Genomic DNA, 121,896 nt, shown 5'->3' on the forward strand with positions numbered 1-121,896 from the left:
GGGGCCGTATCATTTTCTGGGAGCACAGGCTCACTGTTTAAAAGCGATAACGTGCTCCGGTCCCTCAGTTCTTACCTGTTCCCCGGAAGGTCAGGATCCTCAGGGCCTGGGCCTCCGGTTGATGTTGTGCAATGCCCGGTCCGTGGTCAATAAGGCCCCCCTGATCTGTGATCTTATTCAGGGGGAGTCCGCGGACTTTATGGGCATTACGGAGACCTGGTTGGGCACAGAAGGGGGTGTGCCCCTGGTTGAACTGTGCCCTCCGGGTTTCCAAGCATTCCATCAACCGAGGGCCCAGGGTAGGGGTGGAGGGGTGGCAGTTGTGATGAGAGAAAGTCTGGAGCCGAGGGAGTCCACTATGCCTCAGATAACCGGTTGTGAATCCCTTCTTGTGAAGTGGGGCCATAAGAATCAGATGGGTCTGTTGATTGTGTACCTGGCTCCTTGCTACGTGACTACAGCCCTGCCTGAGCTGCTTGAGGTGCTTGCCGGGTTGGCGATTGAGATCCCCAGACTTTTGGTCATGCGGGACTTCAATCTGCCTTCGGCCGGCTTATCGTCGACGGTGGTTCAGGAGTTCCAGGCTTCCAGGACGGCCTTGGACCTGATTCAAGTAACTGATGGCCCTACACACACGGGGGGGTCCACACTGGACTTGATTTATATCTCTGGACAGTGGTTTAATGATCTGGTATTAGGGGATTTAGTGACGATACCGGTGTCATGGACAGATCATTTTCTCCTCCGCCTGGACTTTCAGACCGCCGCTCACCACCGCAGGGAGACGGAACCAATGCGTTGGTTCCGTCCCAGGTACCTGATGGACCCCGAGAGGTTCCTGACGGAGCTTGGGCCGTTTCCTGAGGATCTTGCCCACGGCACGACCTGGGAACAGGCCGCGACTGGGGCTTTGGACCGTGTCATGCCTTTGCGGCCTCTGACCCGGCGTAGATCTCAATTAGCTCCTTGGTTCTCTGAGGAGCTGAGAGAGATGAAACGCCAGAGAAGACGCCTAGAGAGTACCTGGAGGTCCAGCCGTTCCAAGGCTGATCGGACACTAGTTAGGTCTTTTTCGAAAGCCTAACTAGTGGTACTGAGGGTGGCGAAGCGTTCCTACGTTTCCACACTCACTGTGTCTGCAGATAACCGTCCGGCTGCCCTATTTCGGGTGACCCGTTCCCTCCTACACCAGGGGGGACGGGATGACCCCTTGCAGGGACGCGCCAAGGAGTTTAGTGGTTATCTATATGATAAAATTGCTCAGCTTCGGGATAGTTTGGACCAAGATTGTGATGATCCAGGTGAGATGACTGAGACACGTCTTGTTGATGTTGTTTGGGATGAGTTTGATTCTGTGGCTCCCGAGGACATGGACAGGTTGCTGGGGAGGTTACATGCCACTATATGTTTACTGGACCCGTGTCCCTCCTGGCTGGTGCTGGCCACTCAGGAGGTGACACGAGGCTGGCTCCGGGGAATTATAAATGCTTCTTTGTTGGAAGGGGTCTTTCCCGCCACCTTGAAAGAGGCGGTGGTGAGACCCCTCCTCAAGAAGCCTTCCCTGGACCAAGATATTTTGGGTAATTACTGTCCAGTCTCCAACCTTCGCTTTGTGGTGAAGGTTGTAGAGAGTGTGGTGGCTTCCCCAGTACCTGGATGAAGCTGTCTATTGAGACCCGTTCCAGTCCGGCTTCCGGTCCGGGTATAGCACGGAGACAGCTTTGGTCGCGTTGGTGGATGACCTCTGGAGGGCCAGGGATAGGGGTTGTTCCTCTGCCCTGGTCCTGTTAGATCTTTCATCGGCTTTTGATACCATCGACCATGGTATCCTGCTGCGTCGGTTGGGGAGTTTGGGAGTGGGAGGGACCGTTTATCGGTGGTTCTCCTCCTATCTCTCTGACCGGTCGCAGACGGTGTTGACAGGAGGGCAGAGATCGACCGCGAGGCGCCTCACTTGTGGGGTGCCTCAGGGGTCGATTCTCTCGCATCTCCTGTTCAACATCTATATGAAGCCGTTGTGCGAGGTCATCAGTGGCTTCGGGGTGAGTTATCAGCTGTATGCTGATGACACTCAGCTGTACTTTTCCACCCCGGGCCACCCCAATGAAGCTGTCGAAGTGTTGTCCCATTGCCTGGAGGCCATACGGGTCTGGATGGGGAGAAACAGACTCAGACTCAATCCATTCAAGACGGAGTGGCTGTGGATGCCGGCACCCCAGTACAGTCAGCTGCAACCGCGGCTGTCTGTTGGGGGTGAGTCACTGGCCCCAACAGAGAGGGTACGCAACTTGGGCGTTCTCCTGGATGGATGGCTGTCGTTTGAAGATCACCTGGCAGCCGTCTCCAGGAGAGCCTTTTACCAGGTTCACCTGGTTCGCCAGTTGCGCCCCTTTCTGGACGGGGATGCCTTATGCACGGTCACTCATGCTCTCGTCACTTCTCATCTGGATTATTGCAATGCTCTCTACATGGGGCTACCCCTGAAGTGCACTCGGAGACTCCAGTTAGTCCAGAATGCAGCTGCGCGGGTGATTGAGGGAGCTCCACGTTGCTCCCGGGTAACACCACTCCTGCGCAGTCTGCACTGGCTACCTGTGGTCTTTCGGGTGCGCTTCAAGGTTCTGGTTACCACCTTTAAAGCGCTCCATGGCTTAGGGCCCGGGTACTTACGGGACCGCCTGCTGTTACCTTATGCCTCCCACCGACCCATACGCTCTCACAGAGAGGGTCTTCTTAGGGTGCCGTTCGCCAAGCAATGTCGGCTGGTGGCCCCCAGGGGAAGGGCCTTCTCTGTTGGAGCACCTACCCTGTGGAATGAACTTCCCCCCGGTTTGCGCCAACTATCTGACCATTGGACCTTTCGCCGTGAATTAAAAACTTATCTATTTATCCAAGCGGGACTGGCTTGATTTTTAAATTTTCAAATTTTTAATTTTGAGTAATTTTATACGGGGTATTTTAGTCTGGGTCAATTTGACGGTTTTAATTCGGCCATTATTGAATATGTATTTTAATTGAGATTTTAATTTTGTATATTTAATTGTTTTTAACCTTGGCTGTACACCACCCTGAGTCCTTCGGGAGAAGGGCGGTATAAAAATTTAAATAAATAAATAAATAAATCCCAGTCTTCAAAAAAGGAGACCCCAGCCTAGTTGAAAATTACAGACCAATCTCTTTATGTTGCGTCACCTGCAAAGTAATGGAATCTATCATCAGCCAATCCATTGGAGGCATCTCGAAACAAACAACCTACTCTCTAATAAACAATTTGTTTTCAGAAAAAAATTATCCTGTAATTTACAACTTCTCCACTGCAAAAACATATGGACTACAAATATTGATCAAGGCAAAGCAATAGATGCAATTTACATAGACTTCTGTGAAGCTTTTGACTCAGTAGTACATGATAAACTTATCCTAAAACTAAAATCCTACAGCATCTCAGGACCCCTCCACAATTGGATAACAGCTTTCCTGTCAAACAGACAACAAGTGGTCAATATTGGCAATGCTCTATCAAATCCTGTTGTAAACCTAATCTTGCGTAGCTTCTTCTCCAAAAACACTACACTACTAACCAGAGCATATAAAACATTTGCTAGACCAATTCTTGAATACAGCTCGACTGTTTGGAACCCATACCACATTTCTGATATCAATACAATTGAACGTGTCCAGAAATATTTTACAAGAAGAGTTCTCCACTCCTCTGTTTACAACAAAATACCTTATGCCACCAGACTTGAAATCCTGGGTTTAGAAAATTTAGAACGATGCCGCCTTCGACATGACCTGAGTTTAACTCATAGAATCATCTATTACAATGTCCTTCCTGTCAAAGACTACTTCAGCTTCAATTGCAACAATACACGAGCACACAATAGATTTAAGCTTAATCTTGATTGCAGAAAATATGACTTCAGTAACAGAGTTGTTAATACTTGAAATACACTACCTGACTCTGTGGTCTCTTCCCAAAATCCCCAAAGCTTCAACCAAAAACTGTCTACTATTGACCTCACCCCTTTCCTAAGAGGTCTGTAAGGGGCGTGCATAAGAGCACAAGCATGCCTACCGTTCCTATCCTATTGTTTCCTTTCGTTATATCCAATTTAATATAGTTATTACATACTCATGCTTATATATATGCTTATATAATGTATGGTTATTTCATGCTTATATATACTGTGTGACAAAATAAATAAATAAAATAAATAAATAAATAAATAAAATTAGGGGTGACCTGAAAGCAGTTTTCCAGTGTTTGAGGGGCTGCCCCAAAGAAGAGAGGGTCAACATTGGGCGCTATCTAACAAAATGAAATTCAACAGTGAAAAAAGTAAGGTTCTACATTTAGGCCAAAAAAACAAAATGCACCAGTAACCGTATATGTGGTACCTTGCTCAATAGTAGTACCTGTGAGAGGGATCTTGGAGTCCTAGTGGATAACCATTTAGATATGAGCCAGCAGTGTGCAGCAGCTGTTAAAAAAGCCAACACAGTTCTGGGCTGCATAAACAGAGGGATAGAATCAAGATCACGTGAAGTGTTAGTGCCACTTTATAATGCCTTGGTAAGGCCACACTTGGAATATTGCATCCAGTTTTGGTCGCCACGATGTAAAAAAGATGTTGAGACTCTAGAAAGAGTGCAGAGAAGAGCAACAAAGATGATTAGGGGACTGGAGGATAAAACATATGAAGAACGGTTGCAGGAACTGGGTATGTCTAGTTTAACAAAAGAAGGACTAGGGAGACATGATAGCTGTGTTCCAATATCTTAGGGGCTGCCACAAAGAAGAGAGTCAGACTGTTCACCAAAGCACCTGAGGGTAGAACAAGAAGCAATGGGTGGAAACTGATCAAAGAAAGAAGCAACTTAGAACTAAGGAGAAATTTCCTGACAGTTAGAACAATTAATAAGTGGAACGACTTGCCTTCAGAAGTTGTGAATGCTCCAACACTGGAAATTTTTAAGAAAATGTTGGATAACCATCTGACTGAGATGGTGTAGGGTTTCCTGCCTGGGCAGGGGGTTGGACTAGAAGGCCTCCAAGGTCCCTTCCAACTCTGATGTTATGTTATGTTATGTTATGTTATGTTATGTTATGTTATGTTATGTTATGTTATGTTATGTTATGTTATGTTATGTTATGTTATGTTATGTTATGTTATGTTATGTTATGTTATGTTATGTTATGTTATGTTATGTTATGTTATGTTATGTAAATCATTCTCCAAAGCACCAGAAGGCAGGAGAAGAAACAATGGGTAGAAACTCATCAAAGAGAGAAACAACCTGGAATTGAGGAAAAACTTCCTAACAAAGAGGATATTTAACCAGTGGAACAGTTTGCCACCAGAATTTTGGGTGCTTCATGATTGGAAATTTTGAAGAAGAGACTGATAGCCACCTTTCTGAAATGTTATAGGTTCTCCTGCTTGAGCAGGGGTTGGACTAAAAGACCTCCAAGGTCCCTTCCAGCTCTATTCTATTCTTCTTCTTCTATTCTTAAAAACAATTCCCCCTAGGAGAGGAAGATGAATATATGATTATTTACAACAATTTTGAACAACTCCCTTAATCCACTCTAAGGTCATTAAATCGATCGCGGACCCAGGGTGACCTGGTTTATAACCAGCGCAACTTACAACTTATAAGGCCGGGCTCATTCAAAGGACTGCCAATAAGAGATATTAGGAGGGGACCAGTGCTCAGCCCCCTTCTGGCTTTACAAACTAAGTTGACAAATGTCGCATGCTTTCCAAATGTGATCAGGGCCCATGGGAAGATACGTCTGGGATCCAGAGGTTTTTCCTGAAGGCTTTTATTCAGTGCTACATCTATGTGGATAATAATGAGCATCTTTTGGGGGGACATTAGCTCTCCCCTCCCCAGGGGAGTGTTCAGCTCTCTGCATCTGCCCTACTCTAGGCATTCCTATTTCTGCTGGAAGACGACCAAACATGGAGATGTTCCAGACATCGTTGATGGTTGATGGTTGATGGTTGCTACCACCCTTCTCCATTGGCACCAGTGGCTCTCTGACCTTCTCGTGGAACCTTCTCCTCTCTCTGAACGTAAATTGTCCCACCTTTCTCCAGGGCCTGTTTCCACACTCTCCCTGCCAGGTCCTGTTTCCACGACTTTCCTTGGTGGTCCTTCATGATGTAAGAATTCCCTTTATGCTTCCTCACTTTCTCCAAAGACCAGCTGGAAGGGAGGTGCCCAGAGGGTCATTGGTTGCCCCCTCCTCACTTTGGAAGAGCTTTGTAGCTCCCGCTGCCTTAAGAAAGTTCAAAACATCCTTAAAGATCCATTTCATCCTGAGGCCTCTTTTTTTTGAATTATTACCATCTGGAAGACTGTCCAAGACAATATGAACATGGACAAATAGGCTGAAAAGCAGCTTCTATCCCAGAGCAGTAACTATACTGAATTCTATTGTAGAGTGCAATATTAATGCAATATCGGGGGTTTTCAATTCAATTGCATACAATGTGAAGGAGGTGTGTTTTTGTTTTATTTTTATAGGGGTTTTTTAAAAGTATAATATGCAGTGAAGATGGCACTTAATTTCATTCTATGAGGTGCCATGACAATAAAGTAAACTATTAAACTATTATTGCTTGGTCTCGGAGATCCTCCTGATGACTTTGGAGAGGAGTTGACTCCTAATAAGACCCGGCTTGATCCGATGGCCACATTGCCGAAAGATTTCTTCCATTGAGTAAGCTGCAGCCTGAACCACCCAGGCTTTGCAATCAGCTTGCAGATCCCGGAGACCTGAAAAGAAATCCAGAAAACAAGTGATTTCCAGGATCAACTGAGAGAACCAACCCTGATCAGCGACTGAGCTTCTGGAGAAAAAATCACCGCTTCAAGTGAGGGAACTTTGAAACTCACCGAGGAAAACTTCTTCGATTTGTTTGGAAGTCAGCACAACCAGTTTCATCTATTTTACGCAGCAGCTGAGGCACATAAAAAGAAAACGTTGGTGGGCTTAGCAGACATAGCTAAATCGACTGATTCAAAAAAAAAATACGCAATTCACTGGTTTCCACTTGGAACAGTCGCTTTGGGACTTACGGGATGGTTACAGGGATTGGTTATGTTAGGAGATCTAATGAAAAGAAGGACTAGGAGTAACCGTTCTTTATATGTTTTTGTCTCCAGGCCTCACTGGAGGCTTTTAATCTCTTCTTAAAAGTGGACAGCCACTTGTTTGAAACGGTATAGGATCTCCTGCCTGAGCAGGGGGTTGGAATAGAAGACCTTCAAGGTCCCTTCCGGCTATGTTAGATAGATAGATTGATTGATTGGTGGTGTGGGATGGGCTGTGATAGGACAAGGCTGGTTCCATAGGTAGCCCAGCTCTGTAGCGTATATACCTAGATATGAAGGTAGGACGGCGTCTGGAGTGGGTTTACTCCCCTGAGGCCTTTCCCTCTCGGGCCTCCTTGGCAAGGGAGGGGGCTCTTTCAGGCCAGACTTGATCTCTGTCTGAGGAGGCCTCGGAGGCCTCCTGACAGTTGTCTTCTGGGCCAAATCGGGCAGCACCAGCGCTGGAGGCTGAACCTTCATCCTGACCTCCAATGGAACTGGGGAAGACATCGCAATCAGAGGCCCAGACTTTCTGAGTGGGATTACTGGACTGCTGGACTCCTCAGATAGTCTACCACTTTGGTGGACAGCCAAGCCTCCTCTCATCATGTAGCTGATAGCATACTGTATCACTGTTTTTGACAGTGTTTTTCTCCTTCCCCCTTAACCTCTTCTCTTCTTTTCCCTTCTCTCATCTTCTTTCTCTGGGTTTCTGCTCCCTTCCCTCCTCCTACCATTCTTTCCTTGTTTAATAACACATCTAGCATTTTATTTTTATTTATTTGTCAGTCACATATAAGATAACAGGTAAAAGTATAAACATTATTTGGATATATGAAAAGAGTAAGTAAAAAGGAATATTAAGACGGGGTGGTAAGCACACAGCTGCACTTATGCACGCCTCTTACAGACCTCTTAGGAATGGGGTGAGGTCAACAGTAGACAGTTTAAGCCCAAAATTTGGAGTTTGGTGGCATTAGTTATTTTACTGCAAGCAGAGGAGTGGAGGACTCTTCTTGTGAAATATCTGTGGACTCTCTCTCGATTGTATTTATGTCCGATATGCAATGCGGGTTCCAGACAGATGAGCTGTATTCAAGAATTGGTCTAGCAAATGTTTTGTATGCTCTAGTTAGTAGTACAATATTAGCAGAGAAGAAGCTACGCAAGGTTAGGTTAACAACTCTTAGTGCCTTTTTGGCAATATTGTTACAGTGGGTTCTGGCACTTAGATCTTTAAAAATGAGTACTCCAAGGTCCTTGACAGAGTGAGGATCATCTATAAGGTCATGTCCATCTAATTTGTATTTTACAAATTGGAAAAAGAGAAAGAATCCCGGAGAATATCACAATTAGTGGATAACCAAGGTCAGATCAAAGATGGGAATGAAGAGAAGAAAAAATTGTGCAAGATTACTATAGGGAACTAAATGCACAGGAGAATATTGATGAGGGAAATATTAAACTTTATTTACAGAAAGCAAATTTACCTCAGATCTCTAAAGACACTGAAATGATGTTGGAAGGAAATATAACAATGATGGAATTAATGCAAGTACTTAAAAAACAAAAAAGCAGAAAAGTGCTGGGACCAGACGGATTGCCAGCTGAATATTATATGACATTTCAAGAACAGTTGAGTCTTCCATTATTGGAGGTCATGAATGAAGTGATGTTAATGAAGAAAATTCCTGAGACATGGACAGAGGCCTATATCATACTTATCTCGAAAGAGGACATGGACTTACAACAAGTTAAAAATTATAGGCCTATATCTCTGTTAAATTCAGACTATAAAATTTTTGCTTTAATACTGGCAGAAAGATTCAAAAGATATTTGAATGATTTTATACACTCTGATCAAAATGGATTTCTGCCCAAAAGACATATTAAAAACAACATGAGGACAATACTGGATACTTTAGAATATTAAGAGTCCCATCCGGAAAAACAGATGGCATTGATTTTCCTTGATCCACAAAAAGCTTTTGATAACATGAATTGACGCGTTATGCTTTTACAACTGGAACAGATGGGTTTTGGTGGAAAGTTCATTAAGACAATAGAAGCTATATATCATAAGCAATCAGCTAAAGTAATGATAAATGGCAAATTGATAGAATCAATTCAAATTAAAAAAGGAACTAGACAAGGTTGCCCGTTGTCACCTCTGCTGTTTGTATTAACATTGGAAGTATTAATTAGAAATATTAGAGAGGAAAGAGAAATAAAAGCAGGGGTGAAATGCTCCCGGATCGGACGGGATCATGCGATCCCGTAGCAATGGTGGCTGCTGGTTCGGAGGACTGGTAGCAAAAATCCCTGGCCCCGCCCCCACTGCCTCTGCTGAGCCACACCATCAGCAGAGGTTTTTTTTTTTATTTTTAAAAGCCGGTTTTGCTTCAGCCGAAACCTGCCTTTAAAAGTAAAAAAAAGCCTTTGAGGATCCCGCCCCTCAGCTGACATCGGCAGCCTTTAAACTTAAAAATTAAAATTAAAATTAAAGGGTACTCTGGGGATCTCACTTGAGTTCCTCATCAGCAGAACCTTAAAAAACATGTTTTCTGTAGAAAACATGTAGAAAAACTACTTTTAAAAGAGTCTAAGCCACTTACCTGATTACTGATCGACCTCATGGCTTTTCTCACAGCCGGAAAACCCCAGTTTCGCTTTTAGCACTAGACTGAACTAATCTAAATTTAGCTAATCTATTTGACCACTGAGTGATTAATGCTGTGTGGCTGAGGAACTCTGGGAATTGAAGTCCACAATAAAATAAAATAAAATAAAATAAAATAAAATAAAATAAAATAAAATAATAAAATAAAATATTTGTGCAGCTTTCTGAGATTTGGTGTGTTTCTGTAGAGTTTCACTCTAATTTCACAAACACACAAAATCTCAGAAAGCTGTATGTGGTATTTGTGTGTGTGTGTGTGTGTGTGTGTGTGTGTGTCAGTTGTGTGTGTGTAAAGTGTGAAAGTTGTTTTTTGAGCTTTTTGTGGCTGTGTGAAGTGTGAAGTGCAGCTGCTTTTACATCGTGTGTGAGTCAGTTGTGCTGTGTTGTGTTGTGTTGTGTGTATGTAAAGTGTGAAAGTTGGTTTTTGGTACCTCTTATTGTTTTTTTATACTTTGTTTATTATTTTTATTATTTATTGTTATTGGCCACGCCCATCCAGTCATCTGACCACCAAGCTACGCCCACCAATTAAGCCACGCCCACAGAACTGGTAGGGAAAATTTTTAGATTTCACCCCTGAATAAAAGGCATGAAAATTCAAAAGGAAGAATATAAACTACAAGCATTTGCTGACGATTTGGTTTTTATTATTGAAGATCCACTAGAATCCATAACTATTTTGATAGATAAAATAGGAGAATTTGGAAAAGTCGCAAGTTTGAAAATAAATAAAGATAAAACAAAGATTTTAACAAAAAATATGTTAATGAAGCAAAAAACTGAATTAGCAGAACGATCAGAGATGCAGATCACAAATAAAGTTAAATGCTTGGGGGATATATTTGACTACAAGATGTAGTACATTGAAAGAGAATAATTGTAATAGACTCAAACAGCAGATAGTGTCAGATTTGGCAAAATGGGAGAATTTGCAGTTATCACTGATTGAAAGAATATCAAATGATTAAGATGAACATACTACCTAGAATTTTGTACCTGTTCCAGACAATTCCAATTAGACTGGGGAAAGGATATTTTGAGGAATTGAATAAAATAATATTGAAATATATTTGGCAAGGTAAAAAAGCAAGGATAAAACTAAAATTATTGCAAGATATGAGAACAAGAGGGGATTTTGGATTACCCAACTGGGAATTATACTATCAAGCAGCAAGTTTGATGTGGATCAAGGAATGGATAACTAAGAAATAATAGAATACTTTGGAAGGATTAATGAAGGATTAGAAATTAAGGATATTTTTATGTTGAAATTGTACAAGAGATGTGTAATCACCCCAAAGTTAGACTGTAATTGAATTGAAGATGCTTTTATGTTTGTTTGTTTGTTTGTTTTTTAAAAAAATTCCCCCCCAAAAAACACAATAAGATAAAATGAAATATGTATTACTCAATAATGCAAAGCAGAAAGCTAGGAACAAGACTATCATATTTATTATGCATGTTTACATGTCTATACAATTACATGTATTCATTAAAATAGTTATATTTCTTCCATTTTAAAGCACACAATAACTTAAGTTATTGTAAGGTTTAAAAGGGAAAAATATTTGATTTTTTATTTTTTTTTACATTTGAACCAGTGGTGAAATCTGAACCGGTTTACTATCGGTGCACTGGCTACGCATGCAGACCACATGTGAGGTGTGTGCATGTGCAGTGCATACCAAAAGGAGGCATGGGGTAAGAAGAAGAGTGCGCACAGGGGGTGGGGTGATCAGATGTGGCGCACGATTTTTCTTTTTACTTTTAAAAGCATTTTTTACAACCTATTCAGCCAAAGAGGTTGTAAAAAATGCTTTTAAAAGTAAAAAAAAAGGCTCTGACGATCGTGCGGCTCAGCTAGGCAAGGGCGGGGGGGGCAGGATTTTTGCTATTGGTTCTCCAAACCACCCACCACCATCGCTACCAGATTGGCCAATCCGGTCCGAACCGGGAGCATTTCACCCCTGATTTGGTCTACTTCACAAATAAATAGGATTTTGCAGGCAGGTATCTCATTTTCATTAAAAATGTTCTTGAAGCTTCACCAGATTAGTTATATCCTGACATCATTATGGTGACTGGGTCCAAAATCTTTGCCCAAACAATATTTCATGTTCAGACTTATATTAGTAAACCTATTCTGCTGCAGTGGGATTTAAGTTAAGAATTACTACAAAATAATTATATTTTTCATATATTTTTCATTTTATTACTATTTCATTTATTGACTTAGCTCCATAATAAGATTGTAACTGGAGTAGAGTCCAATGATCAGGTCGTATATAATGCTAAAATTTCAGATCCTACTTATTAAGATTTTAAAGCTATTCCTCTCTATTCAGAAGTAAATCCTGTTTACTTTAGCCTGGAAATCTTAAGTAGTTATTGAAACATTCTGTTTTTAAAACTGGAACATTTTGAGTAGTGGTAAATGATTTTCTACTTAAATTTTAATTTAAAAATCATAGTATAGCTTTTTCTTTTCAGAAAGGGCAAAAAAAAATTGAAATCTCCTTTGTGGTGAAAGTTCCAAATTGTTACTATGGTTTTTCTTTCAAAACTTCATAAAAACAAAAGGTCAGAGATGTCTTTCACTTTGTTGATTTTTTTAAAAAAATGGTTCTCAAAAGAAATGCTCGACAAAGTTCAGTTTATAAAATTTATTTTCTTTAAATAAATCCTTATTTGAAAACAGTTTTAACAGCATGAACAATTTGAGCAATCATCGAAATCATAAATTACAATAATGACATTATCAGAACAGGACAATATTAATCCTGGCATTACTATTATCTAACAAATTACTCTAAACTTTGGTGTCTGTAACACACAAAATGAATAAACTTCACACTACTAGATAGATGTTAGCTATCTTAAAGCAAACCCATAAATAACTAATCCCATCACATTTTCTACTTATTTGCCATAGTGAAGATTTCACACAATCTCTTTCCTTGTGATAATATTATAGAACTGAACTATTTGTTAAAAGCCAATCAGACTGATCTTCGTGGTAATCTTAAACATTAACCTCAATATTTTTTACCAAAATCCTTACTTAATGCCAACATAAATATCTTCCCTAATCCTTCAACCAGCACTCAATCTCAATGACACACAAAGCAAATGTTTGCCACCAATTGTAAAACCCTAATGCTAATGGTCACATAAATTTTAACCATAAATCTGAAAACTTGAACCTAACCACAATTCCTCTCTAATATCAAGACACATATTTTCTCTTATCCAGGTCCCAGTATTTAATCCCAACCATAACAAAAACCTAAAGAAAGGCAGAAGGCAGAAGTAGAAGGAAAACACTTACTTCATCCAATTAATCAAGCAAGCAACCTGCTTGACTAGAGTAATCAGCTCTACACATTCACCAGTTATCCTGCAAAACATCCTTCATTTGGCTTGCCCTCTATTCACTCATTCTGTTCATAAATTCCTGAAGGCATTTCCTTCTTTGTTTAATGGTAACATTAAATAGGAAGAGCAGTTGAGAATATGGATGCTATTTTACCATCCTGCCTTACATGCTTCTTTTACCTTAAGGTTGAAAAGCGAGATCAGATGCAGATAGTATTTGAGTCACTCTGTTTAATGTTTCTTCTTATCTCTATATTAGCAGATTTGAAAGCAAGGAATTTTTTTCATTTTATAAGTTTAGAAAAAATACATTACAATTTAATCAAAATGAATATACTCAATTAATTATCACAAATTATTAAGTCCTTCTGCAATTAATAGTGCTAGCCTGGAAAAAATGTTGCATTAAGAAAAAAAGGGGCAAGAGAAAATAAAATATCTATAGTTTTGAAAGGGATACATTTATTCTGGCAGAATATGAAGGCTAAAAGCACCAAAAAATTGGCAACTTGACAATATACATCAAAAATAAATCATCCTCATGTTTTTTTTTACAATGTGATTTAACTCAGAATTATTGTGCTTGAGATTTGTATCAGTCTCCAAAACCTGATTGAACTTTAGCAAACAACTTCACGCAGTTACTAGATGATGATAATCTTATATTTGGATGGAATACAAGAAAAAAACATGAGAAGAAATTTTACAGATTTAAAGTATAGATTACTATAAACGATTTTGGAATTATACAAGATAGGAAATGTTTCCAGATCTTTTAGCAAACAACAGATATGCTAATATTTGAAAAATTATAGCCTGGCAATTATCTCTGTTCTTCCTTCACATCAATAGCAGAAAGCAATATGGTATATTTTTTACCGAAGAAAAAATAATAGTGCACGTGCCAAACATAATAGATGCTCAAAAAGTTTGAAATTGATTTTATAATAGGATGAATAAAGGATATCACATTCAGGCAAAGATCTCAACTTGCAGTAAGACAGCATAGCCTGCAGATAGAAGCTTGGCTTGTCAGTATAAGGCAACTCACTGCTGAGAGGAAGCATAGCAATTAGTAACAAAAAAGTCTAATTCATTTTTATTTAATTAATTTGTCTATTCATAAAAATGCAGGAGCTTTTATTTTAGACTATAATAGCACATTTCCAATACTGCTAGTTAATATTTTGCAAGAAAAGATTATGTATGATTTTTATTTTATTTTAAGCAAGGACAATTGCTAGAGTCCAGTGAAATACAAGATCAAATATTCATTTTTCAAAAATCAACATTTAATCTAATCCACTTCTACATTATTCAATATCCAAACAAAGAAAAGTTTAAAAATCTTAAGGCTGGCTGTTCCATTTCCAAACAACTTTTATTATTAGGAAGTTTCTCTAAAAGTTTTGTCAACATATATTTTCTACTTTTTGTTTCCTTCTGAAGCTATAAGACCAATAAAGGAGAATATTTGTAGCTTGTGGATAGAAATGAGAGGTCTTGGTGCTTGCTGAGTGTGGTTATTTTCTTGCAAAAGTTCCATTACCCAAACTAAGGTATCAGTGCATTTGCTATAAGAGGGAGCTATTAGGAGCACAAAAATAAAACTGCTCAATCTGATTGTTTAGAGATACGCATTTTATTATAGGCTTTTCTACCATCTTTATCACAAGATCAAATACTAGAAAACTATATCTAAAACAAAAATAGTTCTATAAGTATGTTATTCAAATGTCTAGGTTCTATCATATCGCAAGATCTCAAATGGACAGCTAACATCAAAAACATCATCAAAAAAGCACAACAATGTTCTTTCTGCGCCAACTCAGAAAGCTCAAACTGCCCAAGGAACTGCTGATCCAGTTCTACAGAGGAATTATTGAGTCTGTCATTTGCACCTCTATAACTGTCTGGTTTGGTTCTGCAACCCAACAAGAAAGACACAAACTTCAGAGGATCATTAGAACTGCAGAAAAAGTAATTGTTACCAACCTGCCTTCCATTGAGGACCTGTATACTGCACAAATCAAGAAGAGGGCCGTGAAAATATTTACAGATCCCTCACATCCTGGACATAAACTGTTTCAACTCCTACCCTCAAAACGATGCTATACAGTACTGCACACCAGAACAACTAGACACAAGAACAGTTTTTTCCCGAAGGCCATCACACTGCTAAACAAATAATTCCCTCAACACTGTCAAACTATTTACTAAATCTGCACTACTATTAATCTTTTCATCGTTCCCATCACCAATCTCTTTCCACTTATGACTGTATGACTGTAACTTTGTTGCTGGCAATCCTTATGATTTATATTGATATTGATTGTTCCTGATTGCTTATTTGTACCCTATGATTATCGTTAAGTGTTGTATCATTAAGTGTTAATTTTGTACCCTATGACCATCATTTGTGTTATAAATGTTGTACCTCTATGAAGGTATCTTTTCTTTTATGTACACTGAGAGCATATACACCAAGACAAATTCCTTGTGTGTCCAATCACACTTGGCCAATAAAAATTCTATTCTATTCTATTCTATTATGACACTGGATCTGAAGGCATATAATATGTCACCTTTATTAATGGCATGCCCAGTCTTCTCAAATTGAACCAGAAGCTCAGAAAAAGAAAGAGAGGAATAAAGGTTACAGCTTTTATTCTACTGGCAGCTCAGACTTCATGGGATTTCTTACTATCATTTTTATCTGAGTTATACTCCAAACACAGTAATATTACGACCTTCCTGAATCTTTCTTCTTCATGAGAAGCAATAACTTCTCATTGTGACCAGTATGCATGTACTAAAGTGTTTCCCCCTTACTTACAGTGTGATAAATACAGCATTTATTATTGTGTTGGACATTACAATACAAATATTGGGATGCACTTTGTAAATTAAAGTAATTCCAGTTCATTAAATAGAACTACAATCTATAACTATTTAAATCCCATGTTATTTGAAATCAATATATTCAATGTGTTAACTCTGAAAATACTCTTTGATTTGAGGAAGACTCTTGGGATTAGCAAAGTGGAAAGGAAACATTAACCAAGTCCTTTCCTAAATCCAATAGATTTCTTGAGAGAGAGAAAAATTATCCAAAATAAAAAAATTGCAGGATGTAAATACAGCAAAATGCACAGAGATTATGTCATTTCCTTCTTCATTATCAGAGGCTTTCTCTAAATCACAAAGATTTCTTCCCATTCTCCCATGTATCTCTGATACAACCCAGAATATTTTTCTCATTATTGTTAAATTATTTTATTCCTGTGAATTCAGTTTAAATTTCGGCTTTCAAATTATTGTAAGTAATGTTGTATATTTCAATAATCAGTCATTTCTTTGTACATTTTGACCCTAATAGAAAGCTCACCTCTTGGTGTAATACATGCAGTCTTCAACACATAAGAAGCAATGCTCAATTTGTCTTCACAGATTGACTGTAAGAGAAGACAGCTGGTGAAGAATGAATGCTTTTCTCAGACATAATATGATATTAAAAATCTTGAGTTACTTTCTTTCCCTTGAATCCTTCACAGAAAAATATGAAACTGGGCATGAAGGGGTTCTTTAAATGGAACACATAAACACATAAACATACCTAAAATCTCTCTGCCTTACCTATGTCTCAACTGCTAAGAAGATTAAATCTATAGTATTTCTCATTTATTATCAATCATTTTAGTAACTTGAAGTTGCTTTGTCTTCCTAAGTCTTATACTTGAGCAGATCAATACAATACCATAATTGCATTAACCCATGTAAAACTCAAATTAATCACTGCACAAAAGAAATCCTCCAGAAATGTTGAAGTCAGTGCTGAGAATACAGGCTAAAAGAAAAGTAATGAAAAATACCGTCTGCTTTTTTTTAATCAGTTTCTTGAGAACTGGTTTCCATTAATAGGAATTTTAGGTATGCCTAAGGCGGGGTGGCTCAGTTGCTAAGACTCTGAAGTTGTCAATCGAAAGGTCGGCAGTTCAGCGGTTTGAATCCCTAGCTGCATAATGGGGTGAGCTCCCATTACTTGTCCCAGCTTCTGCCAAAGTAGCAGTTCGAAAGCATGTAAAAAATGCATGTAGAAAATAGGGACCACCTTTGATGGGAAGGTAACAGCGTTCTGTGAGCCTTTAGTGTTTAGTCATGCTGGCCACATGACCACAGAGACGTCTTCAGACAATGCTGGATTTTCGGCTTTGAAATGGAGATAAGCACCGTTCCCTAGAGTCGGGAATGATTAGCACATATGTGCAAGGGGAACCTTTATCTTTTAAGGCAGGCGTGTCAAACTCAAATTCATTGAGGGCCGCATCAGAGTTGTGTTTGACCTTGGGAGGCTGGGTGGGTGTGGCCAAGGGTGGGTATGGCCAGCTCAACATCACTTATGTCGGTGCACCTGTGATGGCCCAAGCACTCTGACAGCAAAAATGGGCTCCCGAACTCAGTTTTCAGCTGTGACAGCCTCCTGCAACCCTCTGCCAGTGAAAACAGAGCTCAGGAGGGCCTCCTGCATCCCTCACAAGCTCTATTTTCACTGGCAGATGCACTGTGGGCCAATCCTTCAATGTTTCCAGGGCGGCCTCACCAGCGAGATCTAAGCACTTCGTGGGCCGGATCCAGCCCCTGGCCTTGACACCCTGACCTAAGGCAACCTCTGACTCAAGAGTAATTTTATCAGAATAGATCTTCATGAACATTATAATTACCTCAAAATCTCTTAATGATCCTCACTTTAACTGCACAGTAACAAAGAATCATTCCTGAAACACTGGAAAAATGACTGCATGTTAGCATTAAAATAGTGAAGATAGTTTTTTTTTCAAAAACAAACTTTAATAAATTATTATTCAAACTTAGAGATTTATATCCTTCAATTACTTTGTACTTTCCTGTAGAATTGTCTCATTATTATAAAGTTAAAACAATTGAGGTCTCAAGACCACAGATGGTCCTCTCTAAAGATTTTGGGTGCAATTTTGCAATGAAAACATTGTTTTTTAATGTTCAATGTTTAATGTTTTTTTAATATTCAATTCATAAATAATTGAAAAACAATTAAATGTAATGTAGAACATTGCTTCCTGTATGTCATATAAGTAGTGATGTTGACTGCATTTCAATAATAAACTATTTTTTAAATAATTTAAATAAAATATTTTTGTCTGTCACACTGTTTTTTGAAACATGATCTCCAGCATACACCATAAAATTCTTAGCACTCAGTCAAAAAAAAAAAAGGACAGAAGAAGTGCCATTATCAAGTTGGAAACAAAACATTGGTGTTTGCTCACTGATTTCTGAACACAAGTAGGTGCTCATCCACCAATTTTTACTTCTCATTTATCTTTATCAGGTATATCTCCAAATTCTATTATCTCGATAGAATACACAAATCATTCAGGTGAAGGTATTGGTTTATAATGAAGAATCCTATTAATATTACATTGATTTCTCTGTAGTATTCTTTTCTATTCATTATATAGCCTCCCACCCTACTCCTGCTTTATTAATAACTTACTGATAAATTATTTCTTCTTCTTTTTTTAGTAATGAAGACCAAGGGATAGAGATAACTAGAAATATAAAATTGGTGAAATAATGAACTTACTTTATAAGGCCTTGAATTTTTGGCGTAAATGCTTGTAGGAAAAAAGCAGTAAGCAAATTCCTTTGTGTAGTGTTAAGATAAAATACAAGCATTTCTACAAGAAGTGTCACAGCAGCTGGTATCTTCACTAATAGCAAATATGCTAGAGCCTAATTTGTTTAGGATGAATTCCAAATAAATTGCTAATTGTGCTACTTCACCTTTAGAGCCTTTCATTCATTCATTTCATTCAGCCTTTCCATTATCGTAAAGCAGAAACACCACACCAAGGAGTCCAAATAATTGGTACTCAAGGAAATTGTCATATCATACTGATTAAATGCAAACTATTTTATGTTAATGTTTTATTAAATGCACCTGTCCAAACACACTTTTCGTCTCTGGTGTATTTTATGCTATCGTGTATATATAATATTTTATTGATAAGAGCTTTTCTGTCAGCAAAATTTCTCTTTTGAATGCTGAGTAAGCTGAAGACTACAAAGCAGCCTCTTCAATAAAATGTTATCTAAATGTGTCGGACTACAAATCTCATCTTTCATGAACTGGCTGAAAATATTGTAGGTTCTAGACCAACATATCAGAAGTATCAGGTACCATGCCCAGCTCTGACACAAAATGACAGAGGAATCTATCAAATGACAAGGAATCTGTTCTTGATGGATCAGATGAAATCAGGCTTAGAAGTAGCAAGCAATCAAGCACCTGAGGCTGGTTTTACCAGCAACTATCTGGAACAGCTGGACCTAGATTTAGATGACAGGAAACTAGACAACCACCTAGTCCCTCAGCACACCACTTTCTGTTCCAAACCCAGCAGATGCACTGAACAGTTCTGTCAGGTGATGGCATCATAGAAGACCATTACTACCTAGCCAGTAATCTTTCTGAAACTCACTCTAAACTCTGAGGCAGCTGGCATGAACAACTAAATCATTGGACTATGATTTGTCAATGCTATTGATGTGCACTTTCTTCAAAAAGAGAAGTTAAAGGGTAAGAAGTTCAAAGAACGAAATATATAAATCTGAGTATGGACCTAAAAAAAGTAAGGATAGTTTGCAAAGATATAAAGATATGGAGAAACATAGTAAAAAGCATTGACATTTAGCTATATTACATTTACTTGTATTACCTTCTGCCTTGAACTATTTTTCTTATTATTTCTTATGCCTTTTCACTCTACATAATATTGATTACTCCAAAATGAAACAGTATGATCAGTATATATGTATAGCACTTGGTCAAGTCTTAACACTATGTCATTTATTGATATAGCAGAGATGTTACTTGTGCATGGCAGATGGGTCATGCTTTTTATATAAAGATGTGCCTTCTACAAGAAAATTAAAATTAGTAGTCTTCCTCAGAGATTTACCAGTGTGGATAAACAGAAATAGTACTGCGTAGGAAATAAATGCAGAATATAAATCTAATAAATAAAATTTATTTGGTGTCAAGTTTAAATAATTTTGTTAATAGTCTAAGGCAATGATGGCGAATTTATGGCATGTGTGCCAGAGGTGACACGGAGCATCCTCTGTGTGGGCATTCGAGCCATCCCCCCCAGTTCAGCTCTGCCACGCATGCACATGTACCTCCCACTGGCCAGCTGGGCTTCAGGTCTCTGCTGTGCATGGGCAGGGGGTGGGAAGCTTGCAGGGGGCTGTGCACACATGCACAGGGGGTGGGATGCATGCATGGGCTGTGCGTGCATGCACAGGGCATGGGGCACATGCAGGGGGCGTGCGTGCATGTGGGGGGTGCACACCTGCACAGGTGCAGGATGTATGCGGGGGCCACGCGCGCAAGCACAGAGGAATGTGTGGGGCCACATGCACATGCACAGAGGTGGAGCATGTGAAGGGGGCATATGCATATGCTTGGGGGACAGGGCATATGCAGGCACTGCACATGAATACACGGGGACACATGCAAAGGAGCACACACGCATTGCATTTGGGGGGTTCGGGCACGCACTTTGGGCACTTGGTCCGGAAAAAGTCATCACTGGTCTAGGACCCACATATTTCTGATGCTATTTCAACTTCCTGATTCTCACTCAGTCACTGGTTTCATTACCTATCATCTTGTTGAATGTTCCTTATTTCCAAGTAATGAGAATTTATGAGAGCTTCAGTGCTATTGAGTTTACTTTAATGAAAACTTATAAGAGCTTCAGTGCTATTGTGTTAGGTTTTCTTTCGCCAAACCACTGGAAACATTGGCATTTGTCTGACACATGGCACAGGGAGCAATTAGATACTCCTCCAGCAAAGTTCAGATGCCCTGAGAACAATTTGGGCAGTTATTCTTCTTGAAATGGCGTTCTTGCTCCAAGTCCAGCTCACTTCAGTTAAAAATGCTCCTATCTGTCTCTCTCATAGCCTCTAACCAAATGCATCTCTATCATCTTTACTGTGCAAGTGAAAACATTTTTTTCCTATAAAAGCTGATGGGTATCTTATTCCCAAAAACCTGATAGTTTCTGTGTTATTGTTGTTTTTCATCTCCACTGGAAAAAAAATTAACTGATTATCCCTAATAGTTAGATAATAATTACTGTAACAAAGAACTGTTTCAGCCAGCTTGCATTATATTCTGCAGCTGTGTTCAATCTTGTCCTCACTGTGCATATTCAAGAAAAGCCATTAATATAAGAGTAGTGTTAATGCACATTAGAAACATAAGGAACAGTGGTGGGTTTCTACCGGTTCGCCCCAGTTCAGGCGAACAGGTAGTGGCAGTGGCAGGAGGCTCCACCCACCCACCCGGACATCATCACGGACGTTCTGCGCATGCGCAGAAGCACTGCACACAAGTGAAGTGAGTCCATGTGTGCTCACAGTTCCGAAACCGGTAGCAAGGTAAGTGGAACCCACTACTGATAAGGAAAGTCCTTCAGTTATAGTTGTGTATAGTTATGTGTACACTAAATAATTATATTATTGTGTAACAGTAGAATAAGGACTTTTAGAGACATGGGCTAGCTTACTTAAAATAATCTATGTTTAAATCAAAACAGATATGAATTTAATGAAACATATTTGTAGTAAAATAGCAGGAATCTCATAGCTTTAAACATAAGGGTGGTGAATAATGAATTGCTTTATCACCTGAAAACAATGCATGAAAAAAACAGTTAGGAAAGAGCATTTCTGAGATGCTAAATTAAGGAAAATGAAGTTTTATCTTCAGTTTGGAAAAAACATGGTGACAAGAAAACCTATATTACAAATTTAAATAACTTAAGAGGCTGCATTGTACTCTCTCCTGTAATACTTATAGAGGAGAAGAGAGTGAATCAGGGAAGTGCCTACAATGCTAAACTGAACAGGCCAGATTAAGAAGGGAGAGGAGGTTTAATTGGTGGAGGAAGCTGGGGTGTGTGTGTGATAATGAGTTTCCCACTGGCATTGAACTTACAGATCTTTTTGTTTCTTCCAGAAGATAAAATGATCAGCAATTTTCCTGCATGAGAAGTCGTGACTCCAGTGCATGGGTATCACTCTTATACACTGTAAGCCGCCCTGAGTCTTCGGAGAAGGGCGGGATATAAATGTAAAAAAAAAACAAAAAAAAACCCCTCTGTCTTCTGGCTCTATGGACAGGGTTCAAACTTAAGAGACGCCCCCTTTGTAGACCTCCCACTTTCAACTCTGTCCTGAGCTCGTGAGGACATTTTCTGGGTTTACTCCTGTGTGTTTGGATTTAGCAGGAGTTGAAGTTTGGAAATTTGTGCTTTTCTCTTTGAAATGGCATCAACTGAGTAAGTAAATGAGCTATCTTTGTTTAGGCGTTTGAGGTTTTTTATTAATATGAGTTTTTCTTGGAGCCTCTATGAAAATGTAGAAGCTGAGTGGAATGAGCGAACCTTATTTAAGTGTTTGATGACTTTAATTACAAGGCTGAGGATCGTTAAAGTGTGTGTGTGTGTGTGTGTGTGTGTGCAGCGGGGGAAAACTACAAGCAGTAACACTGTTATTATTTGGAGCTGCAAGGAAAGTTTATTTTGTTTGTCTCCATTTTAACTTGTTTGTACCTGGAGCACATGGTGTGAGTACCGGGAGTACCGGGAGATTTAAATCAAGCTGCTGATTCCACATGGTTACTCCTTTGGGGGAGAATCAGAGCAGTGGGGGAAGTTTGAGAACATATTGCCTCCATTTTATTTATTTTTTGTTTGTGCTGCTATTTTAAGCTTTTGCTGGAATACCCGCCATATGTGGGGAAGGCACAGAGGAAGGAATAAGCTCTTGAGCACCATGTTGGAAGCCACATGGGGCTAGCCAGGGCAGTGGCCATTTTGGGAGCTGGCTGACCTTATATGTATAGAGAAGATGATGAAAATAAATACATGAATTATATATATATATATATATATATATATATATATATATATATATATATATATATATATATATATATATATATATGGAAAATAAACAGGAATAATATGATAATAATAATAATAAAGAATAAATAAATAAAAATTAAATAATAATAATACCAAAAAAAGAAAAAAAAAGAAAAAAAGAAAAAAAATTGAACTGAAGAAAGAGAAAAGAGACTGTCATGGGGTTTCAGTGATCGGCCCTCCAGTACAGCATAGGCCTTTGGAGTAAAGAAGTGAAGAGGCCTGATTTAGCCTGAGGCAGCTGTTTCCAGGCTGCATGGCTTTGGAGTTTTGAGCAGGTGTTCTGACCTGCAGAGGGAAAGGACCAACAGTTTAGGGAATTAACCCTTGTAATGCTGCTGAGTTCTAAAGATGGTAACTGGTTATTGAGGCTTGTACATTGACATGTATATGTATTACATAGAATTTGTTATGATAATGATAATAATAAATAAATAATAATAATAATAATAATAATAATTTTTTAAAAAAATAATTTTTTTTTAAATTCATGGAATTATAAAAGGTGCTTACTTATATGTAATTTTATTTCTATATGTGTTCTAGAAATATGGCGTCGGATGCCTCACATAGTGACCAGATGGAGGTCACTGATGCTTCTCAACCTCAGAGAGCTGCCACTGAAGGCTCGAAGAGCCGTTGTCATAAGACAAGGAGTGGCAGTTCGGAAGCAGCTGCAAAACTTAGAGCAAAAGCCTTGGCGCTTAAAAGGCCCACTAAAGCGCAGGAGAAGGCGGAAAAACGCCGCCAGAAGGCGCTGGAAAGACAGAGGAACACCAACAAGGCCACTAAGTCCACATTTATTAGGGATCAGGTACAGCCTATGGAGAAAGATCCAATGGTGGAACCGGATCCTTCTTCCAGTTTTCTGGCCAGGGCCCTGTTGCCCCAGCCATCAGGAGCGGCTCCAATACAGGGAGGCCCAGTTCTACACCTATCAACTTGGTAGCATCACAAGGGGATAGGCAGACCATAGACCAGGTGACAGAAATGCCTGAGTTAGTGCGGAAATGGATTGCAGAGGCGGTTCACCGGGAACTTGAGGCAGGCAAAAGTCGTAACAGGCAATCTGTTCTTGGGGCGGAAGCCCAGTCACAGGATAGGGATCAGGTAGAAACAGAACCAGCAGACGGACACATGGGGTCGCGTTCTGACAGCTCTGATTCGCCTTCAGAGGCGGGGAGTTCCCCATCCATGGAGGATGAACAATGGGACCAGGAATTGTCTGAGGAGGAAGGTTTTTTACCGGAGCAGCCCATGTTTAAAGGGCTGTTCAGGCCTCATCTTTTTAAGGCCTTGTTGAGTAAAGCTAAGGCGGTTACTAAACAGGGACTCCTAGGGGAACAAGGCGCCTGTCCAGAGCAGGACCCTGCAGACATGCTTTTTTCTGAACCAACGGTGGAGACGGAGACAGTTCCTGCTCCAAATTATTTCTAGATATGATTAAGAAACAGTGGGAAGCCCCGGCCGCATTACCGAACATGTCCTCCCTTGAGAGACGGTTTTTTAACACGGCTTCTGACCTGATGGAACTCCTGAGAGTGCCTGAGGTGGATGACCCGGTTTTGGCCCTGGCTTCCTCTTCGGCCACCTTGGTTGAACCTGAGGAAGTTTTGAAGCCAGAGGATCGGAAGTTGGAGCAGGCCCTCACGAAAACGCATCAGGCAGCAGCCTGGGGAAAACGGGTGGCCACAGCAGCATCCTTCTTCAGCAGGGCCATCCTCCTGTGGCTTAAACAAATGCAGGAGAAAGTGCCAGTGACCGATCTGAGGACTCATCAGGATTTCAACAAGATAGTGGCAGCTGTGGAATACACAGCGGATGCCACTATGTCCTCAGCGAAATATGTGGCAAAGTCGATTGCGTCCTCTGTCACAGCACAGAGGTTTCTTTGGTTAAAAAATTGGCAGGCAGACACAAAGCGCAGATGGCGATTGGCCTCTGTGCCATTTAAAGGTGCAAAGTTGTTTGGTGAGGCTTTGGAGCCCGTGTTGACGGAAACTAAGGGGAAGAAGAAGGTGTTGACTGCCTTGTCAAGGAGAGGGGATACAAGGTTTTCCCCCTCCTTTCGGAAGTCTTATTTTCGTCCCTATTGGGGGTCGGCCTTTGGCAGATATCAGAGAGGTTTTCAAACACAGGGAGGTCAGTGGGGCCACTATCATCACTCAGAGGAGGGGTCCTCTGACAAAGGCAGGTCCCGCGGTCAGTCACGGCGTCCTTTTCGGGGGAGGGGCAACCGCTCCTTCCGCAGACGCCGCTGACGGCAGGCATCAGGCTCCCATTGGTGGCCGTCTAGGGCTGTTCGCCGACCAGTGGGAGAAAACCACCTCCGATCTATGGATAAGGGAGACCATTTCATCAGGTCTCTCACTAGAATTTCTTGCACCCCCTCCGACGGTCTTATTTCGATGTCCCAGGTCTCGAGATGCGACAAAAAGAGAGATCATGGACACTGCGGTTCAGCACTTGCTGAACATCGGAGCGGTGGAGCCCGTTCCGGTTCACGAACAATGGAGCGGTTATTACTCAATGTTGTTCGTCATCCAGAAGGCCTCGGAAGGGGGGGGCTGCAACCAATTCTCAACCTGAAAGGATTGAACAGGTATGTGAAGTATCGGAGATTCAAGATGCACTCCCTGCGGTCAATCCTTACGAATGTCCGGAAGGGGGACTTCTTGACCTCCATAGACCTTACGGAGGCATACCTTCATGTTCCGATAAATCGGAAGCACAGGAGGTTCCTGAGGTTCTTTTATGACGGCAAGCATTTGCAGTACTGAGCACTTCCATTCGGCCTTGCCTCGGTCCCCAGGGTTTTTACGAAGATCCTGGCGGCGTTAGGAGCGCTTCTCAGGGCTCGTCCAATACGGATTCAGGCCTACCTGGACGATATTTTGGTGCAGTCAGTCTCTCACAGACAGGCAATAGAAGATTTGAGGGAAGCGATACTTTGTCTGCAGACTCATGGTTTCTCCATAAACATGGGAAAGAGTCACATCATTCCCACAAACCGGCTGTTACATTTAGGGGCAGTAATAGATACGCTGAAGGGTCAAGTTTTCCTGTCCCCAGTCAGACTTCAGAGCATCAAGGACCTGGTAGTGTAGATTCGCTCACAGAGGAGAGTTCCGCTTGCGTTACTCTCATCTCTGCTGGGCAAGATGATTTCCTGCATAGAGGTGGTCCCATGGGCAAGGTTTCATGCAAGGCCTCTACAATGGTTCATGTTACCGTTTCAGAGGTCAGGCAGGGACACGTCGCAGTTCAAGGTCAGGGTCCCGGGAGACGTTCTAATGTCTCTACGCTGGTGGAAGTCCAGGAACATGGAAAGGGGCTGCCATTTTTTGGAACAGGACCGCATCACGGTGACAACGGATGCCAGTCTGATAGGCTGGGGGGCTCATTGTCAGGACCAGGTGATCCAGGGCTCTTGGTCAAGGGGGGAGACAAAGAGGAGCATAAATTGGCTGGAGCTGAGAGCGGCCAGGTTAGCGCTCAGACATTTCAGGCACTGTTTGAGGGATCGACATGTGCTTCTCCTGACAGACAACATCACAGTGAAGGCCCACATCAACAGGCAGGGAGGCACTCGATCCAGGGGGCTCATGGCGGAGGCGGATCGCCTTTGTCGCTGGGCCGAGTGCAATGTGATTTCCATCAGGGCGGAACACATTGCCGGGATAGACAATGTCAGAGCAGATTGGTTGAGCAGGGCACCTCTGGATCCTGCAGAATGGAGACTGGATTCGGAGTTATTCAAGGAGATTCAAGGCGATTCGGACAGCCGGTCATCGATCTCTTCGCATCTCCAGCGAACCATCAACTTCCTTGGTATTTCTCCAGGTCCCCAGCGCCAGGGGCAGAAGGGGTAAACGCCCTCCATCTTCCTTGGCCCAGGGGTCTACTATATGCCTTCCCGCCGATGGCTATCCTTCCTCGGGTAATTGGTCGGATTCTGCAGACCAGGGCACAGGTCATTCTGGTGGCACCATACTGGCCCAGAAGGCCGTGGTTCGCGGATCTGGTACGTCTGTCGGTCGCCGCATCATGGAGGATTACACCCGACAGGGTGTCTCTCAGTCAGGGACCGGTTCATCACCCGGGTCCCCAGTGGTTGCACTTGACCGCATGGCTGTTGAGCGGAGACTGCTAGAAAGACGGAAATTTCCCTCAGTTGTGATAACGACAATGCAGGCGGCTAGACAACCGTCTACTACACGAATTTATGACTCCACTTGGAGAACCTTTGTGATTTGGTGCACTGGTAGGAGCATTCAGCCAACCAAGGTAAAGGTTCCACAGTTGTTGCAGTTTTTGCAGGCTGGGTTGAAGAAAGGGCTGGCACCAGGGACATTACGCAGGCAGGTGGCAGCGATAGCGTCAGTGTTAGATTCTGCGGGTAGGCGGTCGGTGACAAAGGACCCAGAGGTAAAGAGGTTTTTGAGGGGGGCGACCAACCTGAGACCGGCAGTGGTTCACCGTTATCCCACCTGGGACCTTCAGAAGGTTTTGCAGGCACTTTGCAAGGCTCCCTTTGAACCGATTAGGACAGTTCACATCAGTTTTTTGACTTACAAGACGCTGTTTTTGGTAGCCATCACATCGGCCCGCAGGATTTCGGAACTGGCTGCACTCTCGGTGCGAGAAGACTTGTGTGTGTTCCACTCCAATAGAGTGGTTTTGCGTTTGGACCCAACCTTTGTGCCGAAGGTCAACTCCTGGTTCCACCGGGCCCAGGAGTTGGTTCTTCCGGATTTTTGTCCTAATCCATCACACGCGAAGGAACGTGTGTGGCACACTCTGGATGTCAAATGGGCTCTGAGGGTTTACATCAAAAGAACTAGGGCTTTCCGATGGACAGAGGCACTTTTTGTGTCATTCCAACCATCCACCATGGGACAGAAGCTTTCCGCTTCGGCGGTGGGCAGGTTACTCAGAGCCACCATAGCCAGAGCCTACGAGGCTCAGGCTTTACCAAGGCCTAAGGCTATTACGGCACATTCAACAAGGAGTGTGGCCACATCGGCCGCATGGGCCACACAAGCATCGGTGGAGGAGATTTGCAGGGCAGCGACCTGGTCGACTCCGTCACCTTTTATACGTCATTATCAGATTGACGCATATGCATTGGCTGAGGCGGCCTTTGGTCGGAGAGTACTACAACGTGTGGTAGAGACGCCTGAAGGAGATGACCAGACAGCTTCCCACCCATGAGGACTGACAGCTTGGGTAAGTCCCATGCACTGGAGTCACGACTTCTCATGCAGGAAAATGGGTGTTGGTCTTACCTGATACATCCCTTTTCTGATGAGAAGGAGTGACTCCAGCCCCACCCTAATGAAAGGGTCTGGTCAGGGAGGTGTCCGTGGGGTGTTGTTACAGGTACATTATTCGGAACCCTCGTCGAACATCGTTGAAAGTGGGAGGTCTACAAAGGGGGCGTCTCTTAAGTTTGAACCCTGTCCATAGAGCCAGAAGAAAGAGTGATACCCATGCACTGGAGTCACTCCTTCTCATCAGAAAAGGGGTGTATCAGGTAAGACCAACACCCATTCTAGAGAGAGAGAGATGGGGAGGGGAGAGGGAGAGGGAGAGGGAGAGGGAAAGGGAGAAAGAGTGTAAAAACTCAAAGGCCACACATGAATAGTCAATTTAGGAAAAGATTGACAATTTGGAAAGAAGTAAATCAACCGATCAGCTGCATTTTTTTCTTTTCTGAGAAAAGTTGAATATAAAAATAGTTACATCCAAGAACAAGAAAAAATAAATATAATAAAAATAAAGAAAGAAAATATTCCAGCTGAATGTTTTGAGGGTTACAGGAGGGGCAAAAAATGATTCAGTGGGTGGGGTATAATATATATACCAACCAGTAGTGTTATTACTTACCTTTGCTACCGGTTCAGAAATGTGAGCGCATATGCCACCTTTGCACATGCACAGAGTGTCCATGATGATGTCCGGGTGGGTGGGTGGAGCCTCTCGCCCCCGCTGCTACCAGTTCATCCGAACCGAGTAGAACAGGCTCCGACTCAACCCATCCAAGACACAGTGGCTGTGGATGCCGGTGTCCCGGCACAGTCAGCTTACTCCATCGCTGACTGTGGGGGGCGAATCGTTAGCCCCCAGGGAATCGGTGCGCAATTTAGGCGTTCTCCTGGATGCACGGCTGTCTTTAGAAGACCATTTGACAGCCGTCGCCAGGGAAGCTTTTCATCAGGTTCGCCTGATTCACCAATTGCGCCCTTTCCTGGACCGGGACGCGTTATGCACGGTCACTCATGCCCTCGTCACTTCCCGTCTGGATTACTGCAATGATCTCTACATGGGGCTCCCCTTGAGGAGCACCCAGAGGCTCCAACTGGTGCAGAATGCGGCTGCGCGGGGGATTGAGGGAGCTCCTTGTAGCTCCCATGTAACACCTCTCCTGCGTAGGCTGCATTGGTTGCCGGTGGTCTTCCAGGTGCACTTCAAGGTGTTGGTTATCACCTTTAAAGCGCTCCATGGCATTGGACCGGGATATTTACGGGACCGCCTGCTGCCGACAGTTACCTCCCATTGTCCGATACGTCCAGTGCGCACCCACAGGGAGGGTCTTCTTAGGTGCTGTCGGCTAGTCAATGTCGGCTGGTGGCTCCCAGGGGAAGGGCGTTCTCTGTGGGGGCCCCAGCTTTATGGAATGAGCTGCCGGTGGGACTCTGTCTCCTCCCTGATCTCCGGACCTTTAAGCGCGAGCTCTTTTTTCACCAAGCGGGGCTGGCCTGATTGATTTTAGTATGGGGATTTTAGTGGGTTTTTATAGGGTTTTACCTAGGTTTTAGTTTTGATAAATTTTAGCTAATATTTTAATGTTACAGCGATTGAATCAGTTTTTTAAATTTGATAGTGTATTTTAAATTTTGGGGGATTTTTGTTGTTTTATTGGCTGTACACCGCCCTGAGTCTTTGGAGAAGGGCGGTATAAAAATATGAATAAATAAATAAATAAAATATGAATAAAATATGAATAAATAAATAAATAAACCGGTAGAATCCCACCACTGATACCAACCTAATCCAACCCAATTTATTGAGACTATCTGAATGGTTATTTTTCACACCAGTAGGCAAGCCTGGGCGAGAAGAGAAAGGAAGCCATGAAATCCATCAGTTGCTAACCTGAAATTGTCCCCATTCAATACAGGTAGTCCTTGACCTACAACCATGCATTTAGTGATCATTAAAGTTAAAGGACACTGAAAAACGTGACTTACAATTGATCTTTGCACTTAAAACTATCATACATCTTCATGCCCATAGTGATCAAAATTTGGGAGCTCAACAACCAGCATATATTTATCACAGTTACAGCCTTCTGAAATCCTGTTATCACCATTTGCAGCCTTCCCAGCCAGCTCCCAACAAGCAAAGTTAATGGGGGAAACAATTTGCTTAACAAGTGGAAGATTCACATAACAATTGTCATATTTCCCTTAACAATTAAGGCAAAAAAGGCATAAAATTGTATGCAATTCACATAACCATCTCCTTGGTTAGCAACATAAATGCTGGTTTCAATTATAGTGTTGAGAACTACTTGTATAAGCCTCAGCCTCACTCCCGAAGCTCAGTAAAGTTTGGCTTCAAAGACAATTTATTTCTACATTTTTTTGCCTATTTAATAATGGAAGGAATACATATTAATATAACATAACCATAAGGAAGAACCTTGAGGGTGTTCTGCATTTAGAAAATGCTCTAGGATTCTTAGGCTACAAGACACTTGCCATAGGAAGAGGATTTGAATCACTTTAAAGTCTTAGAGCAGGGGTCCTTTGGACCGTGCCGCACTACCAGGCTGCAGCCTGTTTGAAACCGGGCCACGGGAGGAATGGGCAAGCTCACATGCGCACAATGCTCTATTCACACGAATAGAACTTTGCACATAAGCACAAGCGCCCTCCACTCAAGCTCTCTCTGCTTGTGTGAGTGGAGCTGTGCATGCAAGCACCTGCTGCTCACGCAAGTGAAACTTTGCACGAGTGCAAGCACCTTCCGCTTTCGTGCAAAGCTCCATTCACATGAGTGGAGGCGTGCACTGTGCCGCTTGCACAAATGGAGCTGTGCACCCACGTGTGTGCACCCGCCACTCACACATACCCCCTGCGCCAAGCTGCCAAGCTGGAAAGGTTGGGAACCACTGCCGATGTTATAGAGTGTAAGTCAAGAGTACAAAAAAAATCCCTCCCAAGAACAGTTGTGGATCAGTTGCAGATGAGCTTTTGATCAGATTCCCAGTATCATAGAACATTAATAGTATTTAATTCCCCAGCAACTTCCCAAAATCAAATAAAATTGGGAAAAAGAAAATCCATGCATACTCAGTGCTTTAATTGCTTCAACAGCAAAAAGGTGGATTTTTTATTTTTTAAGATAAACCATAGAAAAGACCATCGTACCAAGAAAGAAGAGTTAACTGTACAGTTCCTGATAATAAAATGCCAATCCCCTTCAATATTAAAGGTGCCAAACTTTTCCTTAAATTATATTTTAAAAGTCCAAATTATGATGAAGATTGGCTGCATTTTTTTCCTTTTCTTGAAAAAAATGGAAGGATGCGGAGACTGTAGCTGCGGACCAAAAACTGTGGAGTATCCTTGTAATTTAATGTGCTTAGCACTGGACATGATAATAATAATTGAGACTTTGCTACAGAGTTCATGGAACACAATGTAGATAATCTCTCTCTGTTTTTCTCCAACCATCCATTCCCAAATCATGATGGTTCATGCAGGCGAGCTCCTATGAACTGTAATCTACCATGCACTACCTCAAAATACTACCTCAACTAAACAACTACCTCAATTACAACCACAAGTAACCATCAACCCAGCAATTAATTCAAACCCACCAAATAATATGATCTTACTTATCAAAGACGCCATTGAACGTGAACAAAAACATCCAAACGCTATTTTATTTGGCCTGGAGGACAATGATGAATCTGATGACATCACTAAGGTTCGCAACATTATAAGAAACTCCAATAAACTAAATATCTCCCCTGATGATATCATTGAAATTTCAAGAGATGGCCCTGAGTTCAAATACAACGATGGCTCGGTAGCTCCACAATTTTGCAGAGTTATTTGCAAAAATGAGTCCATCAAACAATATTCATATATACAATAAATTCAATTGCCAAAATCAACATCAGCCATAACAAACTTCGCTCATGTCCCGATTTATCCATATTGTAAAGAATCCACTCCCGTGAACTCCACTCAGAACTTAAAAGACGTGAAGAGCAAGGACATACTGACTTATACATTGACTACCGTGCCGACTGTATCAAAAGGAAGTCCCGCAACCCACATCCTAATATTCAATCCTCCTCCATCCAACCCCCTATCATCCAAAACTAGGCACGCATGCCTGACTTCCTCTATATCAACTACTACTGATCTTAAATGCAAGCTACTTAATCCAAGAAGCCTTGTAAATAAAATACCCAAATTTCTCCTCTTACTAAATACAGCTATATTCGACATTATATTTGTGAAACTTGGCTGAATACATCCCTCCCTGATTCCATTATTACAGTAAGAGACTTCATGTTTACTGGTCAGATCGTGAAATCCATAGAGGAGGTGGTATTACTATCTTCTACAAAAAGTGTCTACATCTAAAAAATATTCAAATTACATGGGAATTTGCCCTTCCTGAGACCATCATCTGTGACCTGTCCCTAAATACCACATTTCGATTCTTACTTTGTTACAGAGCCCCAGATTATGACACCAAACATGAGAACAAGTTAACTTCACTACTAACCTGGGCAACCTCCTGCCCACAGCCAATAATCTTTCTTGGTGACATTAATTTACCACTTATTAATTGGGCCCTAAATGAATGTACAATTGAACTTATACATGCAACCCTGTATAATACTGTAACTAATCTAGGATTTGTTCAACTAGTAACTAACAACACTAGACTCAACAACTGTCTTGATCTCATCTTCTGCAACAGTTTAAATTCAATTTATGGACTAGAAATAAAAGAACCATTCTCCAACAGTGACCACAGCATGATTGACTTTTGTCTCAACTCGCACCCTCTCAAAAATCGTAATGATGGGATTCCCTGTTATAACTTTAAAAAAGCCAACTATGATCTCATAGACAATGAACTCTCATATCTTGATTGGCAAATTCTATTCTCTGGCTGTAATACTGCTGACGGCCATTACAACATTTTCTTGCATGAAGTCAAAAGAATCATTAAACTTTACGTACCACTGATATCTCACAAAACCAGAAAAAATAAACTACCAATATCAATAAGGAAATTACAATCCCCAAAAAAATCTCTTTGGCAAAAAAACAAAACTAACCATGTAGCTAACTTCAAAAACCACTACAAAAACCTATGCCAACAAATAAAGACTGAATGTAACAATTATCACATCAAGCAAGAAGAAAACCTTCTACGCACAAAATCCACCCACGCCTTCTATAATTTTGTAAACAACAAACTTAAAGACTTGAGATCCATCCCACCCTTAAAAGGACCAAACAACGAAGAGTGTATTGACAAAACCGTTAAAGCCAATCTCTTTAACACGTTCTTCAGCTCAGTCTTTGTAAACAGCAACAACACACACCCAATATTTCCCAGCCGTAGTACAGACAATTACAATGATTATGGTGATCTTGTACATATTGATTTTACAGAAGACAGTGTTGAAAAGGCACAACGTAATCTAAAACCATCTCTATCTATTGGACCTGATGGACTATGTGCATACTTCTTAAAAAAGCTTTCCACTGCAATTGCAGAACCTCTAAGCATAATTTTTGAAAAATCTTTCAGTACCAGTACCAGCAACGCCCTACCAATGGTCACAAGCCAAGGTCATACCTATCTTCAAAAAGAAGACCCTAGCCTAGTTGAAAATTACAATCTTTTTATGTTGCGTCACCTACAAAGTCATGGAATCAATCATTAACCAACCTATTACCCTCCACCTAGAGACAAATAACCTACTTTCTATCAAACAATTTGGTTTCAGAAAAAAATTATCCTGTAATCTACAACTACTACATTGCAAAAACATATGGACTACACATCTCAATCAGGGCAAAGCAACAGTTTACATAGACTTCTGTAAAGCTTTTGCTTCGGTGGTACATGACAAATTACTTCTAAAACTAAAATCCTATGGCATTTCTGGACTCTTACATAAATTGATAACTGCCTTCTTGTCAAACAGGCAACAAGTGGTCAAAATAGGAAGCACTCTATCAAATCCTATACCTGTTAATAGTGGTGTTCCCCAAGGCAGTGTTTTAGGTCCAACACTCTTTATACTTTATATAAATGATCTTTGCGATCATATTAAAAGCAACTGTGTTCTTCGCTGATGATGTTAAACTATTCAACATTCGACAACGCAACTACCCTTCAAAAAGACCTTGACTATGTGGCAGATTGGTCTAACAAGTGGCAACTTGAAATCTTAACCAACAAATGCTCTGTCTTGCACATTGGCAAAAAATAATAATATCAAAACGTAAAATACAAATTAGATGGACATGACCTTATAGATGACCCTCACTCTGTCAAGGACCTTGGAGTACTCATTTTTAAAGATCTAAGTGCCAGAGCCCACTGTAACAACATTGTCAAAAAGGCACTAAGAGTTGTTAACCTAATCTTGCGTAGCTTCTTCTCTGGTAATATTGTACTACTAACTAGAGCATACAAAACGTTTGCTAGACCAATCCTTGGATACAGCTCATTTGTCTGGAACTCACACTGCATATTGGACATAAATACAATCGAGAGAGTCCAAAGATATTTCACAAGAAGAGTCCTCCACTCCTCTGCTCGCAATAAAATACCTTATGCCACCAGACTCCAAATTTTGGGCTTAGACAACTTAGAACTACACAGACTTCAATCTGACCTAAGCATAGTACATAAAATTATCTACCACAATGTCCTACCTGTCAATGACTACTTCAGCTTCAACCACAACAATACATCAAAGTAAACCGCTCCAAACTTGATTGCAGAAAATATGACTTCAGTAACAGAGTGGTCAATGCCTGGAATGCACTACCTGACTCTGTAGTTTCTTCTCCAAACCCCTAAAACTTTAAGTTTAAACTGTGTACTGTTGACCTCACCCCATTCCTAAGAGGTCTGTAAGGGGCGTGCATAAGTACACCTGCGTACCTACCATCCCTGTCCTAATATTCCTTTTTTACTTACTCTTTTCATATATCCAAATTACGTTTATACTTTTTCCTGTTATCTAATATATGATTGACAAATAAAATAAAATAAAATAATTTATTTATTTATTTATTTATTTATTTATTGTTCACATTTATATACCGCCCTATCTCCCTAGGGACTCAGGGCGGTTCACAGGCACTTAAAAATACATATAAATACAAACTAAAATAACAAGTAAAAAACTTATTCCATAGCCGAATTGTTAAAACCATATAAATAATAAAACCCATTTAAAACCATAAATTTAAAATCTAATCCAGCAGATAAATAAGTGTGTTTTAAGCTCGCGACGGAAGGTTCGGAGGTCCGGAAGTTGACGAAGTCCTGGAGGGAGTTCGTTCCAGAGGGTGGGAGCCCCCACAGAGAAGGCCCTTCCCCTGGGTGTCGCCAGACGGCACTGCCTAGCTGACGGCACCCTGAGGAGTCCCTCTCTGTGAGAGCGCATGGGTCAGTGAGAGGTATTTGGTAGCAGTAGGCGGTCCCGTAAATAGCCCGGCCCTATGCCATGGAGCGCTTTAAAGATTGTCACCAAAACCTTGAAGCGCACCCGGAAGGCCACAGGTAGCTAGTGCAGTCTGCGCAGGATAGGTGTCACGCGGGAGCCACGAGGGGCTCCCTCTATCACCCGCGCAGCCGCATTCTGGATTAACTGAAGCCTCCGGATGCCCCTCAAGGGGAGCCCCATGTAGAGAGCATTGCAGTAATCCAGACGAAACGTCACGAGGGCGTGAGTGACCGTGCATAAGGCATCCCGGTGTTCTGTTTCCCTTCCCCCAATACTCCCAGCAAAGAGTCCGTCAGAGGCCTTCCTTTTTTTTCTCCTTTTATTTACATAGATACATGTCCTGGCCACGTCTACCCACGGGCCTGCCAAGTTTCTGGAGATAACGAGGAAATTATAGATAAGGCCAGAATTACTCACGAATATATTCTTCCCTCCATGAATTAGCTCGCGCCAAATTCATTGCTTTGTCCAAGACAAAAAACCAGGAAGTCCCGCCTCCTATTTATAGTCTCTGCAGATGTCACTGCATGACAATTATGACTTGGCTTTGTCCCAACTCTTCCGCTGCTGCGCACGCCGATCAAGCCTTCGTAATCTTGCGTCCCTCCAAAACTGTTCTTGGGGCGTTGCCAAATCAGAAGAAGGCCCAGGAGAATCAGGCCTTGCCGGCCCCTCCCTTTGAGTGGGTGCCAGGGAGGGAGAGGGCTCAAGAGAAGCAGGGCTTGCCAGGTCTTCTCCCTCATTTTCTGAATCATCCGAGTCCAGGAGTCTGGGTCCAGGAACCTGGGTCACAACACTATCCCTCACCGCAGGGCCCTTCCCCCGGGGCTGACGATCGGGATGCGGTCGGGCTGGGTTCTGCTCATGGAAGGCCTGCACCAGGTCAGGGGCATGAACGTCGGAGGCATCTACCCAGGAGAAATCAGTCCCGTATCCCTTCCACGCGATCAAATATTGGAAACGACCCTTTAGCCAGCGAGAGTCTCGTACGCTGTGGACTTCGTATTCCTCCGACCCGTCCTCGGCGACAGTGACGGTGCTGTTGGGCACCGAAGGGGACTCGGTGTGGCCTCAGGAACCAGAAGGGACCGTGAAAACGGGTGGATCCGCATGGATCGTGGCAGGGTCAGTCGGTAGGCTACCGGGTTTATGACTGCCTCGACAGGAACGGGCGATGAATCGGTGGTCCAACTTCTTTACCGGCGGTCGGACGGGAGGTGTTTGGTGGAGAGCCACACCGGTCTCCAACTGCCAGCGGGCGTTGCCCGTCGGGAGCGGTCAGCGGACCGTTGTAGTCCTCCTTTGCCCGATTCAGCTGCTGGCGTACCAACTGTTGGACCGCATGCAATTCCGTCAGGAAGGTCTGCGTTCGGGAACAGGAGAGTCCGGTGGTGCCAGAGGAAGAGCCGCGGATGGTACCCACATTGGCAAAGAACGGGGTCATCTGAGTAGAGGTGTGCTGAGAGTTGTTACAAGCAAACTCCGCCAGGGACAGGTAGTCGGCCCAGTTGTCCTGTTGCTGGTTGATGAAGCAACGGAGATACTGTTCCAGTATACCGATGACCTTCTCTGTACCCCCGTCGGTCTCCGGATGGTGCGATGGCGACAGACATACCTGCACCTCCAACGCGCCATCAGGCTCTTCCAGAAGCGGGCTGTGAACTGAACTCCGGTCCGAAACCACCCTGTCCGGTAGACCATGGAGGCGGAAGATGTGCTGCAGAAAGAGACGGGCGTTTTGCGGCTGTGGGCAGTCCGCGGCATGGGATGAAGTGTGCCATCTTGGTGAGCATGTCCACCACCACCAGCACCGTGGTGAACCCAGAGGATGGCGGCAGGTCTGTCAGGAAATCCATAGAGATCGCCCCCCAGGGTCTGTCGGGTGTCGGCAAGGGTTGGGGGGGGCCGGGAGGGGCCCCCGTGGGGGGCTTGGCTTGCCGGCACGGTACGCAGGATGTCACGTAGGCATGTATATCATGCCGCACTCGGGGCCACCAAAAGGTCCGTGTCACCAGGTGGAGGGTCTTGAAGAACCCAAAATGTCCTGCTGCAGGGTTGTCGTGGCACTGGGTCATGACGAGGGCTCGGAGTGGTCCTGTGGGCACATATAATCGCCCCCGAAACTTGAGTAAGTCCTCCTCCAAGGTCCAAGGAGACGCGGGGCCCACCTCTGCTCTCCTTTGCTGCGACCAGGCGTCCTGGCGCTGCGCCTCTCGCACCTGGGCCCGCAAGTCCACTGGCTCCCGTGCTGCGGCCAAGGCTTCTGCCGGCAGCACTGTCCGTGGAGGAAGGGGGTCCTTGGCGCAGAGGTACTCTGGCTTGCGGACAGGGCATCCGCCCTCCGGTTGTGACCGCTGGGAATGTAGGTCACGCGGAAGTTGAACCGGGCAAAACAACGACCACGGATCTGCCGCTGGTTTAACTTCCGAGCTGTGGTGAGGTGCTCGAGATTCCGATGGTCCGTTCGGACCTCCACCTGATGTCGGGCCCTCCAGATGGTGTCGCCAAGCCTCGAATGCAGCCTTGATAGCCAGCAACTCTTTTCCCAGATAGTGTAGTTGCGCTCGGAAGGGTTGAGTTTCCGGGAGTAGTAAGCGCAGGAAAAGTGTGCCGCCATTCGTCGGAGTCTGTAGCAGCACCGCTCCCAGAGCCACATTGGACGCGTCCGTTTCCACCACAAAAGGCCGGAGCGGGTCGGCATGCCTCAGGACGGGTTCCGTGGCGAAGGCTTTCTTGAGGGCTGTGAATGCTTCTTGCTGCGGGGGACCCCACGGGAATGCAACCTTCTTCCTGAGGAGCTGGGTAAGTGGAGCTGTCAGTGTGGCGAAGCCCGGGATGAAGGTCCGGTAGTAGTTGGCGAAGCCCAGTAGGCGCTGAACATCCTTCACCCGACGAGGGGCTTCCCAGCTACACAAAGCTTCTACTTTACATGGGTCCGTGGCTATGCCCTCGGGCAAGATGATATGCCCGAGGAATTCTATGGAAGTCCGGGAGAAGATGCATTTCTCAGCCGCATTGAGTTGTTGCTCCATAGCGTTGCAGAACCAGACTGGCGTGTCGGTGGCTTTCCCTGGACCGAGTAAATCAGGATGTCGTCGAGGTAGATAACCACGAACCGATCCAACATGTCTCGGAACACGTCGTTCATGAAGTGCTGAAAAACGGCGGGAGCATTGGTCAACCCAAATGGCATGACAGTGTATTCGTAGTGTCCGTATCGGGTGCTGAATGCCGTCTTCCATTCGTCTCCTTCTCGTATCCGCACCAGGTTGTAGGCCCCCCGGAGATCGAGCTTGGTGAAGATCGTGGCCTCCGCAACCTTTCCAGTAGCTCCGGGATGAGCGGCAGGGGTAGCGATTCCGCACCGTAATGGCGTTTAGCCGCGGTAATCACAGCATAGGCGCAAGTCCCTGTCTTCTTCTTCACAAAGAGGACCGGGGCCGAGAGAGGGACTTTGAAGGCCGGATGAACCCTCGGGCCAGGTTTTTGTCCAGGAAGTCCCTGAGGCGGCCAACTCGGCCCGACATGGAATACAGGCGTCCCACAGGCAGTGGTGCGTTGGGCAGAAGGTCCACGGGCAATCGTGGGGCCGATGCGGGGTAGTCGGTCCGCCTCCTTCTCGCTGAACACGCCGGGCGAAGTCCGTCAGCTCAGGAGGCAAGGTGATGGCAGCGGTGGGGCGTTCTGGCGGCACAGGTGTGGCGGATGTGATCGACGCACTGCAGACTCGGGAAAGAGATGGCGTTCGCGACCAGGCCACCTGAGGATCGTGGGTCCGCCAGGCCAACCCAAGGACCAAGGGAAAATGAAGGTCCGCCGTGACATAAAACTGGATCGCCTCATGGTCCCCAATAGCCAGGCGCAAAGGCTGGGTGGCGAATTTAATGGGGCCGGACACCAGTTCTCGCCCATCAATTGTCTCTACCGCATCGGAGGGTCCACCGGAACCACGGGACCGCAAACTGGGTCACAAAGGCCTGGTCCATAAAGTTTGTTGTGGCCCTGAGTCCACCAGCGCATGCGCCTGGAGCCCGTCCGACTGGTTCCCCAACCATATCCGTGTGTCCAGAATCAGATGCCGAGGGGCCCAGAGTCTACTTCCAACGTCCAGTGGGGGCTTAATGCGTGCCGACCTAGGGTTTCCCGGTCGGGCCTGCTCCGCTTCCCGATTGGTCACGCTGTGATTCGGGGACCGGCGTCGTGCCCGCCGCTTTCTGGGGCAAGAAGCGGCGGTGGCCGGGCTCCCCACAGTACAGGCACAATCCCCTTGGCGCCTCGGTTCCGCTCCTGGGCTGTTAGGCGAGGTCTGGCCGCCCCAACTCCATGGGCTCTTCCGCAGCGGTTACAAAACGTGGGCGACCCTGGGTGCTGGTGGTGCAGGAAGTGGGGTGCAGATGTCAACGGAGGGTCCCGGGGTGCGACGGGACGGTCGCCGTTGCAGACGGGCATCGAGGCGGAGACAAAGGGCACCAAGTTGTCGAGGTCATGGCGCCTCCACGCGGGCCAGCTCGTCTTGCAATTCCTCTGAGAGTCCCTCCTGGAATCGTCCACCAGCGCTGCATCATTCCAGTCAGAGTCCTGGCACAAAAGACGAAATTGATGTACTCCTGCAGGGGCGTTTCCTTGACGGAGTTCCTTAAGGCGCCTGGTTGCCGTCAGCATTCGAACGGGTCCTCATACATGGTGCGAGGTGCTGCCAAAACGCTGTTGGTCCGCCAGCAGGGGCTGTCCTGGAGCAAGAGGGCGTGGCCCATCGAGCAGCCGAGCCGGAAAGAAGGTTAATCACGAAGGCCACCTTAGCCCGGTCGCCTGGGAAATCCTCTGGCCTCATAGCCATGTAGAGCTGGCACTGTCCCAAGAAGGTCGGGAACATCTCAGGCTGCCCAGAAAACTTATCCGCACGGTTATCGGGCACTGCGGCGAGGAGGAGGTGGGAGGATGGGGGGCTGCAGGCACATTCCTGGCAGCAAGTTGGCCTGCCAAGTGAGCCACTTGCTGCTGGAGCTGTTGATTAGCCGCTTGTAGCTGCTCTAACTGCTGCTGTACCTGCTGCTGATCCATCTTTGGTGGAAGATGTTTTAGTCAGGTCTTGGACAAAATGTTCTGTTTCCTTCCCCAATACTCCCAGCAAAGAGTCCGTCAGAGGCCTTCCTTTTTTTCCTTTTATTTACATAGATACATGTCCTGGCCACGTCTACCCACGGGCCTGCCAAGTTTCTGGAGATAACGAGGAAATTATAGATAAGGCCAGAATTACTCACGAATATATTCTTCCCTCCATGAATTAGCTCGCGCCAAATTCATTGCTTTGTCCAAGACAAAAAACCAGGAAGTCCCGCCTCCTATTTATAGTCTCTGCAGATGTCACTGCATGACAATTATGACTTGGCTTTGTCCCAACTCTTCCGCTGCTGCGCACGCCGATCAAGCCTTCGTAATCTTGCGTCCCTCCAAAACTGTTCTTGGGGCGTTGCCAAATCAGAAGAAGGCCCGGGAGAATCAGGCCTTGCCGGCCCCTCCCTTTGAGTGGGTGCCAGGGAGGGAGAGGGCTCAAGAGAAGCAGGGCTTGCCAGGTCTTCTCCCTCATTTTCTGAATCATCCGAGTCCAGGAGTCTGGGTCCAGGAACCTGGGTCACAACACCCGGTCTAGAAAGGGGCGCAACTGGCGCACCAGGCGAACCTGGTGGAAAGCTCTCCTGGAGACGGCCGCCAAATGATCTTCAAAAGACAGCCGTTCATCCAGGAGGACACCCAGGTTGCGCACCCTCTCCATCGGGGCCAATGACTCGCCCCCAACAGTCAGCCGTGGACTCAGCTGACTGTACCGGGATGCCGGCATTCACAGCCACTCTGTCTTGGAGGGATTGAGCTTGAGCCTGTTTCTCCCCATCCAGACCCGTACGGCTTCCAAACACCGGGACAGCACTTCGATAGCTTCATTGGGGTGGCCCGGTGTGGAAAAGTACAGCTGGGTGTCATCAGCGTACAGATGATAACTCACCCCGAAACCACTGATGATCTCACCCAGCGGCTTCATGTAGATGTTGAACAGGGTAGGCGAGAGTATCGACCCCTGCGGCACCCCACAAGTGAAGCGCCTCGGGGTCAACCTCTGCCCCCCTGTCAACATCGTCTGCGACCGGTCGGAGAGATAGGAGGAGAACCACCGATAAACGGTGCCTCCCACTCCCAATCCCTCCAACCGGCGCAGCAGGATACCATGGTCGATGGTATCAAAAGCCGCTGAGAGGTCTAATAGGACCAGGGCAGAGGAACAACCCCTATCCCTGGCCCTCCGGAGATCATCCACCAACGCGACCAAAGCCGTCTCAGTGCTGTAGCCGGGCCGGAAACCGGACTGGAACGGGTCTAGATAGACAGTTTCATCCAGGTTCAGGGGAAACTGATATGCCACCATACTCTCTACAACCTTCGCGAGCGGGTTGGAGACCGGACGATAATTACCTAAGACAGCCGGGTCCAGGGAAGGCTTCTTGAGGAGGGGCCTCACCACCGCCTCTTTCAAGGCGGCCGGAAAGACTCCCTCCAACAAGGAGGCACTCGTAATCGCCTGGAGCCAGCCTCGTGTCACCTCCTGAGTGGCCAGCACCAGCCAGGAGGGGCACGGGTCCAGTAAACACGTGGTGGCATTCAACCTACCCAACAACCTGTCCATGTCCTCGGGAGCCACAGGGTCAAACTCATCCCAGACAATATCACCAAGACCTCCCTCAGACGCCCCATCTGAATCGCCGCAATTTTGGTCCAAACCGTCCCGGAGCTGAACGATTTTATCGTATAGATAACCGTTAAACTCCTCAGCACGTCCCTGCAACGGGTCATCCCGCTCCCCCTGGTGAAGGAGGGAACGGGTCACCCGAAACAGGGCGGCTGGGCGGTTATCTGCCGACGCAATGAGGGAGGAGGCGTAGCAACGCCTCGCTTCCCTCAGTGCCACTAGGTAGGTCCTAGTATAGGACCTAACTAGTGTCCGATCAGCCTCTGAATGGCTAGACCTCCAGGAGCTCTCTAGGCGTCTTCTCCGGCGTTTCATCCCCCTCAGCTCCTCGGAGAACCAAGGAGCCGGTTGAGATCTGCGCCGGGTCAGAGGCCGCAGAGGCACGACACGGTCTAAAGCCCCAGCCGCAGCCCGTTCCCAGGCTGCGGCTAGTTCCTCTGCCGTGCTGTGAGCCAGACCCTCAGGAAGTGGCCCAAGCTCCGTCCGGAACCTCTCCGGGTCCATCAGGCGCCTGGGACGGAACCAACGTAGTGGTTCCGTCTCCCTGCGGTGTTGAGTAGCGGTCAGAAAGTCCAGGCGAAGGAGAGAGTGATCTGACCATGACAAAGGTTCTGTGACTACATCTCTCAAATCCAGATCCTTCAACCACTGACCAGAGATAAAAATAAGATCCAGTGTGCCTCCCCCGATGTGAGTGGGGCCATCCACTACTTGAGTCAGGTCCAAGGCCATCATGGAAGCCATGAACTCCCGAGCCACTGTCGATGACGAGCCGGCAGATGGCAAGTTAAAGTCCCCCATGACTAAAAGTCTGGGGGTCTCCACTGCCACCCCGGCAAGCACCTCCAGGAGCTCGGGCAGGGCAGCTGTCACGCAGCAAGGAGCCAGGTACGTGACCAGCAAGCCCATCTGACACCTATGACCCCATCTCACAAAGAGGGATTCACATCCGGCAATCTGAGGTACAGTGGTCTCCCTTGGCTCTAGACTCTCTTTAATAACAACCGCCACCCCCCCACCCCTACCCTGGGCCCTCGGCTGATGGAATGCACGGTCCACTTGGTAGGTAGATTTTTTTTTAACTTCACAAAGCTGAGAAAAAACTATCATTAAACCATTCTGATGCTGAAGACAGACAGATACCATACTACATCAGCATTTTCTGATGAAACTTTAGGAAAAAATAAATATAACTCACAGTTAAGATTTTTAAGATTCAGAAAATCCTTTTTTATTTTTGAAAAACATAGGTTACTAATGTTAATACATTACAGCATGTATAATCAGATATTGAAAAGGACTTTTTAATACTGTCCTGATGTAAGGACATAAAATTATTATTTTTAATAACAAATCACATTGTAGACTCTTCATCAAACTCATACCCTTACCTTTATAAATATAAAAATGAAAATAGGTAACTAAAAAGAATCAAAGTTGGTTGGCTATGCAACTGGCTGGCTATTAAACAAAGACACTATCTGAGTGCTGGATGGAACATGGCATATGCTGAAAATGAAATCAATATTTAGTAGAAACAACAACCCTGTAATTTTAGAATGCATTTAACTTTATAATATAAAAACATCTTTTCCTACTATTAATATTTTTGTTATGTCAAAGTAAACATTACATATGTGTGCACTTGTAAGTTAATTAAATCATGTAACTTTCTACACTTAGTTTATAATTTTACTAACTGTTAATGGGTCCTGACTGAAATTAACTCTTCCAGTAAAATTCATATTGGTAATGGCTCAAGTGGGACTCATTTTTTTTCCAGTTGCACAAACTGCCTGGAGTGAAGCAATTACTATAAAATGCTATAAACTAATACAATGCTGCTTGGAATTGTATTTTCTTCCTAGTTTACATTTACAAAAGTACATAGATGACATCTTGTGGTCAAGTAGAAATAATGATCAGACCACAAAGGCACCAAATATAGTGGTGGATTCTAACCAGCTTTACCACAGGTTGGCATCCCGTATGTGCTTTGCGTACAATCGACACACGCAAGTATGCCAAAGTTGCATTTTGCGCAAGCGCGTTGAGTAAAAAAACAGCTGAGGCATGGCAATCCACTCTGCCGTGCCTTACAGCTGAGGTAAAAACAAAAGAATAAAGGTAGGTATAGCACGGGGGTGGGTGGGAGGGCTCAAATGACATTAGGAGTAAACCGGTTTGCTCTCATATCAAGATTTCCACTACCGGCTCTCCTGAACCGAGAAGAACTGGTAGCAACCCACCACTGACCACATATATCTAAGTAACCCCCTGCCCTTAAGTAAAAAACTACAAAAATAGAATAATAAAAAGAAGTTTGAAATCTTCCCTTAAATAACAACAGTTTAGAAATTATTGATATATTCTGAATTAACTCAGGGGGTCATAGCAAATATTTCATTTTGTGAGTTTTAACAGAGTTGGAAGGGACCTTGGAGGTCATCTAGTCCAACCCCCTACTCACACAGGAGACCTATACTAGGGATTCAAACTGCCAAACTGCCGACCTTTCTGATCGACAAGCTCAGCTTCTTAGCCACTGAGCCACCGAGCCAGGCATATATAAAAAAATAAAAAATTAAAGAAAATAAGGCTTTAAAAACTGTATTCATATTGCAGGATTGATAAAGGCCCTGAAATGGCACTGGTATTAAATCCTAAAAGTTGTTTTGGGAAAAGTTTTTGATATAGTAATGGTGTATGTCATCATTTCTTATCACATCAAAACAAAACTCAAGATGACAATCCATAATTAAAGGGAACATATAACCATATGCATATTAGGCATTCCTATTTTTATCCTTCTAGGTTTCATTTGCTCCAAAGTGGGTTTATAAGAAGCCAAGTCTACCATTTTAAATTCAACTGTTATTCAGTTGATGAGAGATTAATGCAATATCTTTCTTAAAGAATTCACAAACTCACAGCATTGTGGTAAGAATAAAACTAGTTAAGGAGGACTAAGTATTCTGTCTTGTAGACAGAGCAAGTTGCCATAAAAATAGTAATTATTCAACAACATGTTGCATAACATTTAAACATCTGTGGATATATTTAATATTGCCCTGTATTGACTCATTGAAATCAATGAGACTAGATAAAGTAAGGCCCGGTGATTTTAATGGGTTTGATGAAGTGTCCTGCAGAAAGACAGCATGGTGTAGTAGTTAAAATGCTGCAGAAGGAACAGAGACACAGGTTCTAGTCATCCTCTGTTCATAGGTCAGCTGAGAAATCTTGGGCCAGTCACTCCCTCAGAACCCCAAATACCAACAGATTCTGTGGATTATTTACCAACCAATAAATAAAAACCCTTGGCATCATACATTGTAAATTCTCAACAAGAACTAGAAGCCTGCAACCACATAGGACAAATGCTACAAAAACAACTAAAGAGCAAGTTTTAATCTTCATTATATATATTTCACAGGACAGTTATCCTTCAATTATTGGCCTATGTATTTGCATTTTTCATTAGTTATTGGGAGGGTCATCAATACTAACTTTTAGTAGGTTTTTATTTATCAGTTAGCTTACCACAGATATCAAAGGACCTTGCAGAAGTTTTGTGCTCCCTCCCCATTGTCCCACAGATTGTGCAATCAAGATATTAGCAGGGGCAAAATTGCCCAATCCCAGAATGTACGCGATGACCCCAGGGAGATGGAGGAGCTGAGGAATTTCATAGACAAGAACCTAGCTAGAGGATTTATCCAGCCAGCAAAATCCTGGGTGACAGCCCCTGTATGTTTCAAGGAGAAGAAAGATGGGTCCATAAGACTGCATCAATTTCTGTGAAATTAATGGAGTGTGTGTCGAGAATATGTAACCCCTCTCCCTCAGGAAGGACATGCTAGTATACTTATCCAAAGGGAAGATATTCACCAAGCTGGACTTGAGGGAAGTGTATTATCAAGTAAGTATCAAAAAGGGAGATAACTGAAAAACAGCCTTCAATTGCCTCCTGGGATGCTACCAATTCCGAGGGATGCCATTTGACTGCAGGGGGCCCCAGCCGTGTTCATGCAAATTGATAAATGTGGTGCTGCACGAACATTTATATAAAGGGGTCACTGTTCTGTCTGGAACCCTCACCATATTTCTAACATCAATACAATTTAACGTGTCCAGAAATATTTTACAAGAAGAGCTCTTCATTCCTCTGAAAACAACAAAATACCTTATCCCACCAGACTTGAAATCCTAAGCTTAGAAAACTTGGAACTCCGTTGCCTTCGACAAGACCTAAGTTTAACTCATAGAATCATCTATTGTAATGTCCTTCCTGTTAAAGACTACTTCAGCTTTAATTGCAATAATACAAGAGCAACCAATAGATTTAAACTTAATTAACCGTTTTATTTATTTATTTATTTATTTATTATTTAAATTTTTATACCGCCCTTCTCCTGAAGGACTCAGGGCGGTTCACAGCCAGATAAAAATACAATAATATTACAATTAAAATACAGTTAAAAAACTTATTCAATTGGCCGAGATTAATCTAGATTGCAGAAAATATGACTTCTGTAACAGAATCATCAGTGCTTGGAATACTTTACCTGACTCTGTGGTCTCTTCCCATAATCCCAAAAGCTTTAACCAAAAACTTTCTAATATTGACCTCACCCCATTCCTAAGAGGACCATAAGGGGCGTGCATAAGAGCACAAACGTGCCTACTGTTCCTGTCCTATTGTTTTTCTTTTTCTTCTTCATATATATATATATTGTCGTGTCCCACTCCTCCGCTGACGGCTGGGTCCGGGAAATCCGAATCAGGCGTGCCTCTGCAGCTCTGCCCAAAGTCCTAGCAAAGTCCTCAGAGCAGGCAGGAGACCAGTAAGTGACTTCAGCAAGATAAGTTTGACTTTTGCCTGACTCAGAGACTGCCAGAAAGTAGATCCTTTATATAGGCCATGGGGTGTGGCTCCATGACTCAGCACTCATTAAGGCCTGCCCCTCCCTTCCCTCTGTAGCCTCCGCCTCTCTAATCTTCTGATGCGAGGGTCACACCAATCAGCTGTTGGTAATAAACCCTCCTCAGGCTCACCTGCTGTGGAGGAGGGGGAGGGGTCTAGCTGCTCCGTTTGCCTGGGCATGGAGTCAGGGCTGGGGCAGGGAGATTCTCCTTCTGCAGTTTGTGTGGGCATGGAGCCAGGACTGGGACCGGGAGGCATACATTCCTCAGTGTGCGGGAGCAGGTAAGAAGGCCCCGGCTGCTCTGAGGGCGGGCAAGACACAACATATATATATATATATATGTAGGTCTTTGGTTGTTCGGGTTTTCTCCCGTGTAAAATTGGAAATGTCTTGGCAACGTTTCGACGAAGTCTCATTCGTCATCTTCAGGCTTCAGCTTCGTGCTTCTGGGAGCAATGTGTGATCGCAGCTGTTTCTTCCTTTTAACTGCTAGTGGGGGTTTGAACTGATTGGGTGGGAGCTTGGCTGTGCTCTGATTGGATGGGGGGTTTTTTGTGCTCTGATTGGATGGGGGTGTGTCCTGTTTGGGTGGGGCCTTGGTTGTGCTCAATTTAGTCTGTGTTGCAGGGGGATTTGAGCTGGTGAGCTGCATAGCTGTTGTTTGGCTTTGTGGTGGTGCTACATCTTCATAGTGGGTGTCAGTCTGCTGCATGTATGGATTGGAGGGGTTTGAAATGGCTAATGTTGCAGCTGCGGTCTGGCTTCTGGTCCTTGGTCGTGCTTCATGATCAGTGTGGGTTTGGGTCTGCTTTCTGGGTGGATGTGCGGTGGTGACATCCTGTGTGGACCTCGTGAGTGTGGGTCTGGTGTCATTCCTCGTGTTAGGGACTCGTTTGTCAATAAGGGCGGGTTTCAAATGGCTGGTAGGCGGAGGTATCATCTCGTTTGTTCATGCTGTGTGGCGTTTTCTATCTCGATGGCTTCTCTGATTATTCTGTTGTTAAAGTGTTCAGTTTTGGCGATAGTTCTGGTCTTTTTAAAGTCAATATTGTGTCCTGTGGCTTTAAGGTGTTGGACCAGGGAAGAAGTTGGTTCCTCTTTTTTGACTGAGTTCTTGTGTTCTTCAATGCGTGCACTTATTCTTCTGTTGGTTTGTCCGATGTATGTGGTGGGGCAGGCGGTGCATGGGATTTCATATACTCCTTGATTTTCTAACTCAATTTTGTCTTTGGGGTTTCTTAGGATGGTGGATATTTTTCGGTTTGTGCAGAATGCTGTCTTGATGTTGTGTTTGTGGAGGATCTTGCTGATTCTGTCTGTGGTGCCTTTTATATATGGGAGGAGGGCTGTGCCGTTTTCTTGTTCTCTGTCTTGGATTTTAGTGGGGGGCCAGACCGCAGCTGCAACATTAGCCATTTCAAACCCCTCCAATCCATACATGCAGCAGACAGACACCCACTATGAAGAGGTAGCACGACCACAAACACGAAGCCAAACAACAGCAATGCAGCTCACCAGTTCAAATCCCCCTGCAACTCAAACTAATCTGAGCACAACCAAACCCCCACCCAAACAGGACACACCCCCAGCCAATCAGAGCACAAAAAAACCTCCATCCAATCAGAGCACAGCCAAGCTCCCACCCAATCAGTTCAAACCCCCACTAGCAGTTAAAAGGAAGAAACAGCTGCGATCACACACTGCTCTTAGAAGCACGAAGCTGGAGCCTGAAGATGACGAATGAGACTTCGTCGAAACGTCACCAAGACACTTCTAATTTTACGCGGGAGAAAACCTGAATAACCAAAGACCTACATACAAACACCCATGAAAAGCTCAGAATATATATATATATATGTATATATATATATATATATATATATATATATATATATATATATATATATATATATATATATATATATACTTATTCCGCCTAATATTTACTCATATATATGTTTATACACTATATAATCTTTTTTTGTATGATACTTATATATATATTGTTTTGACAAAATAAATAAATAAATAAATAAATAAATAAATAAATAAATAAATAAATAAATAAATAAATAAATAAATTCTGCAGGCTGCGATCTCATCTACTCTGAAACGATGGTTAGTGGGAAATGCTGAGAAAACTCCTAGATGCTAAATTCTATGCCAAACTATCGAAATGTGACTTTCATAAAACTAGCCTGGATTATTTAGATTACCAGATGTCAAGTGAGGGAATAAAAATGGACCCTGGGAAGGTGAAAGCAATACTGGAATGGGAGACACACACACACACACACACACACACCAAACCAGAAAGCAGCTGCAAAGTTTCTTGGATTTTGCCAATTTCTACAGGCAGTTTATTCTGTCATTTGTCCAAATCACTCTGCCAACCACCAAACTGCTAAAAACGGGTGGAGAGGGAGTGAAGCCCAAGCCCATGCTGAACTGGACCATGGAGTACCAAGTGGCCTGTCAGGTTCCGGTAGGTCGTGATAAAAGAAAACTCTTTTCTACAAAACTCAGTCCTGGTTTGTAGTGAATTTATCTTCTTCGCTCCGGCACGAACTGACCATCACCAAGTGGAAGACAGTGAAATGAAGTCAGGACTAGCTGCCCAGTGCCCCCCGTCACCATTTAGGCATTCCCGTGGCCCTGACCTTAGCCATGCGCGCATCCCATCCCGTTCAGCAGATTCTGCATCAGACTCCGGCAAGACACCAAAGCAAGCCCAGCATGCAGGCACCTGTCCCAACTCTCAGCTGTTCCTGTGCCCCAGTGCTCAGCTGTGGCTCCTGGCTCTCAGATGATCCTGCTGCCCAACATCCATGGAAGCAGCAACAGCAGCTGGGCCCACCCAGAACCCAGTCGGTGTCTGCGACAGAGCCAAGGGCTGCAGGTATAGGGAGCAATGGGGGTAGTGCAGCCTCGCAGTCTTCCGTCATGCTGGAATGCCCCCAGTGGAATGGCCCCGGTGTCACTTTTCCCTGCCAGAATGGCAGCCCCGAGCCACCAGGCGCGCCAGGGCTGATATGCACCCCCTGCTACCATGGAGACAGCATCTGGGGGGGAAAAGCCTATGGTGAGAAGGTTACTGGAACCCGAATGCCCCCCAAACCAGCTTGGTTGGGTTCCTCCAATAGAATCTAGAGACTAAGCGAGCTGCCCTCATATCCTTGCTGGGCACCCAGGATGCTTCCAACATCGTATGTCGGAAGCATACCTCATACTTCCATAGATGAGGTATTGTAGTTGACCTCTATGCCACCGGGCATCCAATATACCATCTACTTCAAGTTACTGCTCCCCCCCCACATGGTGACAGGGAAGTGGTGGAGGAGGGCCCCCTCTCAATTGGGGCATCCAGACTGGATGTAATAGGCTGCAGTGGAAGACTGAGTGGGTATTCCCCAGTAGTCATGGGAGCTGAAGTTGTACAGTGACAAGGTTAATGACTTTTACAATCGGGAATGGTCCAATGTATTTAGGTACCAGCTTTTTTCAGGGCACCTTCAGTTTGAGGTATTTTGTGGACAGTTAAATCTGCTGGCTTATATGGAAGGGGGGTTGTTGACTCTGTTTCTTATCTGCCTGGTGTTTATAGATTGTTGCTGACTTCCGTAGGGCCTCAGTCTGTGACCGCTTCCAACACTCATTGCATCCATGCCACCCATTCCTGGAACCCTAGCTCCTCGGGAGCCTCCCTGAGACACTTGGGTATTGGGACGAAATCTGCTTGTGTAGTAACCTGGAAGGGAGTAAACCCGGTGCTACTGTGGACTGCGTTATTATATGCTATCTCAGCAAAAGGGAGTAAGTCAGCCCAATCTAATTGTCGGTGCTTTACATAGCAGTGTAAATACTGCTCCACCATTGCGTTAGTTCTTTCAGTGTTTCCGTTGGTAGCTGGGTAGAATGCCAAACTGAGCCCCTGGGAGGAACCCGCCATGATCAAAAACTTACACCAAAATTTAGCGGTGAATTGTACCCCTCGAATGGAGACAATCCTCTGCAGCACACTGTGGAGGCGATATATATTGATTATAAATAGTTTTGCCAGCTTCCTGACTGATGGAAGGCCAGAACATGCCACGAAGTGAGCTTGCCTGGAAGAGGTCTATGACCATCCAGATCACCATATTGCCTTGGCTTTCTAGTAAGTCCACAATGAAATCCATGGCTACCTCCTCCCATGGTCTGCCAGGAGACACCACTGGCTGTAGGAGTCCGGGAGGTTTGCCTTGTTGCTTCTTCATGATGGTGCATATGATGCAACTGTGTACGTAGTCCCCTACATCCTTCTTAATGCAAGGCCACCAAAATTGTCGATTAATTAGGTGTAAAGTCTTAAGAAACCCCAAATGCCTGGCCGATCAGGCATTGTGGCAGCATAACAACATGCTCAGCCAGAGCATGCTGGTTACGTAGATCTTGGACCCCTTCCGTGCTAGGCCGTCCCGTTGGGTGAGTGTGAGTGAGGGGTGTTGCCACGGGAATTTTTAAATGGTGATGGGGAGCACTAACCCTGACTTCCTGTCAGGTTCTGGTAGGTCTCAAGAAAAGAAAACGCCACAAATGGCTCAGTCCTGGTTTGTAGTGAATTTATCTTCTTCACTCCGGCACGAACTGACCATCACTGAGTGCAAGACAGTGAAATGAAGTCAGGACTAGCCCCCCAGTGCTCCCCGTCACCCTTTAAGCATTCCGGTGGGAGCGTCGTGGCGGTTCGGCGTGGATTCTGGGGCTCCGGGAAAACGCCAATATCCCAGCCGAACAGGGGATCCCTATGGATCATAGCTGTCCCGTAGAGACAGTGAAGAAAGGAGGTGCATGCTGGTGCGAACAAGGAAGTTGCAAGTTCCCTGGAGCACCGGCATTAGCCTCCGACCCAGCGGCGTGGGAAGACACCATTAGGTGCTGTCAAAAGCTGGGGTGGCCAAACAAAAGACTTGAGCAGGAGCAGTGATTGAACAGAGTATTGTTACCGGGTGAGTGATTGGCCAACTCACAGGTAAGAAGGAAACATTTTAAAGCTTAAAAGAAGTCCCAATTCAAAATTAGCGGCTAATTGGCACGCGGGAATTTAAAGTGAAGGAAAATAAAAAGCCAAGAGGAACTTTACAATCAAAGCCTTAAAAGGAAAACTTTCCATCTGGATTTAAAATTGGACTTGGAAGAAGTTAAAAATAATAAAAGGAAAAGAAAATTGTGGAAAAGCATTTTTTACTAACAAAAGGATTTAATTGAGGAAGAGGAAGCAATTATCTTTGTGGATTAACAACTGACATTTTGTTGCCAGGGGATTTGTGAATTGGAGAGAGAGATTTGCTGGTGGAAAGAAAGTATCGCATTACATAGACTATCGTGGGAAACGACCGAAGGAGTATTTGTTTAAACAGCTGGAGCACGATTTCAAAAAGGAGTGAAAGAACAAAGATTCAAATTGGAACAGCTTAAATGAACATTTGATCTGGACATTATTTGGAAAGAAAAAAGAGACATTATAGGGACTTGAATTTGAACTATATATAAGCTAAAATAATAAATTTAAAAATCCTTTCTCTTTAAAATGATAACATGGAGAGTTGGGAGTATGAATATGAGGAATTAAGGGGAATGCTTCAAATGGTGCGAGAATCGTTTAAGGGTAATAAAGAAGCGGAGGACTGGCTAAAACATAAAAAAGGAAAGGAAAAAGAAAATATGAGTGAGAAGCAAGAGGAACAAGAATACAATGTTGAAGAAATAACTGAAGATAAAAACACAGATGATTACACTGGGGTTGACAGTGACAGATTAAAAATAGATAGGGGGAAATATCTCTCAAAAAAGAAGAGAGGAGAAGGAAATGGGAAAAGATTGAGGGGGAAAACTAAAAGAGTAAAAAATATAGATGATTACACTGGGATTGACAGTGACAGAATAAAAATGGATAGGGGGAAGTATCTCTCCAAAAAGAAGAGAAGAGGACAAAATGAAAAAAGATTGAGGGGGAAAATCAAAAGAAGAAAAACTAGGGAAAGGAGGTGGAAAGGAAGATATAAAAAAGAGAAAAAGAAAAAGATAAGAGAATGGGAGAAAGGGAGGAAAGCATTAAGAAATGGTATTTTGGAGAGGTCGAAAGAAAATGGTTAGAAGGGGAAGAAGAATGGATAGCAGAAAGGAAATTAAAACATTAATAGTTTGATTTAAGGGAAGGATATTAGTAGTAGAAACTATGTAAGAAGTAAATTAGAAGAAATATGTAGATTATTATAAAAGAGAAGCAAGCAAGGAAAAAATGAAGTATATGTAAGAAGCAAAAAAGAAGAAATATACTGTTTAATGTAAAATTGAGAAGTAGATGAAATGTGAAAGATGCAATGGGTTATAAGTTTTGTTGTCTGAGGATGCATGGATTGGAGAGAATTATAGTGGATGGTAAAGAAATACATTTTAAATATTGAAAAGAACAAAGAAACTAATTGAAATTGAGATATAAAACTGAAAAGAAGGAAAAAAGGAAGAAGTATACTGTTTAAGAAAAATAGACCAGCAGATGAAATGTGAAAGATAGAATGGTTTATAGATGAGAAAGAGGTACCAGTATTATAAAATTAATTACTTTTATTTTTAATGTTTTAAAGGGCATGTAGAGTCGTATGAAATACCTGCACAAGTGCCAACAATGTCGCTGTAGGAGGTGAAAAGGACAGGAATAGGAGGAAAGAAAATTTGTTCCAGACTATCTTAAAATGAGATATGGTTCAGCGTAGATAAGGGAACACTCTGCACATGTTCAGTAATTCAACCTTTAACATTGGTCTGCATGCTCCACAGCTGTGTTCTCCTTGTGATTTTAAAACTGTCCAGGGAAAGCTTACCTTAAATTAATTACCACACACCTTGAAATCCAGCCATTAATATTACATTTATTTATTTATTTATTTATTTTTATTTTGTCACATCATATAAAAAGATTATATAGTATATAAACATATATATGAGTAAATATTAGGAGGTATAAGCATCTATATATATATAGGAAGAAGAAAAGAAAAACAATAGGACAGGAACGGTAGGCACGTTTGTGCGCTTATGCATGCCCCTTACATGCATGCCCCTTACATGCATGCCCCTTACATCTTAGGAATGGGGTGAGGTCAATAGTAGAAAGTTTTTGGTTAAAGTGTTTAGGATTATGGGAAGAGACCACAGAGTCAGGTAAAGTATTCCAAGCACTGATGATTCTGTTACAGAAGTCATATTTTCTGCAATCTAGATTAAAGCGGTTAACATTAAGTTTAAATCTGGTGGTTGCTCTTGTATTATTGCAATTAAAGCTGAAGTAGTCTTTAACAGGAAGGACATTACAATAGATGATTCTGATTCTAAGATGAGTTAATCTTAGGTCTTGTCGAAGGCGACTGAGTTCCAAGTCTGGTGGCATAAGGTATTTTGTTGTTTTCAGAGGAATGGAGAACTCTTCTTGTAAAATATTTCTGGACACGTTCAATTTTATTGATGTTAGAGATGTCGTGAGGGTTCCAAACATTACTCTTGGTGTTTGCTTTCTTTTAACCGTTGAATCCGTTTTGACCATTTTTTACTGAAAAGTGATACAAACATATTCGAACTACGGAAAGCGATTCTGAGGGGGGCAACGGCAGCAATTTTATTCCACGCGTTTCATGCATATGCGTATATCACAACCCTGCACTCAAAAACCACCTGTAGCGCGCGCACACACACCTACAGACACACAAGAGTGCGCGCGCGCACGCGCGCTTACAAACATCGGCGCACATGCCCAGAACAAGCCAAGCACTTCAACGAGACAAGACCAACTTTTCTGCAAGCCTAAAACGGATTCCCGAGTTCCGGGAGGCGTGGGAAGGCAGCGGAGTCATAAAAGCTGAGCGTTTCTGCAGTCCCGAGTCTGAGAATTGGCTGGTAATTAGCGGTATTAGAGGAAGATTCGGGTAGTTTCAGGGCTCGTTCTGAACAGCAGCAACAACAAAGCCCAGGCCCCGCAGTCGTCGTGCTTCTTTAGAGTTCATCTTTGGCTGCCGGACGGCCGCAACGCTTGAAAGCTGACCGGCACCCTCGATACGTGTTCCTTTCCTACGTCTTTCTTGGGCCGGCCTTGTCTAGCCAAGTAGTGCAGTGTTTCACGGAGGCTTTTCCATTCGTTCGCCTGGGTCATGGTTTTTTGTGTTGTCCTCTTTGAAGGAAATGCGGTGGGCGGAGTAGAGGAGCGTGGCTTTGCTTAATTTTCGTCGTTCTGCCTGTTCCCGTTTCCAGACCAGCAGCGTCCCAAATTGCGGTTGGAGCCCAGGTAGGGAAACCTAAAGCTATGCTTTCTGCCCACGAACGGCGCCCCAATAGTTCCTCTCGTTTTCTAGAATAAGCTTCCTATTCCTGGATGGCTGGGGAGAGAATGAGAGAGCGCGAGGTGAAAAGTGATTGAAGAGAAACATTCAGAGCCTGTTCAAGAAAACAAGCATGTAGGGTAGGTATAACAAAATTCTTCCTCACTGATGCACGGGCTACCTTATATGGATTCCTGTATTTAAAAAACTGAACGACCACTAGATGGCAGCAAGATATAATTGGCCTAACGTTGCCTAATATCTTCATACAAACCCAACCATTGTAATTTGTGCCTAGGGAGCCAGTTTGGTCTGGTGGCTTAAGATACCAGTTTAGAAACCAGAGGTGAGTAGACGCCTGAGGCATGAAAGCCTATTTCTTTAGGCCAGTCACTCTCCACCTAAACCATAGGAAGAAGAAACCCTAACAATACGATGTAATTAGTTCTAGTTGACTGTATCTCTTATGAGTTATGCAGCTGGATTTTTTCCAAAATAGTGGTGCTCTCAAATATATTTCTAGACAAATTGTAATAGGAAGAAGAAAAAAAAATTAAAATTCTGTTCCTCATACCTAATAGCTGAGAAGTGTGTAGTAAAAATATCTAGTCTATAAATGGGCTTGCATGTCATTTGTAGTTTTTAATATAAGAGGGAAGGGGTGGTTGCTTATTGGAAAAATACATTTTATATATATAGAATGGAATTCTTTATTGGCCAAGTGTGATTAGACACACAAGGAATTTGTCTCTGATGCATAAGCTGTCAGTGTACATACAACAATAGTGATAAAATCATTATCATAGTCATTGTAAAAATACATCATAAAACATTAGATACAACACTTAGTGATAGTCATGGATACTAAATAGGCAATTAACATAAATCATACCACGGTACTAATTAAACAATTTAAATCATAAGATACAAGCAGCAAGTTACAGTCATGAGATTAGATGATAGGGAAGATGAGAATAATGATGGTAAAACTGCCTTTCTAGATAGTTTGACAGTGTTTTTTTTTTTGTTTACATTTATACCCCGCCCTTCTCCGAAGACTCAGGGCGGCTTACAGTGTATAAGGCAATAGTCTCATTCTATTTGTATATTTTTACAAAGTCAACTTATTGCCCCCCCAACAATCTGGGTCCTCATTTTACCTACCTTATAAAGGATGGAAGGCTGAGTCAACCTTGGGCCGGGCTCGAACCTGCAGTAATTGCAGGCTTTGTGTTCTTAATAACAGGCCTTACCAGCCTGAGCTAAACCGGCCCATGTTGTGGGAATTAGTTGTTTAGCAGAGTGATGACATGGGGGGTGGGGGGGAACTGTCCTTGTGTCTGGTTGTTCTGACATGCAGTGCCCTATAGCGTCATTTTAAGGGTAGAAGTTGAAACTGTTTATGTCCAGGATGCAAGGGGTCTATAAATATTTTCACAGCCCCCTTTTTGGCTCGTGCGGTATATACTCAATGGAAGCCAGATTGGTAGCAATTATTTTTTCTGCAGTTCTAATTATCCGTTGAAGACTTTTGTTTGTCTTGATTGGTTGCAGTGCCAAACCAGACAGTTATAGAGGAGCAGATGACAGACTCAATAATTCCTCTGTAGAATTGAATCAGCAGTTCCTTGGGCAACCTGAACTACTTGAGTTGGCTCAGGAAGAACATTCTTTCTTGTGTTTTTTTGATGATGTATTTGATGTTAGATGTCCATTTTAAGTCTTGAGATATTACAGAAGGTAGAAACTTGAAAGTCTCTACTGTTGCTGTTGTGTTGTCTAGTATTGTGATTGGTGATAGTGTAGGAGGGCTTCTCCTAAAATCTATTCCCATTTCTACAATTTTATGTAAAAATATATTTCATGTGCAATCCCTTGAAAAACATTTTTTCAACTTAGAGTCCTCCCAATGTATTAGACCAGTGGCCCCCAACCTTTTGGACACCAGGGACCGATTCCATGGAGAAAGGTTTTTCTGCAGAGCAGAGAGGGCCTGGTTTTGCATGCTGACTGCATCCAGGAGATAGAGCTTCTCTTGTTTGTGCAGCCTGGTTGCTGGCATGCCACAGACTGGTGCCGGTCTACGGATTGGGGGTTGGAGACCCCTATGTTAGACTACAACTCCTTTATTTACCAGAAAGAAAAGGCAGCCTTAGAATTCCAAGTTGAACAGTAACTATAACTAATTTGTGCTGCTGTTCAAGTATTCATAGCAAGAACAGAAAATGGAAAGGGTAAACACAAAGTCATATGTAAGTTATTTTTATTTTCTATTTGCCTACAGTGTTTTCAAGAAACCAGATGCACTTATTGTTTTAACAGCTTTAGCAGAATCCCATGGTATAATATATTTATCTTGCATATGTCTACCACACATGCAATGAAGATGCACATAATTGCATCGTGATAAATAAAATGATCACTGTATCACCTTTGCATCCTCTTCCCACATACATAAATACTTTGGAGAACTGTTTAAGTAGCGCTTAAATAAATTTTGTTTTGGAAAATGAAGCCTTGAAATAAGGTGTAAATAATAACCCCAGCTAATAAGGTAATCCCCGGGTTATCAGCTTTCCCTTAGCAAATGTTCGAAGTTACACAATAAGTGCCCCCAAGTGTTTACAAACAAGTCATGAAACTACAAATGTTGCAACACCACGGCAGTTGTTCGCTCTTACAAAGGATTGCAGAGGCTCTGCAACATTCGCCCTGCCTATTCTCCCTCCTTCCCCCCACGCTGGCTCTCCATAAGCACTACGCCTATAGATACTCGTCTTGCGAAGATCTAGAAAGCCTTCAGTTTCTTGGCCTCTGGTGTGTATGCAGAGAATGGAGGCCTAAAGTACCGCAAGATCACGCTAGATCAGTAGCGCGAGAACTCACATTACTGATCTCGCGTGATCTCACAGTACTTTAGGCCTCTGTTCTCTGCAAATGGAGCCCTGGATGAAAGCTGCAGCAAAAGGCTTTGCAAATGGAGGGAAGGCCTGAAATATCGAAGCTTTACCTCCATTTGCAAAGCCTTTTGCCATTTTGCAAAAAGCCTTTGCTGCCAAGAACAGAGCCTCCAGAGCGCATCACTCTGGAGCTCCATTTTTGCCAGAAAAGCCCTTTCCTCAGGCCTCTGCTGAAGAGAAGCTGTTTTCAAGTGCCCCATTTCCATGCAGATGAAGTTTGCAGACTCTGTCAGGGCAACAAGTGTTTGAGTGACCCTAGGACAGTTGGAAACAGAGTAATTCACTCCATTTCCAACCCCCGCCCCAGGACTGCTCAAACACTTGTCACCCTGACAGAGTGCAAACTCCATCTGCATGGAAATGGGACACTTGAAAATGGAGCTTTTCTCTCAGTTTCCAACTCCTCCCCCCAGGGTTGCTCAAATATTTTTTGCCCAGACGAAGACTGGAAATTTCTGGAATGCATGGTCTTGTACAAGTTCAGGCACCCATCCGCTTTTGCAGAGAATGGATGCCTGATATCCCACGAGATCAGGACACCCAGAAGATTCCAGTCTCTGCGGGAAAAGTGGTTGCATGCTAATGTGGGGCTTGGATCAATGAAAGTTCATTGCCCCAAAGCCTCACTTCGTGCAAACGCATTTCCACACAGAGCCTGCAAGACTTTGGAGGCAACTCACTGAGGCTGCCCGCCATTCCAGAAGGACACATTCCAGGGCACACTCATCTTGCTCTCCCTCTGCTCTCACCGGGAGCAGGCAAAGAAACAGAGACATTGGGAAGGAGACAAATCTTCACAAGATAAGTGACCCGGAGTGGCAGGTTGGGGAGGGAGAAGCAATTGTTGGTGGCATGAGGTATTTCAGTGGGACGGGGGAAGCCTTGGGTAATCTGAAGCAGGTAGCCTGTTTCATCACTAGAACCCCCATGGCCTTCCCCACCCCAAGATACCTCATGTCCACTGAACAAGCTTTGCATTCAATTAGCAAATGTGCGGGCGAAAGCAGGGAGTGATTGCATTCAAGGTATGAGATTCACTCCCATGAATCCTTGGGTTATAAATGGAATGGGCAGGCTCCATTACATTTGTAACTCGAGGACTTACCTGTATGCAGGTGTCATATTCATCTAGCTGGAACAGAGATTTTCACATGAATCATAGCAATATTTCTATTTTTTCAATATATCCCCACTATCTCTTAAGTTCTCAATCCGAAGACAGTCCCAGTTAATTTGGTGCTTTATCTGCATTTTTTTTCCTGTGCCATTCTCAGACACATGTATATAACCCCCCCCCCCTTTTATTTTTTCTGTTTTCAGAAGTCTTTAACCATGAGAGAAAAAAACATTGCTTCCTGTTGCAACTAGTCTTGTTGCAATAAGCCTTAAATAAATCAAACAATGAATAGTATATCCTATCTCACATCAGTATGAAACTATTTTAAATGCAAAGAAAGATGTTGAAGAAGTTACAATTGTTGGTAACTTCTAAATCTACAAATTTAGTATGAAGTGCTACTCCATGTCTACCTACTGTTCCTGCGTTTTAATACTCGCAAGAAATGTATGTTCCTTTGTGCTTTTATCTGTTTATGTCAGGATGCATGTATGGGGTGGAGGTGGGGGAACAACACTTACTTCTGAATGACACAAGGACAAAGAATTGGAACAAAGAAGCTAGGACAAACACTGACTTTATTCCTTGTTAAAATTAATGTCCCTAATATTCTTTCTCATATATGTTTTATATATCCATTCTGATTATGTTGTAACACATTTTGTAATCTATATATTTCTACATTATATTTAGCATTTTGTCTTTTTTACAATTTCTTATCACAGTTATGTAAATCCGATTTTGAAAGTATGGGTAAAAAACAGATGATTTTTAACTAAACAGATAATTTTTTAAAAAATTGGAATAGTTGGACAATGTCTTTGTTTGGTAGTCCTAGAAAGTCCTAGGTATCCTTAAGAAGAGCCCAAATGGTGAACAGAAAATGATGGTAAAGTAAATAAGAGTGTTCAACTCTTATGACAAACAGCATGAAAATTATCATTAATTTTAATATTTCATATTGTATATCTTACATTGAATGTTTACTATTTTATTATGCTGTGTATCTTGACATTGAATATTTGGTAATATTTTTTCCAAAATTATATCTCTAACAGGAATATTTTTTGAGAAAAATAATTTGCACAAATTCAGTTTAAGTAATAAATGATAGATGCAACCCATTCTCTTTTGAATGTTACCGTATGGTTTCTTTAAATGCTTGTTGCAGATAATAGTATTTTAAAGCATGCATTTTGTGTGCTTATTTTTATTTGTCTTGATTTTAGCTATATCCAGTTTATTTTGAAGACTGACTTTGCTATTTGGTGCATTAAGCATGAATTATTCACGATTCATTACTGCTGTAAGTGCAGCAAGAAAGGCATCTCCAATAAGAGTCCTCAGTAAGTATATATTTTGCAATTAATTCTTCAGACTTTCCCCAAGTTCTAGTTAGGGATTGTCATAGACATGATTTTTAAGAAGACATGATATATGGAGGTGGGCACTTCTGGAATTTGTAAACTGTTGTGATTTCCCCCCCCCCCCAAAATAGCTGACATAAGAGAGCTTCCCATTCAGAAGAAAGAGTGCAATGGTATCTTTCGCCACATTTCCAAGAAGAAAAAATGGGGGTGTGTGTGTAACAATGCTCAGAAATTTCATAGGAAACAATTATGTGAGCTTCGAGTCTTCTTGGAGTTTTTTAATTCCAAAATTTGTTTCATAAAGTGCAAAAGTTCATTATTTCTGAAAATGTGTCATGGAAGATGGTACTTTGCACAATATCAGCTTTCTAGATAAATAAGTGAATAAATAAATTAGAAAGTTCAGAAAACTAGGCAGCTACTTTAAAAAATGTCCACGCAGGCTACCAGATTTGATAAAAATCTAGATGACACCTAGGGGGCAAAGCATTGGGTTTTTTTTTTGTTGCTATCTTATAGTAGTCTGGATTTTTGCAACTCAGACTAATAGCACAAATAATATCCGGTATGATTTAAGTTTTGTTTTTGTGTATTCTTTTATTCTAGCCGAATTGATGCAGCAGTCTCCCCCATCATTAATTTCTCTGGCTGGAGGAGCACCAAATTCCAACACGTTTCCTTTCAAATCCGCTACCATTATCATTAAAGATGAAACAAGAGTTGAAATCAAGGAAGAGCTGATGAAGAGAGCTCTCCAGTATTCTGCTTCAGCAGGGTATTTTAATGGCAAATAAAAGTTGTGATTTTGAAACCACAAACTCCATAAAAAAAACCTTCCAAATCGGGGGTGGGGTGGGGTAGTAGGAGAGAGAGTCTCCTTTATCTACTGCAGAGCTTTCTTTCCATTGTTGACCTCCCTGAAAATGTTTAATGTTGGTAAGATAAGGAAATAGGGCAAGAATGGATACTTTACTTATCCAAAAAGCAGCAGATTGTCTTGTGATCCCTACTTGACAAAACTGCATTCTCTTGGAGCAGCAGGTTCACAACTTGGGGAATCCTTTTAAACCAAAGTGGAAAATACAGCTATGGAGAGTCTTTGTTAAGCATAAGCTAGTACACCAGTTGCAGATGTCTTTAGAGTGGGAGATTTTAATGATAATCATTAGAATTAGAATACTCTATTTCTCCAAATGCGATTAGACTCACAAGCAGTGTGTCTCTAGTGCAAAGTTGTGTACATGCAAAGCAACAGAGAAGTAGTAATCATAATAATACCAATAAGAGAGGGTAGTAAAAATGATAATAATAATGCTTCAGCCATACAACATGGATAAATGTACATAGGCATTAGATAATACTGTGAGAATTAGGTGTTCAGCAGAGTGATTGCACAAGGGAAGAAGCTGTCCCTGTGTCTAGTTGTTTTGTCACGCAATGCCCTATAATGTTGTTCTGATCATTCAATATAGAGGTATTCTATGGAAAGCAGGTTGGTTGCAATTGTTCTTTCTGCAGTCCTAACTATCTGTCTGCGTTTGTACCCATCCTGTTTGGTTGCTATATCAAACCAGGCAAGTATAAATGTACAAATGACAAAGTCAGTAATTTCTCGGTAAAACTGTATCAACAGATCCTGGAGCAGTCTGAACTTCCTGGGCTAACACAGGAAGAACATTCTTTGTTGTGCTTTTTTAAATAATGGTTTTAATATTGGGTGTCCATTTCAAATCCCGGGAGATTATAGAACTTCAAAACTTGAATAATTCTACTGCTGATACTATGCTGTTGAATATGGTGAGAGGTGGTAGAATAAGAGGGCTCCTCCTAAAATACACTCTCATCTCATTTATTCTCTTGTTAATTCAAACATGAACAGTTGCAACCTACTCTGATTGAATTTGCTCTTGAAGACTACTCAGGTGATACAAATGCAATGACCTATATGGTAGCAGGTGAAAATCACTGTTGCAGAGTTACACCAATATTACAGAAGTTGCATTAGTTATGAGGATTACTTAGGTTCAGGATAGGGCCATCTCCACCAGAGGCATGCTACCCATCCTATTTGATCAGTCCTGAAGGCGATGCTCCAGCTTCTTCCTAAACAAATCAGGGCAGAATGGTTCCAAAGGACTTCAAGACTTTTTGAATCTGTCCCAATAGAACATTCTTCTCCTGAAATCCACAGTGCCCCTATAGACTTATTTTTCAAGTGCAACTAAGACTTGATTCTTTCAAAGAACAGTTGGAAATTAAGAGATTCAGCTTGGACCGTCAGATTTTTACTATCACTAAATAGCGGTAATGAAAGTAATGGTAATCACAACTGCAAAAGTAAGTCTAAGCTAGGATATATTTTAAGTAAGCAGTGAAAGCTGGTGGTAGAACGAAGATCTAAAGCCGTGATGGCAAACCTATAGGACACGTGCCTATAGCACATGTGCCAGACGTGGCACGCAGTCACTCCAGCCCACTTCCAATCGTGTTTCTCCATTGTGTTTCACTCAATTCCAACTTCTTACAAAAGAAAAAGATCTCACGAACTTGGAATTGATTAAGTGAATTTTTTCATTCACATGCTTCACAATTGGGGAGGCGGGGTCCTGTCCTCCTCCTAAAACCCATTACAACACGGAACCACAATGTGACCCATGCAGCTCTTTCACCCCTCTGCGGCGGCTCCCTGTCGCCATAGAGGGATGAAAGAGTTGTTGCCTGTCATGGCAGTGGCGATGGGCGAAGCCTTAGTGCAGGAACAAAGCGCCCCTGCACTTGCCTTTGCACAGCAACAGGATTCCACCTTCATTGCGGTACATTTGCTGTTGCCGCCAGCAAAGAGAGCTGGGACAGAATGGTGGGGACGGATCGTGCGGGGTGGGGTTCATCCCCCAAGCCTGGCCTTCCTCCTCCCTTGACAGCGGGGCCAAGAGAAAGAAGGGGGCAGCATGGGGAAGCACTCCCCTCCCCTGCCCAAGCGCTGAGCAGGAGGGGGGCTGCTGGCCCGGCAGAAGCATCCCCATTGGCGAGTTGGACGGTGGAGAAGCCTGGCCCATCTCTCACAGGACACTGTTCAGCACCTCCAGACGCAAGCTGCTGCCTTTGAAATGCGGTACGCCTTTGAGGAAGCTGGGCTGCGATGGCTGGGGCCATGGGGGCAGTGGAGGCATCAGGGCTGCTCCCCCCCTCCTCACCAAGCCAGGCCTGGAGGAGACTGGAGAGTTGTGGACCAAGTGCTAGAGGGTCAGAAGGTGTGCTCCCACATCGCCCCAGCACACATTTCCAGTGCCCGATCCTCTGTCCCAAAGTGGGATTGAGTGGGGGGTAGGGGGAAGGGAGCAGGGGGAGTATGGATGTTTCTAGGAGGAGAAGCCCACCTGGCTTTCCTTTTGGCATGGGGCAGGGAAAGACCTAATGAAAATCCTATTTCCCCCAATAATTGGGGAAAATAAAGGCCTGGCGGTCCAGAGTCCAAAAAGGGGGGTGGGGTCTGTTCGTCGGATTGGAGAGAAAATCAGTTGAAATGTTGGTGGGAGGCTATTCAGAGAGAGATCTGCCTGGGTCTCTTCTTCCCTTCCTCTTAGATTCCCACTTCCCAGCTTTCTTCCCTAGCCTCGTTTTAAGGGGAGAGGGAAGCAAGGTGGGACAATAGTAGCTAAAAGACTGTGAGGGGGGTTAGGAGTTATTAAAGACAGGGATGGGGAAATGATGCCATTCCTTTCCCAAAGACCCAGGGAGAGTGGAATAAAAATAGGTGTGTGTGTAAATAACAGCTCAGGATAGCTTCAGCCACAAACATCAGCTGCTGTTATTTTTGCTGAGAGCTTCTAAGCTACACAGCATTCTTTAATAAAAACTAACAATAACAAACCATAAATATACAGAATTGAAAGAAGAAAGGTGAAATCAAGAGGAGCGGGGAAGGAAGGATAGGTGAAATCAGGAGGAGATTGGAAAGGAAGGAATAAGGATGTGATGGCCCTCCAGAGGCTACTGCACTACACTCCCATCATTCCTGAGTTGTGCTGTTAAAGAAATCCAGTGCCACCGGGGAGAAATCAAGTTGTGAAAGAGTGATTGAAATCCCTCACAAAACATTATTATTCAGGTTAAATTGCCATGTTGGCACTTTGTGATAAATAAGTGGGTTTTGGGTTGCAGTTTGGGCACTCAGTCCCTAAAAGGTTCGCCATTACTGATCTAAAGGAAGATACTTGTTCAGATTAGTGACTGCATAATAAAAGAATTAAAAGGTTGATTAGATTGGTCTAAGAAATGCAAAAAGAATGAAAATCTTACGAAGGAATGCATGATACACCTTACTAATGTAATCATGTTTAGCATTCCAGAACTGTTGTCCTGGTTGAAAGATTTGCAGAAGACTGTCCATAACCCTCCAACGATTGACTACAGTCCTCAGGAAGGACAAATGGAAATGTGTATCACTACTGGAAGCCAGGAAGGGCTATGTAAAGTAAGAAAAATGAACTATAATGTACAGTGAGCATAATTATATTAACTTCTGTGAATCTTTAAAAAGTTGGAGTAGTCTGGGAACGGGCTGCGGCTGGGGCTTTAGACCGTGTCGTGCCTTTGCGGCCTCTGACCCGGCGCAGATCCCAACCGGCTCCTTGGTTCTCCGAGGAGCTGAGAGGGATGAAACGCCGGAGAAGACGCCTAGAGAGTTCCTGGAGGTCCAGCCGTTCAGAGGCTGATCGGACACTAGTTAGATCCTATACCAGGACCTACCTAGTGGCACTGAGGGAAGCGAGGCGTTCCTACGCCTCCTCCCTCATTGCGTCGGCAGATAACCGCCCAGCTGCCCTGTTTGGGTGACCGCTCCCTCCTTCACCAGGGGCGGGATGACCCGATGCGGGGCGATGCTGAGGAGTTTAACGGTTATCTATACGATAAAATCGTTCAGCTTAGGGACGGTCTGGACCAAAATTGTGGCGATTCAGGCGGGGTATCTGAGGCGGTCTTGGTGATGTTGTGTGGGATGAGTTTGACCCTGTGACTCCGAGGACATGGACAGGTTGCTGGGTAGATTGAATGCCACCACGTGTTTACTGGACCCGTGCCCCTCCTGGCTGGTGCTGGCCACTCAGGAGGTGACACGAGGCTGGCTCAGGGATTCTGAGTGCTTCCTTGTTGGAGGAGTCTTTCCGGCCGCCTTGAAAGAGGCGGTGGTGAGGCCCTCCTCAAGAAGCCTTCCTGGACCCGGCTGTTTTAGGTAATTATCGTCCGGTCTCCAACCTTCACTTGGCGAAGGTTGTAGAAATATGGTGGCATATCAGTTTCCCCTGCACCTGGAGAAACTGTCTATCTGGACCCGTTCAGTCCGGCTTCCGACCGGTTACAGCACTGAGGCGGCTTTGGTCGCGTTGGTGGATGATCTCTGGAGGGCCAGGGATAGGGGTTATTCCTCTGCCCTGGTCCTATTAGACCTCTCAGCGGCTTTTGATACCATCGACCATGGTATCCTGCTGCGCCCGTTGGAGGGGTTGGGAGTGGGGGGCACCGGTTATCGGTGGTGCTCCTCCTATCTCTCCGACCGGTCGCAGACGGTGTTGACGGGCAGAGGTGGGCCCGCGGCGCCTCACTTGTGGGTGCCGCAGGGCCGATTCTCTCGCCTTCTGTTCAACATCTATATGAAGCCGCTGGGTGAGATCATCAGTGGCTTCGTGTGAGGTACCAGCTGTCGCTGATGACACCCAGCTGTACTTTTCCACGGGCCACCCCAATGAAGCTATCGAGTGCTGTCCCGTGTCTGGAAGCCGTCGGGTCTGGATGGGGAGAAACAGGCTCAAGCTCAATCCCTCCAAGGCGGAGTGGCTGTGGATGCGGCATCCCGGTACAGTCAGCTGAGTCCGCGGCTGACTGTCGGGAGCGAGTCATTGGCCCGATGGAAAGGGTGCGTAATTTGGGCGTTCTCCTGGATGCACGGCTGTCTTTTGAAGATCATTTGGCCGTCTCCAGGAGAGCTTTCCACCAGGTCCGCCTGGTCGCCAGTTGCGCCTTTCTAGACCGGGATGCCTTGTGCACAGTCACTCACGCCTTGTGACGTCTCGTCTGGACTACTGCAATGCTCTCTACATGGGGCTCCCCTTGAAGGGCATCCGGAGGCTGCAGTTGGTCAGAATGCAGCTCTTGTGGTGATAGAGGAGCCCTCGTGGCTCCCGAGTGACACCTATCCTGCGCAGGCTGCACTGGCTACCTGTGGCCTTCGGGTGCGCTTCAAGGTATTGGTGATCGTCTTTAAAGCGCTCCATGGCATAGGGCCGGGTTACTTACGGGACCGCCTGCTGCTACCGAATACCTCTCACCGACCCGTGCGCTCTCACAGAGAGGGACTCCTCAGGGTGCCGTCGGCGCGACAGTGTCGTCTGGCGACACCCAGGGGAAGGGCCTTCTCTGTGGGGGCTCCCGCCCTCTGGAACGAGCTCCCCCCAGGACTTCGTCAACTTCCGGACCTCCGAACCTTTCGCCGCGAGCTCAAAACTTACTTATTTATCTGCGCTGGACTGGGTTAGTTTTTTAAGTTATGGGTTTTTAATGGTGATTTTATAGTTTAGGGTTTTACATCGGTCGTTTGACCGTTTTTAGTTTTAAATTGGCCGGTTAAATATTTCATTTTAAATGTATTTTAAATTTATTGTGTACCTATGTGTTTTAATAAGGCTGTACACCGCCCTGAGTCCTTCGGGAGAAGGGCGGTCTAGAAATCTAATTAATAAATAAATAAATAAATAAATAGTCTTGTCTTCCAGATATGTAGGACTTGTAGGAATTATGTAAATCTAATCCTGAACACTTGGGGGGCATCAAATTGCTTACCCTTGCAGATAGCTTGTCTTTAGTTCCAGGTGATCTTATTTTCTTCCTATTATAGATATCAGTAGTATTTACTATAAACTTTACAAACATATCTGTGTTTAAACTCTTCCTTCTCAGCTCAAATATTAATGAATGCAGTAGTAAGGACACTTCAGTAAAGCCATTGCAGATCCTGCTTATTTCATTGAGATCTTCCCTTAGAGCAGTGCTTCTCAATTATTTTCTGTCATGCCCCCCTAGGAAGAAGAAAACATTTTTCGCGCCCCCCCCGCGCGACTGTAAACACGGGGCTTAGCTTGTTATGACAATGTTTGCCGAGGTCAAACGCGCCCCCCTTTACGGAGCCTCGCGCCCCCCCTGGGGGGGCCCGCCCCACTATTTGAGAAGCACTGCCTTAGAGAGATGTGCCTTTTCACAAACTTGTGCAGAAGATAAAGGTTTATTACATGTGATCCAGGGGTGAAATGCTATCCGGTCACCCTATCCGGTAGTGATGGCGGCGGGTGGTTCAGAGAACTGGTAGCAAAAATCCCTGCCCACTCCCATGCCCAGCTGAGCCGCGCGATCATCAGTTTGTTTGTTTTTACTTTTAAAAGCATTTTTTCTTTGGCCAAAAAAATGCTTTTAAAAGTAAAAAAAACAAACCTCTGATGATCGGGCGGCTCAGCTTGGATTGTCAGAGGCTTTTAAAAACATTTTTTTACAACTTCTTCGGCTGAAGAGGTTGTAGAAAAAATGCTTTTAAAAGTTAAAAAAAAAAGTTGGCCACAACCACCCAGTCATATTACACCCCCCACCCACCAAGCCATGCCCACAGAACAGGTAGTAACAAATTTTACATTTCACCCCTGATGTAATCCCATAAAAATTTTAAAATATGAAGTAAGCTGCTGTATAGATAAACTATGAAGCCATTTGCCAAATACATTTACATTCTTAAGGAACCAAAAATGAATTGTAATGGAACAATGTTTTAAAATTCTTTAACTTTGGAATGTGCATAATTGGTTTTGGTTTTTAAACATTTTACTACAATAGTTTTCTCTCCTCCTTATGCTTCCCCTTCCCCTTGTGTTTTGTATTACTATATACCAAACCTTTTTTTAACTTTTTGTGATTTAAAAATCATCTCTCTCTCTCTATTATTATCAAAGGTTATATTTGTATCCTGTATATTTTTAGGTGTTTGAAATGCTTATTAATCATGGAGATAACATTCTTTTGGATGCCCCCACTTATCCTGGGACATTAGCTGCTGTGAGTATTCCACAGATCTGGTGTGATGGTAAAAAGATATAATTTTGCTTCTATATATTTAGGGGCTAGCTTCCATTTATATCAGGCTGCCATTTCTTAGATTTTTGCTAAACTAAGAAAGAAGGGGAGGGCAGGTAATTACTTCCAGTAAAAATTAATCTAATTTGCATTTCCTGAACTAACCTTCAAAGTGATGAATAATTATCCTTCAGTTTTGTAGCTTTTCAGATTTTATAACCGTGATGGCAAACCTGTGTGCCAGAAGTGGCACGCAGAGCCATGTCTCCGGGCACACCAGCCATCACCTATTGCTCTTCCAGGTCACATGTGCACCGGCCAGCTGGTCTGCTGGGAGCGCCAGAAACCAGAAGAGCAGCTCCCTGGCGCACATGCGGGCACTGGAAAGCTGAGCTTCCAGTTTCCAGCATGTGCACTGGCCAGCTGGTCAGTGCACCAGGGAACTGCTCTTCTGGTTTCCGGCGCTCCCCCGCACACATGCGTGAACGCTCCCATTTCAGCACTCGGTGACGAAAAGGTTTGCCAATACTCTTCTATAACATGATTTTCCAAGAAAAAAAATCTATGAAGAGGTTTGTAATTTGGTAAACCATTTAGTAATAGGAAAGAGCATGCAAAAGTTAGAAAATGTTGATAATATATTTACTGCAGTGTTTTTTTCATTATACAGTTCAAATAAAATATAAAATTCATTTAGAACATAATAAATGGATGGCTACTTGGTGCAGAAAGAGAAATCTTTTTTTAAAACTTTCACTTTGATTGTTTACACAGAATAATTTAATCATTCCATTAATGTTATCAAAATTTTGATCTTATTGCTAGATATATGAGACAGATGTCATTTCTTTTATTGACGTAAATTGTTCATGTTTCACCCAGTCGAGATGAGAGGAAGATAGTAACAACCTTCCCTAATACTTCTACCACTACGTCTGACTAGTATAGCTATGTTTTAACTGAGAAGCCTGGGAGTTGTAATCTGAACATACTGGGAGAGTGCCAGACTGGGAAAAATGGAACGAGGAGCATTCCTATACATTTCAAAGGAACAAAATTGAATGTTTGTGTATCTGTATCCAATCCTGATTATCCAATGATCTCATACAGTGCAGATAATGTTATAATTTACATAATTATGATGCAGGAAACAGACAAACCATTTAACTTATTATAGTAGCAAATATGATGTGACCATCACATTGACATTGCATACAAATAAAAGGGAGACTTTAGCTGCAATGCCACAACTTCTGTCTTGTTTTGAACTGCCTCTGCAGACATCATTGTGTGCATATAATGAAATTCTAAAAATCAAAAAGCTGACCTGCTCCATATAAATGATGTCCTGCTTAATGAATATCACCACACAGAATTCAGTTCCCAGAATTCCTACTCGGCAATCTCAACATATTTGGATAAGACTAAAGTAAATTAATTTCATATAACCTTTGCCTAACCAGATCCTATACTATATTGTCTTGTCACATATTTTGTAAACCACCCTTTAGAAACCCAACAGAAAAAAAAGACAAACCACAATAGGAAAAATACACATCAAAGCTGAGCAATTTTTCTAACATATTTTAAGAATATTATTATTATTATTTTAATATATATTTTCTCACAAGATGACCAATGAGATGTGAAATAAGAATGGATGATTTAGTTTACTGGAATATGAGCATGTTATAGCAAGTTTAAACATTAATTTATCAAAAGCTGAAAATAGAATGCATATGTACAATAAATGCTTGTCTCTCTTCTTTTATTAAAATAGCTTAGACCGCTGGGTTGTAACATCATAAATGTGCCCAGTGACCAGCATGGTATGATTCCAAAAGCTTTGAAAGAAATTCTTTCCAGGTGGGATCCAGAGAATGTTAAAAAGCTCAAGAATGACGCCCCAAAATTTCTATATACAATTCCTAATGGTGGCAATCCAACAGGAGCATCATTGACAACAGAACGCAAGAAAGAGATCTATCAGGTATAACTATTCAATAAAAGATGTGGTCTCTATACACAATTTTATAACATTTAATCTAAGATGCAATTAGGCTTCAGTCTAAAATAAATGACTGTTTATTATCAGCCACATGGGAAAGGCTTGCTCTGAAAGTCAGAATAATAATATGCAAACTAAAACATACACATTTCAAAAGGTGATCTGTGATATCGGTATATGTTAAATATAAAATAATGTTTCCTTGCTTATTTGTGTATTCAGTGAGAGAACAAATCTATTCCATAAGATTACTTATGATCATAACTAATACATCATAAATAATACATCATAAGATTACTTATGATGAATCCGCATATAGACAAGAAGTCGAATGACTAGCCTTGTGCGACCGAAACAATCTGGAACTGAACACACTCTAAACTGTAGAAATGGTGGTAGACTTTAGGAGAAACCCTTCCATACTTCCACCTCTCACAATGCTAGACAACACAGTATAACAGTAGAAACCTTCAGATTTCTAGGTTCTATTATATCGCAAGATCTAAAATGGTCAGCTAACATCAAAAACATCATCAAAAAAGGACAACAAAGACTGTTCTTTCTGCGCCAACTCAGAAAGCTCAAAACTGCCCAAGGAGCTGCTGATCCAGTTCTACAGAGGAAATAATATAGACTTGGTTCTGCGCATGCCCAAGATGGTGGCTAGATGAGAGTGCGGAACGGCAGAGTGATTGAGTTCCAGCCAATGGAGTGCCTCAGCTGCCGCCTTAGTCGCCTGTACCCCCGGCTTGGTGAGAAGATCATCTCGGCAGTCGCTGGAGGGGTTTTTTAGACCCTGGAAACTTGCGGCTGCCGAGAACGGAGCCAGGGGGGTGAGCGGTGAAACGGCGGTGGCCATTTTGAGGCATGGGGCGGGGCGGCGTCCTGGCCTTCTTCCTCCTCTTGCGGTGCTTTCTCCCGGCGATGATGAGGTTTTTTGGACTGTCGTGGCATCGTGGTTTTGCAGAGAAGGAAGGACTTGAAACAACAGCATCGGGATTAATAACCCCCCAGCGACCCTCCAGCAATGGTCCTCCCCCGGAGTCTTGGGTGTGTGGGGGGGATGTGCGGCTGCGGCCACGGCGACAGGGAGGTGGGCCATGATGGCAGTGAAGCTTCCTCGGTGGCGGCGGCGGTTGCCCCCCCCTCCTCGGGGGGTGTTTTTTGGACCTTTGGACCTGTCATTATTGTTTGGGACAGCTCAGGACTATCTTCAGGACTGTTGTGACCATCGTCAGGACTGTTGTGAGACCTGGGGGGACCCTAAATGGGGGACTGTCTGTTTCCCTGGGGCCTGCTTGATCCTTTGACTCTTCCTGTTCCCTGAGTGGCCGGAATCCTCAGAGCTTGGACCTCCGGCTGATGTTGTGCAATGCAAGGTCCGTGGTAAATAAAGCCCCCCTGATTCATGATCTTATATGGGGGTGGGGCGCGGACCTTATGGGCATTTCGGAGACCTGGCTGGGCACAGAAGGGGGTATTCCCCTTGTAGAAATGTGCCCGCCGGGTTTCCGTGCATTTCATCAGCCGAGGGCCCAAGGTAGGGGTGGGGGGGTGGCGGTTGTTATTAAGGAGAGTCTAGAGCCGAGGGAGGCCACTGTACCTCAGATAGCCGGCTGTGAATCCCTCTTTGTGAAGTGGGGCCGTAGGATGCAGGTGGGCTTGTTGATCACGTACCTGGCTCCTTGCTGCGTGACAACAGCCCTGCCCGAGCTGTTAGAGGTGTTAGCCGGGATGGCAGTTGATACCCCTAGACTTATTGTCATGGGGATTTCAACTTTCCATCGACCGGTGTGACATCGACGACAGCTCAGGAGTTCATGGCTTCCATGACAGCCGTGGACCTGACCCAATTAGTTAACGGCCCAACTCACATCGGGGGAGGCACACTGGACCTGATTTTTGTCTGTGGACAGTGGTTGAATGATCTGGAACTAGGAGAATTAGTTATTGAACCTCTGTCATGGTCGGATCATTCCCTCCTTCGCCTGGACTTTCGGACCACTACTCAACACCGCTGTCGTGTCCCACTCCTCCGCTGACGGCCGGGTCAGGGAAATCCGAATCAGGCTTGCCTCTGCAGCTCTGCCCAAAGTCCTAGCAAAGTCCTCAGAGCAGGCAGGAGACCAGTAAGTGACTTCAGCAAGATAAGTTTGACTTTGCCTGACTCAGAGACTGCCAGAAAGCAGATCCTTTATATAGGCCATGGGGTGTGGCTCCATGACTCAGCACTCATTAAGGCCTGTCCCTCCCTTCCTTCTGTTGCCTCCGCCTATCCAATCTTCTGATGCGAGGGTCACTCCAATCAGCTGTTGGAAGTAAACTTTCCTCAGGCTCACATGCTGTGGAGGAGGGGGAGGGGTCTAGCTGCTCCGTTTGCCTGGGCATGGAGCCAGGGCTGGGGCCGGGGGATGCTCCCTCCTCTGCAGCCTGCTTAGGCATGGAGCCAGGGCTGGGACCGGGAGGTGCCCCCTCCTCTGCAGCTTGTCTGGGCATGGAGCCAGGACTGGGGCCGGGAGGCATACATTCCTCCGTGTTCGGGAGCAGATAAGCAGACCCCGGCTGCGGTGAGAGCGGACAAGACACAACAACCGCAGGGAGATGGAACCAATGCGTTGGTTCCATCCCAGGCGCCTGATGGACCCGGATAGGTTCCTGACGGAGCTTGGGCCGTTCCCTGAGGATCTGGCCCACGGTTCGGCCGAAGAGCTAGTCGCAGCCTGGGAACGGGCCGCGGCTGTAGCTTGGACCTCTGGCTGATGTTGTGCAATGCAAGGTCCGTGGTAAATAAAGCCCCCCAATTCATGATCTTATACAGGGGGAGGGGCGGACCTTATCGGCATTTTGGAGACCTGGCTGGGGACAGAAGGGGGTATTCCCCTTGTAGAAATGTGCCCGCCGGGTTTCCATGCATTTCATCAGCCGAGGGCCCAAGGTAGGGGTGGGGTGGGGTGGCGGCGGTTGTTATTAAGGAGAGTCTAGAGCCGAGGGAGGCCACTGTACCTCAGATAGCCGGTTGTGAATCCCTCTTTGTGAAGTGGGGCTGTAGGATGCAGGTGGGCTTGTTGATCACGTACCTGGCTCCTTACTGCATGACAACAGCCCTGCCCGAGCTGTTAGAGGTGTTAGCCGGGATGGCAGTTGATACCCCTAGACTTATTGTCATGGGGATTTCAACTTTCCATCGACCGGTGTGACATCGACGACAGCTCAGGAGTTCATGGCTTCCATGACAGCCGTGGACCTGACCCAATTAGTTAACGGCCCAACTCACATCGGGGGAGGCACACTGGACCTGATTTTTGTCTGTGGACAGTGGTTGAATGATCTGGAACTAGGAGAATTAGTTATTGAACCTCTGTCATGGTCGGATCATTCCCTCCTTCGCCTGGACTTTCGGACCACTACTCAACACCGCTGTCGTGTCCCACTCCTCCGCTGACGGCCGGGTCAGGGAAATCCGAATCAGGCTTGCCTCTGCAGCTCTGCCCAAAGTCCTAGCAAAGTCCTCAGAGCAGGCAGGAGACCAGTAAGTGACTTCAGCAAGATAAGTTTGACTTTGCCTGACTCAGAGACTGCCAGAAAGCAGATCCTTTATATAGGCCATGGGGTGTGGCTCCATGACTCAGCACTCATTAAGGCCTGTCCCTCCCTTCCTTCTGTTGCCTCCGCCTATCCAATCTTCTGATGCGAGGGTCACTCCAATCAGCTGTTGGAAGTAAACTTTCCTCAGGCTCACATGCTGTGGAGGAGGGGGAGGGTCTAGCTGCTCCGTTTGCCTGGGCATGGAGCCAGGGCTGGGGCCGGGGGATGCTCCCTCCTCTGCAGCCTGCTTAGGCATGGAGCCAGGGCTGGGACCGGGAGGTGCCCCCTCCTCTGCAGCTTGTCTGGGCATGGAGCCAGGACTGGGGCCGGGAGGCATACATTCCTCCGTGTTCGGGAGCAGATAAGCAGACCCCGGCTGCGGTGAGAGCGGACAAGACACAACAACCGCAGGGAGATGGAACCAATGCGTTGGTTCCATCCCAGGCGCCTGATGGACCCGGATAGGTTCCTGACGGAGCTTGGGCCGTTCCCTGAGGATCTGGCCCACGGTTCGGCCGAAGAGCTAGTCGCAGCCTGGGAACGGGCTGCGGCTGGAGCTTTGGACCGGGTCGTGCCTTTGCGGCCTCTGACACGGCGTAGAACTCACCCGGCTCCTCGGTTCACCGAGGAGCTGAGGAAGATGAAGGGCCAGAAAAGATGCCTAGAGAGCGTCTGGAGGTCCAGCTGTTCCAAAGCTGACTGAACACTAGTTAGGTCATTTATTCAGACCTACCTAGTGGTATTGAGGGAGGCTAAGCGTACCTACGCTACCTCCTTTATTGCATCGGCAGGTAACCGCCCGGCCGCCTTGTTCCGGGTGACCCGTTCCCTCCTACATCAGGAGATTCGGGATGACCCGTTACAGGGGTGGGCCGAGGCTTTTAGTAAGTATCTGCACGATAAAATTGCTCAGCTTCAGGACGGACTGGACCAAAATTGGGTAGATCTAGGCGAGATGGCGGAGACAAGTCTTGTGGAGAACATCTGGGTTGAGTTTGATGCTGTGGCTCCTGAGGATGTGGACAGGTTGCTGGGAAGGCTGAATGCCACCACATGTTTATTGGACACGTGTCCCTTCTGGTTGGTACTGGCCACACAGGAGGTTACACGAGGCTGGCTCCAGAGGATTATTAATGCTTCTTTGACGGAGGCTGTTGTTCCTACCGCCTTGAAAGAGGCGGTGGTGAGGCCCCTCCTCAAGAAGCCTTCCCTGGACCCAGCTGTTTTGGGAAACTATCGTCCCGTCTCCAACCTTCACTTCATTGCGAAGGTTGTTGAGAGTGTGGTGGCACGTCAGTTACCCCAGTACCTGGATGAAACGATCTATCTAGACCCGTTCCAGTCCGGCTTTCGACCTGGGTATAGCACAGAGACAGCTTTGGTCGCGTTGGTTGATGACCTCTGGAGGGCTCAGGACAGAGGTTATTCCTCTGCCCTGGTCCTTTTAGATCTCTCAGCAGCTTTTGATACCATCGACTATGGAGTTTGGGAGTGGGAGGCACCGTTTTTCGGTGGTTCTCCTCCTATCTCTCCGACCGGACGCAGACGGTGTTGGCAGGGGGGCAGAGATCGACCGCGAGGCACCTCATGTGTGGGGTGCCGCAGGGGTCGATTCTCTCGCCCCTCCTGTTCAACATCTACATGAAGCCGCTGGGTGAGATCATCAGTGGTTTTGGTTGAGCTACCAACTGTATGCTGATGATACTCAGCTCATATTTCCACCCCAGATCACCCCAACGAAGCTGTCGAAGTGCTGTCCCAGTGTCTGGAGGCCATGCGTGTCTGGATGAGGAGAAACAGACTCAAGCTCAACCCCTCCAAGACTGAGTGGCTGTGGATGCCAGCATCCCGGTACAGCCAGCTGCATCTGCAGCTGACTGTTGGGGGCGAGCTATTGGCCCCGATGGAGAGGGTGCGCAACTTGGGCGTTCTCCTGGATGGGCGGCTGTCCTTTGAGGATCATCTGACGGCCGTCTCCAGGAGAGCTTTTTATCAGGTACGCCTGATTCGCCAGTTGCGCCCCTTTCTAGACCGTGATTCCCTATGCACGGTCACTCATGCCCTCGTCACTTCTTGCCTGGACTACTGCAATGCTCTCTACATGGGGCTCCCCTTGAAGAGCACCTGGAGGCTTCAGTTGGTCCAGAATGCGGCTGCGCGGGTGATAGAGGGAGCCACTCGTGGCTCCCATATAACACCTATCCTGCGCAGGCTGCACTGGCTGCCTGTGGTCTTCCGGGTGCACTTCAAGGTGCTGGTTACCACCTTTAAAGCGCTCCATGGCTTAGGACCATGGTATTTACGGGATCGCCTTCTGCCACCATTTGCCTCCCACCGACCCGTGCGCTCCCACAGAGAGGGTCTCCTCAGGGTGCCGTCTGCCAAACAATGTTGGCTGGCGGCCCCCAGGGGGAGGGCCTTCTCTGTGGGGGCTCCTACCCTCTGGAACGAGCTTCCCCCAGGACTTCATCAACTTCCGGATCTCTAGACCTTCCGCCGCGAGCTGAAGACGTATCTATTCTTCCGCGCTGGACTGGCATAGAATTAGTTTTATTATTTGTATTTTTAATTGGGGTTTTATGGTTTTATTTTAATTATGGGCCAAAATTAATAAGTTTTTTATCATTGTCTTTTATTGTATTGTATCTATTTATTGTCGATTTTACCTGGCTGTGAACTGCCCTGAGTCCTTCGGGAGAAGGGCAGTATACAAATTAAATTATTATTATTATTATTATTATTATTATTATTATTATTATTATTATTATTATTATTATTATTATTATTATTATTATTATTAAGTCTGTCGTTTGCACCTCTATAACTGTCTGGTTTGGTTCTGCAACCCAACAAGAAAGACACAGACTTCAGAGGATAATTAGAACTGCAGAAAAAATAATTGTTACCAACCTGCCTTCCATTGAGGACGTGTATACTGCACAAATCAAGAAGAGGGCCATGAAAATATTTACAGACCCCTCACATCCTGGACATAAGCTGTTTCAACTACTACCCTCAAAACGATGCTATAGAGCACTGCACACCAGAACAACTAGACACAAGAACAGTTTTTTCCCAAAGGCCATCACTCTGCTAAACAAATAATTCCCTCAACACTGTCAAACTATTTACTGAATCTGCACTACTATTAATCTTCTCATCATTTCCATCACCAGTCTCTTTCCACTTACGACTGTATGACTGTAACTTTTTGTTGCTATCATTAAGGGTTAAATTGTACCCTATGACCATCATTTGTGTTGTACCTTGATGAAGGTATCTTTTCTTTTATGTACATTGAGAGCATATGCACCAAGACCAAATGCACCAAATGTTTTAGCATATTTTAATGGGGTTTTTATTGGTTTCTATTGTTTTAGTGATCAGGCCATGATAATATTTAGTTTTAACTGGGTCTTAATGTTTATTTATTTGTTTTAATATGCCTGTGAACCGCCCTGAGTCCTACGGGAGATGGTGCGGTATATAAGTTTGATTAATAAATAAATAAAATAAATAAGACAAATTCCTTATGTGTCCAATCACACTTGGCCAATAAATTCTATTCTATTCTACTTGTTTGTCAAATTTATACTTTTTAAAGCCTAGGACTAAATATTTGATGATTAAACATGTAATTGAAATATATCCTACACTGTGATCCATTACCCTTTTGGGTCCAGGGATCTATAAATATATACATGTGTGTATATGTGTATGTGTGTTTGTGTCTGTCTGTCTGTCTATATCATATCTATTCTACAGTATCTATCCATAGATATAGATACATAGCCAAGACTCTCATCACCAGGACCAAACGCCTAGCCGACAAAGACCACCTGAAAGCTGAATTACACACTCTCACAATTAATCTCCAACGGATACCAAAGAAACACAATTACCAGCCTAATCCAAAGGGAGACACTGCCCAAGAACCAAGACACAGAACAAGACAACAGCATCGCCCTCCACCCGTACATCAAAGGCACCACAGATAAAATCAGCAAAATTCTCCACAAACAACATCATTTTGCACAGACCAAAAAATAGCCAACATCTTAAGAAGCCCAAAGACAAGATCCATCTAGAAAACCAAGGAGTCTATGAAATACCATGTAAAATCTGCCCAGCCACATACATTGGACAGACTAATAGGAGAATAAATGCACGCATCGCAGAACACAAAAACGCAGTCAGAAAAGAAGAAAATAACCACCTCCCTTTTCCAGCACCTTAAAACCACAGGACACGAAATTGATTTTGAAGGAACCAAATTAATCTCCAAAACTGAACACTATAACAAGAGAATAATTATGGAAACCATTGAAATAGAGAAACACCCCCACAATATGAACAAACGGGACGACACCTCCCACCTACCAGACATCTGGAAACCAGCCTTGGTCAACAAACGAGGCCCAGCCACGAAAATTGATTTTGAAGGAACCAAATTAATCTCCAAAACTGAACACTATAACAAGAGAATAATTATGGAAACCATTGAAATAGAGAAACACCCCCACAATATGAACAAACGGGACGACACCTCCCACCTACCAGACATCTGGAAACCAGCCTTGGTCAACAAACGAGGCCCAGCCACGAAAATTGACCCCAGACCCAGGACAACACACCACCAATGATCCTCACCAGGTTCAAACCCAAACCCATCCCATAGACGAAACACAACTACCATCCAGAAGCCAGACCATGCTGACACCATTGGCTGCTGCACCCCCCTCCGATCCCCACACAAAGGCTGACACACACCAGGAACACATGACAGGACCTCGGACTTGGAGCCAAACCAGGGCCCAGGATGCTGCATCACAGCCATCTGCTCAAGACATCACATCACAGCACTTCAGAGGCCACAGCACCAAAGCTCAGGAACAAAAGACCAGGACCACACCTACACAGGATGCTACAAAACAGCCGTCCAATCTGCAAACACCCACTCCATCTATCCATCAGGATGCAACCAACCCGCTCACAGCAACACTTCTCACCTCGACCAATCTGCAAACACCCACTCCATCTACCAATCAAGATGCAACCACACAGCCAACCAACCCGCTCACAGCAACACTCCCCACCTCCCCACCATTATTTATAGAGAGACGGCAGCTCTGACCACTCCTTGCTTGAGAAGCACAAAACCGAAGACACCAGCCTGAAGATGATGAGTGAGACCTCGTCAAAACGTTGCCAAGATAATCTCAACCTTACATGGGAAAAGACCCGAGAATGCCAAGACCTACATACCTATACCCGGGAAAACCTACGAAAACAGATATATATTTCCTATATATCCAGATTTATATTAATTTTTCTGGGGGAAACTAACATGCATATACTTTCTTTGATTTATCTTGATTTTTTTTCAATGAAACAGTTCTATCTGATTTCAGAGGTTGAAAAGTATGAGAATACTTTTTAAATCAGGCCTGGGAAATCTGTTTTTCTAATCTTTTATTTATTTATTTATTTAATTTATTTATTTATCACAACAGTATATATAAGCATAAGCATGAAATAACTATACGAATTTGATACAATCAAAGGGAACATTAGGACAGGAACGATAGGCACGCTGGTGTTCTTATGCACGCCCCTTACAGACCTCTTAGGAATGGGGTGAGGTCAATAGTAGATAGTCTTTGATTAAAGCTTTGGGGATTTTGGGAAGAGACCACAGAGTTCTAAATTTTCTAAACCCAGGATTTCAAGCCTGGTGGCATAAGGTATTTTGTTGCGATCAGAGGAGTGGAGAACTCTTCTTGTAAAATATTTCTGAACATGCTCAATTGTATTAATGTCCGAAATGTGGTATGGGTTCCAGACAGGCGAGCTGTATTCGAGAATTGGTCTAGCAAATGTTTTGTATGCTCTGGTTAGTAGTGTAATCTTTCTGGAGAAGAAGCTACGCAAGATTAAGTTTACAACTCTTAAAGCCTTTTTGGCGATATAGTTGCAGTGGGCTTTGGCACTTGGATCCTTTGATATGAAAACTCCAAGGTCTATGACGGGGTGAGGGTCATCTACAAGTTAATGTCCATCAAGCTTGTATTTAGTGTTCTGATTCTTTTTTTCCAATGTGTAAGACAGAGCATTTGCTGTTGAGATTTGGAGTTGCCAAATTTTTGACCATTCCGAAACAAAGTCAAGATCTTTTTGAAGATTGGCCGTATTGTTGGTAGTGTTAAATAGTTTAACATCATCAGTGAAGAGAACACAATTACTTATAACATGGTCACAGAGGTCGTTAATGTATAATATGAAGAGTGTTGGTCCTAGAACACTGCCTTGAGGAACACCACTATTGACAGGAGCAGGATTTGATAGGGCACACTTGTTGTCTGTTTGACAGGAACGCTGTTATCCAATTATGGAGGGGTCCGGAGATGCCCGTTGGATTTTAGTTTTAGAAGAAGTTTGTCATGTACCACTGAGTCAAAAGCTTTACAAAAGTCAATGTAAATTGCATCTATTGCTTTGCCCTGATCAAGATTTGTAGTCCATATGTTTTTGCAGTGAAGAAGTTGTAAATTACAGGATAATTTTTTTCTGAAACCAAATTGTTTATTAGAGAGTAGGTTGTTGGTTTCAAGGTGGAGGGTGATGGATTAGTTGATGATTGATTCCATTACTTTGCAGGTGACACAGCATAAAGAAATTGGTCTATAATTTTCAACTAGGCTGGGGTCTCCTTTTTTGAAGACAGGGATGACCGCGGCTAGTGATCATAGTTTGGGAAGGGAGCTGGTCCTGAAAGATTTTTCAAAGATTATGCTTAGGGGTTCTGCTATAATAGTGGAAAGCTTTTTTAAGAAGTATGCACATAGACCATCAGGTCCAATAGATAGAGATGGTTTTAGTTTACGTAGAGCCTTTTCAACATTATCTTCTGTGAAATCTATTTGTTAGATCGTTGTAACCATTGTTGGTACGACTGGGGAATGTTGGGTATGAGCCATTGCTGTTAACAAAGACTGAGCCGAAGAATGTGTTAAAGGAATGTGTTAAAGAGGTTTGCTTTAACTGTTTCATCATTACATTCTTTACCGTTAGATTCTTTTAGGGGTGGGATGGATCTCGAGTCTAAGTTTGTTGTTCACAAAATTATAGAAAGCCCGATTGGATTTTGTGCGCAGAAGGTCTTCTTGTTTGATGTGGTAATTGGTGCATTCAATATTTATTTGGTTGCATATATTTTTATAGCAGTTTTTGAAGTTGGCTACATAGCCAGTTTTGTTTTTTTCGCCAGTGGGATTTTTTTTTTGATTAGAGCTTTTTTATTGATATGGGTAATTTGTTTTTCCTGATTTTTGTGGTGTTTTTGGTATGTATAGTTTAATGACTCTATTGACTTCAAGTAGGAAAATACTGTAGTGGTCTTCAGCAGTGATACAATTAGAGAATAGATTTTGCCAGTCAAGAGATGAGAGGTCGGTGTTTATAAGATCATAGTTGGCTTTTTTGAAATTGTCGTTTGGTATACCATTGTTATGGAGATTATTATAAGGGCGTATATTGATACAAAAGTCTATCATACTGTATTCACTGTTGGAAAAGGGTTCTTTTATTTGTAGTCCATAAATTGAGTTTGTGTTGTTGCAGACGATGAGGTCAAGGCAGTTGTTGAGTCTTGTATTGTTAGTTACTAGCTGATCAAGACCTAGATTTGTAACAGCATTGTACAAGGTAGTATGGATGGGTTCAGTTGTACATTCGTTTGTTATCCAGTTAATAAGAGGTAGGTTGAGGTCACCCAGGAAGATGAGAGGATAAGGGCAAGAGGCATCCCATGTTAGTAGTGTGGTTAACATGTTCGCATCATTCACAATAGTTAGGATTATCAGGGATTAGAGTTCATCTGGAGAATCATCAAAACCCCCACAGCATCAATTTTGCCATAAATCCGACCATACTATTTCTATTGTTCAATCATATTTCCTACTATTAATTTGAATTTACTTCCTTTTTTCTAATTTTATACAATTACCCTTTTCAGAGTTAGTTAGGTTGAACTATTCTTAATCAAATTATATTTGGATTTGGATTAGTTTTCTAATTTGTACAACAATGTGCTTTGCCATTAGTGGGAATCTCTATGGAATTCCCTTTGTTTTATGCCTTGACAGGTTTTGGAACAATGTTGATTTCAGTAAGGAAATTGAAACAGACTTCAGAATTTCCCCAACTGAAAATAACTGAATATTTTAATAAAAGAAAAGAGCTAATTGGTAACAATAATATATGATTATGGAATAATTGTTTTGTTTTTATTATTTTGTTTGTATGTATGAATATAGGTGTATATATTTCTTTCAGCTTGCAAGACGGTATGATTTCCTTATAATAGAAGATGATCCATATTATTTCCTTCAATTTAACAAGGTGAGTTTTTGTCAATTGTTTTTGAACCAGAAGCCATAGCAAATAATGCATGAATTTGTATTCTTTGGATACTTTATAAATTGTGTTACGATTTGTCACTACTATTTCCACAGTCAGTAGAATGCTTTTTCTATTAATTATGATGCTGTTTTCAAAGCTGCAGACATGAAGGTATACCATAGACTTCTTGTACATATGCATTTCAAGCCACAACAGTATCCATAAGAGAGTATCATTATGTTTATAGACTTACATGGTGAGCAATATCACAGTTTTTATCAGTTATTAAAAGTATGAGTAGCATACCTGTGATTTTATCTACACACATTTCAATTTAAGAAAAAAACAGTAGTCCAAAACATTCTGTTTAGTCTTTCTGTATCTTGAAAATATATTAACGCTCAAGAGGCATCATTTATAATGGTAATTCTCCATTGCCAAATACACCATTTCTTGTACATACGTGGTTATAAATTTGGGACAGATATTGAGATAGGTAGGAGTGTAATGGGAAATCCTGCTCCCCGAATGGAAATGTTGGATGCAGCCCATTTTTGATGCATGAATAGGTTTCATAATGCGTGTACACGGGGTTGTTTTTGGTTGTTGTTGTTTTTAAATGTTCCACAACATGTGAGCTACCATGTGCAAGTATTAGTTACTAACAGCAAACCTTTACTTTCTTTCCTGAAGCCTTGGGCACCAACTTTTCTTTCAATGGACATTGATGGGCGAGTTATCAGGACTGACTCCTTTTCTAAGATCCTGTCATCTGGGTAAATTCAATTGCATCATAGCTGGACATTCAACTGTCTGGCCAAACACACACTTGAAAATTTTAAGATTTCCCTAAAGCTACTGGTATAAATTTATTTGAACAAATACATTTTTATTGTAGTCTTCCTTGAAATTGACTTATATAGTTTAACAGTCAAGTGCTGTTCCATGTATACATCTTCTGACCTTTAATTTTCATGACACTAATCTTTTTCCTGAAATAGTATCAGATATTTCCTTTGTCTTAGTTGTTCCATAATACCTAGATTGCTACCTCATTAACTTTTATAAAATTGGTTTGTTTTTCTTTCTTATACTTCCATAATTCCCTTTTGTTGCCTCAAAATCAATATGAATATTAGGATATATATTGTCTTGCTCTATTTTGGACATGGCATTTTATGTGTATGTAAAGAAGTATTTTAAGTATATTTTTATATTTGCACAGGCTGCGAATTGGATTTCTAACTGGTCCCAAGCCATTAATTGATAGAATTATTCTACATATACAGGTTTCCACAATGCACACCAGTACCTTCACCCAGGTAAGAATTATCATGGTTCTAACTATATATAAAGATGCACTATCTTAACTTTTAGACAAACATCAATATAACATCCATGTATTTACAGAATCGTCTAAAACTGAACATACTGAAGAAGAGCTCTTCATTTTTTATAATTCCTCAATCCTATATATTATGTACGATTGGCATAGTTTTAATAAAAATTTAATTTTTGATATGGAAAAAAGTACCAACAGAATGAAAAGTTAGGCCATTTTAAAAAGAAAATATTATCTCACTGATTTTATTTAATAGCATGTTTAAAATACTTTATAACTTGTTTACAGTTGTGAACATTTGAAAGCTCTTATGGATATAGTATTAGATTTTCTACAGTGAGCCCTTTCTCTGTTCCACTTCTGTAGCTGTATTAATAACGCTGTGAACAAGCCTGAATTAAGCAATGCTTTGAATGTAACCCAAAAGTACACAACAGCAAACTGCTATTACTTACTATTGTTAATACTACAGTATTAGCAGAATAGCATCGGTGCCTAGCATATCTATTTATAAAAATGATTGTAGAATTTCAAATAAATCTTTCAAGGCTGCAGTTATGCATAGATTTTTTTTAATTCTTTGAGTCAGACTTAACTCCTAGCAATTAACTGAACAAGGACCTGCAGTAGCTTATTGAGAATAATCATTCTATTCCTAGGATTGTGTTACATGGTCTTTTTTCCCCCCCTCTACTAAGCCATTTTAGATTTTTTTTACTAGTGTCTGTTGATGAGCAAATAACATACTGATTGATTGTAGCCCCGCTATTTCTGTAGCTTATGATAGCCCAGCTTCTTCAGCAATGGGGACTAAAGGGTTTCCTGGACCACGTAGACAGGTAAATATATTTAGTATATTTCAGTGTTGGCATATTTTATGCTTTTTTAATTAGTGTATGCTCTTGTATATATTTTAAATATATGTTGTTTTAATATTACTGTCACAAATAATTCTACATATACACACACACACATACTGTACATAACGACATATTTATATAATGGCCACAATAATATATGCAATTTATTGTGCTTAAGTCCATTCATTTGAATGTACAGAATTCAGATTTAATTGCCTGAGAGCTACCCATTGAAATACTTGCTTGGAATTCTGGACATTGTAATCTAAAACATCTGGGAATGCAGCAAGTATACATGTATTCTGTTAAACATGGTGATGCTAACTTCTAATTAAAAATATTTGGAATAAAATTTCTTATTTCTAACAGTATCAAAAAATTACTTACTGTACATGTTTTGCAGGACTCTGCATTTTATATGCTGCTTTTGGAAATTTAGAAATATATAAATTACAAATTGGGAAAACTGGGAAAATTGCAAGAAAAATTGGTAGCTTGGATAGTTTATATCAAATGGATAAGTTCACAAGAAATTAATATAAACTGATTAAAACGTATCACTGCACTGACATCATTTGCAGTCTGTCCTATTCATTTGAACGGAGCAGACAAAAAAGGAATGCTTTCTCATGAACTCTGTTCAGAGATCAACTATTTAAATTAATGCTACCAAAGTGTTTACATTGATAATGGTGGTTAGAACTGTAAATTAAGCTTCTATTTGATTTGGTGAGGGTTTTTTTTCGTCCTATATTTTTTTCCTTTTCAGTAATAGTTTTAGTTGTAGCTTGCATATGTTGTTTTATATAGGAATGCCATAGTCCACATTATTTGGACATCTTCTTCCACTAGTTAAACAATCTGTAAATACCTTTTTGTGCTTGAAAAGAGCTAATAGAATAGAATAGAATTCTTTATTGGCCAAGTGTGATTGGACACACAAGGAATTTGTCTTGGTGCATATGCTCTCGATGTACATAAAAGAAAAGATACATTTGTCAAGAATCATAAGGTACAACACTTAATGATAGTCATAGGGAAACAGTCAGTATAAACCTTAAGGATACCAGCAACAAGGTTACAGTCATACAGTCTATAAGTGGGAGGAGATGAGTAAAAGGAACGATGAGAAGATAAATAGTAGTGCAGACGTAGTAAATAGTTTGACAGTGTTGAGGGAATTATTTGTTTAGCAGAATGATGGTGTTTGGGAAGAAACTGTTCTTGTGTCTAGTTGTTCTGGTGTGCAGTGCTCTATAGCGTCATTTTGAGGGTAGGAGTTGAAACAGTTTATGTCCAGGATGCAAAGGGTCTGTAAATATTTTCACAGCCCTCTTTTTGACTTGTGCAGTATACAGGTCCTCAATGGAAGGCAGATTGGTAGTAATTGTTTTTTCTGCAGTTCTAATTATCCTCTGGTTTGGTATCTGTCTTGTTGGGTTGCAGAACCAAACAAGACAGTTATAGAGGTGCAGATGACGGACTCAATAATTACTCTGTAGAACTGTATCAGCAGTTCCTTGGGCAGTTTGAGCTTTCTGAGTATATGCAGAGTAGGCGCAGAAAGAACATTCTTTATGCTTTTTTGATCACGTTTTTGATGTTAGGTGTCCTTTTTAGGTCATGAAATATGGTAGAACTAGAAATGTGAAGGTCTCTACTGTTGATACTTGTCTAGTGTTGTAAGAGGTGGTAGTGCGGGAGGGTTTCTCCTAAGATCCACCATCATTTCTACAGTTTTCAGTGTGTTCACTTCCAGATTGTTCTGGTTGCATCACAAGGTTAGTTGTTCAGCCTCCTGTCTGTATGCAGATTCATCATTGTCTCGAATGAGACCGATCACTGTTGTGTCGTTTGCAAACTTCAGTAGTTTAACAGCCTTGGGGAGCCCCTGTGCTAATTGTACAGGTATCTGATGTGATTCTGTTTAGCTTCACCTGCTGCTTTCTGTTTGTTAGGAAGCTTATGATCCACTTACAAGTGTGTTCAGGTATCTGTAGCTGGTTTAGCTTAGTTAGAAGCGTGTCTGGAATGATGGTGTTGAATGCTGAACTAAAGTCTACAAAGAGGACCCTTGTGTAGGTCTTTGGAGATTCTAAGATGTTGTAGGATGTAGTGCAGAGCCATATTAACAGCATCATCTGTTGATCTATTTGCTTGGTATGCAAGTTGAAGGGGGTCTAACAGCAGATCCGTGATGGTTTTCAAGTGAGACAGCACCAGCCTTTCAAAGGTTTTCATAACTACAGATATTAGAGCAACTGGTCTGTAGTTGTTCAGTTCCTTGATGGTGGGCTTCTTCGGCACTGGGATGATAGTAGAGCGTTTGAAGCAAGAAGGAACATAGCACATCTTTAGTGATTTATTGAAGATACGTGTGAAGATGGGGGCCAATTGGTCAGCACAGACTTTTAAGTAAGAAGGAGTTATCTTGTCTGGGCCTGGAGCTTTTCCTGGCTTTTGTCTGTGAAATAGGTCTTGCACTTCCTTTTCTGTGATCTCTAGGGGTTGTGAGCCCAATGGGATGGGGTCAGTTGTAGGAGGTTTGACTGTTGATGTATCTGAGATGGGGTCAGTTGTAGGAGTTTGGCTGTTGTTGGTGTGTGTGAGATGTTGTGGCAATAGATGGCTGTAGTTTCCTTTCAAACCTGTAATGAAATACATTCAGGTCATCTGCCAGTTGTTGATTTACTTCAGCCTGGGAAGGAGGTTTGCCATAACTGGTGATATTTTTAAGAGTTTTCCACATGTTTGCTGGTTCATTTGTTGAGAACTGATTCTTTAGCTTCTTTTTGCTGATCTGATCTCCCTTGTTAATACATTTCTGGCCTGATTGTACAGCATTTTATAACCTTTTCTGTAGGCTTCCCCTTTGGAACAACGTAGCTGCTTAAGTTTAGCTGTGAACCAAGGTTTGTTGTTACTGTGTATTCGCAAGTTCCTGGTCGGTACACATAGGTCTTCACAGAAGCTGACATATGATGTTACAGTATCTGTGAGTTCATCTAAGTCTGCAGAGGTACAGAGACAGAGACAGAGATATATTCAGGTTTGTGCTGCAGTCACTGAAAATAGAAATCCAATACTGTACATTCACATTTATATCATTGTCATCTGAACAATAAATGATTTTAATAATGATACACAGATTTTTTTGTTCTTTAATTCTGATTAAAGATTGAATGATTCTGAAATCATCAAAGAACAAAAAATCTGTGTATCATTATTAGGAATGATGCATCCAAGTGCATCCAAATCAGTATAGTTTGGATCAGGGATGAAATCTAAAAAATATGCTCTACCGGTTCTGTGGGTGTGACTTAATTGGTGGGCATGGCTTGCTGGTCAGGTGATCGGGTGGGCATGGCCAATAACAATAAATAATAAAAATAATAAAGTACACAAAACAATAAGAGGCACCAAAAACCAACTTTCACGCTTTACACACACACACACACAACGCAACACAACATAACAGACTCACACACAATGTAAAAGCAGCTGTACTTCACCCAAAATGGCCCCTGCAACAAGCAGGAACCTCACACAGCCACAAAAAGCTCAAAAACCAACAACACAACACAACTGACTCACATGGCCCTTGCAACAAGCAGGAACCTCACACAACTACAAAAAGCTCAAAAACCAACTTTCATGCTTTACACACACACAACACAACACAACTGACTCACACACACACACAAAAAAATGCCACATACAGCTTTATGAGATTTTGTGTGTTTGTGTGGTTAGAGTGAAACACTACAGAAACACACCAAATCTCAGAAAGCTAAACAAATATTTTATTATTTTATTTTATTTATATTTTTAGATAAAAGCAGCTAAATTTAAAACTTCCTTAACTTTAAATTGCTGTCTAAAAAAAACTCCTTAAAAAAACCCAATTAACTATTTTTTAAAGCTCCCCACCCCACCCCAGTTACTTACCCAATTGGAGGCAGGCAGATTGAGTTGCTCACCAATGAAATGGATTGCAGGCAGGCAGATTCAGCTGCCAGCTGATGCAATTGATTGCAGCAGCCGAAGCAAGGCTTAGCAAGCCCGAAAGAAGCAGTAATTAGGCAAGTGGGGACCGGGTCATTGGGTGGGCATAGGCGAGGGCTGTTGTAAGAGGTTGTAAAAAATTGATTTTAAAAGCCTGTAATGATCAGGCAACTCAGCTGGGATCGCCAGAGGAAAAAAAGCTTTTAAAAGGCTCCTCTGACGATCCCAGCCGAATTTGCCTGATCACCAGAACCTCTTAAAAGGATTTTTTAAACAACCTCTTCAGCCAAAGAGCTTGTAGAAAACATGGTTTTTAAAGGTTCTGGCGATCAGGCAACTCAGCTGGGATCACCAGAGGAGCCTTTTAAAAGATTTTTTTTTACAACCTCTTTGGCCGAAGAGATTGTTAAAAAAAAGCTTTTAAAGGGTTTTGATGATCCCAGCTGAGCTGCTCGATCGTCAAAGGCTTTTTTTTTACTTTTAAAAGCATTTTTTCGTCCGAAGAAAAAGTAAAAAAAAAAAATCTGATGATTGCACGGCTGGGGAGCGGGGCAGGGGGTGGGGCCAGGGATTTTTGCTACTGGTTCTCCGAACCATCCGCCACCATCGCTACCAGATCGGGTGATCTGGTCCAAACCGGGAGCATTTCACCCCTGGTTTGGATGCATCAAAAAGATATACACAAAACAACCATGTAGAGGAAGGCCATTTAATGTTCTTTGTGTAGTGGTTATATATACAGTATTCATCATGGCAGATTTTTATTTAAAAATTGCTTGCAATAATAAAAAAATGTCTTAATCTTAGAGAATATCTACAAATTGTCATTTAGGGCATAGAAGTCTTTATAACTAATTTCTCTTTCTGTGAAATCCACAAAGTCTTTTCTAAACCAGGGAGTTGACAATCTGTGGACTTCAACTCAGAATTATTCAGTCAGCCATGCCGAGTCTTCAAGTTGCCATGGTTGGATTCCCCTGTCCTAAATGACCTTCCTTGTTTTCAGCATCAAACTGTTAATTTGAAAGAATTTCTTTGTCATTATGCTTTTCTCTTTTCTTTTTCTCATCTTCTGCTAGTGTGGTGGATTTTTATAAACAACAGCGAGATGTGATGCTTAATGCAGCAGACAAATGGCTAAAAGGTTGGAATCAATAATGAACATTTGAATTATTTATATATGACTGAAATATACTATAAAAAAGATTATTAAAAAGGGGCATATATAACTTTTCTCTTTGTCTTGAGAAGTCTGTGAAAAATTAATGTATCCCATTTTAGAGTTATTTTAAAAAATTATATTTAAATAAGCAATTATAGTGGGCAATTTAAAGTAGCTCTTATGATATAGCAATTTCAGTGAAATACATCATCTTTTTCCTTTTGAAGATTGTTCAGTGCTCATTGATGACTTTCCTGTGAAAATACAATAGCCTTCTCCTTTTGCATATCATTCCTGTGTTTCATTCCTGCTAGTGCTGTGCTCCTACAAGTGTTCCAGATAATATACTTATACTTGTGGTTCCTTTTAGTAAAGAAGCTCCTCCATCAGGCATAATTTCATTTATTGGCATTATTACTAGCCAATAAAACTCAGCATAGACCTTGGATATATGGTTATGGATATATGGTTATATACATTTGTTGAGTCCGTAATTTTTCCCACATGTTACTAACGGTCTGCTAATGGTGATGCTAATTGTTCATAACCGCTTATTCAATAAATTGTGTATAGATAATACTAAGTTTATGACAACTGTTAGGACCAGAATTTCCATATCTAAGCAAGACCTATTTTGCTGCAGTTGTTAAGTAAATTCAGCTTTTCTCATTTACTTTGCTGATTGGAAATCAGCTGGAAAAATCACAAATCATGATAACATGACCCCAGAAGGCTGCAACTGTCATAAATAAATGCCAATTGCCAAGCACTTGAATTTTGATCATGTGACTATGGGGATGCTACAACTGTCATAAGTGTAAGGCCTAGTTGTAAGCCACTTTTTTCAGTGCCATTGTAACTGAACAGACACGAATCAATTGAATTGAATTGAATTGAATTGAATTGAATTGAATTGAATTGAATTTTTATTGGCCAAGTGTGATTGGACACACAAGGAATTTGTCTTAACTATTTGTTAAGTCCTTGACTTAACAAATAGTTAAGTCAAGGACTACCTGTATTGGAGCTAACCATTATAACTAATATGATAGCTATTTGACCAGATACAATCTGATGGATGTCTTTGTGTCACCCTCACTAGATAGACCAGGCCAGGGATTCAACTCCATAGAAAACCTAAAACTGACTTTATTAGTAACACTTAGAGTAAACAGAATTTTGAAAATCTGATATAGCTCCATAAAGACGTATCTTCCTTATTCTTTGGTACCAGCCTAAAGCAGAGGTTTACTCAAAAGGAAACCCTATTTTCTTCATTTGAACAGATTTTTCAATACAGTCACTTGTAGTAAAGAAAATAAGTTGCCCTTATTTTACCAGTAGTTATTTAAAATGAAAACATACATATATTGTAGTATTTCGTCTGTACCCAGCCAGGATTTTGTAGTTTGTATCAATCAGTCAGTCAGTCAATCAATCAATAAGAATAGAGTTGAAAGGGACTTTGGAGGTCTTCTGTCCAACCCCCTGCTCAAGCTGGGGACACTGTACTATTTCAGACAAGTGACTGTCCAGACTCTTTTTTAAAACTTCCAGTAATGAAGCACCCACAACTTCTGAAGGCAAACTGTCCAATGATTAATTGTTCTCACTGTTAGGAACTTTCTCCTTAATTCCAGGTTGCTTCTCTGCTTTGGAAAATAAGTTGACTCCCTCTTTGTGGCAGCCTTTCAAATATTGGGAAAACAGAATAACAGTTGGAAGGGAGCTTGGAGGTCTTCTAGTCCAACCCCCTGCTTAGGCAGGAAACCCTACACCATTTCAGACAAATGGTTATCCAATATCGTCTTAAAAACTTCCAGTGTTGGAGTATTCACAACTTCTGGAGGCAAGTTGTTTTTCCTTAGTTCTAGATTGCTTCTCTCCTTGATTAGTTTTCATCTATTGCTTGTTGTCCTGCCCTCAGTTACTTTGCAGAATAGCTTGACTCCCTCTTCTTTGTGGCAGCCCCTGAGATATTGGAACACTGCTATCATGTCACCCCAGTCCTTCTTTTCATTAAACTAGATACACCCAGTTCCTGCAACCGTTCTTCATATATTTTAGCCTCCAGTGCCATCATGTCACCACAGTCCTTCTTTTCTCTAGACTAGCCAAACCCAAATCCTGCAACTGTTCTTCATATGTTTCAGTCTCCAAGGCTTTAATCATCTTAGTTGCTCTTCTTTGCACTTTTTCCAAAGTCTCAATATCTTTTTTGTAATGTGGTGACCAAAATTGGATGCAATATTCTAGGTGTGGCCTAATATTTTACATGATTTTGATTCTATGCCCCTGTTTATACAACCAAGGAGTGTATTAGTTTTTTTGGCTGCTGCCTCACATTGCAGGCTCATGTTTAAGTGATCATCCACTAGGACTGCAAGGTCCCTCTCACAGTTAGAGTTTTTGAGTCAGGTTTCACCTAATCTGTACATTTGGTTTTTCCTGCCTAAGTGTAAAACCTTGTTTTTCTCCCCATTAAAATTCATTTTGTTGGATAGGGCCCATTGTTTTTCAAGATCGTTTTTGGCTCCTGAGCTTGTCTTCAGGGATGTTGGCTATTCCTACCAGCTTAGTGTCATCTGCAAATTTGATGAGTTCTCCTTCTATTCCTTCATCTAAGTCATTTATGAAGATATTGAAGAATACTGGGCCTAAGGCAGAACCTTTTGGTATCCCACTGCTTACCTCCCTCCATGAAGTTGTTTTACCATTAAGGACTACTCGTTGAGTACTGTTTGTCAGCCACTTACAAATCTGTCTGGTGATGATGCTGTCTATGCCACATTTTTCTATATTACAAAGAAGTAGCTAGTGGTTACTTTGTCGAATGCCTTGCTGACATCTAAATATACTATGTCCAGAGCATTTTGCAAGTCTACTAATTTAGTCATTTTGTCAAAGAATGAAATAAGATTGGTTTGGCATGATATGTTTTTAACAAACCTGTGCTGCAGTGGTGTGTTTCAACAGGTGTTACTACCGGTTTGCTCCGCGCAAGCGCATTCAATTTCAGAACAGCTTAGGCGCAGCAATCCGCTCTACCGCGCCTATCAGCTGGGCTAAAAACAAACAAATATAAGTAGGTATAGCGCAGGGGCAGGCGGGAGGGTCCAGCTGACAGTCGGAGTAAACCGGGTCACGCTCACCTTACCATCGCCACTACTGGCTTGCTCAAACTGGGGAGAACTGGTAGCAACCCACCACTACCATGCTGGCTGTTAGTTATAACTTTGTTTCTAGATGTTTGCAGATGTTTTTTTATTATCTTTTCCAGTATTTTCCCAGATATTTATGCTAGGCTGATTGGTCTGTAGTTTCCTGGGTCTGTTTCTTCCCTGTCTTTTTTTTTTTTTGAAAATGGAAACCACATCAGCTCTTTTCCAATCCTTGAGTAATTATCTGATCTTCCAAGATTTTTGAAAGATATAGTACAATGATCCTGAGATAACATCTGCCAGCTCCTTCAGAACTATATGTAATAATATGTAATCTATCAGGTCCCAGTGATTTATATTCATCAAGATCAGATACCGTGTTTCCCCAAAAATACGACCTATTCAGAAAATAAGTGCAGCTTGATTTTTTGGGGTGGACCTAATATACACGCTACCCTAAAAGTAAGCCCTAGTGAAGGGGTGGGCATGGCCAGCACAGGAGGCAGCCCTTCTCTTCCCCGGTCAGCTAGTGGCAGTTGGGCTCCTTAATCGCGACCTGCAGATCAGCTGAGTTGATTGGGAGCTGCCTATCATTCTATCTCTCTGGGTGCCTGAAGATGTTTCTTGCACACTCTTGCTAGCACCGGAAAACCTCACAGCTAAGGGCCCCTCTTTTCCACAGCTCACCTTGTAGCTCTGGAGCAGGTGGCAACCATTGCCTCCCCCCCCTCCCGTCTCTGCCCAGCTACACCTGCTGCTTCTGGCCTTGCAAGGGCTCTTCGCCCTCCTGGCCACAGTGCTCTTGGCCACCCTGCAGGTGGGCAAGATCTCTGTGTTGGCCCTGCAGCAGGATGGAAGAGGAAATTGCCTGTTCCTTCTCTATCCAACTGCTCCTGCCTGGTACGGGGCAATTTTTGGAGCACAAAGGAGGAAGGGGCACCCTCCGCTCCCTCTTCCATTTGTCTATCCCGCTGCAGGAACCCCTGCAGGGCTGCCATGGAGCTGCTGCCCACCGAAGCGGTAGCTCAACTAACCAACTTTCTGTTGGCATGTAGATATGCAGTTAGACCAAATGGATTTGCTTTGTTCTCACATAAATCATTCCCAAGGAAAGGAGGATCGGCAGGAATATTCTCCCATTCCTTATCGCTGTACATATTTATATTAGTTATCACATTTCAAATACATGGATTCTTTCATCTGTGAATGTTACATCAATGCCCAGTTCATTCATATCTATCACAGACAACTAACATAAAAATTACTAAACATTCAATTCATCAATAATCCTTTATTCCAACCTTTTTCATCCTCTCCATCCAATAATAAAATTTGTTCCAGATTTCATAATACTCTGATTCGCTCTTATCCTTGAGTTCTAGCGTCAACCTGTCTATTTCCGCACAAGTTAAGATTTTAGGTAATACTTCTTCTATGGGCATTTCTTTATTTTTCCATTTTTGTGCAAAGGCCAACTTGCTGCTGTTAATCTATGTAACACTAGATAAATTGTATCCTTATTGTATTTGTCCTTTATAATACCCAATAAAAAGAATTCCAGTTTTAATTCTATATCTTGCGTTAATATCTCTTCCAACCATTGTTTTGTCTGTTGCTAAAAAATTTTAGCTTTTGGGCATTCTCACCACATATGATAAAAGGTCCCCGGTAATACCTCACACTTCCAACACATCGGTGAATAATTTTTGCTCATTTTTGCAAGTCTTGTGGATGGGAGATGCCACCTATAGAACATCTTGTATAGATTTTCTTTATACGTGGTAGCTAGAATAATTTTTAAATTTATTTCCCATAAATCCTGCCAATTGTTTAAATCGATGCCATAGCCGAAATTTTTACTCCAAATTAACATGGTTTCTTTTACTTATTCCTCTAACATATCCTGATCCAATAAATAATGATATATCGCCTTCTTCTCTGTTCCTAATAAAGTTTTATCTAATTCCGTTAGTTCTGTTTTTATGCCCCTTTCTTTTTTGTCTTTCATGTATTTTGATTGTACTTGGAGATACTCCCACCATTCAAGTTCTATTCCTTCATTCAGATTTTTCCTAGATTTCAATTCTCTTTCATTTAACAAATCTTTGTATGTAATTATTCTTCCTGACTTGATAAAATTTGGGTGTGTAAACATCTCAAGTGTCGATATCCAGTTCGGAACTTCTATGTAATTACATTGCTTAGTTTTCACCCAAACATCTAGTAGTGCCTGTATAATAAAGAGCTTCTGGAAGTACTGGTGAACCTTATGTTTCTCTTCCCAGAGAATGGCGTTCCATCCTATCTGCATGTCATGGCCTTCCAGCGTTAGCAGCCTCCTATTTTTTAGCAGTATCCAATCTCTCACCCATAGCAGTGCTGCTGCTTGATAGTATTTTTCCCAGTCTGGAAGGCCAAATCCCCCTCTTTTCTTAGAATCCTATAAAAGTTTTAGTTTAATTCTCGGTTTTCTACCTTGCCAGATGTATTTCGATATGATTTTGTTTCTAAAAAATTCCTTTTCTAATTTGATTGGAATACATTGAAATAAAAAGAGTATTTTGGGTAGTACATTCATCTTTATTGTCACAATTCTGCCCATAAACGAGAGTTGCAAATTTTTCCACCTATCTAGATCCAGTTTAATTTGGTCAATTAATTTATCATAATTGTCTTTTTTTTAAACAAGTTTTTATTGATTTTTTAATTTCCCCCTGTATACACATACATAGTTTATGAACAGAGTATTGGCCATATCATATCTTATACAATTCAGTATATTCAAATATATTTTACTTAGTTACAAATTTTGTCAGAATATTTTTTTTCATTATTTTTATTCATATCCTAATATTTCCTTGCTCATTTCACTAAGTCACATCTTCTTTCGCCCTCAAATTCTAATTTCTCCATTTTTATTAGTATTCATTCTCTTTCATTCTTTTTTTAACTGTTTCAATTTTTATCCTAATATATTCAAATATATAGATCTCAAAAGAAACCAGCATGGATGCATAAAGAACAAATTGACAAATTGAAAGACAAAAAGGACAAGTATAAAAAGTGGAAAGAGGGGCAAATAAGTAAGGCAGAATATCAGCAAATAGCCCGAGCCTGTAAAGATGAAGTGAGGAAAGCTAAGGCTCACAATGAACAAAGGCTAGCGACAAAAGTAAAAAATAACAAAAAAAGCTTCTTCCAACATGTTAAAAACAAGAAAAAAGTCAAGGAAACAATTGGCCCATTGCTGGGAGAAAGTGGCAAGAAGATGACAAACAACAGGGAGAAAGCAGATCTACTTAACTCATTTTTTGCATCTGTCTTTACACAAAAGGAAAAAACAATCCAACCTATCAAAAACAGCACTACAAAAAACAGATTAGAAACACAAGTTAAAATAGGGAAGAAAATGGTAAGTGAACACCTGTCTACCCTAGACGAGTTCAAATCACCAGGACCGGATGGATTACACCCCAAGGTTCTGAAGGAACTGGCAGACGTGATCTCAGAACCACTGAATTATATCTTTCAAAGATCCTGGAGCAGAGGGGAGCTGCCAGAGGACTGGAAAAGAGCTGATGTAGTTCCTATCTTCAAAAAAGGAAAAAAAAAACAGATCCAGGAAACTACAGACCTACCAGCCTGACCTCAATACCGGGGAAGATTCTGGAAAAGATAATCAAGCAACGAATCACCGAACACCTAGAAGCAAACAAAGTAATAACCAAAAGCCAACACGGGTTTGTCAAAAACAGATCATGCCAGACTAATCTTATTGCATTCTTTGACAAAATGACAAAATTAGTAGACCAGAGGAATGCTGTCGATATAATTTACTTGGACTTCAGTAAAGCATTTGATAAAGTAGACCATAACCTACTACTAGATAAAGTAGAAAAATGTGGGTTAGACAGCACCACCACCAGATGGATTCGTAACTGGCTGACCAACCGCACTCAACGTGTAGTCCTCAACGAAACTACATCCACATGGAGGGAAGTATGCAGTGGAGTACCCCAAGGCTCTGTTTTAGGCCCAGTACTCTTCAACATCTTCATCAATGACTTGGACGAGGGGATAGATGGGGAACTCATCAAATTTGCATATGACACCAAGCTGGCAGGAATAGCCAACACTCTAGAAGATAGGCTCAAGTTGCAGAAAGATCTTGACAGACTTGAACATTGGGCGCTATCTAACAAAATGAAATTCAACACTGAAAAAAGTAAGGTTCTACATTTAGGCAAAAAAAAACAAAATGCACAGGTACCGTATATGTGGTACCTTGCCCAATAGTAGTACCTGTGAGAGGGATCTTGGAGTCCTAGTGGATAACCATTTTGATATGAGCCAGCAGTGTGCAGCAGCTGCTAAAAAAGCCAACACAGTTCTGGGCTGCATAAACAGAGGGATAGAATCAAGATCACGTGAAGTTTTAGTGCCACTTTATAATGCCTTGGTAAGGCCACACTTGGAATATTGCATCCAGTTTTGGTCGCCACGATGTAAAAAAGATGCTGAGACTCTAGAAAGAGTGCAGAGAAGAGCAACAAAGATGATTAGGGGACTGGAGGCTAAAACATATGAAGAACGGTTGCAGGAACTGGGTATGTCTAGTTTAATAAAAAGAAGGACTAGGGGAGACATGATAGCAGTGTTCCAATATTTCAGGGGTTGCCACAAAGAAGAGGGAGTCAAACTATTCTCCAAAGCACCTGAGGGTAGAACAAGAAGCAATGGGTGGAAACTGATCAAGGAAAGAAGCAACTTAGAACTAAGGAGAAATTTCCTGACAGTTAGAACAATTAATAAGTGGAACGACTTGCCTGGAGAAGTTGTGAATGCTCCAACATTGAAAATTTTTAAGAAAATGTTGGATAACCATCTGACTGAGATGGTGTAGGGTTTCCTGCCTGGGCAGGGGGTTGGACTAGAAGGCCTCCAAGGTCCCTTCCAACTCTGTTGTTATATTATTATATTATATTGGGAGTTGCCTTTCTTCCATTTCATCTTTTCCTTTTCACAGCAATCCTTTCATCTCCTTCTCACTCCACTTCCTCCCTTCTTTCATCCTCCCTACTTTCTTCTCTCCTCTCCTACTCCTTCTCTACTTCCCCTTCCTTTCTCCCCCTCCTCCCTATCTAACCTTCTCTCCTACTCTTTATTTCCCCTACCTTTCCTTCTCTCCTCTTCCCTTTCTTCTTTTTCTCTCCCTCCTTCTCCCTTTCCATCTCTCTCCTTCTTCTTATCTCTCTCCATTGCAGTATTTATTTTCATTTCAATATTTCTGGTGTCCAGGCAACTCATTTATTGAGTATATTTCTCAAACCTCATATATTTTAGTTATTAACATTGTCTTCATCTTATTCCATTTGTATCTTACAATCAATTAATACAACCTTCCACCTCTTATTTTCTTACAGTTTTTGTTCACAGTTCAATAATTATTACTCTCTTCCAATAGTGTACTATTGTAACTCTTCCATTTACTAACATTTCAATTTTATTTCCTTTTATATCTTAATTTCAATCATTTTCACTTATAAACTATATTATCTTTCACATTTCATCTGCTGGACTATTTATTATTTTTTTAAAAAAAACAATGTACTACTTCTTTTTTACCTTCTTTCCAATTTTATATCTTAACTTCAATTAATTTTTCCATTCTTTTATATATTTAAAATTTATTTCCTTACCATTCACTTTAATTCTCTCTCATTCCGTGTATTCTCCGACACAAACAGAAAAAGAAAACATATATCCCATTACAGAGTGCAGCTGTAGGACACTCTGATCATTGCATGATTCACCTTGTACCTGCTTACAGGCAAAGACTTAAAGCCATAAAACCAATAATTAAATCAGTGAAAACCTGGACGGAGGAATCAGAATTAAAGCTACAGGCATGTTTTGACTGCACTGATTGGAATATTTTTAAAGATACCTCTGCAGACCTGGATGAACTCACAGATACTGTAACATCATATGTCAGCTTCTGTGAAGACCTATGTGTACCTACAAGGAACTTGCGAATACACAGTAATAACAAACCTTGGTTTACACCTAAACTTAAGCAGCTACGACATTCCAAAGAGGAAGCCTACAGAAAAGGTGATAAAATGCTGTACAATCAGGCCAGAAATGCACTAACAAGGGAGATAAGAGCAGCAAAAAGAAGCTACTCTGAAAAGCTAAAGAATCAATTTTCAGCAAATGAACCAGCAAACATGTGGAAAACTCTTAAAAATATCACCGGCTATGGCAAACCTCCTTCCCAGGCTGAAGGTAATCAACAACTGGCAGATGACCTGAATGAGTTTTACTGCAGGTTTGAAAGGAAACTACAGCCACCTATCTCCACAACCCCCATCTCAGACACAGCAACAACAGCCAAGCCTCCTACAACTGACCCCATTTCATTGGGTTCACAACCCCTAGTGATCACAGAAAAGGAAGTGCAGGACCTATTTCACAGACAAAAGCCAGGAAAAGCGCCAGGCCCAGACAAGATAACTCCTTCTTGCTTAAAAGTCTGTGCTGACCAATTGGCCCCACTGTTCACCCATATTTTCAATAAATCACTAGAGATGTGCTATGTTCCTTCTTGCTTCAAACGCTCTACCATCATCCCAGTGCCGAAGAAGCCCACCATCAAGGAACTGAATGACTACAGACCAGTTGCTCTAACATCTGTAGTCATGAAAACCTTTGAAAGGCTAGTGCTTTCCTACCTGAAAACCATCACGAATCCGCTTTTAGACCCCTTGCAATTTGCATACCGAGCAAATAGATCAACAGATGATGCTGTTAATATGGCTCTGCACTACATCCTACAACATCTTGAGTCTCCAAAGACCTATGCAAGGGTCCTCTTTGTAGACTTTAGTTCAGCATTCAATACCATCATTCCAGACATTCTTCTAACTAAGCTAAACCAGCTACAGCCTTGTAAGTGGATCACAAGCTTCCTAACAAACAGGAAGCAGCAGGTGAAGTTAAGCAAGATCACATCAAATACCTGTACAATTAGCACAGGGGCCCCCAAGGCTGTGTGCTCTCCCCACTTCTCTTCTCTCTGTATACCAATGACTGCATCTCCAATGATCCATTTGTTAAGCTACTGAAGTTCGCAGATGACACAACAGTGATTGGTCTCATTCGAGACAATGACGAATCCGCATATAGACGAGAGGTCGAACGACTAGCCTTGTGGTGCAACCGAAACAATCTGGAACTGAACACACTCAAAACTGTAGAAATGGTGGTAGACTTTAGGAGAAACCCTTTCATACTTCCACCTCTCACAATACTTGACAACACAGTATCAACAGTAGAAACCTTCAAATTTCTAGGTTCTATCATATCGCAAGATCTAAAATGGACAGCTAACATCAAAAACATCATTAAAAAGGACAACAAAGAATGTTCTTTCTGCGCCAACTCAGTAAGCTCAAACTGCCCAAGGAGCTGCTGATCCAGTTCTACAGAGGAATTATTGAGTCTGTCATTTGCACCTCTATAACTGTCTGGTTCGGTTCTGCAACCCAACAAGAAAAACACAGACTTCAGAGGATAATTAGAACTGCAGAAAAAATAATTGCTACCAACTTGCCTTCCATTGAGGACCTGTATACTGCACGAATCAAGAAGAGAGCCGTGAAAATATTTGCAGATCCCTCGCATCCTGGAAATAAACTGTTTCAACTCCTACCCTCAAAACGACGCTATAGAGCACTGCACACCAGAACAACTAGACACAAGAACAGTTTTTTTTCCGAAGGCCATCACACTGCTAAACAAATAATTCCCTCAACACTGTCAAACTATTTACTGAATCTGCACTACTATTAATCGTTTCATAGTTCCCATCACCAATCTCTTTCCACTTATGACTGTATGACTATAACTTGTTGCTGGCAATCCTTATGATTTATATTGATATATTGATCATCAATTGTGTTGTAAATGTTGTACCTTGATGAACGTATCTTTTCTTTTATGTACACTGAGAGCATATGCACCAAGACAAATTCCTTGTGTGTCCAATCACACTTGGCCAATAAAATTCTATTCTATTCTATTATATTATATCTTCCACATTTAATTTACTTCTCCTCCTCTTTTTTTTAATTTTCCTTCATTCATTTCAACCTTTTTACTACCTTTTTACAATAATCTATATATTTCTTCTAATTTCCATTATTCCCCAAAAAAAGAAAAGAAAGTTTACCACTATTTTAGTTTTTTTCTACTATTCATTTTTCTCCTTCTTTTAACCATTTTCTTTCATTCTCTCCCAAATCTCATCTCTTAATACTTTTCTCCCTTTCTCCTGTTCTTTTATCTTCTTCTTGCTCCCTTTCTTGCATCCTCTTTTCCACCTTTCTCTGACTTTTACTCTTCTAATTTCCCCCCTCAATTTTTCTCTATTTCCTCCTCTTCTCTTTGTTCTGTCACTGCTAATCCCAGTGTAATCATCTGTTTTTTTCACTCTTTTAATTTTCCCCCTCATTCTTTTCTTCTTTTCTTTTTTCCTTTCTTTTTTAAAATATCTTTCCCCCTCTCCATTTTTATTCTTTCCCTATCAATCCCAATATGATCACCTGTATTATCATCACCCATTTCTTTTTCAACATTATATTTTTGTTGTTCTTGTTTTCTAATAATTTCATAATTTCTTTTTTTATTTTTAAGTCACAGTTCTGCTTGTTTATTTCCTTAAAGGATTCTCGCACCATTTGAAGCATCTCTCATAGTTCCTCATATTCATCTTCCTAACTCTCCATATTTTCAATATAAGGAGAAAGGCTTTCTAAATTTAATTATTTTAACTTATGTATAGTCCAAATTCAAGTCCAAAATATTGTCTCTCCCCCCACCCTTTTTTTTTTCTATTTCCAAATGCAACCCAGTTCAAATGTTTTTTCCCTAGGTCGTCTTAGTTCCAATCTTGATCTATCCAGTCTTTGGAAGCTATGCCACAGCTGTTTCAACAAGTACTCCTTCGGTGTTTCTTTTTCTCTTAGCCTAAACAATGCAATGTTATTTTTCCCCTCTCCAGCGATGTTTGTCTCCAATCCACAACTCCCAGCAACAAAATGTCACTCGTTAATCCACAAAAACAATTCCTTTGTCTTCCTTTTGTTAGCAAAAGATGCTTTCTCTCAGTTTTCTTCTCCTTTTAATATTTATATTTTCTTCCAAAACCATTTTTAAATCCAGATGGAACATTATTTCTTTTAGGGCTTTTGTCTTATAGATCCTCTTTGCTGTTTGTTTCCTCTCACTTTAAGTTTCTGTATGCCAATTAACTGCTGACTTCAAGCCGGAAAATCTTTTGAGCTTTAAAAGTTTTTTTTTCTTCTTACCTGCAAGTTGGCCATTCGCTCACCTGGTAACAACGCTCTGTTCTGATCTTCCCTCCTGCTCAATCTTCTTGTGTGGCCGTCCTGACTTTGGCAACTCCTAATGGCTGCCTTTCCTTGTCATTGGGTCGAAGGCTGAGTGCCGGTGCTGCAGGGAATTCGCAACTTCCCGGTTCACGCTGGCCAGTGTCCCTCCAGGGCAGCTATGGTGAGCCATTGAGGACCCCCAAATCAATCGGAATTTTGACACTCTGGAGTTACGGGGGTTCGCGTCGTCTCGTCGCAATACTGGCCATGCCTCTCCGTAATTGTCTCTTTTGAGTGTAATACATTTTGCCATCATTTGAATTCCTAGATAAATTACCTTTTTTGTTGTCTGAATGTTTATTTTCTCTGCCAATTCCTTTTCTTGCAATTTAGTCATATTTTTAACTAGCATTTTTCCCCCCTTATTTATCTTCAGGCCAGCTACTTCCCCATATTCTCCCAGTACTTCCATTAACCTTACACCAGATTGTGGGGGCTCTTCTATAATAAAAAACAGGTCATCTGTGAAAGCCTGTACTTTAAAGATTTCTTAATTTTTAGACCTTTAATTTGTTAATCTTCCCGAATTATTCTACTCAAAATTTCTAAAGGTAGTACAAACTATAGCAGCAATTGAACTTAGCTGGTTCAACATAAATCCCCATTTAACATTGTCAAATGCTTTTTGTGCGTCAACAAATATTAACACCATTTGCTTTTCATTATGTACCTCGTACTATTCCAAGATGTCTAGTATAACATTATTTCTAATTTGCCTTTTAGGTAGAAAGCCATTTTGATCGGTATAAATGAATTATTTCAAAAACTTTTTAGCCTTTCACCCATTATTGTCATGAAAATTTTGTAGTCCGAATTTAGTAATGATATGGGCTTATAGTTTTTAATAAGTGTCAGATTGGAATTTTCCTTGGGAATCAGAGTGATAGTCACTTCTTTCCTTGTGGCTGGTGTCTTTGCATCTTTCAAGATTTCATTAAATAGGGTAAAAAGGCGAGGGTTAAAATGAAAATAATTCAGGACTCACGGGAAAGAGGTGGCCTAAAAATGCCTAACTTTAAACTATATTATGAAGCAGTAGCCCTTTCAGAAATAAGTGACTGGTTTAATTTAACGGAGGAAAGAATTTTGAATATAGAAGGTTATGACTTGTTATATGGATGGCATGCATATTTATTTTATGAAAAAAAAGTGGATAGGGCTTTTAAGAATCATGTGTTGAGAAGTGCTCTTTTGCGGGTCTGGAAAAAATATTCTTAGAAACTAGACTATAAGATTCCTATATGGGCGAGCCCCAGACATGCAATAGAGAATATAAATATAGAACAGAAACAGGAAATGATTACTTATAAAGAACTTTTGTATGCTGAAGGAGGTAGATTGCAATTAAAATCATTACAGGTATTAAATGAAGAAGGGAGGAATTATATTTGGTTTCAATATGGGCAACTAAGTGCTAGATGGAAAGAAAATCAAAAAATTGGTATAATGCAAAGGGAGGAAAATTTAATAAAGCAAATTAGAAATCAGACCCAGGAGCATATAAAGAGATTGTGTTGCTTGAAATAGATTCGGAAAAGGATTTGGTAAAGGACTGTATGATAAAATGGGCACAGAATATTCAGGAACCAATAATGTTGGAAACATGGGAGAAAATCTGGGTTAGAAATGTTAAGTTTACACAAGCACAGAATTTAAGGGAAAATTTTTATAAGATGTTTTATAGATGGCACTTAGATCCCAAAAAATTATCATGTATGTATCCTGATATCCAAGCGAAATGTTGGAGGTGTGACTGTGATGACGCTACATATTTTCATATTTGGTGGACTTGCAAGAAAATTAAGGCCCTTTGGATAAGAATTTGGTGGATTATTCAAAATGTCCTGAAGAAGAAGATAAAGTTCCTGCCACAATTTTTCCTTTTGGGAATTATAACGGATTGTACAGGGATTGAGACTAAATTGATTCTGAATTTAATAACAGCAGCAAGGCTGTTGATTGGACAATATTGGAAGAAAAAAGAGTTACCTACAATAGAAGAATGGATATTGAAAGTTACTAATTTGGCTGAGATGGCTAAAATCTCAGCTTTTTTGGAAAGACAACACGCAGGAAAGTTATTTAATTGAATGGAAAAAATGGATTGATTATTTACAAAACAGATATCAGATTAAGAAATATCAGATTGCCTTTGAATAATTAGGAAGTATTATTTTATGTAATGGGGGGGTTGGGAAATGAAAAGATTTGGATGAGGTTAATTGGATTAGAAGGGAAAATTTTACTCTATGTTTGGTTTATGTATAACAATACCTTATGATTGACCCGGGAAGCCGGGGGGGGGAAGGGAGGGGGGAAGGGGGTTTTGTGGGGGGAGGGGGGAAAAAGGGGGAAAATGTTTTTGTTTGTTAAAACTTTTTCAATTAAAAAAAAAAGATTTCATTAAATACCTCTAACAAAGTGGGGCCTAATGTCTCTTGGAGGTTTTTGTATATTTTAGTTGGTAGTCCATCGGGGCCTGGTGTTTTGTTGTTGTTTTTTTGTTTTTTGATTGCATCTGTTAATTCTAAAGGTGTTATTTCCTTGTTCAACATATCTTTAACATCTTCCGGAACTTTAGGTAGTCCAGCTTTCTGAAGATATTGTAATATCTTTCCTCCACCATTACATTCCTCTTCTTTATACATTTTTTTGTAAAACTCACATTTCACTTTTCTCTTCCCCTCATTCTGGTATATTATCTTTCCCTCATCATTGTATAATTTACTAAGCCATCTTCTATCTTTCTGTTTTTTCAATCTATAGGCCAACCAGCATCCTGGTTTTTTCGCATTTTCAAAAAAAAATTGTTTAGTACATTTTATTTGCTGTGCCAAACCTTCCTTCTCGATAATGTTCATTTGTGTTTAATTAAATCTATTTGTTGCTTCAATTCCCGTCTTTATGGTTCCTTTTGTAATTGTCTCAAGTCTACTGAGTTCTTCTAAACTTTTTTGTCGTTGCCTTTTTTGTTTGTTTTCCTTGGCCATATAGGCAATTGCAATACCTCTCATATAGGTGTTTGCTGTATCCCATAAGTTTTGATTGTTTGTGTCTTCTTTCTTGTTAACCTGAAAGAACAGATGCATTTGTTCTTCCATCTTTAATTTAAATTCCTTATGATTCAAAATTGCTCTTTTTAATTTCCACCTCTTTGTTTTCTTCTGTCCTTTCCATTTAATTTTAACAGGATTGTGGTCTGCCCAACAATTGTAATTTCCTCAACTTCCAATTTTAATTCTGTTGACAACCAAACCATATGATTCTAGACCATGATAGATCTTGACCGGAATAGTATGTGTATTGTTTTTTCCCCGGATTTCTATCTCTCCAGCTGTCCTGAATACTCAGTTCCTCCGCCATTTTAAAAAAGGTGCTAGGTAGTGTTCTTCTGATTCCTTTCCTTTTTTTATCACTTCTGTGGTCTAAATCTGTCTACTATTGCGTTGAAGACACCCAATATACAAATATTATCATTTTCTATTTCTCCAATAATACTGTATAACTTCTTATAAAATTGTTCATGCCCCTCATTTGGGGCGTAAATTCCCACAAGAGCCACTTTTGTTTTTGTTCAAAATTACTTCTATTATTAATATCCTACCCTCCTCAACCTTGTAAATTTGTTTTGCCAAAATTTCCTCCTTAATATGTATCACAATTCCCCCTCTCTTCTGTTGAGATAGTGATGCAAACATATTCCCTGACTTGTGGTAGTTTAATAAATATTGATGCTGCCTCTTTATATGTGTTTCTTGTAATAGTATTATGTCCAAATTCATCTTGTTAAGTTAATTAAGAATTTTTTTCCTCTTTAATGGGGAGTTTAAACCATTGACATTCAGAGATAGAATCACTATTTCTTCCTGTGAGTCTATATCTATATCTTGTCGCCCTTGTTGGTCTAGCCTCTTTAAATTCTTTGAGTCTACCTTCATCATGTTTTCTATTATCAGCTTTTCCTCCTCTCCCACTTTCCTTCTCTCTAGTTTGGGGTTCTTTTGTTTCTATTGTCTGTACTCTTCTTTTGTCTTCTTCTGTTATTTCTCTTTCTTCGAACACTTTCTCTCTGCCAAAGTTTTGCCTGTAAAACTCTTCTACTTTATCTATCGTGTCCAATCTGAATCTTTTTACTTGCCATGACACCATAATCAGTGGTGGGATTCAAGTAATTTAACAGCCAGTTCTCTGCCCTAATGATTTCTTCTAACAACCAGTTTGCGAAACTGTTCAGAAAGTTAACAACCGGTTCTCCCGAAGTGGTGCGAACTGGCTGAATCCCACCACTGACCATAATTCCTTCTGGCGTCAACCACCTAAAATTGATATTTTGTCTTGTCAATTTGGAAGTTAAGTGTTGATAAGGCCTTCTTAAGTCTCTCACCCTTCTAGGCACTTGCTTAAGTACTAATTGTCTTCCTCTATACTCTAATGGGTCGTCTCTTGTTCTGTGTAATATCTCATCCCAAATTGATTTCTTTACAAATCTAATGTGAACTTATTTGGGTAAATTATGCCTTCTCACATAATTACTGTGAATCCTGTAAATTTCGTCCATCTCATTAATCATCTCTTCTTTTTCAATTCCTAAAGCTTTTGCTAGTAGGTCCGCCATCATCTCTGGCAGACCCTCGCCTTTATCTTCTCTCATGTTTTGGAAGTGTAGGTAGTGGGCTGCCTTTTTTGTTTCCAGGAAGATAACCATTGTTTCTAATTCCTTATTTCATTCATATCAGTATCAGTCTTTCATTCATTTCATCTACTCTCTTTTCCTCTTTTCCTCCTTTCCCATTCTCTCCTCCATCTCCTGTAGTTTTTGTTCGTTCTTCATAATTTCCCATCCATCGATTTCATCTTCTCTTTGAGTTCTCCACTATCACTTCTCACTTCTCCTATCTCTTTTTTCAGATCTTCATGATTTTTCAACATTACATCCTGCATTGATTGTAGCATTAGGTGCAAGTCCTTAAATGAATTTGATCTTTCTCATTGCGTTATCTCTTCTGTACACCTTTGTCCCACTGGGCTCAATTCAACTGTTGTAGTTTGGGCTGCTTGCCTCCTTCCTGTACCAATTCTCATTAGATTAAGAATGCTTGTCATCTTGAACACTGTTTTAAACCAACCCTCCCACTTATGTGCAGTTCTCGTATTTCCCTCCAGCACACCCAGATTATCAATCTATCACGTGCCTACTTGCCACACAGTTTATATTTTATATATATTATAAATTAATAAATTAAGTCCAAACTATATCAAATTTTCTAAAACTAAACCATAACTATAGTAGATATTGCTAAATATAAAACACCTTTAACAAAAATAATTGAATGGCTTGTAAGTTTTGAATACTTATATCAAGCTATTGTTTTAAATCACCTATTTATTATGGCAATCAATAGCAGGAATAAATTGATAAAGAGATGAATTGTAAAGTCACTTATAATACTAATAATAATAGTAATAGTTAATTCTTAATATAATGTCCATTGTCTGGTTTGCAGTTAAATCTCCTCTATATATGTATAATCACTATATTAAAAAATCACCAAGTATAGACAATCTCTCACCCAGTCAAATTTCTTATTTTTATATTGCTCCTTTCAGTCCTTTAAGTCAACAAGTTCCTATTTGACTACTGAATTTATTTTCTTAGACAAATAGATATTAGCACACAATCTTTTCTTCTTTCTGGAGCAAAGTTCTTTTTCTTTCTTTTATTCTGATTTATTTATTTAAAGTATCTTTTTTCCTCTGTAGTTTGTGTCTAATTTTTTCTTGGCCAGTAGGTGTCTTCCTTGCCTCACTCTCTGTTACTCAGCGTTCAATCCTCATTCAAGATGTCAGCCTTCTCTGATTTGTCAGCACTTTTACTTTCCAACTTTAAATTGTTCTAGTTGCTTATTATAAGGTCTTTGAAAACAAAGAAAACAAAGAAAACCATCCTTAGTCTTTTTCCTTTCTCAGTCAGTAAGGTCTATCATGTTGCAGTAAGCCTTTCTATGCCCAAACTTGCCTTTCTTCCGTCCTTCTTTCTGGGGGCCCTTTTCTCTTCCCTTTTCAGAAATCCTCCGGGAAGTTCTCTTTCCCCGGATCACTCACACAAGGCTATTCCTACTGTTCGCGGTCCTGACCGCCATCAAGGACCACTCCACAAGACGCCTCTTTCTTCCAGTCCCCCTCCAAGAGACCTGGGACTCTAAAAAGTCCGCTGCATGGTTGGAAGTGGCTGTAAAATTGGCTCCCTTAACTATTTATTTATTTATTTATTTATTTAATCATATTTATATACCGCCCTATCTCCCAAGGGACTCAGGGCGGTTTACAGGCACTAAAAACAGATAAATAGAATATAAATACAATATAAAACATTTAAAAAACTTATTCTAAAGCCCGTCCAATTAAAAATAGAAATAAAACCCAATTTAAAACCCAAAATTTAAAATCTAGCTCAGTCCTGCACAATTAAATAAGTATGTTTTAAGCCCGCGGCGGAAGGTCCGAAGGTCCAGCTGGCGAAGTCCGGGGTAGATCGTTCCAGAGGTGGGAGCCCCACAGAAGGCCCTTCCTGGGCGTCGCCAGGCGACATTGCCTCGCTGGCGGCACCCTGAGGAGACCCTCTCTGTGAGAGCGCACAGGACGGTGGGAGGTATTCGTGCAGTAGGCGGTCCCAGAATAACCCGGCCCTATGCCATGGGCGCTTTAAAGGTGGTCACCAAAACCTTGAAGCGCACCGGAAGGCCACAGGAAGCCAGTGCAGTCTGCGCAGGATAGGTGTCATATGGGAGCCACGAGGGCTCCATCTATCACCAGCGCAGCTGCATTCTGGACTAACTGTAGCCTCTGGATGCCCCTCAAGGGAGCCCCATGTAGAGAGCATTGCAGTAATCCAGGCGAGGCGTCACGAGTGCGTGAGTAACCGTGGATAGGGCATCCCGGTCCAGAAAGGCGCAACTGGCGTACCAGGCGAACCTGGTAGAACGCTCTCCTGGAGCGGCCGTCAAATGCTCTTCTAGAGACAGCCGTTCATCCAGGAGGGCGCCTAAGTTGCGGACCCTCTCCATCGGGGCCAATGACTCGCCACCGATGTTCAGCCGCTGGATTTAGTTGACTGTGCGGGATGCGGCATCCACAGCCACTCTGTCTTGGCGGGATTGAGCTTGAGCCTGTTTCTCCCCATCCAGACCCGTCGGCCTCCAGACACCGGGACAGCACTTCGATAGCCGTTGGGGTGGTTCGGTGTGAAAAGTACAGCTGAGTATCATCCGCATACAGCTGATACTTCACACGAAACCACTGATGATCTCACCCAGCGGTTTCATGTAGATGTTAAACAGAAGGCGAGAGAATCGACCCTGCGGCACCCACAAGTGAGGCGCCTCGGGGACGACCTCTGCCCCCCTGTCAACACCGACTGCGACCGGTCGGAGAGATAGGAGGAGAACCACCGATAAACGGTGCCTCCCACTCCCAATCCCCCCAACCGGCGCAGCAGGATACCATGGCCGATGGTATCGAAAGCCGCTGAGAGGTCTAATATGACCAGGGCAGAGGAACAACCCCTATCCCTCCAGAGATCATCTACCAACGCGACCAAAGCCGTCTCCGTGCTGTAACCGGGTCGGAAACCGGACTGGAACGGGTCTAGATAGACAGTTTCATCCAGGTGCAAGGGAAGCTGATATGCCACCATACTCTCTACAACCTTCGCCCCAAAGCGAAGGTTGGAGACCGACGATAATTACCTAAAACAGCCGGGTCCAGGAAGGCTTCTTGAGGAGGGCCTCACCACCGCCTCTTTCAAGGCGGCCGGGAAGACACCCTCCACCAAAGAAGCGATCGTAATCGCCTGGAGCCAGCCTCGTGTCACCTCCCGAGTGGCCAGCACCAGCCAGGAGGGGCACGGGTCCAGTAAACACGTGGTGGCATTCAACCTACCCAGCAACCTGTCCATGTCCTCGGGAGCCACAGGGTCAAACTCATCCCAAATAATGTCGCCAAGACCACCCTCGAGCGTCTCACCCTCATCACCGCAATCTTGGTCCAGACCATCCCGAAGCTGAACGATTTTATCGTATAGATAACCGTTAAACTCCTCAGCCCGTCCCTGCACCGGGTCATCCCGCTCCCCCTGATGAAGGAGGGAGCGAGTCACCCGAAACAGGGCGGCCGGGCGGTTATCTGCCGATGCAATGAGGGAGGAGGCGTAGCTACGCCTCGCTTCCCTCAATGCCACTAGGTAAGTCCTAGTATAGGACTTCACTAGTGTCGATCAGCTTCGAGCGGCTAGACCTCCAGGAACTCTCTAGGCGTCTTCCCCGGCGCTTCATCCCCCTCAGCTCCTCGGAGAACCAAGGAGCCGGTTGGGCCCTGCGCCGGGTCAGAGGCCGCAAAGGCACGACTCGGTCTAAGGCCCCGCCGCGGCCCGTTCCCAGGCCGCAACAAGTTCCTCGGCCGAGCCGTGAGCCAGACCCTCAGGAAATGGCCCAAGCTCCGTCCGGAACCCATCCGGGTCCATCAGGCGCCTGGGGCGGAACCAGCGTGTCGGCTCCGTCTCCCTGCGGTGGTGAATGGCGGTCAGAAAGTCCAGGCGAAGAAGAGAGTGATCTGACCATGACAAAGGTTCAGTGACTATTTCCTTTAAGTCCAGATCTCTCAACCACTGACCAGAGAGAAAAATCAGGTCCAGAGTGCCACCCCCAATGTGAGTAGGGCCATCAATTACCTGGGTCAGGTCCAAGGCCGTCATGGAAGCCGTGAACTCCCGCGCCGCTGTCGATGGCGGGCGGAAGATGGCAGTTAAAGTCCCCATGACTAAAAGTCTGGGGTCTCAACTGCCACCCGGCCAGCACCTCCAGGAGCTCGGGCAGGGCAGCTGTCACGTAGCAAGGAGCCAGGTGCGATCAGCAAACCCATCTGACACCTATGACCCCATCTCACAAGAGGATTCGCACCCGGCAATCTGAGGCACAGTGGTCTCCCTCGGCTCTAGACTCTCTCTAATCACAACCGCCACCCCACCACCCCTACCCTGGGCCCTCGGTTGATGGAATGCACGGAAACCCGGCGGGCACATCTCCACGAGGGGCACACCCCCTTCCGTGCCCAACCAGGTCTCCGTAATGCCTATAAGGTCCGCGGAACCCCCCTGAATAAGATCACAAACAAGGGGGGCTTTGTTCACCACGGACCGAGCATTGCACAACATCAACCGAAGGCCTGGGCTCTGAGGATCCTGACCATCCGGGGAACGGGAGAAGTCCAAGGCTGGAGAGCCATCTCGCACAGCCTTTCTCTTTGACAGCTGGCCCCGCCCCCCACTGCAGAATTCATTTTTATCTCCCTTCCAAAGCATGACGGGACAGCACTGTCAGCAGTCAGAGGCACGGGGTCGCCCACTCCATGCCCACAGCTGCTGCAAGCAGATTTCAGGAAAGAGCCCAGTCCTGCTTTTTGCTTTTGATGTGCTCACCACTCACTTACAGCAATTGGCACAAGCGACTGCCTGTGCTGCTGCTGGCCTTGCGGGAGCTCTTCACCTTCCTGGCAGAACTGCTCTCAGTTGCCCTGCTGGGCTGCTCCTGCCTGGCACGGTGTGAGTTGGCTCCCGGGCACACTCCTGCTGGCCTGCCAAGGCCCTTTGTTAAAGGCCATTGGTAGAGCCAGGCTGCCTCACTTGCCATCGCCTTCGGGCTGCTGAGCGCGTTCCTGCAGGTCTACTCGGTACTGCTTGTGCTGGGTTATGAGCTGAGCCCAATACTCTTTGGACCCTGGCCCTGTTGGGCGCTAGCTCTCATGCCAGCTGTGCACCCTGGGGCACTCCGGAGGTCATAGATCTGGGACAACTCGCCCCACACCAGGCAGGAGGAGCCCAGCAGGATGGCTGAAAGCAGTGCTGCCAGGAGGGCGAAGAGCCCCCGCGAGGCCAGCATCAGCACAGGCAGTCACTCAGCTGCCAGTGGCCAAAAGTGTCCCAGCAGCAGCAGAGCCAACAAGCAGGGCAGGTGGAGGCTGGGGCACGCCAAGAACTTAGGCCATTGTAGCCAATTGAAGTAAGACTGTTCTTGAAGGGGGCATAAGGCACGTGGGGCTTCCTGCTTTTACAGCCTCAATTGGCTGCAAGAGCAGCCGGGAGTTTTCGAGGCGGCGGCAGGAGATCAGCCGCTGATCAGCTGTTCTGCAGACCAAGCTGCTGGTAAGAGGGGCAGGTTTCCCCCACCACACACCTCCCGGTACATGGGGAAAATATAAGACCTCCCCAAAAATAAGACCAGGTGCCCTTTTTGGTGGCCCCAAAAATAAAAGACCCGGTCTTATTTTCAGGGAAACACGGTAGGTGTTCTCTAAACATTTTCTTGCTTATTTTAATTTTTATTTCTAATCTTTTATGGTTATGTTTTTGGTAGATTGGGCTGTAGTTTCTTTTTGCATGAAGACCGATGCAAAGAATGAGTTAAGTAGTTCTGCTGCCTGTTACTTCTTTGCCATCTTCTCTCTTTAGTAGAACTACTGTTTCCTTGACTTTTTTCTTGTTATTTATATATTGAAAGAAACTTTTTTTTATTATCTTTGACTTTTGTTGCAAGTCTTTGTTGCTTTCCTGACTTCATCTTTGCACATTCTGGCTATCTACTGATAGTTATGCCTTAGTTATGTGTCCCTCTTTCCATTTTTTGTACTTGTTCTTTTTGCCTTTCAGTCTGTCAGAGAGATCTTTGTGCACTTATATTGGCTTCTTCTTGGATTTCTTGCTTTTCTTTTTCAGTGGTATTGTAGTGGACCAGGGTTTTATGATTACATTTTTCAGAGCTTCCCATGCTTCTTGAACTGTTTTTCCTTTTAGGATTTTCATCCATGAAATCTTTCTTAGGCACTCTCTAAGTTTGTTGAAATCAGCTCTTTTAAAGTTTAAGACACTGGTTGGATTATGTTCTATTGCAGGGGTCATCAACCTTTCAGACCTTAGGGACCACTAAATTCATAATTTTAAATCCCGTGGACCACTATGATCTGCCTAATTGCTGGCTGGGTGGGCATGGCTAGGTGGTCATGTGATTGGGTGGGACTGGACACCAATCATGTCAAGGGGCACCTTGCCAGCCTCTACTCACCCTCAGCCACTTCTCGCTTCCCCATCCAGGCTCCTTAGGGCCCCAACAGGAAGCAGTTGTTGGAGCTAAGCAGCCACCATGAGAAAGAGTTGGCAAAACAGCTCAGTTCAAATTGAATCTGACCGAGAAGGAGGCTCATCAGAAGCACCTCACTTAGGGCTACGAGCATAGGCTTTCCAAGCAGAAGGAAGACCTGTGGGAGTGCAAGGCCAGGTACTGGCACCTGGAGACTCAGCGAGCTGAGATGGTCAGCCAGTTCCAGGCCGTGATGCAGTCTCATCAAGGAACAAGGCCCTCCGGCTCTTCACCACCAGTGGTACTTCCCTCCAGCCTTTGCCCAAAGCCCCGCACCAGGAGGCTGAAGCAGACCCCAAGTTGGAATTTCTGTCCCCCTCTGACCCACACAAAAAGCCCCCAAAATGGGAGACTCTGCAGCAACACAAAGATTCATTGCATGTATCTGTCCCAGAGGCCGTAGTTTGAGGACCCCTGATTTAGTGCAAAATAAAAAAATGCAAATAATTTTTCTGCGGACCAGCAGAATTATCACAGACCACCAGTGGTCCACGAACCACCAGCTGGTGACTGTTGTTCTATTGCTTGTGTTTGCATTATATAGAATTCCAATATGATGTGGTCATTCTCACCCAAAGTTCCAGCAACTTCAGCTCCCTCTATCACTTGTTCTCTTTTAGTAAAAATTAAGTCCAGTATAGCTCTAGTCCCCTCCACTACCTTTTGGATGACAAAGGTGTGAACTAGGTTGGTTAGGAATCTGTTTGCTCTTTTTTTTTTTAATTTGAATTTATATCCCGCCCTTCTCCGAAGACTCAGGGCGGCTTACACTGTGTTAAGCAATAGTCTTCATCCATTTGCATATTATATACAAAGTCAACTTTTTATTGCCCCCAACAATCTGGGTCCTCATTTTACCTACCTTATAAAGGATGGAAGGCTCTCCCACTTGCTGCAAAGTTTTCCTCCCAGTTGATATCAGGGTAGTTTAAATCTCCTATTAATACTGTGGTATGTTTCCTATATACATTTGTTAATTGTTTAGCAAAAAGTTCATCTATTGCTTCTCCTTGTTTGGTTGGCCTATAGCAATGTCATTCTTTTTCCTTTTATATTGAACTATTTGGATTCTTGGAGGTTTTCACCTTGGTTTTGTAGATATCTGTAGAGTTGTAGTGCTTTTATATATAATACAACTACATCTCCTCTTGTTAGGTATGTTTCTTTTGAATAGTTTGTATCCTTCCATCAGTACATTCCAGTCACGAGTTTCATCCCACCATGTTTTGGTAATTGCAACTATATCATATCTACCTTCATGTACTAGTACAAGTTCACCCTGTTTGTTCCCTAAAATTTGAGCATTTGTGTATAGGCATTTGAGTCTTTTATGGGTCTTGAGTATGTTTCTTATATCTCCTACTTTTAACTGGGTTTTCCATCCTTTCCATCACTACTTGTGTTTTTCTTTCTTTTCTTCTTTCTCTTTACTCCCTACCTTCTTATATGATTGGTTATCTAGTGGTTTTTGCTTGGAATTATCTTCTAAAGATCTTGAAGATTGGGGGGCGGGCTCCCCTCTCAATTTTAGTTTAAAGTCCTTTGGAAAAGATGAGCCAGTCATTTTCTGAATATATTCTTTCCAGTTCTTGTGAGCCTCATGTAGGTAATTTACCTAGCCCTTCATGTAGATAATGCAGACCATGATCTGGGAAACAGTTCTGTTGATGACACCAGTTTTTAAACTAGAGGTTCATTTCTACAATCCTTTACTCCCTCATTGGATGTTGCCCTTTTGTTGGAAGTATAGATGAAAACACCACTTGTACGACTAATTCTTTAACTTTCTTCTCTAGCTGTTCGTAACCTCTTATTATTGTTTTCAGATTCATTGCTGCGTCATTGGAAAGGGGTAGTAATCTGTGGGGCTGATTATCTTAGTAAGTTACTCAGTTACATTTTTGATTTTTGCTCGAGGGAGACATCATACCTCCCCAGATTGACTGTTTGGTCAGCAGACTTTAGTTTCTGTTCCCTGATTGAATCTCTTATCACTGATAGTTACTATTTTTTCCCCCTAGGGAGGTCCGAGATACTATTCTTCCTGTCACAGGAATGCTGGGTTGTTTCTCTTTTAGAAACTCTTGATGAATTTTCCTCATCCTGTTCTTTCTCACAGTGTAACTTATAGGACAAAAACAGCTAAGGAGAAAGCCTTTTCACTTCAGCTTTATCTTAAAAGGAAAAACTTTTGCTACTCTGATAAGAGATCTGAGTCTACTTTCTGCCAATTCATAGAGTTAAGAAGTCAGCACATGGAGTTAAGTTTTAAATCATGATTTGTACTACGGTGCATTTCTAAAGTAATTTCTAAAGTTAGTTGGTGGTATATATGTTTTTCTATTTTTCACTCTGCTATTTCATTTCTGTCATTTAAGGTCTGGCAGACTGGCATATCCCTACTGCTGGAATGTTTCTATGGATTAAGATTAAGGGAATTCCTGATACCCAAGAACTGATCATGAAAAAGGCTTTGGAGAAACAAGTATGAAAAAAAAATACTGAACATAAAACAAAATGGGGAGAGAGGGCTAATAAAAATTTTAACAGTTTCTAATATGAGAAGCTTATGACTGACTGAGAAAGGTTCTGCTTTAGGTGTTGCTGGTCCCTGGATGTTCATTTAACATTAATAGTTCTGATCCCAGTTCTCATGTCAGAGCCTCCTTCTCTCTCTCTTCTCCAAGTCAGATTGATCAGGTGAGTAAAGTTTGCCTTGTCTCCACATCTACCATTTCGTAAGACTCACAGTCATTATTATTACGTTATAGTTGATTCAGTTACAGTCTTTCCCTCTTTCTGTGAGAAACTGGCTGAATTTGGGCTATCAAATTTGATTCTTTCATGTATGTTACATTACTTTTCATGTGTATGTTGACAGGATCATTTAGTTATTTGCTGTAAATTTTTTAAGGACTAGAATAGGGTATTGATATAGGCAGTCATAGGATCCTGCTTTTAGGTAACATTAGAATCATCTCCATGTAACAATGGAATATTGCTATGAATTTCTGAACACTATGTACATTTAGATACATCCATGAAATATTGTAGGCATTTGTAGATATTTAGTTATCAAGTCAATTTGCGTAGGAATAGTACGAATATAGTTAATGTAGGATTTTTTTAAAAAGATTTCTTTCTACTCAAATTCATGAATAGTGCCAAAGCATAGAAAAGTGCTTTCTCTTCATCTAAATCTTAATTCCATTTAGACAACAAGAAATATATGTGCATAGGCATTGCATGAAACAATTCAGTGCACATTCAAGGTAGAGCCTTGTGCCATTGAAATTAAATGGATGAGATAAAAGGAAATACAGCTAAATCTAGTTTACAATATTATCAGTATTATCAATACTGATAATATTTCAAACTTTCTGTTTTTGCAAACTAGCTTTAATTATACCACATCTTTTTACTGATTCATGTCATATAAATAGTGGTTCTTCTTCTTGTTGTTACAGGGTTTCCAAAGATTGGCTGACCTCATTAAAGAAGCTGCATGATTTTATTAAATTAAAAATCTTTAAGAAGATAGAGGATTTCAAGATAAAACATTTTTTAAAAAAAATGTTTCTCCAGCTGTAAATAATATACAATGATACAGAATATATATGATAAATAATTTTTATGCACTTTTAAAATGTACATTAACATCTCAAAACATTGTATGAATACGTACAAAACTTACCTATTACATTAGATTGTTACAAAACTTTAAAAAGGGTGAAATCACCGAAGTTTTTAAAACTTTTCAGATTTCATAGGAATGTTCTTGTTTTGTGCTTTTCTGTGTGTGCATGATATTAAAACATACAACTGGAGTGACACTTAGATTACAATGCTATGCTCACGACCTCCACACACATGGACATTGCTGCTCCAAAGCAACACACACATACACAAAAGAGGGAGGGATTTTGGTGTCAGCTGCCATTCCTCCCCGATGGGCCGGGGGGAAAAGACTGGGGCTATGGGGAGTTTGCTGCCTCCCCGCTTGCCCCGGCGGCTCCCCCATTCTTCACCGCCACTTCGAGGCAGCTATGGTGCGCGATGGACCCCCATTCCAGGGGGAATCTCGGCGCTGGCCATGCCTCAAAGCCAGAGACAGCCACAAGAAACAGGCAGGAGGGGAAGCACAACTCTTTGGAAAGGATATTGAAGCCGGGTGAGTGATCATCAGCTCACCGGGAGGCTTGGAAAGTAAATTTGCCAAAAGTAGGCTAAGGAGAAATATGAATAGCAGCTAATTGAAGCAGGAAAAGAAAGTGGAAGGAATCAATTAACGAGAGTCTGGAATCTATCTCAAGGATTTTAATTAAACTTGGAGATTTTTAAAAAAAAAATTAATTAAATACTTTAACTGCAACTGATTTTGGATAATTTTAAAAGTTTTTATTGGCTATTTTAACAAATGTAATTGAGTGGGGGGGCAAAAGGAAAAAGAAAGGGGAATATAGATTGGATTAAGATTTTAAAAGGGACTTTTAATTGACTTCACTTCAACCCCAATACATTTGATAAATTTTGGCTACAGAGGATTACAGTAACTATAAGAAACTGAAACAAATTTAGACAAAGGACTTTGGGCTTTAAAATGGAAAGAAACAAATTGAGACAAAAGATTCTGGCTTTAAAATGGAAAGAAAAAGAAAAGGGAAAAACAGATTTGAACAGGATTTTAAAAATGGATTTTAACTGACTTTGTCTTCGCCCCTCTATTCTTTATAAAATTTTGAACAAAAAGGATTATAAGAATTCAAAATAAATCGTAACAAAGGACTGTGGCTTCAAAATTGAGATTTTGCTAATTCTGGATTACAAATACAGTATAAAGGTTGACATCTAAATGCAGAAGAAAGAAAGCAGAATAAAAGATTTGACCTTAAAAGGGATTGTTAACTCTGAACTGTAACTGCTGTGTAAAGACTGACATCTAAAGGCAGAAGAAGAAATGCAGAAGCAACAAAACTGAAATAAAGTGACATGATAACCGTGGATTGTAATTGCAACATAAAGACTGATACTTAAAAAAATTGATATAAATTGAAATAAAGTGCCGCAGGGGACGATTCTTTCGCCTCTCCTGTTCAACATCTATATGAAGCCACTGGGCAAGATCATCAATGGCTTTGGGGTGAGGTACCAACTGTACGCTGACGATATGCAGCTGTACTTTTCCACCCCAGGCCACCCCAACGAAGCCGTCAAAGTGCTGTCCCCGTATCTGGAAGCTGTACGGGTCTGGATGGGGAGAAACAGGCTCAAACTCAATCCCTCCAAGACGGAGTGGCTGTGGATGCCAGCACCCCGGTACAGTCAGCTGCAGCCGCGGCTGACTGTTGGGGGCGAATCATTGGCCCCAGTGGAAAGGGTGCACAACTTGGGCGTCCTCCTGGATGGGCGGTTGTCTTTCGAAGATCATCTGACGACCGTCGCCAGGAGGGCTTTTTACCAAGTTCGCCTGGTTCGCCAGCTGCGCCCCTTCCTTGACCGGAATGCCCTATGCACAGTCACTCATGCTCTGGTTACCTCTCACTTGGACTACTGCAATGCTCTCTTCATGGGGCTCCCCTTGAAGAGTACCCGGAGGCTCCAGTTGGTTCAGAATGCAGCTGTGCGGGTGATAGTGGGAGCCACACGTTGCTCCAATGTAACACCACTCCTGCGCAGTCTGCACTGGCTACCTGTGGTCTTTCGGGTGCACTTCAAGGTTTTGGTGACTACCTTTAAAGCACTCCATGGCTTAGGGCTAGGGTACTTACGGGACCGCCTGCTGTTACCGAATGCCTCCCACCGACCTGTACGCTCGCACAGAGAGGGACTCCTTAGGGTGCCGTCCGCCAAGCAATGTCAGCTGGCGGCCCCCAGGGGGAGGGCCTTCTCTGTGGAGGTTCCCACCCTTTGGAATGAACTTCCCCCTGGACTTCGGCAACTACCGGACCTTCAGACTTTCCGCCGCGAGCTGAAGACCTATTTGTTTGTTCGCGCAGGACTGGCATAGGATTTTAATCAGTTTTAATGTTTTAATATTTTATAATTATGGGGTTTTATTCTAAATGTTTTAATTCGGCCATTTATGAAATAAGTTTTTTAATTATGGTTTTATGTGTATATTGCTGTTGTTTTACTATGGCTGTAAACCGCCCTGAGTCCTTCGGGAGAAGGGTGGTATAAAAATTTAATTAATAAATAAATAAATAAAGGAGGTAGAAGAAGAAATGCAGAAGTAATAAATTGAAATAAACTCCCCAAGGAAAGATGTTTATATGTTTGACTTCTAATGATTGATATATAAAATAATTATTTTATAGGCAGAAGAAGATAGCAGGAACTGAATAGATCATCAAGACTATTCAGTTCCAGCTATCTTCCTCTGCCTATAAAATCATTATTTCCACATAGATAGGTTGCTGTGATTGCACAACCGCTCTTAGTAAGGATGTAAAATGCTGTCTTTAGATTCATATTAAAGGTTTTAAAAGATTTATGTAAAATATAAATGATAAACAGAATTTTAAGGATACTTTGGGGAAAGATGGAAAGATTATAGAAAATTGGTTTTGACGATTTTGAAATTTTAAAAGAAATATTGTTACTTATGATTTGCAATTATATTAGATAGTGATCTTTAGAGACAGAGGAAGATAGCAGGAACTGAATAGTTCTTACTTTAGGATTATTCCCAAGTAGATGGATAGGTTGATGTGATTGCACAACCCCTTTAAGAAAAGATGTTAAAAGGCTGTCTTCAGATCTATATCAAAGTTTTTAAGAGATAATTGTAATTATGCAAAATATGAATGATAATTATAAATTTCAAAGGATATTTTGGGGAATGAGGGAAAGACTACAGAAAATTATTTTCGATTTGGAATCTTTAAAAGAAATATTGGTATTTATGGTTACTAATGATATCAGACAGTGATTTCTAGAAGCAGAAGAAGATAGCAGGAACTGAATAGTCTTTATTTTAGGATTATTCCCATGTAGATGGATAGGTTGATGACCGCTCCAAGAAAGGATATTAATGTGCCTTTAGACCTATACTAAATGTTCTAAAAAGAGAATTGTATTTATGTAAAATATAGTTGATGATTATCCGAACATTCTTAGAGATATTTTGGGGAATGAAGGGAGGGGGAAGAGGGCAAACAGAG

At 42.5% G+C, this 121,896-nt stretch overlaps 1 protein-coding gene across 5 annotated transcripts; it reads left to right on the forward strand.

Annotated features, from left to right (window-relative positions):
• The first annotated feature begins 55,425 nt into the window (after positions 1-55,425).
• On the forward strand, positions 55,426-120,023 carry AADAT (aminoadipate aminotransferase). 5 transcript variants are annotated; one of them, XM_058192173.1, is made up of 15 exons: positions 55,426-55,591; positions 55,871-55,976; positions 61,317-61,433; positions 62,064-62,232; positions 65,799-65,931; positions 69,477-69,551; positions 71,350-71,559; positions 83,497-83,562; positions 84,256-84,338; positions 84,788-84,884; positions 85,682-85,743; positions 90,849-90,913; positions 117,112-117,218; positions 117,332-117,433; positions 118,201-120,023. In XM_058192173.1, the coding sequence occupies exons 3-15, from the start codon at positions 61,367-61,369 to the stop codon at positions 118,240-118,242; spliced, it is 1,278 nt and encodes a 425-aa protein (XP_058048156.1). In that variant the 5' UTR covers positions 55,426-55,591; positions 55,871-55,976; positions 61,317-61,366; the 3' UTR covers positions 118,243-120,023. The 5 variants fall into 5 exon arrangements, with proteins under 5 accessions (XP_058048156.1, XP_058048158.1, XP_058048155.1 ...); XM_058192175.1 differs by having other exon boundaries at positions 55,943-55,976; XM_058192172.1 differs by lacking the exon at positions 55,871-55,976 and adding an exon at positions 56,044-56,150.
• The last annotated feature ends 1,873 nt before the right edge of the window (positions 120,024-121,896 follow it).

Source organism: Ahaetulla prasina, chromosome 8 (assembly GCF_028640845.1).
Source record: "Ahaetulla prasina isolate Xishuangbanna chromosome 8, ASM2864084v1, whole genome shotgun sequence".
NCBI classification, from domain to species: domain Eukaryota; kingdom Metazoa; phylum Chordata; class Lepidosauria; order Squamata; family Colubridae; genus Ahaetulla; species Ahaetulla prasina.

Bases quoted from the DNA above. Each gene is read 5' to 3' on its own strand.
- AADAT (XM_058192173.1), top strand. From the start codon at position 61,367: ATGAATTATTCACGATTCATTACTGCTGTAAGTGCAGCAAGAAAGGCA. The intron at 69,552-71,349 runs GTGAGTATTCCA...TTATTAAAATAG, and splicing joins ATCCTGGGACATTAGCTGCT to CTTAGACCGCTGGGTTGTAA. The intron at 117,434-118,200 runs GTGAGTAAAGTT...TTGTTGTTACAG, and splicing joins CTCCAAGTCAGATTGATCAG to GGTTTCCAAAGATTGGCTGA.